Below are 144179 nucleotides of genomic sequence, written 5' to 3'. Positions count from 1 at the left end.
GCATCAGATCTTTCCCATAAGGGAGACGCCCTTTCTAACGCTGCTCCACACAGGAGGGAGATGATGTAGGCGATCTTGACCCTTTCAGTAGGGAAGTTGCTGGGTTGCAGCTCGAAGTGAATCTCACACTGATTGAGAAAACCTCGACAGGTCTTGGGGTTCCCATCATACTTGGTGGGGACAGACAGATGAAGGCGAGGTGCAGCAGCCATTACAGGAGGATGAACTGGACTTGGAAGTTCTCTGACAGGCTCAGGGCCACTGAGAGTGGTCTGTAGCTTATCCAGCCGGGAAGACAGATCTTGCAGACAATGAATCACTTGGCTCTGCGCAGCCTCTTGCTGATCCAAGCGAACAGCCAGTTGCTGTACAGGGCTGGGTGGAGATGCTTGGTTTGCGGCTGGATCCATTTGGCTAGTGCTTACTGTCACACCAGGGGGCTTAGTCGACAAGACTGAGACCTCTGGTGGGGACCTGGACCGGTACCTGAACCGGGGAGGTTGGAGAGGACCCTTGCGCATGAACTGCGCGACAGTGCACCCAGAGCCAATAAGCAGTCAGAGGTAAAAGTACAACCAGATTTATTATGCAGAAGGTTGTAACGGTACAGGCAGTAAAGTATGCAGGAGTAATGACAGTTCATGCAGATTGCAATACTTTACAGATGTGATGAATGGTATCGATGGTGGAACATCGGATCCGGATATCGGATATGGAAGCTGTGGGTCCGGAGTGACGGACGGAAAGCTGGAGCTTGACTGTGGGTCCGGAATGACGGACGGAAGCTGGACTGGAGATCCGGAATATCGGACTAACGATGATGATGTGGGAACATCGATGGTGGATGATGCTGGAGCATCGGAGGACCAGAGTCCCGGAGCTAGGCTTGGTCGCTGGGCTGTAGAGGCAGGATCACAGGCGATGGAATAACCTGGACTTCACAGGAGATGGAATAACCTGGAATACACTGCAGCATGGAAGACAACACCAGCAGAGAAATACACTTGCACGGAGACAAGGACAGCTGACCATACACTGGAGACAACTGAAGCACTAGCAATGGTTCTGAGAGCTCCCTGCATACTTATACCCACTGGGTGGCCAGGATTGGCCGGGCAGGTATGACAGGGAGATCAGAACCAACGGGATTGGACAGTACAGACATGTGACTGGGAAGAACATGGCAGCCCCCATGTCTGCTATGGCGGGAAAGTGTGTTTGTGCACGCCATGCTGGATACTGGGAGCAATGGCGGCGGACAGGTGGATTGCCGTGCACTGGGAACTGTCACTGGGAGACAGGAGAGCGGCGCGCCGCGCAGCCGCGGACTCAGCAGCGCTGAGAGGACTGAAGGATGGCAGCGGTGATGGCGCACGGCAGACAGGACGCCGGCAGGGATGACGTCTGGACCGCAAGCTGAACCTGCGAAGGCACTTAGCCGGTAAGAAAGTCTGTCTGACAGCTCGGATCGTGACAACATGTGGAGAGAGTGAGATTTGTCAGTTTTATTGTTTCTTTGCAGGTTAAATACTGACTGCTTTATTTTTACGCTGCAATATAGATATCAGTTTAAAGTACAAACCCCACCCAAATCTAACTCTCTCTGCAAATGCTGCATCAGCTCCACCTGCAGTGCATATGGTTTTGTCCATTAGAGAGTGATTGTGCCTTTTTGCGAGTGAACCAGAATAACCCACATTGTGCACGGGTCTTGAAACCTTTTTCCTCTGCATACCCAGGTGCTTATTGGTGTGCTAATAGAACTGCTGCTTCTCCCTCTGCCTTTTGTTTCATATTTACATTCACATATTCACATTTATTTTACATAGATTTTATGTACAGTATTTATCCTACCCTCAGTGCCTCTCATTTTGTTTTGTAAAACAATGTATATATTCATAACGGTGTGTTTTAAATAGAGATGTGCGTCCGGCCCTGGCAATGTTGTGAGATAAATTGTTTTTCGTCTTTCACATGGACTGGTTGGAGGCCTCCGTACAAAAGGACTCACGCACCAAACAGTTTTTTGCCACTTGGAATAGCTATATGGAGACATTGCCATTGTTTTCGGAACACCAAGTGGTACGAAGAACGGACTTTGCTCAATAACCCAACTGGTCCTGGAATAATTCATCCTTCTTTATGCTAGGAATTCTATTTTATATACCTGTTTTTCTCTGAATCTTGTCGATAATATGTAACCTCAAAATATATTGACCTTTTTACTTGCTGACTGTACCCCAATATACAGCAATGTATCATATTATGATTTGATGCTTTGACTTAATAAAAAGTTGTTATAAAAAAAGAGATGTGCGGGCTTGGAGCGGTAGGAATCTGAGCCCGGTTCCAAGCGGCACTCAGAGTTTCCCGCCTGACTCGGATCCGGGCGCGTGGGCAAAACGTCATCGCCCGGCGTCAGATTCTCGTTAGATCCGGAATACCTTAAATTGCGCCTCCCACGCCGCCATCTTCACTCCAGTCTAGGAGCAGGGTGGGAAAGGGTGTGCTGCTGCTATGTGCTGTCTCTGCTGGGGCCTCTTGTGCTGCTGTGTACTGTGTCTCCTCTCTGCTCAGTGGGATCAACATTGCAAGGATGACTGTGTCCTTCTGCTGTGTACTGTCTCTCCTCCTTTGTGCTGGGGCCTGCCTCTGCTGTTTAGTCCACTGGTGCTGCTAGTGCCTGCACTGCCTAGTGGCTGCCAGTACCTACCTACCTAATGTGTATTATTCATGTCCACTGGTGCCACTGCCAGTGCCTACCTATTACCTACTGCTGTAAGAAATTTCAGTCTGCTGGTGCCCTACCAGTACCACCACTACCTACCTATATAGTTAATTCTAGTCTGTGGGGGCACTTCCTACCAGTACGTACCTACTGCGGTATATAATTCCAGTCTGCGGTTGTCACTGGCTACCAGTACCTATAGCAGTATATAATTCCAGTCTGCTGGTGCCCTGCCAACCAGTACCTATCCCAGTATATAATTCCAGTCTTGTGTTGCCACTGCCTACCAGTACTCGTCGCAGTATATAATTCCAGTCTCGTGTTGCCACTGGCTACCAGTACTCGTCGCAGTATATAATACCAGTCTGCTGGTGCCCTGCCAACCAGTACCTATCGCAGTATATAATTCCAGTCTCGTGTTGCCACTGCCTACCAGTACTCGTCACAGTATATAATTCCAGTCTGCTGTTGCCACTGCCTACTAATACCACCTTATGATAAAGGTCCAAATCGGAGGAGTGGCAAGTTTTAGCTTAGTTGAGCTCTTTGTACATGTGTTATATCTGACTAACCCATACTAAACCTTCTAAAGCATGCATGCTAACTATTAATACCAAGGAGCTGTGAGAGAGCTAACCAATGGTCATAAGACTGACTGCTGCTTAATTACTAAAGTGTGGAAACACTAACCTGTGGTGACCAAGAAACCATATAAGTTGCCTATCGAGCCTCACTAACCCTACATTGTAGGTGCAGTAGAAATTATTTTACAGATAGGTTCCTACAAACAGAACCTCTCTTTTTTATAATTTTTCTCTTTTCTTTTGCAATTGTCTTTTTATGTATTTGTGTGGTACTGGCCGGTACCTGTATTGAATTTAATTGTTCTATTGAATGTTTTATTGTGTGGAATAAGTACACAGTACATATATATATTTTTACTAGAAAATAAAAATATCTAAACTGTATACTTGGCTCAGCGCTATCTCTAAATTCTTTGTTCTTCTGGCTAGTAATACCTGTTGCAGTATATAATACCAGTCTGCTGGTGCCACTGGCTACCAGTACCTATCGCAGTATATAATTCCAGTCTGCTATTGCCACTGGCTACCAGTACCTATCGCAGTATATAATTCCAGTCTCATGTTGCCACTGGCTACCAGTACCTATCACAGTATATAATTCCAGTCTGCTATTGCCACTGGCTACCAGTACCTGTCGCAGTATATAATTCCAGTCTGCTGTTGCCATTGGCTACCAGTACCTATCGCAGTATATAATACCAGTCTGCTGTTGCCATTGGCTACCAGTATCTATCGCAGTATATAATTCCAGTCTGCTGGTGCACTGCCAACCAGTACCTATAGCAGTATATAATTCCAGTCTGCTGTTGACACTGGCTACCAGTACCTATCGCAGTATATAATTCCAGTCTGCTATTGCCACTGGCTACCAGTACCTATCAAAGTATATAATTCCAGTCTCATGTTGCCACTGGCTACCAGTACCTATCACAGTATATAATTCCAGTCTGCTATTGTCACTGGCTACCAGTACCTGTCGCAGTATATAATTCCAGTCTGCTGTTGCCATTGGCTACCAGTACCTATCGCAGTATATAATACCAGTCTGCTGTTGCCATTGGCTACCAGTATCTATCGCAGTATATAATTCCAGTCTGCTGGTGCACTGCCAACCAGTACCTATCGCAGTATATAATTCCAGTCTGCTGTTGCCACTGGCTACCAGTACCTATCGCAGTATATATAATTCCAGTCTGCTGGTGCCACTGCCTACCTACTGCTGTATATAATTCCAGTCTACTGGTGCCCTGCCAACCAGTACCTATCGCAGTATATAAATCCTGTCTGCTGTTGCCACTGGCTACCAATACCTATCGCAGTATATAATACCAGTCTGCTGTTGCCATTGGCTACCAGTACCTATCACAGTATATAATTCCAGTCTGCTGGTGCACTGCCAACCAGTACCTATTGCAGTATATAATTCCAGTCTGCTGTTGCCACTGCCAACCAGTACCTATCGCAGTATATAATTCCAGTCTGCTGGTGCCACTGCCTACCAGTACCTACTGCTGTATATAATTCCAGTCTGCTAGTGCCCTGCCAACCAGTACCTATCGCAGTATATAATTCCAGTCTGCTGTTGCTACTGGCTACCAGTACCTATCGCAGTATATAATTCCAGTCTGCTGGTGCCACTGCCTACCTACTGCTGTATATAATTCCAGTCTACTGATGCCCTGCCAACCAGTACCTATCGCAGTATATAAATCCAATCTGCTGTTGCCACTGGCTACCAATACCATACCCTCCAACATGACCCATTCCATTAGGTACAAAATGCTCTGTTCCTGGACTTCCCTGCCAGTGACAGTTACAGATGTGAGCCTGCAGCACAGTCCAATATTCAAAAAGGGGAGCTACACCAGCTGCCATCCCAAACATCACTGAGAGTTGATGTGACCCCCCCTCTTTGAATATTGGACTGTGCTGTAGGTTCACATCTGTAACTGTCACTGGCAGGGAAGTCCAGGAACAGAGCATTTTGTACCTAATGGGATGGGTCATGTTGGAGGGTATGCAATACCTATCGCAGTATATAATACCAGTCTGCTGTTGCCATTGGCTACCAGTACCTATTGCAGTATATAATTCCAGTCTGCTGTTGCCACTGGCTACCAGTACCTATCACACTATATAATACCAGTCTGCTGGTGCCACTGCCTACCAGTACCTACTGCTGTATATAATTCCAGTCTGCTGGTGCCCTGCCAACCAGTACCTATCGCAGTATATAAATCCAGTCTGCTGTTGCCACTGGCTACCATTACCTATCGCAGTATATAATTCCAGTCTGCTGTTGCCACTGGCTGCCAGTACCTATCACAGTGTATAATGTCTGCTGTTGCCACTGGCTACCAGTACCTATCACAGTATATAATTTCAGTCTGCTGTTGCCACTGCCTTCCTACTGCTGTATATAATTCCAGTCTGCTGGTGCCCTGCCAACCAGTACCTATCGCAGTATATAATTCCAGACTGCTGTTGCCACTGCCTACCAGTACCTATCGCAGTATTTAATTCTAGTCTGTTGTTGCCACTGCCTACCAGTACCTATTGCAGTATATAATTCCTGTCTGCTGTTGCCACTGCCTACCAGTACCTTTTGCAGTATTTAATTCTAGTCTGTTGTTGCCACTGCCTACCAGTACCTATCGCAGTATTTAATTCCAGTCTGTTGTTGCCACTGCCTACCAGTATCTATCACAGTAGTATAAAATTCCAGTCTGCTGGTGCCACTGCCTACCTACTGCTGTCTATAATTCCGGTCTGCTGGGGCCTACCTACCGACATATATAATTGCACTCCAGTGGTGCTGTCCTGTCGCATAACTCCACAAAAATAATGGAGATCCAAAATATGGATGATAAAAAAATAGGGAAAGATGAAGAGCCGCTTCTTTGTAGTTCTGAAGCAGCTGCCACTTGTCATGACATAGACGATGAAATGCCATTAAAGTTGTCTGCCAAGGCCGATGCCCAGTGTCAAAGTAGAGGGCATGTAAAATTGAAGCCAAAGTTTGGTAAAGGGACTCTAAAAAATAAATGTAAATCCTTGGTTGAGAAACGTAAACTTGCCAATATGCCATTTACGACATGGAGTGGCAAGGAACGGCTAAGGCCATGGCCTACGTGCATGACTAGTGGTTCAGCTACACAGGACAATCAAAGTCCTCCTCCTCCCCCCCCCCCCCCCCGCCCTATAGAAAATTTAAGAGAGTTAAGCTGTCATTGACAAAAAACACAGCAAACAACTCTGCCTTCTAGACATTTTATCACAAATCCCTAAGGAGAGTCCAAGGGTGTCAGTAGTTGTGATGCCGGACCTTCCCATCACTGTACGGGAAGAGGTGGCTCCTTCCACCATTTGCAGTACGCCCTCTACATATGCTGGAAGGATCACCCACAGTCTTGTTCCAGATTTTAATAATGAAGGTGTGAGGGGCGTGGCTTGGCAGCCATCTCGGAGCTCCCGTCCCAGCTTGCATGAGAGGACCTTCCCTGAGCTTCCCCCTGCTCCTTCGGCCTCCCCTGCCCTTCCTTGAGCCCCCCTGAGACCGGGGGTGCTCTGGGGTCACGGCTGCGGAGTCGGAGAGCCTTTTTAAAGGCTCCTGCGGATTGCGGCCTGCGCCCCCCGTCTGAGCCCGGAACTACACGGCGCGGCCTCTCTGGGGATCTCCTGTTCTTCTGTGGATCCCGGAGGTGGTGAGTGAGATCCCCCTGCCCTGCTGCCCCTGGTCTCGTCGCCTCCCTGCTAAACTTAGTCGCCGGCGCAGGCCTGGAAGTGGTCCGACCTGTGTGAGGTGCCAGGAGCCGAGCGCTCCCCCCCCCCCCCGTGTGCACGCACCTTCTCCTGCCGGGTGCTGGAGGTGGTTAGGGGGCTGTGTGCTGCTTGGGGCTCCGGATCTACAGGTGGGGGACCACGCTGAAGATAATACCAGGCCCGGCGCGGCCTAGTGGTACTGGGCGCCCGGGAGTGCGAGGGGACCCCCTCCTGTTATATAAGAGGCGGACACTCTAATTGTCCCCTGGAGAGTGCCCCTTTGGCAATGGGATCCCTCGAGGCTAATCTGGATGCTTGAGCTAGGGGGTGCAATATAATTATATATCAAGGGCTTGAAACATACTCCCACTCCCTTCCCCCCATTATAGCTCAGCACATCAGGGGTTATACAAAGATCCCCCGGTCTATATTTAAACTGATATCATTATTTAATAATCCAGACGTGTCCCTTACAGAAAACCCTGTACTTTATTTCTCAATAGCTCCTCTAAAAGGAAAAGTCAAAGGGTTTTATTTGTTCTCTGCCTATATTTCAGTATTATATGGTCCAAGGACTCCCCCTTGTGTCCGTTGAGAGAGTTGTCACCTGCATTACTGGTATTCTACTATATATGCTCTCTTACAAGCCCTAATTATGGGCTGAGGACGACCATAGGGGCCACGAGGTGCACCATGCCCTAAAGTATAGTAGAGTGTGATCTCATCTACTAGCGCAACTGTCCTTACAGCGTCTCTCTAATATGCCCAACAAGAACAAAAAAACCTCGACTATCTCTACCCCAGCCAGGTTTACTCCCAGGAATAAAGGTTCTCAACACTCTTCTGAAATACACGGCTCTTCATCTGAATCTTCCCACAAAGCAGATATAGATCCAACCATTCATTCTGTTCTCACCACCTTAGTCGAGGGAATCAAATCTACCTTTCAACAAGAGCTTAAAAAAGCCGTAGATGACTTTAAATCTGAACTGACTTCTATTGGTACTCGTACGGACGCTCTTGAATCTAAAACAGATGAGCTGTGCCGGTTTCAAGGGACGATTGATGGAGAACTCTCCCTCCTCCGCTCCCAGATCAATGATCTCAAAGAAAAGCAGGAAGATTTGGAGAACAGGTCCAGGAGGAATAATCTACAGATTAGGAATGTCCCTGAAACTGTCCTCCCACCTGAACTCCCAGCGTTCCTACAGGACCTGTTCAGACAGATCCTCCCGGATCTGCCGTTGGCTGACTTTCTCCTTGACAGGGCTCATAGCCATAGGGCCCTGAGGGCTAAACCGGCTCCTGATCAAGGGATATTGTCACCAGATTTCATTATTATCGCACAAAAGAGAAAGTGATGGCGGCAACTAGAGATTCTACATCTATTTCTTTCAGAGATCTTTCCATTCAGATCTTTCAGGACCTAGCTCCTTCTATGATACAGAAAAGGAGAGATCTTTAACCCATAACTAAAGTGCTATGACAACACAATATTCGTTACCAGTGGAATTTTCCCTTTCAGCTACAAGTCCTCAAGGACAATATCTCTAGTATGGCCAAAACCCTGGAACAAGGACTTAGATATTTTACCGGAGCCTTCTGCTGCTTCTTCTTCCGCTCGCGCCTCTCCCAAACCTCAGCGTCCTAGACCGCCTGGACCTCAGTGGTGCACAATCCGCAGAGGTAGAGGGGAGGATCTGGACCCTACTTCAGTTAAGGTGTATATCCCGTTGAAGGGATTTGCCCATCTACTACAACTCTTTTATGAGTGTTATAGAGAATTTTAACGTTTGCTGTTTTTCTTCTTTGCCCTTGTTTAGATCTTGGGTGGTTTATTTCTACCCCATTTACAGGTATCCAGTATTCCTGATTATGTATTTTTCTATATGTTTTGCCCTGTACTGGGTTTATTAACCGTAATACTTCATGTTATTGATAATTTGCTGTTTGGAATATGTGTGCTACTGTCATGTCTCTTTGATAGTATTGGATGTTCTTGATGGGATATCGTTTTCCTAACAGGGCTCACTCGAACTATGTTTATATGTTTATTCAATGCTCTTCTCCATTACGCAGATCTGGATGTGGTTTGGGGCCCCTGCTCGGGTCTTCTTGCCAGGGAGAAACATAGTTCCCCCCCTCCCTTGTTCATTATAAGTGTGTTTGGTTTCCCTCCAAATACACTTTCCCTACTTCAACTTTAGTTCTTCATTTAAAACTACTTAGGTTAGTCACTATTTTAGGGCCTATATGTGTCAGGGTTTCGGCCTTTTTAGGTCTTCTCCTTCCCCACTACTCTTCTTTCCCCTCTCCCTTTCTATTCTTTCCTTTTCCTTTCCTTTCTTCTTGTCTCTCTTTCTCTTGATCTCGCCCGTCTGGTCCGGTTTTGCCCGCCTTTCCTTCTGCATGGGTTCCTCAATATCCCTTCATGGAGAGCTTTACCTTTACTTACCATGGGATTAAAGGTATTATCGATAAACGTTAATGGACTCAATTCCCCAAAAAGGCGCACTCTGGTCTTAAGTGCTTGTAGACGTGAGAGAGCAGATATTGTCCTTTTGCAAGAGAACCACCTTACAGGTGAGCACTCCCAACTAGGGATGCCAATCCCGGGGCATTTTCTCAATCCCGGGATTCGGGATTGAAAAATGCTCAATCCCGGTATTCCCGGGATCCCGGGATTGGCTTCCCTAATAATAAAAAACACCCTGGCCGAACGAGCGCTGGGTGGTGTGGGCGGGTGTCAGGGACCGCTGGGTGGGTGGGCGGGTGGTTGTCAGGGACCGCTGGGTGGGTGGTTGTCAGGGACCGCTGGGTGTGGGGGGGGGGTGGGTGGTTGTCAGGGACCGCTGGGTGGGTGGTTGGTAGGGAGCGCTGGGTGCCCGTGAGCGCTGGGTGGGCGGGCGGGTGGCCGGCCGTGAGTGCTGGGTGGGAGGGCGGGTGGCCAGCCGTGGATGTGCGGCTGTGCCGTGTGCCCTGCGCAGCGTGACCTCGCAGCGTGACCTCGTCACGCTGCGCACTGCGGGGTATGGGGAAGCCGGGCAGCGTCTGAGTGCTCAGACGCTGCCCGGCATTAAACTGCGCATGCGCAGTTTAATCCCGAAATCCCGGGATTGGAAATTCCAATCCCGGGATTGAAATCCCGGCGTTTTGGGGGCCAAATCCCGGGATCCCGCCGATCCCGATGCCGGGATTGGCCACCCTACTCCCAACTAAGGGGTAGATACTTTCCTCAGACGTACTTTGATTCGGCCCCTTGCAAAAAAAGAGGAGTTGCGATTTTATTTTCTAAAGCTGTCCCCTTTATTCTAGATAAACAAATTGCTGACTCGGAGGGCAGATTTCTGGTTCTTATTGGCTCTGTGGGTTCCGAGAAGTTAACTTTAGTCAACCTATATGCCCCCAATAGCAATTAAAGCCACTTTTTAAACAAATTGAAAGAGTCACACAGGGTCACTTAATCATAGGCGGTGACTTTAACGCGGACATTGATCCTAACTTAGATAAAGCAACCTCTCGCCCTCTAAAACATCCCTCAGACGCCCTCCGTACATCTCATAATTTTACGATTAGGTTTAGATAAACTGTCGGTACTTGACTCTTGGCGTCTTAAAAACTCAACAGCCAGGGACTATACTCACTTTTCTGGCCCCCCCAACTCTACTCGAGAATTGACATGATCTTTATCTCTCGCTCTTTGTCTGCATCAGTTTTGTCACCAGGTATTTCTCCCTTATCGCGGACTGATCACGACGGCCCTTACATCCTTATGGACTCATTTGCCTTCCAGCAGAGGCCTCGTCTTTGGCGACTAGACGATAATTTACTGTTGGACCCCTCTATCTTGCAAGAAATTAAAACAGCTATTTCTGAGTATTTTGAGCTAAATACTTCCGATGACATTGCAAAAGGGGTGATATGGGAAGCTCATAAAGCCACAATTAGGGGCAAACTAATTAGCAAAGCAGAACGGTTTGGGGTGAGACAGCACTATCCTGTTTTGTGTTGGTGCTCTGACGTGTGTTGATGTGGAAAGAATGGAAATTTAGAAATAGGTAAAATAATGTAGATTTATTTAATAGTTGAAAGGAAAAATTTTTTTTGCAAGCAACTGAAGTGAAATGTTCAATGTTATTCTTGCACCAGACTATGGTGTTAAGGGGATGTTAGGATTGGAAGCCTGAATTACCCTAAGGGTAAATGGGTACCTCTGCGGGTATTACTTGGTGTTGTAATTACACCTGTGAGGGGTCCCCAGAGTGGGAACAACATTTTTTTTTCCTTTCAACTATTAAATAAATCTACATTATTTTACCTATTTCTAAATTTCCATTCTTTCCACATCAACACACGTCAGTGCACCAACACAAAACAGGATAGTGCTGTCTCACCCCAAACCGTTCTTCAAATTCAACTAAAAAGGGACTGGGATACCCTTAACGAGACTAGCAGCACCTGTAACTAGCTTAAAGAACATACAAGCTGAGCGCAGTTGTGTAAATTTTCTCCTTAATTAGCAAAGCAGCCTACCGCCGTAAACGGGCTCAAGAGGAGATCTCTGGCCTTGAGCGAGAGATCTCTTTGCTGCTTGCTCAACATAAACATAATCCCCTGCCCTCATTACTCACACAAATTAACGCGCTTAGGGGTAGACTCATCTCGAAGGTCTGCCAACCTCCTCAAAAAACTGCAACAAAAATTCTATGATAAGGCTGACAAGGCTGATGCAGTTATAGCAAATAAACTTAAACAGAAGAAGCTCTCGGGCCTGATTGCCAGGGTTAGGGGCCACAGTTCTGGGACTATCACATATGATACTATGCAGATAGTTACAGAATTTCATGATCATTATAAAACATTGTATAACTTAAAAGATCCCTCAGACATGGGCCAGGATGGCGCTTGCAACGCTGGCTCGGGCTTCCCTTCTATCTCTTCATTTCTAGACAATGGCCTTCTACCAACCTTAACTGAGACGCGGAAGGCCAAGTTGTGCGCTGACATCTCTGAGGAAGAAATTCTCTTAGTTATTCGCAATCTTAAATCCTCCTCTGCCCGGGTCCAGACGTCTTTTCCCCTCAATATTTTAAAAAAATTTGCCACGGTCCTTACGCTTTTTCTTAAAAACTTTTTTAATGGCCTCCTAGACAGTGATACTTTGATGCTTTGACCTCCTTGGCCGATATAGTAGTGATACCTAGACCCAATAGGAACCCCTTTTGGTCCCCAATTATATACCTATCTCCTTGTTGAATGTAGATATCAAAATATATGCTAAAATTTTGGCGAACAGATTGGGACCTCTGTTACCTGATCTGGTTCATCCTGATCAGGTGGGCTTCATATCCGGTCGACAGGCCTTCGATAATACACGGCGCTCAATAGATCTGATTCATGCTATACACAAACAGAAGACCCCGGCCCTGATTTTGGGTCTAGACGCTGAGAAGTCCTTCGACCGGATCCATTGGCCCTTTATGTTTCAAACCCTCCGCTTAGTGGGCATAACAAATAGTTTTCTCCAGGGGATCTCGGCTCTTTACCATAACCCTAGTGCTGCTGTGTTGGCCAACGGGATAGCTTCATTGTCGTTCTCAATCTCTAATGGGACTCGCTCATTTTTGCCCTTTCAATAGAGCCCCTTGCTGCTCGGATAAGAGCTAATCCTAATATTTTATTGGTATTAAAATAGGAGACTCAGAACATAAGATAGCTCTCTATGCGGATGACGTTTTATTAACTATATCTGATCCTGTTAACTCCCTTTCCCAACTTTTTCGGGAAATAGAGATTTTTGGGTCACTCTCGGGCTACACAATTAACCCTACTAAAACTGAGGTGTTAGATTTTTATATACCCCAAATTGTATAGGACGCGCTGGAGACATCTTATGCCTTTCGCTGGAAAAAGACAGCAGCTCACATACCTGGGTATTGCTATCACCAAAAATTATCACCAACTTTACCGCTCCAATTACCCTAGACTAATTGCTCGTTTACAAAAAGATCTAGCTGATTGGAGTGCATATCACATATCTTGGATTGGCAGAGTTAATGCCATTAAGATGAACCTTCTTCCTAGGTTGCTCTATCACTTTCAAACCTTGCCGGTCCGAGTTCCCCCCTGTATTTTTAAATTACTGCAACAAAATATTATGGCTTTTATCTGGTAAAAAAAAAAGCCTAGAGTGAGTCGTGCAGTCTTGCAGAGGCGTTCTTCCTCAGGCGGTTTGGGAGTTCCAAACATTAAGCTATATTACTTGGCGGCAGGATTGGCTCAGTGCGTCCTTTGGCATAGACCTAGTTCAGAGAGGGTTTGGGTTCATATAGAATCACTAGCTCTTAAATTGCAATCTATCTCCTACCTTTTATGGGTACCCAAAACTACCCGATCTAAGCTAACTAAAACACATCCGATAATTTCCCACTCTTTAGATATTTGGGAAGGGGCTAATAGACTATTTAAACTCGCACCATCCCCTAGTCCCCTTATACCTTTGTTTGACAACCCTAGCTTTTGCCCAGGCTGCTCCGCAGGGGCCTTTAGGGACTGGTGGTCTAACGGAATAATTTTTCTCAATGACATCACTCAAACGGCCTCCTTCCCTACCTTTGTAGATATTCAAACGAAACATCCCATTCCCAATGGGAAATTTTTTCAATATCTTCAACTGCGCCACTTTCACTCCTCGGTTACTGCCCAACTTGTAGCCAGACCACTTTCTTCTAAAGAATATTTGATCTGGCGTAGGGCCTCTACTACAGGACTTATTTCGACTCTTTACATGTCACTCTTATCCCTAACCTCTAGTGCTGGACACTCATTTGAAAGGGCAGGGGAGGCTGATCTGGAAGAGACTATAGAGGAAGAAGAATGGGCAGATATTTTCTCCAGGGTTTCCTCTAGCTCGATTTGTGTGAGACTAAAAGAGAATGCATATAAAATCCTTTATAGGTGGTACTATGTCCCCACGCGGCTTAACAAAATGAACCCTGAGATCTCTCCTCTCTGTTGGAAATGCGGAATCTCCGATGGCACCTTTATGCATATTTGGTGGGACTGCCCTACCTTGGTTCCCTTTTGGAAAGAATTACTAGCTCTAGCCAACTCTATTTTATCTCTGAATATCCCTTTCAAAGCTGGTCATTTTCTCCTGTCGATGGATGTCCCGGACGCTACTCGGGCTCAGAACAAATTACTTAATCATATGGTTCTTGCAGCAAGGACCTGTGTGGCACAGTATTGGAAAACTTTCAGGACTCCTCCTCTTGCTGAGGTCATTGCTAAGATCTGGTACATCCACTCGATGAAGCATATCACCAGCATATTGAAATGCTCTTCCAAAAAATTCATTAAGATTTGGGAACCCTGGACTAATCATTTTAATGTACCCCCGGCTTTTGCATGAGGCTGGGAATTTGGAGTCCCCTGGTTTTGATACGACTATAGCGTTATAATTGGCTGTGACTGGACCGGTCGGGTGGGGTTCCACCCCATTTGTTTCCTCTTCCCCCCTCCCTCCCCTCTTTTTCCCACTATATCCTGTTCTGCTCTTTCTATGTTTTCGGCCTTTTTCTGCTCTTTTGTTTTTTCTAATCCTTTCCTCCATTTCCTCTATTCAATTTCCCTTCTTCTTCCTCCTTTTTAAACGCTTTAGGGTATCTGTTAGTGGGTGGCTCACTGCCTCTATAGGTAACCTATTATGGTATACCCTTCAGTTTTTCTCTGTTAACCATTTCTGGGTTTACCTTCTCAATTAATGTTAAAATATTGTGATGTCTTTATGTTGACCTTCTGAACGTTTTGTAATGTTCTTTTTATCCTTTACGTAGGATATTCCTCTTTGGTCACATATCATTGCTTATTCTCTTGTCTGTATCATCACTAATAAAATGTATTAATAAAAAAAAAAAAATAATGAAGGTGTGAATGTTGCATACCAGGAGGAGGATATTGATGTAGCTGCGCTGAGGAGGAAGTTGACGAGGAGGATGCTGACGTGGTTTGCTTAAATGAGGCACCAGGGGGAGAATCAGTTGTTGTCCATGGGATGAAAAAGCCCATCGTCATGACTGGGCAGAGGACCAATAAATCCACCTCTTCGGTATGGAATTTTTTTTATCCAAATCCAGACAACAAATGTATTGCCATATGTAGCTTATGTAAAGCTCCAATAAGCTTGCCCACCTAGGGACATCCTCCCTTATATGTCACCTGAACACCCTTCATAAATCAGTGTTTAGTTCAGGAACTGTGGCTAGCAGTCCAGGGACACCTAAATCCCTTGGTCCTCCTGTTGTATCCAAGCGCCTGAAAAGCACACCAACAACTCCCTATTCGTCAAATTCCTCCTCGATCCGGATCAGGGGGAGTCCTGCAGGCCACGTCACAGTCATAACTGACTCCTCTTTTCTCCGGGAGTCCTCCGGAGGATCCTGCAGCTCTACGCATACGACTGCCGCTGCTGCTGTTGCTGCTAGGAGTTGGTCATCATCCCAGAGGGGAAGTCGTAAGACCGTTATGTCTTTCACTAAGCAATTGACCGTCCAACAGTCGTTTGCCATGATGATGAAGAGTTTTTAGTGCAGCGGGGAACCTCGTCAGTGAGCGGCGAAGGAAGTTGCTTCCACAAAATGTGGAGAAGATGATGTTCATAAAAATTAATTATCAATTAGACCAGCAATTGCCTCCAGAGATTATAGCGGGACCTGTGATTGTGACCTGTGAGGATAAGGAAGTACACACTGAAGGGGACGAGGAATCAGAGGAGGAGGATGACGAGTGATGATGACATCTTGTCTCTGTAGAGCCAGTTTATACAGGGAGAGATTAATTGCTTTTTTTGTTTGGTGGCCCAAACAAACCAATCATTTCAGCCACAGTTTTGTAGGCCCTGTCGCTGAAATGATTGGTTTGTTAAAGTGTGCATGTCCTATTTCCGCAACATAAGGGTGGGTAGGAGGGCCCAAGGACAATTCCATCTTGCACCTCTTTTTTTGGCATTATGTGCTGTTTGGAGCCTAGTTTGTGAACCTGCCATCCTGTCTGCCACTGCAGTGCCACTCCTAGATGGGCCACGTGTTTTTGCCACCCACTAGTGTCGTTTATCATAGTCATCCAGCTACCTTGGTGCAACCTCTTGGCCTAAAAACAATATTGTGAGGTTTTCAGAATAGACTGGAAATGAGTGGAAATTAATGTTATTGAGGTTAATAATAGCATAGGAGCAAAAAAAATAATAATAATAATTCTGCGATTTTAGCAGTTTTTATGCTTTTTCTTTTTTTAAATCAGAACCGAAAACGTTGAGGGGGTGTTTTGGCAAAACCCATTAGAACCCAATACGTGAAAAGTGGCCGGTGCACATCCCTAGTTTTAAATATTAAGCCCCGTATGGGGCGATGATGGATGCAGGGAGGCTGAGCGACGGGCTTCAGCTCAATCGCCTCGCACACATCACGGTACACCCGCGATGCACACCACAATGTGTGCTGAGCGATCTGTGCAGAGAAGAGCTTTGCCTATTGTTTATAGGTAAAGCCCCACAATCTAGCAGGATAGACAGTGAAAGCAGCCTTCCATGTGGGTGATGGTGACGCGTGAGAACACAAATCGCTGCTGCCTGGGGCTTTATACATGGAGCAATCAGTGCTCCATTTCTACGTCGTATAGTCAGCTCATTTACAAATGGGGTGAAAATTGCCCCATGTGTATGCCCATTTAGTGTAGCTTACAGTATAAATGTGTGAACAGATTTGTGTGTGTGTGTGTGTATGTATGTATATGTATTTATTATATACACATACATATATACACACACACACACACACACACACACTCACACATAGTCATTGTGAGCTAGATCAGGTTGCCAGTCACTGTCTGACTATGCTGCAGCTGCTGTCAGCCAATATGATCGTAGGAGGAGCGCCAGTCATAGTTCAGTGAGGCAGGGGGGGCGGAACCACTGATGGGGTGGCCGGCGGATAACATATGTGGGGGCATGGCCAGCATGATATAGCGTCCTCTTGGCCATGCACATTGTGAGGCAGGACTACAATGATTCGATTCACATGATTTGCTTCCACAGTCACCCCCCTCGTAATATTGCCTGCGATCCAGGAAGCTTGCCCTCCTTTCCGGGGGGGCCAAGTGGGGGACCTGATTTCCAAGACCCTCCTGGCCTTTCCGGGAGGCTAGGCAACCCTGGTGCCCATGTATGTGCACAGCTCCTACAAATGCCTGGTGGGAGGCAAGCACACTGCATTAAATCATCACACATTCAAGGGCTGAGTGTAGGTGTAGCAGAGAAGTTGCAGGCAGTTATGATCCTCGGGGTTAGTCATCTTGACTGGTCGCTAATCCAGCAGCTTGTGCGCATTAGGGATCCCATATACAGGGCCAGTGACATGAGGGGGGGTCAAGGGGGACCAGATTTCCAGTGCCCCGGCCCGGCCATTGCCTGTACTAGCTGGCCTGTCAGTGACCCCCCCACAGCCCGGCCCTCTGTGCGCTGTCTGTGTGTAGCTCGCTGAATCTGACTGACTCACTGTGTGCCACTGCTGTCTATTGTGTGCGCGCCCCGCCGCCCACAGCCACTCGGTGCTCAGAGCCGAATACTCTGAGTCTGTGTGTGCGCACAGCCTGGGGCTGCTCGGCGTTCAGAGTCTGTACTGCCTGCAGACGCACTGCCATGCCCACTGCTGGTGCTGTGACCTGTCTCCGGCTCCTGCAGCCAGCAGGAAGCAGCAGCCAGGAGTGAGGCCAGCAGGATGGAGAAGGAGAGAAGTCCGTGCTGCAAAAGGTTAGGTGAGGCGCTGCAGTGCCATCATTATTGTCATGTTTTAGTATTAAATGAGTACCGTGTGCTTAATTGTTTTAAGCAGCTCCAATGGGTTAAATATATTTAGGATTTCTGTTGCCTGCCCTGTCCATATAGACACATATTACACATTAATCTGAATGTTCTACAGGTGATAAAGCTCAAAAATACTAATCTCTCTCAAAGAATACATTCCCGCTGCGCATTCAAAAATTCATTATAAAATTTGTATTTTTACATTTTTACATCTAGTGGTAGTCATATTTCTGATTGCACATTACTGCAAATAGATTGTGTGCCATCTTGTGGCCATATTTAAGTATGCATTCACTATTTTTTCACATTTATTTATTGATTTTGGAAAACCAGCTGTAGACTACTGCTTGGCATTGTTGCCTACCCTCCTGCATTTTGCAGGAGACTCCCTGAAATAGCATCAATCTCCCTCTCTCCCTCATTAGTCTAACAATCTCCCTCATTTCACCCAGCTCACATTACACTGCTACATTTTTTGGGGAAAAAGAGAAATGAGAGACAGATACATTTACATTGAATCATCAGCGCCATTTCCCAGCACTTTGGGGCTCATCTACATTTGGATGTAAGTCATTTTACAAGATTCCCCTCAGATGTAGCAGTACACACCCACGCTTCTAGGTGCCATGTTCCTAATCTCTTTTCACAATCTCTCCATATATGGAACTAGACACGCCCTTTGGGTGGAGGATGACACGCCCCCTCAATGGTGCGCTGTGCAAAATTTTACTACCAACTATAATCTCCCTGAAACTAGTTTTCAAAAGTAGGCAAGTATGCTGCTTGGGCCTTGCAAAGAGAGCAATAGCAATACTATCACTTAAGGTGCCCACACACTAGAAAGATCTGCGATCGTAAGATGTGCGCATAAATTAGCCTTAAAATCTTTTTTCCGCCCTGGACCAAAGATTTCAGGCAAGCGCACATCTTTACCAAAGATTTTTCTTAAGATCCTGTGTGCCTTCCTATGGATCTTTTGTTAAATCTTCTGATCTTTTATGCAGCACGTAAGATCAGAAGATTCAGCTAAAGATCCACGGGAGGGTGCATCGGACCAAAATCGGCCGATTTTCGACCGATTATCGGTAAACATCGGACAATATATCTGCCGATTTATCGGAAATCGGCCACTCGGCCCAAAAATCGTTCTAGTGTGTGGGCACCTTTATGTAGGGTACACACCAGGGCGACCCGCTCACGATGCACATCGTGAGCGGGTCGTCAGTGTCTCGTCCGACCCGCTCACGGTGACGCGGGGGGGCACAACCCGCTCACGATGTGCACCGTGAGCGGGTCCGATCTGATGGCGACCCGCACCCGGCTGTATGGTCGTAATTGAGATCCTACCTGCAGCACGTAGGATCTTAATAACGACCGACCGACCCGCGGGACCGCACATCGGATTGGTATCGGTCCACACCAGGACAGAAAAGGGCCCAATCAGCACACAATCTACATCCAATTGGTCGGAATTGGATCTAGATTGAGGGGATCGGGCCCTAGTCGTCCTGGTGTGTACCCAGCATTAGTGTATATTCCCTACAATAATGTCAATGTGTGGTCCTGTTTTTTTTGTTATCGCCCAGCTAGATCATTTAAGCATGCAGTATATATCTAGTCCTCACCATTGTTCTCACACCAGGCTGGGAAGCTTTGTGCTGCATATGGCGGCAGGGGCGTGTGACAGTCATTAGGCGGTGCCTGGGCACACCCGGCACCCCCGCCCCCCCCCCCCCCCCCCCCCCCCGTGCACATGCCTATGGTCTACAACAAAAAGGACAGGAACCAAGCGCTGATCTTGTTCTCATTCAATGGGAGTATATTCAAGTATAACCTCTTCTTGAACCGCCCACAAAATCTGGTTTTTTTTCTGACTGTAGCAACCTAACGGACCACACTGACCTTAGTGATGGTCCCTATGTGCATATAACATTTTCTTTACTCTCTTGTTCAAAAAATCATCACTCGCTCCAAAGGCCAAAGGTTGATGTACTGACCTGGGTACTGGTCCCTATTTTCACGTAATAGTTTCTTTCAGGGCCCACGTTCCCCCGGATCAGAATACCAATAATGATAGTAGTTTTCTCCAGAGGTTTTATTTTCACAGATATAAAAGATGTCCAAACTGTTTGGACATCTTTTATATCTGTGAAAGCGAGTGATGATTTTTTGAACAAGAGAGTAAAGAAAATGTTATATGCACATAGGGACCATCACTAAGGTCAGTGTGGTCCATTAGGTTGCTACAGTCAGAAAAAAAAACAGATTTTGTGGGCGGTTCAAGAAGAGGTTATACTTGAATATACTCCCATTGAATGAGAACAAGATCAGTGCTTGGTTCCTGTCCTTTTTGTTGTATACCTGTATTTTTGAGGAGTGGTGCTCCTGTGACAGTAACCGAGCAGCAGTTCTAGAGGCGCGGTGGAGTTGGGAATCTTTTTCGTTTCACATGCCTATGGTCCCACACTTGTGAGGATATGGTTGTAAAAACAACACAATCTGGCGCTAAGATGGGGTGTGACGTGAAGCTGCTACTAAAAAAGGGAGAGATAGGCAGGGCAGCCGAGAGTAATGCCGAGCCCCTGTAAAATGTTGGGGGCGTGGCCTAAGTGTGGGGGTGTGCGCACCTCCCACACTTAGGCCATGCCCCCAAAAAGTTTGGGTGAAAGAAAATTCTAAAAACTGTAATCTCATCAGCAGCACACACCTACAGCATGTGCTGTGCTGACAGCAGGCTCAGCATGACCTCTCACGCTGTCACTCATGCTGACCCTGCTCATAGCACATGCTGTAGAAGTGTGTGCCACTGTTGCTACCCGGGAGGGACGGAGGGGGAAGGGAGGGGTCGGACCAGGGCCCCTGCGGGGCCCCTTCAGCAGGCCCGGGCCCGGGTAATTAGTACCCGCTCCCCCCCTTCCCCTCTCGGCTGCCCTGCAGATAGGGGCAGATTTATTAAGCTCGGTGAAGTGATAAAGTGTCTGGTTTTTATCACTCACCAATCAGCTCCTACCTGTCATTTTTCAAACCAAGCCTGTAACTTCACAGTTAGGAGCTGATTGGCCGGTGATAAAAACCAGACATTTTGGGTGACATTCTATGGGCTGAGAGAAAAGCGCATATATTTTTCGCACTCCACATCGCCGCACTTCGCACTTTCGGAAATCGCATTTTTTTGTCATAATTCGCATATTTAATGGTATTCGCATTAGAGGCTAAAAAGTGCGATTGAGTGCGATAACGGGTGAATTTTCGGCATGAAAATGTGCTATTTTTAGGCATGAAAATGTGCGAATTTGAGCTTATGTGCGATTTTGGGTTTGTATTTAAAAAATAAATAAATAAATTGCGTGGGGGCCCCCCTCCTGAGCATAACCAGCCCCGGGCTCATTGAGCCGGTCCTGGTTCCAAAAATACGGGGGACAAAAAGTGTAGTGGTCCCCCGTATTTCTGAAACCAGCCCCGGACTCTTGGACCGGTCCTGGTTCCAAAAATACGGGGGACAAAAAATCTGGGGGTCCCCCGTATTTTGTAACCAGCACCGGGCTCCAACAGCCCGCAGTGTCATGCCACAGCCGGGGGACACTTTTTACATAAGGTCCCCCGGCCATACCATGAGCACCGTGGCTGGTCAGCCTTGGACGGGTACCTGGAGGAGTGGGGACCCCCCCAATGAAGGGGTCCCCCCCCCCCCAAGGCTTCACCCGTCCAGGGCAGAAGCCCAGGGCTGTCACCGGCGTCCCTGGCCATTGGACGCCGGCCTGATGGTGTCAAATCTTTCAATCCTAACATTGCTTTATACAGAAGAACTACAAGTCCCAGCAGACCTCCCCCGCAGGCTTGGACTTGGAGAACCACAAGTCCCAGCATGCGGGGCATTAATGGGACCGCTGGGACTTGTAGTCCACCTGTAAAAAGAATGTTAAAAGAAAACACACACACAGGAAAGTAAAACTTTATTACACACACATCCACACACCTCACTTTTACACAAATATACTTACCGATCCAGGATCCAGTGCTGGTCTCCCTCCTGCAGCAGAGCCGGCTACCCCCGCACTGACAGCGGGGACAACCGTCTGTCTCCGATGCAGCTAACAGCTTCTGTCGCGTTGTCCCAGCACGACACAGGCTGAGAGCGTGATTGGGCGATGCGTCTCCATGGAGACGCATAGCTCAGCCCTGATTGGCTGAGCTATGCGTCTCCATGGAGACGCATAAGCCGAAGATGCTCTCAGCCTGTGTCGCGCTGGGACAACGCGACAGAAGCTGTTAGCTGCATCGGAGACAGACGGTTGTCCCCGCTGTCAGTGCTGGGGTAGCCGGCTCTGCTGCAGGAGGTAGACCAGTGCTGGATCCTGGATCGGTAAGTATATTTGTGTAAAAGTGAGGTGTGTGGATGTGTGTGTAATAAAGTTTTACTTTCCTGTGTGTGTGTTTTCTTTTAACATTCTTTTTACAGGTGGACTACAAGTCCCATCGGGCCCATTAATGCCCCGCATGCTGGGACATGTGGTTCTCCAAGTCCCAGCCTGCAGGGGATGTCTGCTGGGACTTGTAGTTCTCCTGTATAAAGCAATGTTAGGATTGAAAGATTTGACACCATCAGGCCGGCGTCCAATGGCCAGGGACGCCGGTGACAGCCCCGGGCTTCAGCCCTGGACGGGTGAAGCCTTGGGGGGGGACCCCTTTATTGGGGGCGTCCCCACTCCTCCAGGTACCCCGTCCAAGGCTGACCAGCCATGGTGCTCATGGTACGGCCGGGGGACCTTATGTAAAAAGTGTCCCCCGGCTGTGGCATGACACTGCGGGCTGTTGGAGCCCAGTGCTGGTTTCAAAATACGGGGGACCCCCAGATTTTTTGTCCCCCGAATTTTTGGAACCAGGACCGGCTCAATGAGCCCGGGGCTGGTTATGCTCAGGAGGGGGGACCCCACGCAATTTTTTTCTAAAAAAAACAAATTTTTTACCACAGAACCATGCACAGATCGCAATGATCTGTGCAGGGTTCTGGCCAACTCGCATATCAGAACCTGGTCTGAAAAAATGGCGATTATTAGACACCTTAAAAGTGCGATTTGCGAAATCCCATTCCATTAAATAAGCGAATTGTATACTTTTCTATTGGAAAACATCTGGATGCGATAAAAGTGTGAATTTTTACCGCACTTTCAGTATGCATGACTTATCGCAAAAAAATATGTGATTTAGGGACCTTTTCGAATCACATTAAATATGCGATTTCATGGAAAAATGCGAATTAGCCATTTTTTGGAGTAAAAATCGCCAAAAAACACAACTCTCATTCCATAGAATGTCACCCTTTATTACTTCACCGAGCTTAATAAATCTGCCCCAGAGTCCCTTAGACAAAATACAAAAAAAAGGAAAAATAGTAGCGCTAAACATGCTAAACAATGATAAATTTAAAATACATGTAATTTAATGATGACATTAATAAACATTAATAGCGCAACTTCCGTATGGAAAGTCACCGGGCCCTGACAACTATACAGGGGAATATTTTAAAATATTGAAACCCCAAATAGTCCTCCTTCTCACCCAACTTTTCCGAAAAAATTAACAAAGACCAGATCCCCTTTCCTAATTTCACAGAATCTCAAACAATTCTTCTCCCAAAACTAGAGAGGAACCCAGAGTTGCTCTCCTCCTATAGACCGATAACTTTGCTAAATCAAGATTTAAAAATCCTATCCAAAATTATGGCCGATCGTCTCCAATCTATTCTGCCCTCCTTGCTAACTCCTAACCAACTCGGTTTTACCCATGACAGATATTCGGTGAAGGGGATGCGTACTGCTTTGGCAGCAATAATACAGACCGCCCAAATATCTTCAGCAGGGGAGGGGTGCGTAACTACCATAGGTGCAGGGGGTGCAGCTGCTAAGGGGCCCACAGCTGAGAGGGGCCCACTTTGCATGTCAAAGTATCATGTGCTATATACATTTTTCAGAATTAGGTAATGAATAGGGGCCCTTACAAACTTTTGCTATGGGGCCCACATTTATCTAGTTACGCCACTGGGTGCGGACACTGCTGGCAGGGATGCAGACGGTGGGGGTGAGCAGATGCTAACAACAGGTTGTGCTGAATGAAGTGTGACACCAGGGTGCACCCCCATACTGACATCACTTCCCCTATATTACCCACAGTAAGTGTCCCCTGCCCCCATATTAACCACAGTGGCCTTTAGCAGCCTGAGGGTCCCCGCATAGAAGAGCTTATCCTCACCGTCTCCTCCTCCCCAGCTCTCTGCTCACTGCCTGAGCCGGCGCTTCATATGTGGTGAGGCCGGGGTCCTTCTCCTCCTCCTGTCAGCGGCGTGGGTAGGTATGCATGGACTGTGAGGCGCGGGGAGTGTGTGTGTGGGGGGGGAGCGAGTGCAGACATCACCAGCTGGAAGAGGAGTTCTGTCAGCAGTGGTTGGAGGGGGGAGGTATGGGAGCGTACATCGCCAGGGTGGAGGGTGTAGATGCGGCTAGCGGCAGTGAGCGGTCACTGCCTGCAGGAGTGTGCGGATGCTGTCGGCATCTGGCGGGTGCATGGTGCGGCTCTTTTTGGTGTTACTGAAGAGTGACACCCGGGTGTGGGCCAAACCCCCCACACCCCACTAGTGACGCCTGCACTGGCTGCATAAAATCGGCCCACAAGGCCCTGCAGCTCATAGGTAAAAACCACCACTGATTATCTCAGTTAGCACCTTTTAGGCAGAGGTGAAGACATAGAAGTGCCGATAGCCAGGGACTTGCAGTCAAGAGAGGCAGGGGAGGCAGTGCCTCCCCTGTCATTAATGATTCAAATAATAAAATAATACAAACAGAATACTTATGACACACATTATGTGTCATAAGTATATGTTTATATTATTCTATTTATTTTTACGCCATTTTTTTGTTCAATTGGTTTAGGAGGCACCGAGAACGGTGCTTCCCGCTGTCCATAGTACAGTAGCATACCTCCCAACTGTCACAATTACAGCGGGACAGTCCCGATTTTCGGGTCCTGTCCCGCTGTCCCACCCGCGGCAGGCATTGTCCCGCTGCGGGGGGTGGCAGTTGGGAGACCCCCCAATCTAATAGAATAGACGCTGTGCGCATGCGCACAGCGTCTATTCTCGTATGAAAATGAGGTTGCGGCTAATTAGTATAAGCTGCGCCCTCATTTGCATACACCCCGCCCCCTTTTCGGACGCTGTCCCTATTTCATCAGCACAGAAGTTGGGAGGTATGCAGTAGGAGATACAGAGGGCAGGAGGTGGGAGGGGCCGAGCTGCAAAAACCCATTAAAAAAAGGTTTATAGGTGGCACCTATAGCAGTGCCTCGGTGACAGGGACGTGCTTTCTGCCTATATGAAAGCACACCCCTGTCATTGAGGCAGATATGATTGGGCACAGTGACGCCACCTCTGACAGGGACGTGCTTTCATATAAGCAGAAAGCATGTCCCTGACTGTCACCAAGGCACTTGTATTGCCATCTTCAGGGGTGAAGGAGACGGGCAGGCTACCCAGCATGGATACCAGGGGATGGGAGGGGGGGTGAAAATCACTATCAGAACTGGGGCCGGGTGGCAGGAGGAAGGGCAGGACGGGGAGGTCCCGGAGAAGAGCTGCGGCTCATTGTCCTAGTGCTGTGCATCTCCGTGCGTCTACATGGGCTGCGCTTTGCTGCTCAGCACTCTGCAACCCAGGCCGCCCCACTGCTATCCTGAACTTCACCCAACCCAAACCAGGACCCCGGGACAGGTGAGCAGTGCCGGGAATGTGTGCACGGGGGGCAGCCTCACAGTTAGCCAGGTGCTTGACCTACAGCTGTACATGGGCATTACTGTGGCATGGAGTTTTATTTCTGGGGTCAATAGTCCCTGGAGAGGGAGGGGAGAGGAGTACAGCAGCATCACAGTCAGTAAAATTGGGAGCTGCTGGAGGCCCTTGGCCCTTGGCCAGCGTGCTGTGCTGGCAGAGATACAAGGGTTGATTCTGATTTACTCGCTATATAGTGAGTTCGGCCCTGTCCCGATGTTTAGGCGCATGCACAAGTGCAGGGCTCCTTAGCAAATGGCTTCTTGCATAGTCGCCAAGCCATTCATATACATCGGGGCGGACGGCAGAGGGGATGTGGCTTGCCATTAGGTAGGCCCAGCACTTTCATGGGCATCCCCATGAAACTGCTGGGCATTTCCATGGTGAAACGGGCAGGCCGATGCCTGCCAGGGGCAGGCGGCTAATGTCACAAGACGTCCGCCGCCCGCCCTATCTTCAGGCTGGCATATGCAAGTAAAATTCAGTTCAGACTGAATGATTTCACCTGTAGCGGAGACATTTGTCTCACCAACTACTAACCTCACCGCACGCCACTGCCGATAGCTCACCATCAGTCACTTAGCTGTTCCCTGAGGCAAGGTGGAAAAGGCGAGTTTGGCCAATAAAATGGCGGGGCTAGTCAAAAAATGTGGCGGACTCGCTGAATTTTAGTCGAACCTTGCCGTTTAAGGCGATCCTAGCCGGCCTCTCACGGCAAGGATTCGACCCTTACATTGAATACGGCGAGGATAGCTTATTTTCGGTGAGGAAAAGCCATCCTCGCCGCATTGAATACCGCTCATTGGCCCTTATTCTGATCGGTGCGGATATTCCCGAATTCTTACGGTGCGGTCCGCACGCCACGCTGTTCGGCGGCGTGCGGCCTTCGTCCGTAGAAACGCCCACGTGTCCTCCGCATTCGGACGGACTCACTCTTTAAGAACAGGGCGTGTTTACGGACGACATACAAACCATGCGTGTGCGGGGGAAACACTCCGATTCTGCACGGTCTGACCGCGTATGCACGGCCTTCCCGCGTCAGAACGGACGCGAACCGGCCACTACGCACAGATGCGGTGTACTTACGCAAAAAACCAGACTACTGTTATCTGATTTTCCAATTAGATCACATGACACACTTAGGCAATTATCAAACCACTTTGAGAACAGATTGTTGCTCCTGGTCATATGTTATTTAGCTAATTGATCCTTAAACACTTACAAGCACTATACATTAACCCTAACATTCCCTATGGCGATAAAAATGACATCTACCCTTTTGCTGTGTACATATCTAAACATCCACATGTTTGTGTTTTAAATGCTATTTATACTTTTAATGTTAAATACTAAAATAACACACAGACAACTTCTTCAATAACGGCTAACTTTTATTATAAATTTTAAACAAAATGGACCAACATCAGTCCAGCAGCAGGACACAGAGGTCCTCCACATGAGCGGTCATCCGCCTCAGGTCCTCCCGTAAGCTCATGAGAGCCCCTCGAACTCCCTGGGCTGGCTCCTGGTAATCTGTGTGCATGAGAAAGGGGGTACAACATTAATTATGCTACTCACGTACACCTTGTACAGTCAATCCTAAGTACCTACACCATGAGAAATCATACATACAAAAAAAGCCTTAGCCACTCTTGTATGTTATGTCATCAAATATATGATCATGATGCTGCCACCACACACACACACTTGTGTGACATATACATTTCACAATCTATATATCAAAAACCAGTGCTATTTTTGTAGGAAAATAGGTTCAGGAACTGTGGGCGGGGCAGAAAGTGGGCGGTGATATGGGAGGAGCTACAAAAGGGCCGGGGTATTACATTAAAAAATATATATATATAATTCCTCCCAACAGTGGCAGTAACATAACAATCCCCAGCAGCAAAGTGGAGAATATGCGCACGCCTTAGGCGCGCAAGGGTGTAGCCTCACTGCAAGGGGCACAGCATTGCAGGAAAAGACTACTTTATACCGCAGTTTTGCAACCTGCACGCCGAGAATTGGCCCATTATACATATGCCCCACCCACTCCTTAACGCTTATTATACATATGCCACACACAGAGATGCCCATTATACATATGCCACACACAGAGATGCCCATTATACATATACCCCACTTCGTGATGCTCATTATACATATGCCACACACCGTGATGCCCATTATACATATGCCACACACCGTGATGGCCATTATACATATGCCACACACAGAGAAGCACATTATACCTTTGCCACACACCGTGATGCCTATTATACATATGCAACACACAGTTATGCAAATTATACATATGCCACACACAGAGATGCCCATTATACCTTTGCCACACACAGAGAAGCCCATTATACATATGCCACACAGAGATGCCCGTTATACATATGCCACATACAGAGATGCCCATTAAACATATGCCACACAGAGAGATGCCTGTTATACATATGGCCCACACAGATTATATATATATATATATATATATATATATATGTTTGGGGAAGCTAGACTTCCGCTAGCTAGAGGGCGCATGGAAGCCTGGCACTATTTATACACTGCATGTTGCACTCTCCCTCCTAATGTAATGTAGGCAGAGGGTAATGTCCAGGCAAGACGGAGTGACAGGAGAGAGAGGAAAATAGTGAGATAGTGCTACAATGGAGAGGTAGATGGTGATGCAGTGGGTGGCTACAGGGAGAGACATAGGGAGCTGGGGAAGGTGGAGAGAGGGATGGGAGTGAGAGGTACGGGAGACGGGGACAGTGAGAGGGGAGAGGAGTGAGGCACAGAGAGCGAGGGGAGAGAGGAGGTGAGTGGAATAGAGAGAGGGGGGTGAGAAATGGGCAGAGAGGGAACAGGGAGGGTGAGAGACAAAGAGAGGGAGTGAGTAAGTGAGACATAAAAATAGGGGGGAGAGAGCGAAGACAGAGAGAATGTAGAGAATGAGAGGATGCATGAGAGGGGAGAGTAAGTGAGAGGGGATGAGAGAGGGGGCAAGAGAACGAGGGGGTAGGTGGAGGGGGTAGAGGAGGAGAGAAAGAGAGGGGGAGAGAGGGATTGGGTAAAAGGGGAAAGTGAGTGATGGGAGGATAGGGGGAGGGGAGAGAGAGATGGGCAGAATGAGAAAATAAAGAGAGTGTGAGGGGGAGAGAGAGGGAGAGGAGGGTGAGAGTAAGTGACAGAGGGAAAGAGAGTGGGGGAAGGGAGAGTGGGTTGAGAGGAAAGGGAGATAAGGAGTATGTGAGATGGGGAGCGAAAGAGAGATGGGAGGAGAGAGGGAGGGGCCGCAGGGCCGGTGCAAGGTATCTGCCTACTCCCCCCCCATATTCCCACATACACACACCAATACTCCAGGAGACTGGAGTTAAAGGAGGAAAGGTGGTGGTAGAGCAGGAGATGGGGTTGTAGAGGAGGAGACAGGGGTTAGAGGAGGAGACAGGGGTTAGAGGAGGAGAGGGTGTGGTAAAAGGGGAGAGAAAGTGGTAGAGGAGGAGAGGGGACAGAGGAGGAGAGGGGGTTGTATAGGAGAGGGGGTAGAGAAGGAGAGAGGGGTTAAGGAGTGGAAACAGGGGTTAGAGGAGATGGGGGTGGTAGAGGGGGAGATGGGAGGTAGATGAAAAGACGGAGTAGTATAGGAGTAAAGGGGGTGTAGAGGATGATATGGGAGTGGTAGAGGAGAAGAGGTGGTGGTATAGGAGGAGAGGGAGTGTAGAGGAGGAGAAGGGGGTTGGTAGAGGAGGAGATGGGGGGTAGTAGAGGAGGAGATGGGGGTAGTAGAGGAGGAGATGGGGGGTAGTAGAGGAGGAGATGGGGGGTAGTAGAGGAGGAGATGGGGGGTAGTAGAGGAGGAGATGGGGGGTAGTAGAGGAGGAGATGGGGGGTAGTAGAGGAGGAGATGGGGGGTAGTAGAGGAGGAGATGGGATGGAAGAGGAGGAGATGGGGGGTGGTAGAGGAGGACAAGAGGGGTGGAGAGAGGATGGTATAGGAGGAGAAGGGTGGTAGAGGAGGAGTGGGGTGGTATATGGGGAGAGGGGTGCTATAGGGGGAGAGGTTATGGTATAGGAGGAGATGGGGTGGTAGAGGTGAATAGGCGTGGTATAGGGGAGAGGGGGGGAGTAGAGGAGGTGAGGGGGCGGTAGAGGAGGAGAGGAGGGTGGTAGAGAAGGGAGAGCAGGCAGGTGTTTGATTGAGGGGGGAGTAAGGATTAGGAGGCGCAAAATAATTTCTGTAACTATTAAAGTGGCGAGTGTACCTCAGGCAGCTCTCCCTCTCTCCAGCGCAGGGCCTCCTCCTCCCGCTCACCGCGTGCCGGACCTCTTGTCTGCGATCCCCTGGTGTAGAGCCTCAACCTCATATCTGCGGCACCCAGGCCTCCTCCTTCCAATCCACGGTGACGACTTCCTCCCGCCATCCACAGCAACGTGTTTCCTCCTGATCCGTGGCACTGGCAGCAGAGGACTGCAACTCCTTGAAAGAGCAGGAGACGGGGTTATAGAGGAGAAGACAGAGGTTAGAGGAGGAAAAGGGGGTGGTAAAAGAGGAGAGGAGGTTGCATAGGAGGAGAGGGGGGTAGGGGAGGAAACGGGTTAGAGGAGGAGAGGGGGGTTTAAAAGAGGAGGAAAGGGGATGGTAGAGGAGGAGAGGGTGGTGGTGGTAGAGAAGGGAGAGCAGACAGGTGTTTGAAAGTTACAGAAATTACTTTGCGCCTCCTAATCCTTTCTCCCCCCTCAGTGGCGAGTGTACCTCAGGCAGCTCTCCCTCTCTCCAGCGTGGGCCTCCACCGGTATGCCGGGCCTCTTGTCTGAGGACCCCTGTTGCAGAGCTAGGGTTGCCAACTTTGTGTTGAGAGATTCCTAGACATTGGCCTGCCCCTTGACCCACCCACAGCCCCGCCCCTTGGTCTGCCTTATCATGGTTTTTTTTAACCCTTGCTTCAATTCTATTCTGGATTTTTCACACCGTGATGCCCCTTACACGTTACATCGCACACCCTGATGCCCCTTACACGTTACATCGCACACCGTGATGCCCCTTACACGTTACATCGCACACCGTGATGCCCCTTACACGTTACATCGCACACCGTGATGCCCCTTACACGTTACATCGCACACCGTGATGCCCCTTACACGTTACATCGCACACCGTGATGCCCCTTACACGTTACATCGCACACCGTGATGCCCCTTACACGTTACATCGCACACCGTGATGCCCCTTACACGTTACATCGCACACCGTGATGCCCCTTACACGTTACATCGCACACCGTGATGCCCCTTACACGTTACATCGCACACCGTGATGCCCCTTACACGTTACATCGCACACCGTGATGCCCCTTACACGTTACATCGCACACCGTGATGCCCCTTACACGTTACATCGCACACCGTGATGCCCCTTACACGTTACATCGCACACCGTGATGCCCCTTACACGTTACATCGCACACCGTGATGCCCCTTACACGTTACATCGCACACTGATGCCCCTTACACGTTACATCACACACGGAAGCCCCTTACACGTTACATCACACACGGATGCCCCTTACACGTTACATCACACACGGATGCCCCTTACACGTTACATCGCACACGGATGCCCCTTACATGTTACATTGCACACTGATGCCCCTTACATGTTACATCGCACACTGATGCCCCTTACGTGTTACATCACACACTGATGCCCCTTACGTGTTACATCACACACACTGATCTCATCATTTCAAGGCACCAAAAGCAACTGCGGGGCAGGGGGAGAGGAACAATTTTTATAGTAAAAGGTGCACTGCTGCAGGAGCGTGGAGGCCTGGAGGTGGGAGACAGCACCTGAGCGAGGAACCCTTCTAAAATATCAGCAGAGGGAGATCAGTAATTTTTAATATGTACTGAAGGCTCCTGGCTGCACAAGCTCAGCAGCGCGTCAATCTCACCTGCTCCCGCTCCCCGTGCTGCGCTGCCTCCTGCTGTGGTGACTGCACTGCAGAATAAGAACTACACAGCAGCAGGCAGCGCAGCACGGGGAGCGGGAGCAGGTGAGATTGACGCGCTGCTGCTAGGAGCACCCATTCACTCACCAATTCATCTCTGCCGCTTCTCCCGCGGCTGCTCCGGAGGTCGTGGCCGCTCCCCCTCTTCGTGCTGGACTGCCCGCCAGCCGCTGCGTAGTGTGTAGCTGCTGTGGACAGCGCTACCCACAGAGTCCCGCAGCGGCCGGCATGAAGTAGGGACAGCTGCGACTTCCAGACGCACGCCGCCCACCACAGCCAGGCATACTCACTGGCTATTCGCTCTTTCCCCTTTGCGCGCGATGAGCCCCCCACCGCGACCCGAGTATTGAGCAGGTTCCGGAACGCCGTTCCTGATGACGTCATTTTTAATTTGAACTTCAGGAACGGCGTTCCGGGGCGTTCCTGCTGAAAAATAGCCCTGTCAAAAACACAACCACACTTGAGGATCACTCACAGTTGTCCTGCCCAAAGACTCCTCACTCAACTCAAAACATACACCCACTACAACATGGCACATTTACCCATACATATATACCTGCATGTTACTGCTTAATAGCTAAACTGCATGATAGATAGATAGAATAGATACCACAGGAAAATGCTAGGCTACTCCCTCTTCCCATTACTTCATGATTCCTTGTCACATTTGCCAGATAGGTGAAAGTGCAGCACTAATCCGCTTCCATACACCAAACAATTTCTAAGGTCAATCCATCATACATAATACCTTTCAAAAATACATGACAACAACACGGGCACACTGGCTAGAGGGGTGCCCATGCAAACTGCCCACTTGGGACTCCAGTATAAATCAGGCCTGCCCATATTCCATTGATGTTTTATTGTTGCTTCTATACAAAGAGCCTCCATAAATAAACACTCATCACCTACATGAGCATCCAGATTGCACGTTTGCAGGATGGCCCTATAAGGCCAAAGTGTGTCTGTTGTTTCCCATTTTTTGGGACTACTCTTTACTATATTATAGGAAAATTGAATCAGCTGTGCAACATAACAAACTGTACCTAACTCAGTAATGAAGCATTAGGTCTACTTACCCCTGCCAGGCAGCTCCACCAGGTCTTCATCCTCCACATTGGGAGGTGGTGGCACATCGTGGAGGGGTAGGGGCACCTCCTCCTCCTCCACTTCGACCTCCTGGCCGACCTCCTGGGACACCTCCTGGGCCTCCTCCGTGTCCTCCTCCGTCACCACCTCCTGGGCCTGTGTGGCCTCCTCAATGGCCACCTCCTGTCTGGCCTCCTCACTGGCCACCTCTTGTCTGGCCTCCTCACTGCCCACCTCCTGGGCCTCCTGACGTGCCTGTCTGGCTCTCTCCCGCGCTGTGGGTTAAACAAACAAAATGGGTGAGTGTCATTTGACATTGAAATTACTCTAACAAGTACATATCATAACCACATTATATATGTGTTATATATTACACATATAGTATATGGCTTTTCTATGTCATCAACACCCAATTGACCTCATGTAATATTAATATTAAATAATGTGAAAATGCAAACACTCACTGGCCTAGATGCACTAGCCTTCAAAAGTGATACAATGTAGAGTGATAAACACGCAGCCAATCATATCCTTCCTGTCATGTCACAGACTGTAGTTGTAAAATGCCAGGTAGGAGCTGATTGGCTGGCTGTTTGTTACTCTCCATTTTAACACTTTTGAAGCAGACCGAATCCTGGCCACTGTCATTTATATGTATTTGGCGAAAATACTTACAGCGTTGCAGACGCCGCCTCAGAGCCTGCAGACGCTCTGGCTCCCGCCTCCGCAGGTCGGACCATCGCCTCTCCAGTTGGGCGATGGTCCTCCGCACATGAGTGCGGGCGAATATGCGGCGCCGGGCCGCAACATATGCCCGGCGCTTGTCACGGTTACTGATGAAGGGGCCTGCCTGCCCCAGTCTGCGCTCCATAACTCCCACCAGCGCCAGTAGCTCCGCAGTGGAGAAAGGTTCTGCACGCTGGTAGGCAGCCATTTTAGCAATGGCACATGAAAAGACATCCTGTCGTGTGATTGGTTGGTAACTTCACTATTTGGTATAAACTTTATTATCCATATTGACATGGACGTTGTGTATGCGCCCAAACATCTGCGATAACATCGCACCGCCAAGCAACGCGTGCTATAGGTTGGCATCGCTTAGCTGTACTTCGCATTACTTACTGTATGCATTTATGTGTATGTGTACATTTATGATAAAAAACACATACACATACTAGAACTTGCCCATTACATTGGACACCTGCCTGCCTGCCTGCCTCCTACTGCTTATATATTTTTAACTAACCACCCAAAATCTACATATATATATGTGATCATCCCAAAAACATCATAACCAAAAATATTCACATCCACATCCCACACATACATGGTGTAAAAAATAAGAAATTCAATGTACTCACCAGACTTGGATGAATAGCTCAACTAAAAAAAGGAATACATAACATATGATTTGAAATCTATGGACAATACCTGCAATATTGGCCTTAAACCAATACACCTCAAACACAATACGTAGTGCTATTGCTATTGCCATTAAGAGGACATGCTGCCTAATGTTGAAATGGGAGGACACAAAATTGAAGTCATTGTCTACCTTGATGGGGATAATAGATCAAATACATGTTTGGTCTGGACAACATTCAGAAATGTACCTGAAGTATCTCAGGGCCACAGAGTCCCGCAGCTGGTATCCGCGTCGGCTTTCCGGGGAGCGGGATGGGCGCATGGGCGGGTCTTGCGGCTCAGATGGAACCTCCCACTCATCAAAGGGTATCTCACGCCGCACAGCAATGTTGTGGAAAAAAACACACACGCCCACAATCCTCGACACCATTTCAGGCGCATACTGTAAGTCACCACCAGTGCGGTGGAGCACTCTAAATCGACCCTTCAACAGGCCAATTGAGCGCTCCACCACTTGCCTGGTGGCAACATGCGCCCTATTGAATGCCTCCTGTGGACCTGGTGTTGGGGAGCTGTACGGCGTAAGTAGCCAGGGCGTACATGGGTAACCGGAGTCACCCAGAACCCACGCATCACGGCCTTCAAGCTCTTGGAGTCTTTGCCATATCCCGGTTTGTCGGATAACATGCGAGTCATGGGCACTTCCAGGAAACTTCGAGTTGAAGGAGAGAATTTCCATGGATGGGCCACATACCACCATCACGTTCAGTGAGTGGAACAATTTTCGGTTCCTATATATCTTCTCACTTCGAGATGGAGGCACAAATGGTACATGGGTGCCATCCACAGCCCCTATCACATTAGGGAAGCCGCAATTTGATGGAATGCCTGCTGGCTTCCGTTAAGGGTTTCTTGGGCAAAAGACATGGCCACGAAGTGCCCCTTGCGCCTATACATGGCTGACATCACACGCCTCAGGATTCGGCAGAAAGCCGGCTGAGATATTCCAGCAAGTACTGCCACTACTTGTTGGAAAGATCCTGAGGCGCAGAAATGCAACACCGCCAGCAGCTGTGTGTGAGGCGGAATTGCTGTCGTGATCCCATGAAGAGGTTCTAGATCACTCTCAATTAAAGAGAGTATATCTAGAATAATATGTGGGGGTAACCTGTACCTAGTAAGTACCTCATCATCGGGCATCCCAAAGAGTGTCACCCGTGTGCGGAAGATTCTAGCACGTCCTGGCCTCCTTGGGCGACGAGTGGGGTGAGCCGCAAGTGACCTTAGCCGGTGTGCCATTTAGCGCATGACCCCTTCAGCTAGCTACAAAAAAAGGTAACAAAATAAGAATACACCTATGGCAAGATTGGTGATACTTCAAAATTTGACACATTTAATGCAACTATACGTACAATACAGGGGCGCCCAGTGTAGTCCCACAGATCCATAGTATTCTAGAAAGAAGATTGAATTATCTAACCACACCACACACCTTGCTAAAGACACATTTATTGTAAACATGTATCAACTAAACACAAAGTAAGTATTACAGGTGTGCTCACCTGCTCAATAACTACATACAAACAAATCTGGAGCAGCAGAATGCTTACCTTATAACCTGGCCCAATACTGCTCTGGAGACAAATGCACCTAGCTGCTATGCACAATTTATAGGCCTAGCACATGTGTTGTGCATGACATCAGTGATGAGTATTGCATGACTTCTGGGCCGGATTTGAACATGGATTGTGCAAATTCCTTTTTATGGTCAATCTCCACACAAACACAGTACTACTGAACATTTGACAGATAGCATTTAGGATTGCATAACGTTACATGTGTCCATGCCAACAAATCTTTAAACAGGTCACCTACATATTAGTTTGATGTTTCTCCATGTTTTGTACAAGCGATTTACAGCTACTATGGGCGTGGCCTATGCGCCGCACACACACCACGGCGTACGCAGCCGTGCGTGACGCTGCCGCATGGAACGCAGCTTGTAGCTGATTAACGCCAATTACTCCAAACTTATTTAAAATTGCCCTACACAGGCAAAGTGTTGTTGCTAACATGGCTGGCTCAGAGTCAGAGGAAGAACAGGTGGTGCAGAACCTCTTGGCCCGCATGGAGGCCAACACCACCTATGTCCCCCTCAACCCAGACCAGCCAGATGGGCCAGCAACATCAGGCCAATCGGCAGCTGGCCCATCCTCAGCATCAGCAGAATCATTGGCAACACAGCAGGTGGCTTCCCAACAGAGTACCCAGGCCAGCACTTCAAGTACAGCAACCGGTGGCCGTGCCCGTGGCCGTGGCAGTGCCACTGGCCGTGCCCGTGGCCGCAGTGGGGCAACAGAGGAACCAACCACAAGAAACATGGCATATGAACCGCAGGAGCTTGACATCCTGGTGACCCGGGCACGTGATTTAATTGAGTGCCCAGCGGTGAAGTTGACACACACAAGGAGATGGAAGATCTGGGAGGAGATAACGGCGGAGATTAATGCAGTGGCTCCACAAGTTCGTCAGACGGAGCACGTTAAGAAGAGGCAAGTAGATGTGTGTTACATTTGAGTGGTACAAGTCCAGTAATGTTTACATTAAATATTAGATGGAGTTGGTCAATGGGTGTTCACGTTGCTTGGAGGCACAGACATGTTGGCCATGACATTGAATTGATAGTTATTGGAGGGGGACTGTTGTTGTATCTTCTAAGGGTTGGGTTTAAATATGAATATAATCTAAGTTTGTTGTCAGTAGGCACATGTTGTATTATGTTTCAGATTGCAATGGGTGCTACAGCAAACATGAGGAGTTACATGTATTAATATGTACACTTTGATTGCAGGTGGCACGACTTCAAAGGCAACCTCAAGAAGAAATTGACCCAGCGGTGGGAACACAGCCACACCTCTGGGGCTGGCCCCATGCCATCTAAGCTGGAGCTCACCCCCCTGGAAGAGATGGCCCAGTGCTGCATAGCAGTGGAGGAGGTCCGGGGGGTGAGCACTATAGACAGCGAGTCCCCAGCGGAAGTGATGGCTTCTACGCCTGAAGGTAATTATTTGCCAGGCCATAAGTAGCTGTTTTAAATTTGGCATGGAATGTGTGGTAATTGGTAATTTCTCGTTCAACAGCATCCCCACCGCTTGGTCAAGATTCTCTTGAGGAGGTTGTGGAGTCTGTGCCACCTGGCCCCAGTAGCAGGCCCGTGCAGCAGCAGCCGGGATTGTCCGCGGCTGAATTGTCCACGTGGGGCAGTGTGCTAGATAGTATTGTGCAGCAGGGAGACTCGGCATTGGAGCGGGTGCGTAGGACCGAGGAGGTGCTGCAGGGTTTGACCACCAGCCAGCAGAGTATTGCTGCGAGCCTGCAGGCTATGAGTGCCAGCCAGCAATCTATTGCTGCTAGCCTGCAGGTGCTGGCTGATCAAGCCCTGCGGCAAAATGACCTCCTCCTCCGCCATAATGAACTTATGGTGGAGCTAGTTACCACCAATAGGGTCCTAATGTCACCCGCTTCTGGTGCTTTACCAACTTCATCACTCCCTGCTGCCAGAGGGGGAAGAAGATCCACCCCCTCCCCAGCATGTGCTCCACGTGAGCCACCATCTGACTCTGGCCGTGGGCGAGGCCGGAGAGCTGCTGCACGTGGCAAGGAGCCTGCCAGGGGCAAACGTGCCCGCAAATGAACTTGTGTCCCCATTAATCTCCACCGTTATGTCTTCCCAAATCTTCCATTGAGCTGTGTCTGTCAGCATCCTGTGTCAAAATCCGTGCCGAGGGTCACCACATTTGCCTGCGGTTCAAATGTCATGTTTGGTTCCCCTGTTGCCCTGTTTCGGCTACCATTACTGTGTGCTGTACTTGAAGTATTGGTGCTGTACTTTTTTTGTGAAGCCACCTGATGTGTTCCTAATGATTCTGATGTGGCTATTTATTCTATATTATTTCCTTTTATTCCTGTTATGGTTCCATTTTATTTTTGATGTTTTTTAAATTTTTGGCAAAGTGTCTTTAATAAATGTTATTTTGGCCCCCCAAATGTCTGTATTAATTGATACATGCAGAAGTGCCATGTGTATTAGTATTATTAATATTAAGTTGTGTGGATTATTTGCAGTGTAAAAGTGTGTGACAAGTGCAGCATGTAATGTGCCCTTTAAGCTACAATGCTTCCAATTGTAGCAGTGAGAAGCGTGTAATTAACAAGTAATGGGTAAAGTATGTGATTGTATTGGGTTCAGGTGACATTGGTTGAGGTGCGTCCGTCCTGATTAGGCGTTCCGATTGCCTAGCGCATGACCGAGTGGTGTCCGCCTTTTGGACACCGCACATTTCTACCCTTTTTGTTCGCGTGCATTCGGCGTGCTGTCCGAATGCACGCCTACCCAAATATGTGTACTCCCCCATGTCCGCCCATGTTTCCGCCCAGTTTAGCCCACTTTGAAACTACGCCCCTGTGTCATTCCGCATGACGCCCATAACACACCCATATTGCCCGAGTGATTGCGGTGCACATTTCTGTACGGTATTAATGAGAACAAGTACGGAGACCATGCGTGGCACATGCACGTCGCGTTCTCCACGCATGCGCAGACGGCTAAAAAACGTCATCCGAAAGAATTCGGAAAAGTCCGCACCGATCAGAATAAGGGCCTCTGTCTGACATAGGAACCACCTCCTGAGTGCTTGAGCAGACACAATACTTGTGCTGGCACTCAGTAACCAGGTCTGCGAATACCACAGTCAGATCATAAGCAATGTCCTCAGGAATAATTACTTTTAAAATATCTTCAATCCAACCAATATTATTTTGTAATTATCTTCAAACCTTTCTTTTGGATTTGTCTCCCTCAATTTCCAACAGAGTTAAAAAAATGTTTTTGAACTACAGCTATTTCTGTTATTCAAAATTGTTCCACATTCTCTTCTGTGTGTCATTTGTATTGCTTTGTGCTGGTGTGCCAATTGTATTGCTGTGTACCTGCTGAACGTCCGTTCACTACGGAAGTTCAAAAATACTTCTATATAAATGTATTGTCAACAAAACACAATAAGGCAGTTATTGTCAATACAATAAGATATATGGTGGATACACAATACCTGTTAAGTGATTATGTGCAAATTCAATTCTAACTGCTTTACTTGCAATTGGGCCAATGTGGGCCTATGTGTGATGGGTACATTTGCTTTAAGGGGGTTAAGTAGCAACTTAATATCAGATGGAGTCTGGCCCTTTGACAGAGTTCTTTACCTCTATTTATTTAGACTGCCTACGTAATAAGCGTAAGGACTGGAGGCAAGCTATAAAATTAACAATGCCCCTAATGTTCTGCACATTAAGACCTGGTGGCATCCTATGTACTGGTGAGTGTATCTTACTCTAAAGGCCCCCATACATTAGGCCGACTTGTCCTAGGGACAAGTCGGACCCAATTCTCCTGCGAGAAGCCCGGCAGCTCCCCGGGAAGCTCACGTACAATGTGGCACTTGATGTGCCATTTTTTACATGTGATAAATCGCATAAGATTTATCACATATAAAATAAACCAGGGAGCTGCCGGGCAGTGAGGAGCAGGGGGGGCGGGCACCGGCGGTGCCGGTGAGCAGTGGCGGTAGTGGGGGCTGGCAGCAGCATCTCTGAGTGCCGCGGGGGATGCCTGTGACAGTGGGGCGGGTGGCGGTGATAATCACCGTGCTCTCACTGTGCAGCTTGCCGGCAGCAGCGTCTCTGGGTGCAGCGGGGGATGCCAGTGACAGTGGGGCGGGCAGCAGTGATAATCCTCATGCTGTCACTCAGCGGGCGGGCAGCGGCGGCTATTACATCTTTAAAATAACATGTCAAATGACTATCTGCCTTCTGATTGGCTGAGATAGCGCACTCTCAGCCAATCAGCGGCCGGCCAATCAGCGGCCGCTGATTGGCTGAGAGTGTGCTATCTCAGCCAATCAGAAGGCGGATAGTCATTTGACATGTTATTTTAAAGATGTAATAGCCGCCGCTACCCGCCCGCTGAGTGACAGCATGAGGATTATCACGGCTGCCCGCCCCACTGTCACCGGCATCCCCCGCTGCACCCAGAGACGCTGCTGCTGCCAGCAAGCTGCACAGTGAGAGCACGGTGATTATCACCGCCGCCCGCCCCACTGTCACCGGCATCCCCCGCTGGGCACTCATTCTCCCCCGTCCCCCCCCCCAGCCCACTACAGGAGGTCGGACGTGATCGTACCTGCTGAACGTCCGACCTCCTGATCCGGTCCGATGCGCACGGGACCGCGCATTGGATCGGGTCAAATGTCAAACACATGCGATTTTGGGACGATTTCACACGATTTATCGGCCCAAGTGCCGAAATCGCATGGAATCGGCCCAAAATCGCATAGTGTATGGGGGCCTTAGAGGAACAATAGGAAGATGTCCTAGGCAGAATACCTCTAGGGGTCTTATATAATTGTCTGGGTGTTTCATAACCCTGTATAACTTTTTGAGTGTCTAAATAGGGTCACCTCTTAGGGACATATTCAATTAAGTGCAAATATAATGCACCTGTGGGGTCAAAGGGTGAGCTTTTTGCTATTTAATTGAGTGTATAATTAGTTTTTAGTTTTTTTGTAGTCCCATTGCATTTACCAAATTTCCCTTAAAATCCATATTATACTTTCTTCTTTTTTTAAGAAAAATGGTCAAGAATTGTTCTGGAACAACTCACGTATGTGAGATTATAGAGTATCTTTAAAGTGAAAAAAAGTTGGTAAAAGATTTGGAAGTTAATATATTTTAAATGAAAGGATATAACAATATAACTGTTGGTTTCTTATCTTGTGTGTGTTTCAGAATTGGACCAAAGTACTCCAATAAATTAGCAATGCCAGGGATTTTATAACTAGTTCTGTGTTTCATTAATTTTTCTTTAAGATAAACACTTGAATTGGTGGCTGAAGGTTATGTGATAAGCATATATGGACTTCCTTAGTTTACACCGAAACTTCAATCGGATTCTTTATACTACTGTATCATGCACAGAAAAATAACATGTATCAAACAGACTGTGGACTACACCAGAAGCATTCTGAACTATATAAACACACTGCATCCTGGCCGCTTGTTTGTAGAATGTAACAATAGCATGTCTGGAAGGAACTGGAAGATCTAGTTGGCTTTTGTGTAACTAGATACATTTTGAACGTGACATAATCTGTTTACATCCTCTACTGTTCTGGTGTTTCTTCCTCATTTCACTTTATATCATTTTATTTCATGTATTGAAAGTGCGTTTTCCATTTGGATTTTTTTAAATATACTTTTCTAAACTGGATTGGACATTTTTTTTTTTTTTTTATAATCTTTATTCCTTTTTCACAATACAATTCATGTCTTGAGACTGAATAAAATATCATAATAGAGCTTCGTCATAAATATCAAGAACATGAATAAATAATAAATACATACACATACATTGAAACCCACTCCCCCCGCCCCCCCCCCCCACAACTCCCCCCCCCCCCCACACACAGCCCCCCCCCTCCACCACCCCCCGCCTGGAAATCTAACACTGTTTGTATGAATTAAGACTGTTTGCATCTTGCTTTTTGATTTGGGGTCTTTAAGAGTTGCCATCTGGGAAGTACTGTTTATTTTTTACCAGCTGTCGATAACCTCCATAGTTCTCCGTAATGAGAGTAGTGAGTTTTTTTTTTTTATTAAGGTGCATATATTTGTGATTTAGTTGATGGATAACCGTTCTCGGATTTTTTTTTTTTTTTATTTATTTTATTATAGTATCTTTCCAATATTACGTTGTGATAATTCTAATACTCATATAAATTTAAAGTGCTACAGTGACCTTATGGTGGAGTTGAGAAGCGTGTATCGTTTCTTTTGTGCATTTACTATTAGTTATTTCACACTTATTTTAATTTGTGCACGTGCACTTATTTATTTAGTTTACATAAATGTTTTCCTTCCCTTCTGTTTAATATATAATTTAAGTGAGTTTTTGCTGGAGAAGTCATAACCTTTTCCCATGCTTATCATGCCTTGCATGTGCTTTATAGGAACAGCAAAGAGAAAGTAGTAATACTCATCTCCCTGGAGATTTAGGGTGCTTCATCCAAAGACTAACACACCTATGTGGCTAAGGGATGGAGAGAGTGAGGTAACGGGTAGATATGCGTCCGCCCGTCACCTCAGTCTCCTTTTTAGTTGTGCAACAAAGCCTTATGATGTGAGGTTTTAGCGACTGCTTTTCGTACTTGACAGAAAGCACATGAAAAGAAAAGGGGGAGAGAGAAGGAGAAAAAAGGGAGAGAAACGGGATTATGGACAGATTACATAGTTATCTATCCAGCGATGCCAGATTTTTTTATATTTATACAGAGCATTCCTGCTGATATAAAGTTGTTTTTCCTGCTTCACAGTATAGTTCACCAACTGTTTCCAGCATGTTGGACTGGGACCTTTTTTCGCCAGCCAGCTTCTGGCTATTATAACCTTTGCCAATGAGCATATGTTCCTAACATATTGTCGATCACCGGTTTCTATTTGTCTGGCATCGAAGATGTTAAGAAGACAGCTTCTGGCAGTCAGTATTTCTCTAGGGATGCCTGTATCTACCAGAGTTTGCATAATTGCCCCCCAAAAGTCAGTCACTGACTGACATTGCCACAGGAGGTGGAAGAAAGTGCCCTGAACGCTTCCTTAGGAGGCATTAATCTACCATGCATAAAGAGTTACATGTTAGCGGACAACTTCCGCTACACGGATACATTCGCGTATATGCGAATTCATGAAGTCTGACAGGACGAAACGCGTTGGGTGATTCTAGCCTCTAACCACATCCTTAAGATAAGCACTTATATATATTTCTTCTAAATTTATTTAACAGCACCAGTTCGGAGATGTATAATAAAATATTTTACTTATTTATGACAATACAATTTATATATACCTTTCTGAGGAAGCCTCCAATGAGCAAGGTGGAGAAACATGTACAAGAACTCTTTGCACCCCTGCCAACTATATCGCCACCCACTTGCCATCCCGTGGAAGAACCCTGAAGGGCTGCACACTTTGGCCAAGCACCAAATGATCATGCTACCACAGTTTAGACAAAAGGAAGCATTGCAGCTGAAGTGAGGTTGGCGTGTCAAAACTCACAGGAGCTCATTAACCATTACTGCACCGGATATTCATTATCATTCGACTGCTGATTAATTGCAAGTTTTCCAAAATACTAACCATACATTCTGTTGATATCTGAGCTATCCATAATTAATTACCAAATAGCTGTGAGAGAGCTTTTTGACTGGCTACTTATCTTTAACCATTTCATGCATCACTAATGGAGCTACAGAGTTAAAACCTGGACTTACTAACAACTATTGCAAAGAGAATTAACAACATCTGTTTTCTTGCTATACTAACAAAATAGCTTGATCACCATCTGATAAAGATAGTTTTAGATTAAAGTGATTATGTGGAATTTCATGATTCTATGAATTTATTATATGTTTTTCAAATTTACCGGCCGGTGAATTGTGTAAATTGTATTGTCATAAATAAAAAAATATATTTTATTATACATCTCCGGACTGATGCTGGTTTTTTTTTTTTCCTTTTATTAAAGCGGCAATCATTTACACTGCAAAATGAAACTGGTTTTGCGGTGTGAATGATTGATGCTTTAAAAAAAAACAGATTTCTTACCATATCTCTCACTTTCTGATTCTCTCATCCTATTAAATTTCACCCTTGGTCACCGTTTCTTATACAGAAATGCATCATAAAATTTTACACCGATTCTACTTCACACCAAAATGACAGTTTCTTACAGGAGAGACTCCTTCCTCCAATTGTTATAAATGTGGTTCCCTGACAGGGATATCCCTCACTGCCTTTGGTCTTGTCCAAATGTATTAGCGTTATGACATGACCTTCAAACATATATCAACTCCCATTTGAATATATCATTTAAAATGACCAAAAGAAGGGCATTTTGGGGCATACACCCTAAAACAGTGTCCCCCCATCTTGTCTAAGGGTAATCACATCTTAATAAATTGGCTGCGGGAACCAAGAAAACCATCCATTCTCAATGGATTAAACCTGACTCGATCCTGATAACTCGACTACATCCTCGAATTACATATTTGTTCTCTATGGACTGGACTGACACCACACTCCAAAAAAGACAAACTGAAGGGCCATTTTTTTGAAATGTGGCTCCCATATATTCTTTCACTGTCATCGCCTATTAAAGATGCCATTCGTAAAAATGCTTTCGACTTACCACTTGGTAGAACATGAAAGTGACTACTGCTGGTGTCACCTTTTAAACATACATTTGATAGTGGCAGGTGCTTAATTAGTTTAGTAATAACATTCAGGTGCATGGAAAGGAGGGGTAATACCAGGGGCGTAACAAGAACGATGTGGGCCCCATAGCTGCTATGTAAATATTACAGGTGCTGATACCCAGTACAGGTGCTGCTATGTACCCCTCACCTACCCAGTACAGGTGCTGCTATGTACCCCTCACCTACCCAGTACAGGTGCTGCTATGTACCTTTGCAACCCCCCTCCAAGTAAAAGGTGCTGCTGTGTACCCCCCCCCCCTCTCAAAACCCCAAACCCCCCCAGGTGAGAATACCTCTGGCAGCACTAGGTCACAGCTCCTCCTAGTCCTGACTCCTGCTGGGTCTCCGTACCACAAGCCTGGTCACCACTGCGCACTGCCCGAATGCCCGCAGTACACTGCAGGGTCTTCTTGGTGCTGCGTCTACACACTACACTCCGTCTTCTGCAATCAGCGCCGGACGGAGCTGACAGGTCAGGCCAGCGCTTTTGTATTGCGCGCCGGGGCAGGTCAGGTCATTAGAGTGACTTTGAGCCCCGGAAGAGAGGGGGAGGAGAGAGGCAGCTGCAGAAATAGCTGGAGGGCTGAATCATCTCTGCTGCGCTGTTACTGGGGCATGGGACAGCGGCGTTGCCGGCTTTCCACTGCCTGCGGCATTATCTAAAAAGAATTTAAAAGGGTGCAGGGGATTGCTAGCTTGGCCTCGGGCCCCCCGAGCCACCGGGCCCCATAGCAACTCAGTAGCGCACGCAGGGGGGGTTTCTGAGTACCCAGAAACCCCTCCAGGAGTCTAAGGGCACTCAGCTGAAAGCTGAGGGTCCCCTCTTTCCAAGGGTATAAGAATTGTAAAAATCGGCCATTGGGAACCGGAGATATCTGACTTCAAAGCAGTGGTCCCCATCCAAGCCTGTTAATTGTTATTCCCAGTCAGATATTTCAGGTTCTTTCTGACTTAGAGTTTTTCTGAGGATACAGTATATTCCAAAAGCTGGGACTCTTCCCCTTTGGTGGACCTTAGTAGCTTGTCTCTACTGTTCCCAGAACCAGAGATATCAGCCTTCCAGCAGCTGGTTACTGCTCCAGCTCCACACACCTGGTATGTAGTATTATATACTCGTGGGCAGATTGCTCTGCCTCCTGAACCCTGATCCCCTATTCCCCAGTACCATTTGGTAGGAGGGATTCTCTAGTTTTTAATTCCATTAAAATCTAAGAAATCTATTTCCGGGAACTGGAGATATCTGCAGTCAAGCAAGCTGTCCTCCAACCAGAAAATTATGAATAATAAGCCCACTCCACTATACACCCCTCCTCTGCATATTAAACATCCTCTACCACCCTGGAAGTTATGTATCAGGGCCCCTTCATTCAGCCCAATGCCCCCTTCTCCCACCATCTGTGCAGTAAAGGGGTAATTAGTGGAAATTACTGATCCAGGCCCTACATGCTGAGCGGTTGATATAATACCCCCTACCACCCGCAGGGCATCAAAGCTTCCCCCACCTCGCTGGAGGATCGGTAGGGGGCCCCAATACATTGCTATGCCCAGGGGTGTACACTGCTGTTGACGCCCCTGTATGTATATGTATGTATGTATATATATATTTTTTTATTATTATTATTTATATATATTTGGTCTATCTATAATACTTTAACTGACCCGGCATATACTGGGTCACCTAAGTGTTCATCTCCGTGCTTTGCTCCGCCCCTCCGGAAACCCCCTTCTGAAAATCCTGCGTTTGCCACTGCAACTGCATCCCCTGCACCCTCCATTGTTACGACAATGGGTAATACTGAGTAAGTAATAATCCATGGTTTCTCCCAGCTCGCTGAATGGTGTTAGTAACCAGTCTAGAACACTACATGATAATAGAATTCAGAGATATTGGTTACATATATTTGCACAAATTTATGTGTATGCACCAAGCCGTCGTCAATATACCTCTGTATATTGGGGGTCCCTTGTGCTACAGTATATCTAGGTGCAGGGTGCGGCACCCCAAAAACCAGCACAAGCTAGAAAGCCCAGAGCAGCACACCAGTGAAAATACTATAGTGTTAATAGGTATTAGTGATTGGAAGCCGAAGCTATATATAGATAGTGAGAGAAATAATAAAAAGAGCCCCCAAGCCTTGAGGACGGCTTGGGGGCTTACACATAAATTTGTGCAAATTTATGTAACCAATATCTCTGAATTCTATTATCATGTAGTGTTCTAGACTGGTGAGAAAAAAAATGTGTTCTCCAAGGTGCTATGAAATTAAAAAAATCTTTGGGAATCATTGGCTATAGCAACAGTTTTAAACTGTGGGTCCTGACCCCAAAGTGGGTCCCGACCTTCTCACCATGGGGTCACGACTCCATGTTGCTGACCATCAGGCTGATGACTTTTCTAATCTCAGTTAGTGATCAAGGAGTCTGAAAATTCTGTTGAATTGTCTGTTATGTTAGACTCCTCCCATCCTTTTGTGCCTCCACAATGCTGCCATGTATGTGCTGTCTGCTGACTGCACGTGTCATGTGATGACCTTCTACCTTAACTTGCTGGGGTCCTGTAATTATTTTTTATTTTCTGATGGGGTCCCAGAGCAAAATAGTTTGAGGACCCCTGGGCTATAGTATTTGTCGGAATGGACAGTTTTACTGACTGTTCATAAGCTGCCCAGTGGCACGCAATCTTGTAGATAGCAGGCTCAATATACAGTATAGACCCTGTCTCTTAGCACACACCACCACAGTCATACAAGGGGGAGAAAGGGTGTGATCGTGCATAACTCGCAATGATACCACTTCTCCCCTACTGACACTTCTTACATACTGTATACCCCTGTACCTCACAGCCTGATGTTTTAAATACCGAGCACCACCATGTCTTGGTTGTTTCCATATCCCCCTTTTTGGAGGGTTCTGGGGTTATTTGCTGTGAGAAACTGGAGAATTGGACTCATTATACATATTGTGAAAAGGATCACATACATGGGGATTCAAATTAAGCCTTTGGTCTTTATTTTATAAAGCAGGTCACAGCATTCCAGATCAATTCCACAGGCAAGCGTAGTCACAGGCAGCAGCATACAGGTAATCACAACATATAACAGACCTTGCAAATGCTCCAGTGGTCTCTATCATAGTCCACACCTGGCCTATCGCTTGGGCAGCTAATCCAGCATCAAGAGCATTTACCCTTTGCCATGGAAACACTTCTATTAGGAGATCACAGGTGCTGCTGGATAACCCAACTTTGCTTCTGCTGCAAAACCTGGTCTGGATCCTCCACATTGCTCTCATGTAGAGATAGGCTGTCTCTGCCACAATGTGTACAGTGTTGGCACACACAAAAAGACAAGAAGGCTCTGTTTTATACACAGTTTATATATAATATATTGGAGTGCATGGTATATTCATACACATTATATTATACCTTAGACAGCATACCTCAGACCCTGCCACTGCAATCCCTGCAGAAGAAGCAGCCAGCAACCACCTCCTCACCACAGCACTGGCAGCCGCCAGCAGCCCCTCCACACTGTTGGAATACAGCAGCTGGACGGAAGCCCCACCCGGTAGAGCACCAGGCAAAGGAGTATAATTGGGATCTGAACTGGGTTGTAACTATGGGTCTAAGCCAGACCTAAACACAGGACAAATGTATTCTCAAAATGGGCAAAACCATGCTGCACTGCAGGTGGGGCAGATGCAACATGGGCAGAGAGAGTTAGATTTGGGTAAGTTATTTCATTTCTATGCAGGGTAAATACTGACTGGATTATTTTTATAATGAAATTTAGAGTAGATTTCAGTTAAAATGCACCCCACCCAAATTTAATTCTCTCTGTACATGTTACATCTGCCCCACCTGCAGTGCACATGGTTTTGCCCATTTTGAGAACAAATGTACCCTGCGATCAGGTTTGAATTAGGCCCCATGTCAAGTTGTTGGTGGAAAAGTAGAATTGGACTCCTCTGAGCACTGCATTTCCATCGATGGTGGAGAACCATTGGTGGCAAACCTTTTGTACTACTGCTATTAAACAATTGGTGGTTGAGGTGCTACACCTTTCCCTAATTCTTAATAAACATAACCATAACCCCTCTGAACTCCAGTTGTATATAGCTTATACTAAAATTGTTACATTCGAGGAATATACTATAGTCCCTAGTAATAAAGTGCAATGGTTGGTATAATGTAGGACAGTGCAGGGTAATGTGGTGCATTGTTTGTGGTAATGTAAGATAGTGCAATGGTTGGTGTAATGTAGGACAGTGCAGCGTAATGAGGTGCAATGGTTGGGGTAATGTAGTATGGTGCAGGGTACTGAGGAGTAATGGTTGGTGTAATGTAGAACAGAGCAGGGTAAAGTAGGATGGGGAAGGGTAATGAGGTGCAATGTTTGGGGTAATGTAGGATGGTGCAGGGTAATTAAGCATAATGGTTGGGGTAATGTAGTAAGGTGCAGGATAATGAGGTGCAGTGTAGGAGGGTGCAGGGTAATCAGATGCAATGGTTGGTATAATGTAGGACAGTGCAGCGTAATGAGGTGCAATGGTTGGTGTAATGTAGGATGGTGCAGGGTAATGAGGTGCAATGGTTGGGGTAATGTAGGACAGTGCAGGGTAATGAGGTGCAATGGTTGGTGTAATGTAGGATAGTGCAGGGTAATGAGGTGCAATGGTTGGGGTAATGTAGTATGGTGCAGGGTACTGAGGAGCAATGGTTGGTGTAATGTAGGATGTTGCAGGGTACTGAGGCGTAATGGTTGGTGTAATGTAGGATGGTGCAGGGTAATGAGGTGCAATGGTTGGGGTAATGTAGGATGGTGCAGAGTAATGAGGAGCAATGGTTGGTGTAATGTAGGATGGTGCAGCGTAATGAGGTGCAATGGTTGGTGTAATGTAGGATGGTGCAGGGTAATGAGGTGCAATGGTTGGGGTAATGTAGTATGGTGCAGGGTACTGAGGAGCAATGGTTGGGGTAATTTAGTATGGTGCAAAGTACTGAGGAGCAATGGTTGGTGTAATGTAGGATGTTGCAGGGTACTGAGGCGTAATGGTTGGGGTAATGTAGTATGGTGCAGGGTAATGAGGTGCAATGGTTGGGGTAATTTAGTATGGTGCAAAGTACTGAGGAGCAATGGTTGGTGTAATGTAGGATGTTGCAGGGTACTGAGGCGTAATGGTTGGTGTAATGTAGGATGGTGCAGGGTAATGAGGTGCAATAGTTGGGGTAATGTAGGATGGTGCAGGGTACTGAGGAGCAATAGTTGGGGTAATGTAGTACAGTGCAGGGTAATGAGGTGCAATGGTTGGGGTAATGTAGGATGGTGCAGGGTAATGAGGTGCAATGGTTGGGGTAATGTAGGATGGTGCAGGGTACTGAGGTGCAATGGTTGGGGCAATAAGACACGATGACTGAGTATGTAATCCTAAATATTCCTATAGTAATAAAATACAGCCCGGGAGTGATGTAGCCTGTGCTCAGAGCACGTACATTCCCAGTGGCAGAGCTGGTGCCGGGGAACCCTAGCCTCGGTGCGGGTGTAGCAGTGATTGTATAGCCGGTGATGGGGAATGGTGGGGGGTCTGTAGCTGTCATGCTCCGTGGATACAGCCAGTGACGAGATGACTGATGTTGGACCGGCAGCAGCAGGACCCAGTGGGATACACGTCATCCCCATAAGGTGTCACGACAATCCCCCGGCTCCGTCACGGCGGCCGCGTAGTTGCCATGGTTACCGCCGGTGCGGGAGGAGGTTACGGAAGTGACGTCAGGTCCCGCCCCGGTGCGAACGTGCCGCTGCGCCGGGATCACGGCAAGCAGGAGCGAGAGAAGGAAGCATGGAGCCTCCGAGAGGTGAGAGAACCGGCGCGGGAGCCGGGCACCCAGGGGGGGAACCCCCGGGGAAGCATGGGCCAGTGCTGGTATACAGCTGTGCGTGATGTCATAGACAGGTGTATACAGCGCAGCATCCCTACTACACAGGCATGTGTGTGTCACCTGCATGTACCCATGGGCTCTGTCACTGACAGCTGCATCTCCCATCACTGATGCCTGCCCTGCCGCACTGTGTATTATATGTATGAGATATGCCTGCACATCTGCACTGTGTTATGTATGCTAGTATGCATTCACAGCTACATTATATACGGGATATATTTATAACTGCTCTGTATATTTTTTATATTTTATATTACAATATATATAGCATATGCCTGCACATCTGCACTGTGTTATGTATGCTATTATGCATTCACAGCTACATTATAGGATATATCTGCACTGTGTATTATATATGTGATGTATCTGCACTATAATATATAGGATCTGTACAGCTACACTATATTGTATATGCCTACACATCTGCACTGTAGTATACAATATGATATGCCAAAATGTATATATACTGTATATTATATATGGGATGGATCTGCACTATATATTCTTATGCACAGCTATACTGTATTATATATTGTATATATCTGCACACACACTAATATATATTCTGTATAGCTACACTATAGAATATATGTATAGGATATATCTGCACTATATAGTATTTTTAGGATATGTCTGCACACTATATTATACAGTATGTAGGATATTTCTTCACATCTACGGTGTATTGTATATAGAATATGCCTGCTCCTTTTATGCTAGTGCATGTGTACACCAGACAATGGTGTCACCTCCTATTACTGACATGACCTCATCAGTCTCCTCACTAATAATGTGTGCACAGGTACACTGTTATATATTGATATGTTGCACTGACAATGGTACACTGATGTATTGTAGCTATAAACACTGTTCATTACAGATGTACACCCATAGAATTCTATAAAGTACACCTGTGTTTATACATGTGTCAGCTGCACATGTAAAGTATATTCTAGGACACTGATATTTGTACAATGAGGTGATGCCATTGTATACACCTAGTTTTATTCCAGATGGTAGCACACATTTATAGTATAATACAGGGTTTTCCCGAATGCTGTCATCAAGGCACTTCAGCAATCCAGGTTTACAGGATATACATGCTTGGGCTCAGATGGTATAATAAAATGTATTCAGGTACTACTTAAGACACCTGTATTCTTTAAACCTGGGCTGTTACGGTACCTGGAGCAATAGGTTTGGAAATTACTGGTATATTATGTTACACAGACACCAGTAAAAGTGTGTGTTGTGGCTATATACATATACACTTATATTACAGCTGCATAGCTACAGTATATTATATTACACTGATACTAGTACAATGAGGACTGTATACACCTGTATTTATTCCAGCTGCACATACATCCACAGTCCAGGAATAGTGATCAGCAGTACAAGGACCTCTCTATGTATTGCTACTTTGCAGCCACACAAGTTGTTGGGATCGGATGAGATGATGTCATGATACATTACACCACAGAACCCATCCATATAATTATTACAACGATGTTAACTCCAGGTGTTTAAAAAAAAAGAAAAATCTGTATTGATCTGAAGCTTAGAACTACAAAGTCTCACATGAGATTCCTCAGCTAGATTAGTACATGTCTGCTGCAGAATAATATGAGAGATGCATTTGGGCGGTGGCGGCGGTTTTATCTATGCTGGAGGGGATGCTCCTTATTTAAGGGTGTGTTGCAACCAAGGGAAGGTTCTGCACTGTGCAGGTACTGGCATGTGGGATGTGGTAACCGCTCAGTTTGTGGTGATCAGAGAGATGTCCTGGTTAGGGTCAGGTATATCCTGCATGTGGATATAAGGTATTTTTCTGGGCATAAGGTGCTAATGTACCTTCTCGCAACTCCACATTCCTTTACTTGTGCCAAAGTAAACTGAATAGCACAGGCTAAACATAGACAATGGCCATTACAGAATGACCCCCCTCTTCAGCGGTCAGGACTGCATGTGGACTCTCTGAGGTGTGGCTTGGGATTTTTTTTTAAATCACAAAGTGTGGGAGCTGTCCGAAGTCCTTCTTGCGTTCCCTGAATATCCTCTTGTCTTTAATTACAGTTCTCTAAACAGATTAGCAGAGATTTTATTACAATCAAATTAGTATGCCTGGAGATTAGTCCTGCGTTAATGCCTTATCCAACCCACTAGGCTTAAATAGTTAGGATTAGAAGCACTGATCTGCTAGATAGCCTTCGCTTATTTGAGGAATGCAGACAATATTAATAGCTCCTGACAAGGTGGAAGAGAGTAATAAAGATATTTGACTATATGGGTTGGAATAAGAAATGTGTTGGTAAATAAGATATAGGGCGGCATTGTCTTCAGTTGTTTGAGATTTGTATTTCATTGTAAATCACAGTCTTGTTCTTCATCTTGCCAGCAACTTGCCTACATCTGTCATGGTGATCAGCCGGGCATAGCATTTAAGGTTGCCCATCCCTCTTTGTACTCTCCACAGAGTAATCATCGTCTACAAAATATGTAGTAAATCTAGTTCACTTCCCCAGAATGTGGTGGGCCTGCCTCAGCAATGTGATCATGTGTTCTTGAGAAAAGACAGCTCTGTATAGTCTCCAGCTATGTTGTTTAGCATTGCAACATCAAATGATTGTGTACACATTATTTTTCCGTTATCCTCATTGGTGTCTCAGATCTCTTCTGGAGTCAGGTTAATCAAAATGAAGTACTAGATTTATGGGGGTAAGTGATTCGTTTGTAGTGAACGTGGGTCTGTGTAATGGGCACCTGACGACACACCATAATTTGGGCTTTAGATGGGTATAGCCACGTAAAGCAGTGCTTTTGCCATAAGTTCATCTAAGTCGCCTGGAGGCAAATTGAAGGTTGGTGTCCCCCACCATATGGTGTATGTCAACATTCACCCAGCTGAGATCCCAGCATCTTTGCTTGCTGCAGTGCAGGCTGAGTGGAACCAGGCAGGTGCCATCCTGTACCCCTATTGCAGATCTTAGCAGCGCTCCTTCTATATATCCCATTAACTACAGGTGCGCCGCAGAGCTCCATTGTTACAGCAGTGGTCACACTTGGTTCACACTGGTGCTGCTTTACCTGCAGGTGCCTCCTCAGGGCTTGGAGCCTCCATTGCCTCTGGGAGGGATGCCCCTGGGGCACGGCAAGCATGATACTTAATAGGCGCTCGGAAACCATTTAATTGCTCTCTCAAGTGCCTATTAATTATCATGATAAAAATAATTTAATTGTGATGTGAAAATTAGTAGCGCCCCCCCCCCCCCCCCCTTGTGCATTCACTCATCTACTGGAAATGTAGCCCAAACAGTGTGCCACATAAGTCAGTCTATCAAGTTTAGCATTGCCAAATAGAGAAACTGTAGCCGGGCATGCTGGGATGTGTAGTATAACAACAGCCGAAGGTTCCTCATCACTGCAATAAGGGATATAAAAGAACACCCCACCTCTACAGTGGAAGTTGATGCAAATGTATGCACCCCTTCTTATATCCAGACTTTTACAAGGCATAGAATTTCATATAGCGACATGCACAACGCTTCAAGTCTTTTTCCTTATATACATTAGCAACGTGGGGTTTGTCTACTAAACATCGAGTTCTAAACCTAGCATTTCTGGACCAGTATATACCTGAAATTGACGCTTTGTAAATAATCCCCTAAACCTTAAAAGTTTTTATTACAATATTAATTCTCCAAATCTATTCAAAGTGACAGAGGGGGTTATTCTGGTTGGTGCGGCCAAACGTGCGTACGTTCCATATTAACGTACGCTTTCCGTACGCGGCCGTTGAGGTTAAGTCCACCCACAAATCAGCCGCATACGTACGGCCAGAAACAACGTCGAAGGGGAGTGGCGTACAATTGAGCGTACGCCAACGTACACGGACGGATCAGCCCTTAGACTCCGACAACTGGCGTACAACAGAGCGTACGCCACCGTTTACGGACGTCTCTCGTCCGTCTTCCCACCGACTTCTTGCGGCTATCTGAGCGTACGCCACCGTGCACGGATGGGTCTCTATTGTTTTCAATGGAAAACTCAGCGTATGTCACCGCTCATGAGAGTGAGCGTACGTCCGTGCACGCTGGCATACCCTTCACATATATGGACCTGCAAATCTAGCCTTTCAACTATGATTAAGGCAATTAAATGAATTATTCTAATTGTTATTCAATTATTGTTTTCTATTACCTCAATTGTCTACCTTAATGATCACCCTAATAAAAATAAATTTTAACCCTCCTTACATGTATATTTATTATGTTCTAATGTTGCATTTTAATCACTATCTATGTGTCCCCACATTGCTGTTACTTTTAGATCAACTTATGTTGATGTTACAGTGAAAACGTTGACACATGTCGACTTGTGTAGATTGAGTGTGCTACTGTGTAAAGTCTATGAAAGCACGTAGTGAATGTGTAGAACTGTTTAACAAATACCTACCTTAGCATATATAAGCAGGTCTTAAAAAGATTCTTACCTTAAATTAAACAAACCTTTAAATGTCGAGAAGTATAGAAAGATAAGCTTCCAAGGTGTTTCAGTGCTGTGTGTGGCTTGCAGGTAGTGAAATCATGGTTTGGACTTAATAGACTGCAGCATTGCTTATTACATTCAGGTGTATGTGTTTGAGTAGTAATCAGCGTAAATTAGCAAACCCAGGCGTCCGCTGTCATGCGGTATCTGTAGGGGTGGTCTGAGGTGGCGGTTGGCGGCTGCCTGTTTTGTGTCCGAAATGAACGGTGCTTTAGCCGATCGAGCAGTAGTAGCACCGTTCATTTTTGGTGCACACCTCCGTGTACGCCCATGTTTACGCCCATTTTCCCTCATTATTTCGGCCGCTCCCCTCAACACGCCCCTATGCCGCCCCCAATGACCGTACTCTCGCGTACAGGTTTTTTCGCACGGAGAGACCCGTCCGTAAGCGTTGTGGAGTGTTCGCGCCTGCGCATTGGAGATGGTACGCATGCGCAGATCATTAAAAACCCCGGAACGTACGCGTACGGCCCAGCCGCACGAACCAGAATAAGGCCCAGAATGACCTGAACGTCTTGTAAATGTTCAGGTCTCTGTATTAGAACAGGAATTTGTCGGCTAAATAAATGTGGTTTTGTATTTTAAACATTTGGAATGTTTGTTCTCCTTTTCTGCTAGCCAGTGTTAATATTTATTTACAGTGTTTGTCCCTTCTGCTGGCAGGTTAGGCTGAAATTGGCAGTACAGGCAGAGTGATGTAATGGGGACAATGACATGGAATTGTGAACTTCAGTTTTCAGAACCAATTACTGTATGTAAACCTTCCCAAAAATAACGTTCAACCATCAGGCTTAGTTCCCACTTCTAGGATCGTCTCCGGGCATTAGTGTTCAATGGGAGCAGACCTGAGGGCTCGCTCGCATATGTGCCAGGGAAATGGGTACAAACTTATGAAACCATTGGCCACTATTAGTAAAAAAATATTTTTTCCACCTGCAATTGATGTCTACTCCCTGTGCAGTGCCTCTTCCCTGCCTGCGGTGTGGCCCTCCTCTGTGGTATTACCAACACATTCTGGTCTGTATCTCAATACAGACAGCGACACCTCAGGCAGGAAAGAGGAACTGCACAGGTTTCGAAAGGTGCAGGGTACTTGAGTGAGCACTAGACAGGGATGCCATGAGTTGGTTGCATTGTAGACACTGTGTATAGTGGCACAGCAGGTTCTTGTTAACAGCCGTGACCAGACAGGGATTTCCCGATGGCATTGGTGGATGTGGACGTATTCGTACACAAGATACAATTCACTGTACTGGAAGTACGCATTACTGGAAGACTTTAAAATAGGTCATGACGCAGTCTAGCTTATTAACATTTGAGAACACAATGGTGAGAGCTGCGTCATTATTTTACTATTTTTAAAACACTTTTAATGTATTTACTAATGTGTGAAAGCACAAAAAAACCATGTGTTCGAGTGAACAAGCCCTGACTGGATCTTCGCTAATTGTGGCTTATCCCATTCATCTGGGATCCAGCACACAGCATCAGTATTGAGTCTTGACAGACGGCATAAGCTGCAGTTCACTACTCTCTCTTTGAATATCTTCCATGCTTGGAAGCCTGGAGAAGACTCACGTGAGGGGGGGGGGGGGGGGGGGTTGTCCGAGTGTAGAGTATCTGGGAACGTAATTGGAGAGAATTAACCGGTTTGTTAAACAAGCAGGGCACTGGCTTGCTGGAATGTCAGTAGAACAGATTAATTAGAGATCCATATAAAAGGTTGAACACCCAGGTTACTGGGGTGCCCCCCCCCCCCCATATGGAAACTATACAGGATACAGTTAATAAAACTCTGTGCTTATCTCTTGTTTGTCTGTGTACAGAGAGAGCAGCTCTCATTAGAGATCAAATCGCCAACCAACAGACACCTGAAGGGAGCGCGCGCCCCGTTCCGACGGAGCTCTCCGCCGCCTCGCCCCCCCCCGCACTCCCCCTTAACCCTGCCCTTCTCCCTGAGACTGGGATGCGCGAGAGTGTAAGACGCTCATGCGTACCCGTCAGATGGAGCATCTCTCAGCCAGCAATTGCCAGCAAAGGGAATCTGGTGATTCCCAGTGCTGGCTAAGAGGCGCGCCATCTGTATGTTAGCTGATAAAGGGGTAAAAATAAGTGGTTTTAAACTGAATTGAGTTAATCCATATAGTTTAAAATCCATTCATATTACAATGTTACAAACGATAATACAAAGTGCCATGCAAAACGGAGGAAGGGTTTTGGGGCCTACACACAGAGCAGTGTAGTGCTGTGTGCTGTGTGCTGAGCGAGCTGTCAGCGCCAGTGTTCTCCGGGGAGAGTCAATAGCACACATTTATCAAACAATATTTGCAGCTATCTACCCAAAAACATAGTATGCAAATAGTAATCATTCCTGCTGGCAGCCACATTCCCCTTTGGTTTTTAAGAGGGATGTAATGCTGCCAGGTATATGAAGTTTGGGAATGTTGAGTAACCCCAGTATTGTACCCCGCTGCTACCACAATGTTCACACAGTGGGAGCATAATGGCATCACTCACGTATGGGCTGTGACCTGGTCAGGGAATGCACTCCTGGCTGCAGTTGTATTCCATGCGTTAGTGCCAGGCAAGTAGAGAAGTACCAGTGTAGCTTGGAAACTCCCTCATCTTATTGCACGATGGATTAACCCAATATGTAGGTGCCAATTACCATCCACCTCAAAACGAAGTATCCAGTATCCCCCCCTTTACCAGTCAACTCCCATAGCCAAACAAGAGGTGAGCTCGGAGTTCTAGATGCATTTATTCAGGAGAGTTACACTCAGTAATAATGTATGCACTCTACGAGGTTCCGTGCTGTTTGATTGTTTGCTTTTTAGACTTATAAATAATAAAGAATGTATTGCTAATTAGGCTTTGTATATTGTCATGTAATAGCCTTTCGGTGTTCTCACTTTATTTGCTCAGATTAAAATGAGGATACTGTGTGAGCAATAAATGAGCGAGTGGGCTACAGGCGTGTACCAGATTTTGGAGATCATTGTTCAGATTTTAGGGGTCAGCAGATACTAGCTTGTCACACATGGATGGCTGGAGTAGTTTTAAAGGGAAAACCTACTCTCCTGGGTCAACCCTATTTATGTTGACATGCATTGAGTCGACCACTGAAGGTTGACACCTGAATTAGGTTGACATGGCTAAGCTGGGCACAACCAGTAGGTCGACAGTCAAAAAAAGGCTGACATGAGTTTTTCATTTTTTTTTTTTTTTTTGCCAACATGTGTCGGCAGGCAGTATATCATGCCCTACCATGCAATACGGTGAGTTGAGAGCATAAAATAGTGGCGAGCGGACGTGGTACCCTTAGACGGTGTCCATGTCGACATTCGGGCCCAAAAAAACCCAGTGAGAATCTTATTTTGACTTTTCGACTAGGGAAGCCAATCCTGGGGTATTTTTTCAATCCCGGCATTGAAAAATGCTGGATCCCAGGAATTGCTTCCCTAATAAAATAAAAAAACGCCCCCCGACCGAACCGCATATTTACTGGCATTTGCAGGTGCGGCCAGGAGCTGGGTTGCTGGGTGGTTGGGCAGCCTCATATTGTGTCATAACGGTTGGGGTTGGAAGGCTCAGGCGGGCTGTGCGGCTGTGTGGTCTGCTCAGCGTGACCTCTGACCTCGTCGGGAGAAGCCGGCCTGCATAGTCTAATCCCGAAATCCCAGGGTTGGAAACGCCAATCCCGGGATTGAAATCTCGGCATTTGGAGGCCAACTTGGCCACCCTACTTTTGACTACCTTGCCATTCTCGACCTAATGCTTGTGACGACCTTCAGTGGTCGATCCAATGACCTGTGCCTTTTTTTTTGGGGGGGGGGGGGGGGGGCTTACAGTATGCCGATAGATCCTCATCTAGTGTTCATTCTAGCACCCGCCATCTTTAAAAACCCATGCAGTTCCTGTTCCCTGCCTGGGGTGTCACTATCTGCTGTGGTGTTTCTAGCACAGGTCTGGTTAGCATATCAGTGCTGATATACAGACCACACTGTGCTAGAAGCACTACAGCAGACAGTGACACCCCAGGCAGGGAAGAGGAGCTGCATGGGTTTTCAAAGATGGCGGGTGCAGGAATGAACACTATCATCCACTGTTATCTTGACGTGACCCAACAAAATGCGGCCCCGGTCTGTATTTGTATTATACGTATTAACAATGTAGTATTACTTCCATTATATAGGCGATGGATAATGTCATTTGTGACTAATGACAACATTATCTATGTGCCTTGCTGTATTAAGGTCAAAGGGGCATGGCACCTCTAGACATGGAGAAGATAAAGTGCACGTTGCAGTCATACAGGGCTTTGACTAGGAAAGGGTTAAATATTTAGTGTGTGACTGCACAGGGCATTCTGTCTATTTACACCTGTTTCACTGGGCATAGATCAAACTGCCAATATTGATTGGAAAGTCAATAGTACAGACAGAGCATAGAGGGAGAGCAGAGTGCAGGACGGATGAGAGGCCACAGCAAGAAGACATTGCTCGGTGAGTCGCTCCAGTGGGCCTGGGCAGAGACACAGACTTTCCAGTGTTCAATGCACTGATTCGAAGAATAGGTTCTAGAACGTCTGTCTGGAGACTGGGGGTAAATTGACTTAAATGGGAATTTTATTGGAGATGGGAATGTTGCCCTTAGCAACCAGATTCTACTTATTTATTTAGCACCTTCTAGCAGATAATAAAAAGTATCTGGTTGCTACGGGCAACCTCCCATCTTCAATGGAACTCCCATCTTCGTAAATGTATCCCTGGGTTTGAGAGACAGTGGAGCAGTTCAGCAGTATGTGGAAGTAGGACTGAATACAGGGACGTGACTGGCCAGCATCTGCTGTATGCTGCATGCATCTGTGCTTATAACCCTGTGTACAAGAACAAGGGAAATACAACTAGTGAAAGTGCATTTGTGTAGGGAAATATGCGTATCCTCACACAGGTGTCTTGTATATAGTGCTTGTTGTTTTTAGGTTCTGTAAACAAGATAAGCAGGTTTATAACGGGATCTATAAACCGTTTATGACTTGCCATAATAAAAGCATTCAAGATTAAATGTTTTTAAATGAAACTATACCAAAGACGCACGTGTCAGAGAAAGTGCTATCTTCACCAGTAGAAGGGTTAACGGTCTGATGTCAGAGGTGCAGTGGTGGAGAGAAGTGATTGCTAGAGGTGGGGACACTCCTCATCACATTAGAAGGAGAAGGTGGGTAAGAATAGTAATCTAGGAGAGGTGTGAGTGGAAGTAAGTAATAGAAAGGCTGCCGCTAACTTACTTATTTATTCCCAGCACACATTCATTCTAGCATACCTCCCAACTGTCCGGGAATGGCACAGGTTTTGGGGACGTTCCCGTGTCCCGCCCAGGGCTTCCAGTCTCCCGTGACGCGAGGGGGGGGGGGGGGGGCAGTTGGCAGTCCCATCATCCCGTGGCCTGACCCATCATCCCGTGAGGTCCCGTCCTCGTTCCATAGGACACACCCTTTTTTTGGTGCACGCAGGGCTCCGCTGTGCAAATGTCCTGATTAGTGAGACAAAGATTTTGGGAGGTATGATTCTAGGGTTCATTTTATTGGGAGCCAATTTACCTACCAGTATATATTTGGATTGTGGTAGGAATCCCTGGATTAAACCCATGCAAGCATGGGGAGAATATACAAGCTCTGCACTGTTAGGGCCATGGTGGGAATCGAACCATGACCGCAGCACTGTGAGGCATTACACCATGGGTCCTCAAAATGCGACCCTCCAGATGTTGTGAAACTACAAATCCCAGCATGCCTTACCACAGTTTTAACACTCCCTTATAGCAAAACTGTGGCAAGGCATGCTGGGATTTGTAGTTTCACAACATCTGGAGGGCCGCAGTTTGGGGACCGATGCATTACACTGTCTGTACTACTCTAGCTTCAGAAGAGCTTAATAAATGTGTGTTTTGTGGTTGGAAGGCCCAATAATGCAATGTTACAAGAGACTCAAATGATTCAGGAGACCGTTGAAAAGGAATGTATGACTCCAGCTATAGAGCTGGGACAAAGGGAGAACACGACGCTGGCTCTGTAGTAGCAGGTGTGTGCAGCCATTGGCATAAACCGAGCAGGGCATAGGAATGGATGGTGGTGGGGGCTGAATTGAGTAGGAACAGAGGCTGCTTGTTATACCGCGACGTCAGACAGAGCAGAACTTTACTGTACATTCACAATTGTTCTGGGTATGGCCTGGGGCTTCAAAACAAGATCTTAATATTCCGAGCTAGATGTAAAGATGCAGACTACATATCTCATAGAGAATCCCAGGTTGTAAGGTCTGTGGGGAAAACAATTCTTCCAGTGTCTGTAGTTGGATATGTAATGTGTACGATCGGCTTTAGGTTGCATTAAATCTCTGACATTTTTGTTTGACTGTGAAAAAGCATGTACAGTAAGATAAGTACATCTCCCCTAAGCCCATCTAGCCAGTTATCCGAAGGATCTGGGTGATCTGCCTGAGCCATGGGTATTTGGATGACCGGCTCTTATTGTGCATGGTTAATAATTACTATTTTATGGACTATTATTATGTACTATTGTGAAGTAAATGACAGTAATGACTTTGTATTTCCTTCTTGTACAGATAGTAAAGGCAGGCCGCGGTGACACAGTGCTTGCTGCTCGCCATGCCGGGGATTGTCGTGTTTCGCCGGCGCTGGTCTGTGGGCAGCGATGACTTGGTGCTGCCGGGAATCTTCCTCTTTGTACTGCACAGCACCTGGTGAGTGGAGCGGAAGGATACTGTAGTATGTACAGGCTGATATATACGTCCCCGAACTGGCCTGACCAGGGAAATAACTTCTATTATTCTTGTTTGTTTAAATGGGTGCCCGATGACTCGCCGACAGTCGCGATCCCGGCCAACAGGGGCTATTCCCTCTTATGGGGGTCTCGGCATCTCAAGCATAGCGAGCCTGCAAGGGTTTTTCATGCTCCCCCTGTCGGAATACCGGTGGGCGGTATACTGACTGTCGGGATACTTACTGTCGGGATCTCGCCCATCGACAAGTTATCCAGAACCCTGTTTTTATAGTATAAACCACTTACACAGAGCTGTAGAGTATATATGCCATCAATGTCCGTACCTGTGCCATTGAAGCCTATATTTCCTAACATACAAGCACATACACACTTGTGTGTAATTTTTGTCAGAATCCAATTCACCCAAACAGCATGTGTTTGGATTGTGGGAGCAAATCAACGCAGACACAGGTACAACATCCAAACGCCACACAGATATGCCATGAACAGGCATTCAGCTTGTGGCCTTAGTGCTGTCAAGTAGCAATGTGCAACGCTATGACCACAGATGGGTCATAAACTGGTTCTACAATGGTATTACAGTTCCTGATCTTTGTATTAAACACATTGCACAGGGTTGTGTTTCTTCTCCCCATAAAAATGCACACGAGGTGCTAGCAGTTGCAGGTCCTTATGATAGGACCTCAACATCAAAGGACAAGACTGCAGCACAGCCACCCAACTGGACTGACACTTGGGGGTACAGAATTACAAAACTCTGCGGAATCTTGGCGTGGTACTGGATGGTGGCTTGACACTTAAACATCAGATATCAGCCACAATCAAATCCTCATTCTTTCATCTGAGGAACATTGCCAGAATCAAACACTTAATCCCCTCTGAAGATCTGCCAAAAGTCATACATGCATCTGTATCCTCACGTTTGGATTACTGCAATGCCCTCTACCTGGGAACTGCACCTCTTACAGCTGGTACAAAACACAGCTGCCAGGCTGTTAGCCAACCAGCCCCGTTCTAGCCACATTACTCACATTCTCTACTCCCTTCACTGGCTGCCCATAAAATGACAAATTATTTTCAAGATCAACTCACTGAGTTTCAAAGCCCTACATGACCAAGGCCCAAGGTACCTGAAGCAGCTTCTAATTCCATACTGTCCCACCCGATTACTGCGGTCTGTACATAAAGGACTTTTATCAGTACCTAGAATCTCCCGTAATTCATCTGGGGGTCGAGCTTTTAGCCATTCAGCTCCGACTTTATGGAACTCACTTCCCCGAACAGTTGGAGAGGCCCCCACTCTAGAATGCTTCAAAACAGACTCAAGACTTTCCTGTTTACTCAGGCATTTCCTTCATTCTCTTAAGTATTGTTTATGAAAAGCCAGGGCTGGTGCTAGGGGGTTCGGCGCCCTCCTGCAAACTATACATTTGCGCCCACCCAAACTTTACAAAGGGAGGGGTGTGGCCACACAATAATGCTCCCACTCCAAATTACACTACACAGTAGCACAATCTTATTCAGGTGCCGTAACTAGCCATTTTGGAGCCATGTGTGAAAAAACAGTGACAGTGCGCGCCGAAGGCGCGCGCAAAATTGTAGAAGCGTGGCTTCATGGGGAATTGGCGTGGTCACATAAAAGTACCAATAACACCATAATCCCCATAACACATTATGCATCACACCTCAAAGCCCATAACACATTATAGAAACCACACACAGTAATGCATATTATTCGTAATGCCACACATCATGATGCCCCTTGCACAGTATGCAGAACACCATAATGCCCATTACACATTATGCCACACACTGTAATTCCCCTTACATAATATGCCATGCACTATAATGCCCATATGACATTGTACACATGCCTACACCAGTTGCCGACATTAGTACCGCTGCCTCTACACGTGCCCACACCAGTTGCCGACATTAGTAGTGCTGCCTCTACACGTGCCCACACCAGTTGCCGACATTAGTAGTGCTGCCTCTACACGTGTCCACACCAGTTGCCGACAGTAGTACCGCTGCCTACACACGTGCCCACACCAGTTGCCGACATTAGTAGCGCTGCATATAGACGTGCCCACACCAGTTGCTGACATTAGCAGCGCTGCCTATACACGTGCCCACACCAGTTGCTGACATTAGCAGCGCTGCCTATACACGTGCCCACACCAGTTGCCGACATTAGCAGCGCTGCCTATACACGTGCCCACACTAGTTGCCAACGTTAGTAGCGCTGCCTATACACGTGCCCACATCAGCTGCCGACATTAGTAGCATTGCCTATATGCATGCCCACACCAGTTGCCGACATTAGCAGCGCTGCCTGTATACGTGCCCACACCAGTCGCCGACATTAGTAGCGCTGCCTACACATGTGCCCACACCAGTTGCCGACATTAGTAGTGCTGCCTACAAACGTGCCCACACCAGTTACTGAACTTAGTAGTGCTGCATACACATGTGCCCACACCAGTTGCCGACATTAGCAGCGCTGCCTATATACGTGTCCACACCAGTTGCCAACATTAGTAGCGCTGTCTACACATGTGCCCACACCAGTTGCCGACATTAGTAGTGCTGCCTACACATGTGCCCACACCAGTTGCTGACATTAGTAGTGCTGCCTACACACGTGCCCACATCAGTTACCGACATTAGTACACTCACACTTTACAATGGTGGCACTGGCAGCTCATCCTCTCCTGTTTCCTGGTGTCTTCAGTCAGCCTTGCTCCCTTGTTGCTCCGCCCCTTCTGCCCCGTGTAGCCACGACCCCTCCGCCAGTGTAGCTCCGCCCCCTTTCGGACCCTGCCGATGACCAGCTGATAATGAGCAAGGAGGGATCTCTGTGCCTCCGGCGCTGCTGCCTGTGATGAAGTGTGACAGGAGCAGCAGCAGCCGGCAGGCACGGAGGACAGCAGAGGATGCACAGCAGGGACAGCGCCTCTCCTGCACGGCGCCTACCTGCTTTGCATCCTCTGCTGAGTGGGTAGCGCCGGCCCTGTGAAAAGCTTTTCTGTACTTCACTGTTTTTGTACTGTATTACATTAATTCTATCTGTTAAGCGCCTTGAGTCCTATTGGAGAAAGAGCGCTATATAAATACAATTATTATTATTATTATTATTATTATTATTATTACTACTATATAGCATTGCTGAAATCAGCAGTGACCAGGAAACCTGTATTATGGGACCAGAATCATGTGGTCATGGAACACTCACCCCTCCCCTTATCCTACGCACTGCCACTGATGATGACACGGCCAACTCCACACAGGCCATGGGTATCATTCATATTGCCAAGGGGCCCTGATATCCTCCACTTCGTGAATTGCAGACAGGACAGCAGTTATTGGGCTGATTTGTGCTGCAACTAATTTCCCATTCTCTTGTCTCAGGCAGCAATCCTTTATTTTCTAACACCACGCTAGTTCTTTCTGTAATCTATTCATCCATCATCAGTACTGCAGGGCGCCTACTGAACCAAGCATCAACTGGAAACCTTTAACTGTTACAGAAGCCCTATTGGGTCATTCAATCTGTCACATCTGATGTAATTACAGTATCCCTATGAGTAATGCCAACTTAATACATAGGCAAAACCTGGCATTACAGCCATGGTGGTATTATAAAGAGGGTGGCATAGCATAGATGAATACGAACTTGTGGAATAGCTGTTCACAAACTTTGCATGCATGTGTAGGAGTGTAACACCATTGTGTGTCCGTGTGATGACTGTACTAATGAACATGGATCTGTGAATGTTTGTGTGTCTTTTAAAGGTTTGTTATCCTCTCCGTGGTTCTCTTCGGTCTGACCTATAACCCCCATGAGACATGTTCCCTGAATCTGGTGGATCATGGACGTGGATATCTGGGCATTCTGCTGAGTTGCATGATTGCAGAGGTGGCCATCATCTGGTTGAGTATGAGAGGAGGAATCCTGTACACTGAGCCCCGGGACTCTATGCAGTATGTGCTATACGTGCGGCTTGGTAGGTTAGAGCTACACTTAATCTTTTTATCGCCATGTGTAACACTTGGCCTGTTTACACTGTCTCTCATTCTCTCTAGCAATTCTGGTGATAGAGTTTGTCTATGCCATTGTGGGCATTGTCTGGCTCGCTCAGTATTACACGTCCTGCAATGATGTCACTGCAAAGAACGTTACGCTGGGTAGGTAGAATCATTTTGTGTCTTCCTAATCGCCTCTGTGCTTGCTGGATCTTACCTGTGCGTCTCCCCTAGATATATCTCTGTACATTTCTAAAGGTGCATACACACTGAGCGATTTTCCCCGGCGGTGGACAGCTTTCCATTGCAGGAAGCTATGGAAAGCCGTCCACCCTGACGCTGATCTGCTGGTAGTGGTGGCGGCCGGCGATGTTGCGGGAGCACACATCAACACTGGGTGGTTTTGGATCTGAAAGCAGCTCAAAATCACCCAGTGTGTGTGTGGGCCTTAAGGTGTATTGGCGCAGACTTGCCAATCTGCATCTCCACGGACGTGATTTTCCTTCATCCACATTTACTTATAGGGTGGTTGTCTTTTTCCCCATGCTAAATGCTCTCTGTAATTGTGTCTTTTGCAGGGATGGTGGTTTGCAACTGGGTGGTCATACTCAGTGTTTGCATCACGGTGCTCTGTGTTTTCGATCCAACTGGAAGAACCTTTGTGAAGTTGCGAGCGACGAAGAGGAGGCAGAGAAACCTACGCACATACAACTTACGGTGAGCAAAGCTCTTGCTCGCATTTCACTACTGTTTGTGCCACATGTACTGTATATGAATTAATTTATTCACTCTGTTCTAGCCTGATCTGATCTCATATGTTTCCATAGGCACCGACTGGAGGAAGGCCAAGCCAGTAGCTGGACTCGTCGCCTGAAAGTCTTCCTGTGCTGCACTCGGACCAAGGACTCTCAGTCTGTAAGTTCACTGCACATCATTTAGTGTTCTAGGTGCGATTTGAGCCTATACAATGTGTGCGATGCAATTTGGACTGAACACACTGTGCGATTTGAACTACTCCAGATTTTAACTACTAATCGGATTTGTTTGCTGACTTTCGCTTCCCAGTTGTTTCGTAGCTTGTGAACATACCAATGGGAAGGTACTGTAGCTGTTTTCTTTCAAAAATAAGGTCTATAAGCACCAAACGGTGACATGTTGGATTTTCTGCAGAGTAATTACTTGTTAAAATAGAAAATGAAAGCGAGTGTTGACATTTGTGCCGGTCTAGCAAAGTTGGCAACATTTTCATATAATCTCTAGGCACATTGCTGCGGAGCTGGTGAATGAATATAAATATGTTTTGTAGAGTGCAGTCTGTTTCTGTAGAAGGTATGGTGTAATTATTTTAAGGGAAGGGGGACTGGACTGCACAGCCCCCCACATAATTACACCATAAATTCTACTTATAATGGGATGAGCTACCTATCTGGGACTTAGTACTACAACATAGAAACAAGGGAGCGGGTACACCACGCAGCCATTAAATTTGCAATCTCAAAGTAACCTAATCGGAAAAGTCCCTAACATCCAGGGCCCAGCAATAAAAACAAGCATCAAGTGATATAAATATTACAAATAAATGTTATATGGTGGTGCCCTGAAGTGGCCCAGCCAGAGCAATCTGAGGTGCCCCACCCCCAAAAAGTTATCGATGATGATGATTACCATGTATGACTGTGTGTGGTCCAAAATTTGTACCACACACAGCCATACATGGTAATCATCATCATCATCAACAATGGCTGCCAGGCTGTGTGTGGTATAACGATTGATGGTGTGATGTCCAGGCAACTATTAGTGTCAGTATTACAAGATGATATAGTGACAGTCTGTGCAATCTATTATCCCTAGACTAGACAGGAGCCTATTACCAGGCAAAAAAACTTGGCGCCGCAGCGGCAGTACAGACTGCATGATGCCGAGGTGGCGCAGCACTAGTCGACTCTAATGAAGACATGGGCGGACTTGGTGGCGGGGCCCGCGGCATCACGCAGGGAAGCGTGTTATACACAAGGGCCTGACACACTGCACTGCGTCAGGTCCTTGTACACTGCAGTACTGTAACACACACAGCTGGGCACGCATATGGACCTGGATAAGCATAGATTCTATATGCAATGAAATTAAATTCCTGGGGGTAATGGATGGTCGTGCTGCCAAGATAGCCGGGGATGTGTCTTGGCAGCAAGACCTTCCATTACCCCCAGGAATTTAATTTTTACCCCATTTGGGGTAATTTGCCCCTGTTCCCTGACCACTGCTTTATACACTTCTCTTGATATTAGCATTCCGTGTGTGGGCTTTTTTCAGTTCAGCCCTGGATCTATTCTGCTATGTTGGGACTAGAGATGCCAATCTCGGGGTATTTTTTTTAATCAGACGCTGCCCTGTATCACACAGGGCATGCGCAGTTAACCCAGAAATCCCAAGATTGGAAACTCCAATCCCAGGATTGAAATGTCGGCGATTTTGAGGCCAAATCCTGGGATCTCACCCATCTTTTCTAGGTTCTTCCGAGATAAGATCCCCATGGTTTAGATGTTGTAATTTGTGGGTGCAGCTGTATTGATTAAGCTTAGTTTTAGAACTTGTCCTGCTGCGTTTCCTCCATCAGCTCATTAGTTGATGAGACATAGTGGATTATAATAGATTCTACGATTTATGTGAAATAAGAATTTGACGGTTTTGTACTGGAAATAAGTGTGGATGTTACATATTACTGGCTGATCACAGCTCTTGTAGACCTCAGTAGTTTACTAGTTGCACAAGCTACGATTTAACGAGTAAGCAAATCCAAACCTAACTTTCCTTATCGCTGATTGTATGGCACTCGGGCAGAGCGGTGCTCGTTAGAGGTGGCGATTGTAACAACATTCCACTCCTATCACAATGTTACTGGAGGATAAGGCCAGACAGCTGTTATTATTATATTACTTGTTTCATCAGCTGCTTATTTTATTTATTTAATCTAATATGGTTTCAGCTTGGAATAGTTTCTACCCCTTCTGCATGCCACACAGCGATTTCTGTCCAGGTCACGCACAGATCTCAGGGTGACGCTAAGAGTCCCAATGAGGAACGTGCGCTTTATGCCACTTGTACATCACTGAAAGCACTTTTGTGCAAACAATAACGATAGATTACCTGTATATTGCTGCATTTACATCAAAGCTGCTTTGTATATATCTTTGCACTGTTTTCTTCGCAGATATAAATGTTGTATTTTAGCTGACAACTAAGTAAGTTAATGGCAGACAGCTATGTATACAGTTCCGTTCTCCTAACCAAAAGACGTCTCCTCTTCCAGGATGCGTATTCAGAGATCGCCTACTTGTTTGCCGAGTTTTTCCGTGATCTGGATATTGTTCCGTCTGACATCATTGCTGGGCTGGTCCTCCTGCGTCAGAGACAAAGGGCAAAGAGAAACGCAGTGCTGGATGAGGTGTGTCCTGGGGCAAGGTTAAACAGACATTATTGGCCGAATGCGTATCATGACCTAATGGCCTCTATACTCTAATTCCAGGCTAATAACGACATATTGGCGTTCTTGTCTGGCATGCCTGTCACCAGAAAAACAAAGTATCTGGACCTAAAAAATACTGTGAGTACTGCAGCTGCCATTACAGTAGAGCTGTACCGGAGTCATGTCTCTTTGTAATACTCGCTCTTTCCCTTCAGCAAGAGATGCAGCGGTACAAGGAGGTTTGTTATTACATGCTCTTCGCACTGGCAGCATACGGCTGGCCCATGTACCTGATCCGGAAACCAACGTGTGGCATTTGCCGCTTGGCTGGGGCATGTTCGTAAGTCTCCATGATTTTTTTATTTTTTTTTAATTCTTCTTTTGTTTTCATGAATTTTATTCTCTTCTGTTCCTTTGTTTTTTCAACTTCTTTTTATTTTTTTAATTTTTTTCTTTAGTTTTTTTTTGTTATTGTGCCTTTTTTATGCAGTTAATGTACTATGCATGTCTTTTTATCACGGCACTTGATAATTCCTGCCTAACGCATAACCTCTCCTTGTTTCTGCGTATTCATTATGACATCCATAGCAGCTGCTGTTGCCTCTGCTCGACTCGTCCTCGCTTTGCCCCTGGGGTTACCATCGAGGAAGATAACTGCTGTGGCTGTAATGCGATTGCCATAAAGCGACACTTCCTGGATGAGAACATGAACATGGTGGACATTGTGTATACGTCATGTCACGATGCGGTCAGTTTTCCCGCTCATCTTCCTTTGTACCAGGCTGTGAATGGCCAGTGTATCTAGAAAAAGGTCATTGATGTAAGATGAAGATATAATACAACACATTACTTGAGAACTCTATTGATTTATAATTATGGAATGAATTTGTGCTAATCCTCCTATAGGTATTTGCTGTGATTTCATGAGTTTAACGTTTTCTCTTTACAGGTTTACGAAACCCCATTTTTTGTGGCGGTAGATCATGATAAAAAGAAAGTGGTGATAAGTATACGTGGGACTCTTTCCCCAAAGGTACGACGTTCATGACTGATTCAGCGTGATACATACTTGCAGATAGATGCTAGAATTAAATCCGTCTCTCCGTTTCCTTAGGACGCCCTGACAGACCTTACAGGAGATGCAGAGCGCCTGCCGGTGGAAGGCCACCACGGAACATGGTTAGGGCACAAGGTAGAGAACTCCAAATCATTGCTTTATATGTAGGCCATAGATGAATTTTAATAGTGGTTCTGTGAGATAATGAGATCAATTATCCTTTAAATGGGGTCAACACCACGGTCTAAATCCAGAAATATACTAGTAGGTTAATTGGCTCCTGACAATTAAGGTGTCTAGGGCAGACCAGATGCTCCTAGTGCTTCCTATCTGCCAGCAAATTCTAGGTAAAACCAACATATCAAGCGCACTTATTTCTATGTAAAACATCAGTTATAGTATTTTGCCTTTTAAAAGTCTTTTGGTCTGTTAAGTCATTGAGTTACATTACTTTTACAATACTGGTCATGTTTTATGCCACTGTCACACTATCAACATCTGCGGCATAAACACTAGACGTGTTTACCAAGTGGCATTGCGGGCGACCAGACCCAGTGGTGGCCATGCTCCATTCCACTGCACAGCCCTTGCTAGCGATATCTTCCTTCGGTCCTGGATGCCGCTAATGATGCGAGAGTCAGTGACATAGTGCATAGGGATGCCAATCCCGGAAATTGGATTGAAAAATGCTCAAACCCGGGATTCCCGGGATTGGCATCCCTAAAAGAAAAACTCCCCTGTCCGGTCCGCCTTACTTTTAGTGGAGCTGGGCTATAACTGCGAGCGAGCGGTTTCCAGCACCGGAGGTGCAGCGCTGAGGCCTGCGCAGTGTGACCCATAGGTCACTCTGCGCAGGCCGCATCGCTGCACCTCCTGTGCTGTAACACGCTGTGTCGCACCCGTAGGACCCGCTCAGTGACTGTGGCTGAAGCCTCTCATCTTTCGGCCGCACGCTGGGTCACACTCACACTGTCCTGTGTGAGAGGTTGGCGGTGCCGCAAGCTGTTTCCAGCGCCGGAGGTGCAGCGATGCGGTCTGCGCAGCGTAGCCCATAGGTCACGCTGCGCTGCACCTCCTGTGCTGTAACACGCTAACTGCTTATCCTCTCCAGTGTCGCACACCCGCTCGCACCCGCGGGACCCGCTCACCACCAGACGGAGAGTGACAGTGGCTGATGCTGCTCATCTTCCGGCCGCACGCCGGGTCGGGAACATCCGGGCACCGTCTGAGCAGGTGCTCACACACTGCCTGGCTATTTACTATGCAATCCCGAAATCCCGGGATTGGATAGTCCAATTCCGGGATTGAAATCTCGGACATTCTGTGGCCAAATCCCGGGATCCCGCCGATCCCGGGATTGGCCACCCTAATAGTGCATGATACACAACAACTTGAATGGCTTGTCACTCTGAACCCCCGAAATCTGCCAAATCGTTAAAAATGTTGTATAGTATGTACGCAGCTATTTTGCAATAAATGTGTAATGGCATGTGCACACGGCCCAACATGGTGGCCGCCGATACCGATTCGATGTTGATGGCTGCTGGGTTGCCAGCATCGCCCCGGAGGGAAGGAGGACGGGGCGCGGGGGGAGGGAGGTCTGATGCGGCATTGAGCACGGTCTTCGATTTAGCAGCTTGAGTCGTTCTTATTTGAGATCTTACATATCCTAAATAAGAGCAGTTTCCTCTGCATCAATGACCCTTTGGACACCCAATTTGCCCTTGTAGTGCTGGGAACCCATGTGTCCTTGGTATGGACATAAAGTTCTTCTAAGCTCTGTGCCGGGGTGGGGATGAGTGGATGTAAGGCTGTTTTGTCACCCATTGCATCTTGCCGTTAACAGGGAATGGTTCTCTCTGCTGAGTACATCAAGAAGAAGTTGGAGCAAGAAATGGTGCTTTCCCAAGCATTCGGCCGGGACCTGGTAGGTTGCAAATTACAGATTAGGGTCATCTATGGTAGAAAGGGCTGAATTCAGATGTAAGGAATGGCTTATTTGGGTGGTAATGTGAAATTGAATGTTGGGCTAAAGCTAAAGAAGGACAAGTCCAGTAAGTTGGCATGTGGATCCGTTACATCTTCTTTACCTTTGTCACCAGGGCCGTGGGACGAAACACTACGGCCTAATCGTGGTGGGCCACTCACTGGGAGCTGGCACTGCTGCTATTCTTTCTTTCCTGCTGCGCCCACAGTACCCATCCCTGAAGTGTTTTGCTTACTCTCCACCAGGGGGCCTCCTGAGGTACCTACTGCACAGGTCCTATAAATGTTTTCTCTCATGCAGGGACCACCCCATACTAATTAATGCCAACACTTGCTTTACAGTGAGGATGCCATGGAATATTCAAAGGAGTTTGTTACATCTGTAGTGCTGGGAAAAGACTTGGTTCCAAGGTAATGTCTCTTAGCGGCTGTGTGACCTAAATGCTAGGTAGATTATGGGGTTTACTCTGCTCTCACTTTCCTAGGATTGGGTTATCTCAGCTTGAAGGCTTCCGCAGGCATCTTCTAGATGTTCTACAGAGAAGCAATAAGCCAAAGGTTAGACACTGGCCACAATCCTTTTACTACCGGAGTGTAGAACGTTTGTTGGTCTGTTTATACACTTCTGTTGTGGTGTTTCCATAGTGGCGGATCATTCTGGGGGGTACAAAGTGTATACCCAAATCGGAACTCCCTGATGAGTCTGAAGGAATAACGGTACCCAGTAATCGTCTCTGGACTCACCCCAGTGACCTGACCATAGCACTCTCAGCCAGCACACCGCTCTACCCTCCTGGACGGATCATTCATGTTGTGCACAATCATCCTGCAGAGCAGTGCTGGTGAGTGGGAGGACCTCACTGCAGTCATTGGTCTCCTGTTCTGTACGTATGGTCTAATAACACATTTTCCATTCATATTAAACAGTTTCTGGGATCAAGAGGAGCCAACGTACTTTGCCATTTGGGGAGACAACAAAGCGTTTGAGGAAGTTATAATCTCTCCGGCCATGCTGCATGAACATCTGCCACATGTAGTTATGGAAGGACTGAACAAGGTGAGGGGCAATTTTGGAACTCAAACGCAAATGACTTCAACGGGATATTTTAAACCTTTACCCATTAGTTCTGTAGTCCATTTGGTTTCTTTTCATTTTTAAAGTAGTTTTCAACAATATTGAACGAATTTCATGCAATTTAGTTTCCTCCAAAGTGAAATGATATCATCCAATCTAAACATTTGCGGACCCCAAGGCCGATCTTGCAGGAATGTCTTTCTATGACCTTGATGGCTAACTTTGACACTCCAGCTGTTGTTGAACTACACATCCCAGCATGCTCTGCTTCAGTTTTGATATTTGGGCATGCTAAATCTGATGCAGAGCATGCTGGGATGTGTAGTTCAACAACAGCTGGAGTATCAAGGTCCTATGCAGTCATCTTGATCTGTGTAGGTGCAATGTCCATTTAAAAAAATACCTCTGTAGGTGCCTGTTAAACTCGAAATGAGCCATTCTAGTATATCCAGTACAAATGCTATTCCCCACTCGATTACTGCGATCTGTAGGTGGGGGACTATTGATCACTGCAGTTTATTGGTGGATCAGTACCTAGAATCTTCCTGAATTCATCTGTGGTTTGTGGATCTGACTCTATTGGACTTGCTGCCGTACATGATCCGAGAGGCCCCTACTCTAGGCCATGGTTTCCAAACTCAGTCCTCAAGGCACCGTTCAGTCCCATGTGTTTAAGGAGATCAATGCTTAAGCACAGGTGCTGTAATTGGTTAATTAGCCCATTTATGCACAAACAGGTACAGTATATGTCCTTACACCTGGACTTTTAGGGTTGCATTGAGGTCGGCGTTTGGAAACACTGTTATACAGAACAGGCCCTGTCTCAGGCACCTTTTGTTCTTCATAAACGGATATAACTACTTGTGAGAGAGAACATACTGTCATTTTTGTTTATAGAAAATATTTTTATTGAGGGGGGATTTTTTTTTTTGCTGCTCATTTGTGTTTGTTGGGTAGTCTAGTGTATGAGTCCTGTTCTAGGTCTGACAGCTGCAGACATATTCTACTATGACTGGTGTCTCCTGAACAGGTTTTGGAGAATTATAACAAGGGTAAGACCGCCCTTCTCTCTGCTGCTAAGGTGATGGTGAGTCCGACAGAGGTGGATCTGAACCCAGAACTGATCTTCCACCAGCCACCACACTTGTCTCCCCCTATCTTGGAGGTGATACCTGCCATCATGCCTGGGACTAACGCCAACAGGAGGAACAGCAGCACCAAGTAAGACTCTGAAATTGCGTTTAGCAGGTCCCATATGCTGCAGAGCAAGTCAGTGAGTGATGTTTAGGGATGGCCATCGTTGCCATTGCCATCGATGGCAATAGTGCAACTGCCCATCGATAGTGCTAAACTACGCAATGGGTGATCAGCAATATTTTTACATGTCGATGGTCATCCATTGTATTTGACAGATTGGCCTGAGGGCCAATCAAAACACGGGGGCGGGGCTTTGCAGGTGTCCGGGGGTTGTGTCCCGGCACTTTTGAAAAAAACAAACTGCAAAACCCCCAATCGATGGCAAAAGTATTCCACATCGACCATAAACCATCGATGATTTTGAATTATCGATGGTTGATGGCCATCCCTAGTGCTGATACCTGCAGACACTGGGGCTCTGCTCCTCCTGTGTACATAAGTAACCCCCCCTGTGGGCAATGTTCTTACATTCTCCACTCACCACTACTGTACCCTTCTTCCCCCTCCTTCCCCTCTTCCTTACGCATGTCTCTTGTCCTCATTATTCAGGGTCCTGTGTGATCTGATATCTCTATGTTCGCCTGTGTAATGGACACTGTCCTGTCACTTTTTCTTGCATTACCATGGCCAGTTTGTGTCGTGATTAGTAATCTCATCTGTGAGTCTTTCAATCTTTATTATATTTCTAATTCATGTGCTTGTTGTATGTGCCACCCAACATTACGTACATAGCCCCTGTGTTCTCAGTTAAACCCATATGTACCATCATAATCCCATACTTCCTGGGCTTCTGTCATGTGTGTAGTTCTTAGTGCTGCCTGTCCCAGTGTGAGATTTGTGCAACTGTTCTTCCTCTGAACGTGAGGCTGAATCGTACAGTATGTCCATTAGACATCGGCCTTTCAAGTTTGTGCTTGATCTGAAATAAAGGATTTAGAACTGAAAACAAAAGGTAAAATGTTCTAATGAACGTGTCTGATATCCAAATCTGCAATTTCTCCAGGGTTAACTTAATCCCATGCTATCCCTCTGTCGGTCTTTCTTCTGCATTCTCCAGATGTGATCAAAAACATTACGTTGCAGTCTTCTATGCTGCTGTGATGTCACTGGTCCTCTCCTGTCCATGCAGTTAATATCTGCAGCACATAACTGTAACCATGTCAGCGACTCCGCAACTGCTCCATTAGAGAAGCCCATTTTGCCTAAAATTCCAGCACAGTAGTTAACAAATCTACAGTGTTTTATTTTTTAAATTAAAGAATACAAACGACACAATTAGATATTTAGGTACTCTTTACCTAGCACGGCGCCCATCGCGGGCATCGCGGGCATTGAATGCACTAAAAAATCGGGTGCGACGCGACCGATGCGATGCCCGCGATTTCCCATAGGGAACAATGTTAAATGCCTCAATTGACCCGATTTTTCCATAGGAAACAATGTTAAATGGCCCACAGAGGCCAAATAGGCACCCTAAAGTGTGAAATGGCCCCCACAATTGTTAACGCCACCCCACGATCAACGTGAACCCGAAGCGTGGCGAGCGGCGGCGGTACGCGTCCTACGACCTTTTCATACCCCCACTATCCACGTCGGCATGGAGTTGAGAATAGAATAGTGTGGCGAGCGCAGCGAGCCACCGAGCCCGAAGCGTGGCGAGCGGACGCGGATACCTGTGAAGCCCGCGAAGGGACACGTTTACCTGTGAAGGTATCCACTGCGCTCGCCACGCTTCGGGCTCGCTGCGCTCGCCACACTATTCTATTCTCAACTCCATGTATGTGGTAATGTCCTGTACTTTATATATCTTGTGTTACTGGGTACATGTGTTACATGATGCTGTATCCACTTCATCTTATATTGAAGTCCATAGAATACACAATAGTGTGGGAGGAAACCCTGAGCAGCTGTATTTGTCACCAGGAAGTTGTGCAGCAACAGGTGTTTTGTTGGTACAGTAAATGTCCCAGGACGTGAAGTGGTGACAATAATATGATCAGCTCACAAATGTAGATTCGGCTTTGGACTAGGAGCGCCCTCTGCTGTTGAACTTTCATTTGTGCGATTTACCCAGGGCTTCTGTACACTGTAAGGGCCTTATTCAGAGCCGTTCGCTAGGCTGCGTAAACTTGCAGCCTAGCAAACAGATAAGCAATGTCCTGCCGAATGCCCGCCCCCCACAAGCTGACTGCATCCCCTCGCTAGTATGCGTGGGGATGCGCAGGCGAACACATCCCCTCGCATGCAAACGTCCGGCTGAAAAACATTATTCGATGGTTGCTGACCATCAAAGATTTAGTTTTTTCTACATTCCTGGCTTAAAGTAAGTCTGTTCTTTATTTTATCCTGGACGGAGATGGGCAAAAAGGGGGCTGACGTCATGTGATATCAGCCGCTGCGAGCAGGCATCAGCTCTCCTGCAACCCCTGGGGAACACCCAGCGTTTTCATGGCCTGCCCGTCCCCTTCCTGCAAGTGTGATACTCGTCAAAGGCGTTCGCACAGGGGGTCTGCACATGTGCAGACCCGCACAATCGGAAACAGGGTCGAATTGGGCCCTTACCAACACTGAATCAGGCCCCAGCTGCAAGATTTTTACCTTTATCTCCCACACTGCCTGTGCTTGGCCAGGCTACCACCTCACTGATATTATATGTATTGTGGTCCGGTTCTGACCATTCATGTAACGCACAGAATCATGTTGATCCATGGAGAAATCCTATTGCAGTTTTTGGTGTTGGGACATTGGAGTGTAGAACGCTCTGGGTCATTATTCGCAGCCCACACATTCTCAGGAAGAGCAGTGTTCTTTGGGTGGTCACAGTTATGCATTTTTCAGGTCAGTGAACTCTGCATTTAAATGAGGTTCAAAGAGTTATGCAGTAGTCCTTGCAGGATCTCATAAATTACAGCCCAGCCTTTTACGCTGCTTTCCAAACTGTAGGAATGGCAAATTTGAAGACTAAAATGATGATCTGTTAGACCGAAATGATGTTATGTAACATTGACAGGTCGTGTCCTGCAGTTCATCCCTTACACAGCAGCACAGATCGATGGTACAAACTATACATTCCCATATGGCCTTATGCTCTATGCGCTCAATGCAAGGGTTTGCCTTATGCTGGGAACACACCAGGCTGATGGTCCGCCTACCTGTATGAAGATTATGTGCATACACACTGCTGGCCACCTATAGCAAGTGTACTGACCTCCCGCACACACAGCCAGATGGCCAGATAGATCTGCAGACATATTGGCCATTTGCCGTTCTGCACAGCTGACGTAGATATATCTGTGAACAACGTCATTGATTGACGTATTGTAGGTACCCAGCTTTCATGCTCCTTTGTGCTTTTTTGTTTTCTCAGTAACAACTCCCCTTCCCTTTGTTTTCCTTTTTTATTACCTAGATCAGTGGTTCTCAAAGTCTATTCTTTAGGACCCCGCATAGTTCACGTTTTCCAGGTCAGCTCACAGGTGCACTCATTACGGACACATTTTAAAACATCCCCAGGTGGAGCTAACTATTTCACTTGATTCTTTGAGGAGACCTGCTAAACATGCACTGTGTGGGGTTCTGAGGACCGACTTTGAGAACCTGTGACCTAGATCAACCAACACATCTGTGTATTAATGTGGCCTGTTTGTTTTCTAAATTGCTGCAGGAGTAAACAGTCCGAGATCAGCTTTGAGGGATTTTATGACTCCCGGCTTCTCTCCCCGGTGCTGAAAGATCCTGTTGAACTTCTGCTGATGAGCACAAAAGATTGTTTGGCAGTGTCTCTGAATGACCGTAGAGCACCACTGGCTACGATGGAGAGCCTCTCAGACAATGAGTCCGTATACAGCTTTGATTCAAGGCGCTCTTCTGGATTCCGAAGCATTCGTGGTTCCCCCAGTCTGCGAGCTGTTCTGGAGCGTGACGAGTCGCACTGCTTCTTCATCGACCCCACCATTCCAGAGGAGAATCCATCGCTAAGCTCCCGGACGGAGCTTCTAGGAGCAGATGCCCTTTCTAAGCACTCTCAGGAGAGTCAGCATACTGAGATTGTTCAAAACAGTGGACGTTCATCACCAGGAGACTTGCCACCCTGGGAGGAGGAGGTGGTGGCAGGAGCAGAGATCACCAGGGTGCAGACCCCAACCCAGGAGGAGCTGGCTCTACAGAATGGGCGACTGACAGACGTACCAAGCCCTCAAGTGTTAGAGTTTGCAGAGTTTATAGACAGCCTGTTCAATCTAGACAGTAAAAGTGGGTCTCTGCAGGACCTCTACCATATAATGGTATCTGACGGAACAGACCGTGAAATGCCCAAGTCGGTTAGTGATCAAGAAATTCTGTTAAGGGCACAGTTTGAGCCAAACCTAGTGCCGAAGCCCCCCCGACTCTTTGCCGGCTCTGCAGATCCTTCATCTGGCATATCTGTGTCGGCCTCTTTCCCTCTCAGCTCTTCAGGTGAGCTTATGGACCTTACACCCACAGGAATGAGCAGCCAGGAGTGCCTGACACCTGATCCCACACGGACTGCCACGCAAACAGGGCCCGGTTATGGCAAACAGGAAGAACTGCTCATCTCGGCTCTCTAGCAGAAAGCACACAGGAAACTGGGTGGAGGATATGTAGTCGGAATGCAGCTTTAGGAGCAGAATCCTGCAGGTTTATGAAGATATTTACCAGAGCTTAGTTACCAGTGGTCATAGAGTCGGCAGAGAGCTGCACTCCTGCCATCCAAGTTCTATGCCTGTGGCACCACTGTCTTGCAGACCACATAGCAGCTAAAAGAGATTTTTTTTAAACTCTTGTGAAGATCACAAACCCAGGAAAGAGATGCATTGCACTAAGAAGATGCTGCCTCGTGGTGGCCTTGCATGACTCATCCTTTACCAGCCAAGGCTACTTGCCAACCAATGTCATTGGTCTGTTAATGTTGATGTCTGTGAGAGAACTGAATTGGCTTTCAGGGTCGCTTGCTCACCGTCTTTACACAAGGCCATACTACTACACTTTGCTGCCCGGTAGGGGCTTATACTGTAGTCATACTACCATGTTTCAGTCACTGTTGGGCAAACAGGGACAACCGATTACCCTTTGCCTCTTCATTGCTTACCTATTTATATGTTATGTTTCCTGTCCAGATAATTTAAATGAATGCATGAGTGATGGGAATGTAACCCTTGGAGAACCGTATAATTTCACCATTGGCTTCTAGTTGGCATTAAGCTGTAAACGCCCCATAATTTCACTAGAGCAAAGTCAATAGCACGTACTACAAGTACTTTAGGACTGTGCACAATTTAGTGATTTCTCCTAGTCACGTGAGAATTGCGTGCGACAGGACCCTACTGGATAAAAGCACTTCAGAGTAAACCAAGGCAAGTAGAAGCTGCTTGACACGGCCATGTTTGTTAAGTGTATTACACCCACAAGTTTCCCGCTCTTTTATTGAAGGTCAGCCTTGAGCAAAATTTGCTTAACTTTATTGACTGCACATTTCCCAGTCGTGGCAGTTTTCTGCTCAGCAAGCACCTAGTGATTACTACACAGCCGTAGAGGTTTATTTTGTTATCAACGAGAAGCAGGCCTATCTGTTCACGTGGGCCTGCTGACACCACATCAACGAAGTAGGTTGTCATGAGATCAGTGGTTCCCATTGAATCATGGGGGTTGTTCCTATAAAAAAAGTCATGTGTAGCATCTGGCACCCTTGCAATATAGGATATTACTACAAATCAAGGAGACATGCTGTGGCCCTAAATGCCATACATAGTACTAACTTCCCTCTGTCTACAGTAGGCGAAGGTTCTGTAATTCTGTATGATGCAGTTAAGTAATCATTTATTACATTGCCAAGCCATATTTAGTTTGCAATACCTTGATAGTATAATCTCAGTGTATCATTTCACTGTATGGTACCAGCATGATGGATTTGGGGACACGCCGGCACATAAGAAAATGGTGGTGTTACTCTTAAACCAATTAGATTCTGTCTTTTTTTTTTGTTTAAATAGACTTTAAAATTTGAAAGTCAACAGCCGATTGGGTAACACAACCTTGGTGCAATCTAAGGTTTATCTGTGTAGGTTTATATTAGGATTTTGTTTCTAACATTGTAGAAACTTGCTGTTAAATTTGATGCTAAATAAGGCCAAACTTGTTCATATTTAACGTTTTAAAAATAATGTGCCAATATCCACCCCCCCCTTCTTCGCCATTGTATTCTTCTATGACTGCGGGGGTTTCACATGGAGAGACCTGGAGAATTCTGAACAGCTGAGCTGTGTGTGGAATACAGATATATATATAGATATATATTTTGCATAAGGTATAAATGTTAAAAGTGTATGTATTACCCAAAAGTGTATAATGCTGGTTATCTGCTCATCAATGGTTTAGCTAAAATACGGAATGCAAAACTCACGCCCCTGGCAACAGCAGTGTTTGGTACTTTAATGTAATTGAGATTTTTCTAGCAGCAATGGGTTAGAAATCCAAAGTCTTCTTGATAACTTTTTGTATGGGTATGAGATGACACCAATTCCTATATACTGTATGAATACAGAGGAAATCCATGTGTTCCCATTCATGAAATGTTCACAGCATGGTACGGTGTCTGCTTATTATTGTGTTATTTGAAAGATGCCTTTTTATGTGTCTAAATAGTCAGGGCTAAGGCGTCCTAGGGAGGCTTACATGGCCTGCAAGTTGCACTGACGTTCCTGACCAATTCCCGGTTTTACAGCTTTTTACAGTCGTGTTTCGGAGCTTGTTGCCTTTTTTTATTTTTTTTTATTGTGTATTTATTGCCCCATTCTTTTGCTGTATGTACCCGTTTTCTGTTTACATCTCTCCTTGTTGTGGTGGTCCTCCTATGGGTTACCCTATCCAAGCCTCACCCGTGGCCTGGCAGGGACATCTGAACACTGGAGGTATTTCATGTTCTTTGCACAGTAACTATAATATAAGGGTGTGTATATTTTGCTCAATAAGACAAGGCAGCCATTGCAGTGTTTTCAGGAATGCGCGTTTAGCCAGTTGACAGGATAACCACTAGTGATGACCCCATAATTATCTGATGTATTATAAGTCCTTTCTCTGTGCCATGAGTAAGTCTTTGAATAGGATTTGTCGCCTTAGGATTCGGCCTCTTTTTTTTTTTTGCTAAGCTCTTCCAATTAAAAATATTGACTTGGCAAATCTTGAGGACCGGCCTAGGCCAACTGCGGGAGAGAACCATTGGATGTCATTCTAATTCACTTTGCCACCTGTTCTTTCAACGTAGATTTATATGTAATAAGAAAGCTGGTGCCCAAGAGTCGTCCTGTGAACTGGTACCTTACACAGTGGTGCTCTGTTAAGTCACTGCCAGGGCAGTGTGGCACTCAGGACAACTCTTAACAATACGAGAGGCTGTCACGTGACCCTCTCCGCCTGAGTGCCTTATTGGCTATTGATCTCAGAATAGTTGGCAGATAAACCTTTTCTGTGCAAATAAGAATGCCTTAATTTCCAGGAACCTCTGTGCCCAGCTCCCACCTCCAAAACCCTTTGTAATCCTGTTGGTTAACGCCACCTGGCAGGGCACAGAGGGGTTGACCTCTTGGTAGGAGGCAAGCTCTTGTGCATGTTCTACTTGCACCCCGCTGCTTCGTCTTGTGCCATTACTCAACGTCACTTGTAGTTTATGTAAACAAACAAAAAGAACTCGATATTGTAAAGAAAGCATATTAAAGATAGAACATATATATATTATAAATATATAAATATATACATATGTTTTTGTATATCCTATACAGACTCTATAAAGGGATGTGGGCGGTATTACAATCCCTGTCTGTATATATTTCATCGCATTAAAGTAAATCTACCCACATGTGAAGTGGAACAGATGGGCACCGCGATCACCCACGCGCCGGTGAATGATCACGGAAAGACGTGGTGCCTCAAACTAAAAGCGCCCTTTAATTGAGTTGTGCCAAAGCTCTCTGCCATTTGAGTACACTAGTGATACCAATTCTATTGGACCCAACGCCTGCTGACTGTGGTTTATCTCTCAAAAATCTGCCTACACTGTCCATCCTGTTCGCGGAAACAGTGACTGCAGTAAGGCATGAGGCACAGAGTGCCTCTTGCTTTACTGATTTTACGATCTCAGTGGATTATTATACTTTCTGGTGGATATTGGCTCATCTCACATAATGGCAGTGTCCATTGTGTGTAAGCAATAGGGCACACTTCACGTATCGCACAACTTTCCAATGTGGCTACAGTACTTTACAGTACAGCCTCTCCCTATATGCATATGACATAGGGATTGTATAGGAACAGACGTTTTGTCGCACTTACATCTGTTTTATGTAGAGGTGTAGCTGTACCGTCTTGAATACAGTTATAGGGAATGGTTCCTTAGCGATGACTGTGTCCTAGAACTGTATAACGCTACTTACTCATACACAATAAGGAACAGCACAGAGTCACAGTCTGATCTCAGCTGGCTATTCTTGTATGTCACAGGATCTGCACCATCTGGCTGTTTACATGCTATATGTTGTACAGTGGCTTGGTCTCAGAAGAGAAAGGTGCAATGTAATTGTCACAATCATGTTTTACACTACCCGTGAGACGGTAATATGCACAGGATCGTTTATTTTTTAACAACCTTTACCGAGTAGCAGATTGGTCTATTGATGGAACTAACGCTATCTTCCTGTAAACTAATGATTCTGATGTTTTTGTGGTAGCAGTCACTCACAGCTAACTCGCCCATTACCGGACCTCCTGCCTGCGTATTAATACAAGGCCATGCTATCATGGCCACACTTAACACTATGCCTGCGTGTGATCCCTGTAATATGGACCATTCTTTTATAGCCTCTATGGTGAGCCTGCCAAGAGATGGGATGTGGGGTCTCCCATTCCTTCACTCACTATGTAACACTAAAGATAAAGTTTGCATTTTGGAATGGCACTGAAGATTAATTAAAAAAACAAAAATCAAACTTGCTCTTTGTCTTGGAGTCTTTATTTGAAGAATAATTATGCGTAGCAATGACAGGAGCTTTGCCACTGTGAAGGATTACCATACTGGAGCTTCTGCCCGCCAATGCTTTGTGACTTAAAGTCTTAAGGATGCTGCCAACTTTTACACAACTTTCATTTATTGCTTTGTACATGAACTGCTGTAATTGTCCTTGTGTGTTTTGCTGCCGTGGAATATGGGCAATGACACAAAGCGTTGTAACTATTGCAGAGAGCATGGCAGACCGTCTTTATAATCAAGCAACGGAATGGGATCATTGAATAGACAGCAACTAGGTCTACGAGCATTAGGTCCACATGACTGATGGTCGTTAGGATGACACAAATATTGGGTCGACATGGGGTTTTTCACATTATTTTACTCCGGATTTCGACGCTGAAACGTAGCACCGAGCCCTAGTGGATGAGAGGGCATGAAATACCGCCTGACGGTACATGGCAATTTCCCCAAAAAGTGAAAAACCCTGTGTTGACCTAATGCATGTGTCGACATAATGACCCTGTCGACCTCCAGTCATGTCTACCTTCCTGCATGTTGACTGTCATGTCGACCTAATGCTTGTCGACCTAGTGACTGTATCCCGCAAGCAATGGTCATCCCAAACGTAAGCATGTCAGGGCTGGTTAGGATTAGACTGCAAGGAGATGGAATGTTAAATGAAGGCAATATGGTAGAGGTTAAGGTTAGGCTATGGGGGGGGGGGGTTGCAGTTGGTTAGGGTTAGGCAATTAAAGGGAACATTTAAGGAGGGGAGACAGGTTGCAGAGGTTGCAGGAAGGGTTGGTCAGGGTAGAGGGGGAGGAGGGTTAGAATGCTTACCACGGGGTTGTCAAGATTTTGCGCATCAGTCTTCTGGCCGACAGCATTCCAATACCATCCCCAGAGAATGAGCACAGGAGGTACAGGGTTTACATTTATCCTTGAGAAGCTCAGGAGGACAAATACATTGGGCCAGATGCACTAACCCTCAAAAGTTAGAAAACGGAGAGTGATAAACAGCCAGCCAATCAGCTCCTACCTGACATGTCACAGACTGTGTTTGAAAAATGTCATGCAAGAGCTGATTGGTTGGTTGTTTATCACTCTCCATTTTATCACTTTTGAAGCTTAGAGCATCTGACCCATTACATGGTAAAGGATTAAGTAGGACAATGAAGGAAAGTCTGAATGTTAAAAACCTCACTGATATGGTATTAAAGATGTTTTATTAAATATTTCTGATATAACATGGGGCGTACTCATCAAATTTTGTAGCACCCCAATTTTCCTGTTTTATTAAAACGTGACCAATTCAATTGCAGTGATAAACTGAAATAATACAAAGTAAAGTAGTAACCTGTTCTAAAAAAGAGGCTTTTATAGGGAACTAGTAGCAAGGTGAAGAACGTACAGCTGTTCTGCAGCAATGACAGAGGCTTGCCTGGGCCATTGGCAGTACCTAGTATCTCCCAGGATTCATCTGGGGTTGGTGCACTGATTCTACGGAGCTCTCTTCCCCGCACACTGCCGCTGTCCCGGGTCGACAAGGGGAAAACCCAGGTTTTACGGCGCTGTAAAAGGGGTTAACCCGTGTCCCTTTACGGGCAGGACCTGGGTAGTGGGCAGTGTAAATGGGTAAGCCGGGTCATCCGATCTGACTCCCGTTTACATCAATGGGGAAGGCCACCCTCCAGTCCGCAGCATCCGCAGGTTGGATGTAGGGCACACAGCCTCCGCTGCTCTCTGCTGTTACTGTGCAGGCAGTGGAGGCAGGGAGAAGGTGAATGGATGCCTGTGTGCATCCATTCACCTCGCGGATGGGGGCTGGGGAGGGGGTGCATGGGGACTGGGTGCAGCCCAGCAGCTTACCTTGGTGCCGGGCTTTCCCCCAGCGTGTCGATTGGTGGTCCTGGCGTGGTGATCGCCAGTCTCGGTGTTTGGAAATTGGATGCAATTCACGGATCTGACCTGGCTTGGATCAGTGTTCCAAATGCCAGGTTGGATCTGGGATTTGGGTGTAAAAGGGGTATTAGAGAGGACCCAGTCTTTCACTAAAAATGTTGGTGTCCAGTAGTTATTTTCAGAAATAAAGTACTTTTTATATGGCGTGTGGCACATAATGCCAATTATATTACCTGTTGTGACAATAATCATCTACCCAGATGATTTTCTAAATGAAAAGGCTTTTATTTCTCCACAGGTTTCACATACAGACAGTTCTTAGCAGGATGTCACCAGTTCACAGGCAAGTTACAAGACATCACACAGGTCTTTTACAAACCTTCATAGATTAGTTATACATCCCAGGAGCCTTACACTAACCAATATCAGGCTTATCGCCTGGCCAGCATGTCCAGCATCAAGAGTCTCTTAAAAGCATCTTAAAACCGTTTAACAGGTGTCTGCAACCAGGATTGCTTTATGGAGCCCACACATAGCATCGCATCGTATGCCTTGTGCGATGCGATGCTATGCTAGAAAAAGCTAGTACAAAAAGTATGTGCAGCACATACTTTTTGTACTGTACGATGAGGTGCCGCGGGAGCGCGCACCCCATCGTACAGCATCGCACCGCCGGCAACGGTGCGTGTGTGGGCTCCTTTTAGACTTGCTCACATCTGATACCTGCCTGCCCCCGCTGTTCTATATACCTGCCAGGTATGTTCATACAATATTGAATATTTAAATACTGTACCTCACATTTTTTAAATGTTGCCCATTGTACCATACATAAACTAGTGATGTGTGTGTATATAGTGCTAGATAGATGCTTGGTTAAAACTTTGGGGTATATTCAATGCGGGCGGCAAGTAGTGCCGAGGGTGGCGAGTAGTGCCGTTAGCACGCCGTCAAAGTATTCAACGGACTTCCCTTCACTCGCCATTTAAATCTTGCGTGTTTCCTGAGGCGAGGTGGACACAGTGCGTGTGGCAATCAAAACGGCGGGGCTTACCACAAAATGGTGCTTACCCGCTTGCTAGCCAGCGGAAATGCACTGAATCGGGCCCTTAATTTAGTTGTAGAAGGATATTTACAAACATGAATCTTGGATGTAGGCTTTTTTAATCATAGGTTATTACCACCAGAGACCCCAAAAAACGGCATATATATATGTGTTCACATTTTACCTCCTCTCTGTAACCCAGATGCACTGCTCCATCAGCTGTTTTGGCATACATCTACAAGTGATTGCGAGAGATTATGTAGTAAGTAATTATGGGATTACAACTCTTACTTGGCTTTTCCACATGCATCTTTTAAAAGCATTACAGGAATACTACTCTGTTGTCATTTGCATGACTGAGCCTGATTTTTTGGGGGTAATGGGATTGATTCACAACTGTTAGCAAGGGCCCATGAGCACACTAGAGGGCTATATAGTGTTGTTGCTCACAAGGGCTGCGAAGGGGGCAGAATACTAAATTGTAAGCACAGGTTTATTGCTAGTGAGCACAAGTTACCTTCCCACCCCATCAAAACTGACAGAACAACATAACAGTAATAGCAGCTGTGCGCCAGCAGTAATGCCAGCTAGTGACTGCCAGCATGCCAGGTCATTAAATTCACCACTTGGTGGTGGAGAGTAGCATTAGCCTTTATCCTGTCAGCCTATGGTGGATGCTAGGACTATGGGTATGATGGGATATGGAGGACGGACCTGGGCATAAAGGAGTTAACTTCTTAAGAGAAGTGCAGACCGGCTGCTCCTCCCTCTACTCAGGAACCAGTTTTTTTTCTTGATGCCTGAGGTAATGGCGCCTTTTCACAAGTTGGGCTGTCAGTGCCACGGCTCCCTCACCCTCTACCAGCGGGCACTGGCTGGCCCTGTCGGCCTCTCTCACCAACCAGATGAGCAGGCACACAGGCTAGTTAAAGCCCAACAAAATGACTGCATCTGCAATGTACTTTAAATTTGAGCTGTGACTGTTTTTACCCCACCCCCCAGTCCCTATCTGCTCCTACTTCCAAACTATTCACAGCTCCCTCTTTCCATGTCCCTGCAAAAATTGCATTCATTTTCTGTTGTGACATCTTTTTAGCACACAAAGGAGTAATTTGGTCTGTGGAGTGGTCTCTAGTGGTCAGTGGCGGTACTTCACCTCATAGAGGTGAGGAGTAGTTAGCCAGGGACTGCAATGACATTGAATTCAAATACAGTTACTTATGCAGCTATATTTGCTTCCACTCTTTGAGTATCGGTCATTGGGTTGACCAAATTTAGGTCGACATGCATTGGGTGGTTCGCTGAAGGTGGACAGGGCTTAAGTCGACACCTGAAATAGGTCGACATAGCTAAGGTAGTTAGGGTTGGAAGGCCAACACAAGCATTAGGTTGACAATGGAAAGGTTGACAGTCAAAAGGTTGACATGTGTTTCCCCTGTTTTTTCCTCAAATGTCAACACAGTCCACATGGACACTATCAAAGTGTGCCGCACCCACTCGCTTGGCTCCCCATGCTCCGGGCACAGTGCCTTGCTGCACTCGGTCCATTATTTTATTCTCCCAGCGCGCCATAGTGGATGGCAGGGCATGAAATATCGGTATTAAAAAATAAAATGTGAAAAACTACGGTCGACCTTTTGACTGTTGGCAGATGCACGAGGCCGGAGACTACATTTAGTACTGCGCATGCACGAGGCCGGAGACTACATTTAGTACTGCGCATGTACGAGTCTGGAGATGACATTTAGTACTGCGCATGCACGAGTCCGGAGATGACATTTAGTACTGTGCGTACACAAGGACGGAGACTACATTTAGTACTGCGCATGCACGAGGCCGGAGACTACATTTAGTGCTGCGCATGCACAAGTCCGGAGATGACATTTAGTACTGCGCATGCACGATACCGGAGACTACATTTAGTACTGCGCATGCACAATTCCGGAGATGACATTTAGTACTGCGCATGCACAATTCCGGAGATGACATTTAGTACTGCGCATGCACAAGGACGGAGACTACATTTAGTACTGCGCATGCACGCATCCGGAGACTACATTCAATACTACGCATGCACAAGTCCGGAGATGACATTTAGTACTGCGCGTACACAAGGACGGAGACTACATTTAGTACTGCGCATGCACGCGTCCGGAGACTACATTTAGTACTACGCATGTACGAGTCTGGAGATGACATATAGTACTGCGCATGCACCAGTCTGGAGATGACATTTAGTACTGCGCGTACACAAGGACGGAGACTACATTCAGTACTGCGCATGCACGAGTCCGGAGACTACATTTAGTACTGCGCATGCACGAGTCCGGAGACTACATTTAGTACTGCACATGCACGAGGCCGGAGACTACATTTAGTACTGCGCATGCACGAGGCCGGAGACTACATTTAGTACTGCGCATGCACGAGGCCGGAGACTACATTTAGTACTACGCATGCACGAGGCCGGAGACTACATTTAGTGCTGCGCATGCACGAGGCCGGAGACGTCATTTAGTACTACGCATGCACCAGTCCGGAGACTACATTTAGTACTGCGCATGCACAAGGCCAGAGACTACATTTAGTACTGCACATACACAAGGACGGAGACTACATTTAGGGTCTTATTCTAGTTCACTCTTTCTGACAAAATCCTTCTTAGATGGACAAAACCATGTGCACTGCAGGTGGGGCAGATGTAACTTGTGCAGAGAGAATTAGATTTGGGTGGGGTTTTACTTCAAAGTGATATCTATATTGCAGTGTAAAAATAAAGCATTCAATAATTTACCTGCACATAAACAAAATAACTCACCCAAATCTAATTCTCTGTGCACATTTTACATCTCCCCCCCTGCAGTGCACATGGTTTTGTCCATCTAAGAAGGATTTCGTCAGAAAGAGTGAACCAAAATAACCACCTTAGTAATGCGCATTTAGTACTACAAATGCACGAGGCCGGAGACGACATTTAGTACTGCGCATGCACGAGTCTGGATATTACATTTAGTACTGCACATACACAAGGCCGGAGACGACATTTAGTACTGTGCATGCACAAGTCCAGAGACTACATTTAGTACTGCACATACAACAGTCCGGAGACTACATTTAGTACTGCGCATGCACAAGGCCGGAGACTTCATTTAGCACTGCGCATGCACAAGGCCGGAGACTACATTTAGTACTGCGCATACATGAGGCCGGAGACTACATTTAGTACTGCGCATGCACGAGGCCGGAGATGACATTTAGTACTGCGCATGCACGAGTCCAGAGACTACATTTAGTACTGCACATACAACAGTCCGGAGACTACATTTAGTACTGCGCATGCACAAGGCCGGAGACTTCATTTAGCACTGCGCATGCACAAGGCCGGAGACTTCATTTAGCACTGCGCATGCACAAGGCTGGAGACTACATTTAGTACTGCGCATGCACAAGGCCGGAGACGACATTTAGTACTGCGCATGCACAAGTCCAGAGACTACATTTAGTACTGCACATACACCAGTCCGGAGACTACATTTAGTACTGCGCATACATGAGGCCGGAGACTACATTTAGTACTGCGCATGCACGAGGCCGGAGATGACATTTAGTACTGCGCATGCACGAGTCCAGAGACTACATTTAGTACTGCACATACAACAGTCCGGAGACTACATTTAGTACTGCGCATGCACAAGGCCGGAGACTTCATTTAGCACTGCGCATGCACAAGGCCGGAGACTACATTTAGTACTGCGCATACATGCGGCCGGAGACTACATTTAGTACTGCGCATACATGCGGCCGGAGACGACATTTAGTACTGCGCATACACGAGGCCGGAGACTACATTTAGTACTGCGCATACACGAGGCCGGAGACTACATTTAGTACTGCGCAAACAAGAGGCCGGAGACTACATTTAGTACTGCACATACACGAGGCCGGAGACGACATTTAGTACTGCGCATGCACCCGTCCGGATACTACATTTAGTACTGCGCATACACAAGGCCGGAGACTACATTTAGTATTGCGCATACATGAGTCAGGAGACTACATTTAGTACTACGCATGCACAAGGCCGGAGACTACATTTAGTACTGCGCATGCACAAGGCCGGAGACTACATTTAGTACTGCGCATGCACCCGTCCGGATACTACATTTAGTACTGCGCATACACAAGGCCGGAGACTACATTTAGTATTGCGCATACATGAGTCAGGAGACTACATTTAGTACTGCGCATACACGAGGCCGGAGACTACATTTAGTACTACGCATGCACAAGGCCGGAGACTACATTTAGTACTGCGCATGCACCCGTCCGGATACTACATTTAGCACTGCGCATGCACGAGGCCGGAGACTACATTTAGCACTGCGCATGCACGAGGCCGGAGACTACATTTAGCACTGCGCATGCACCAGTCCGGAGACTACATTTAGCACTGCGCATGCACAAGGCCGGAGACTACATTTAGTACTGCGCATGCATAATTCAGGAGACTACATTTAGTACTGTGCATGCACGGTGGCGGTTTTTGCCACAAATGCAGCACGTTGGCGGTGGATTGGAAATAGAAGCTGCAGGGTAGATCCCTGGTGGGCCAATGCATCCGTGGTTGGGAGAAATTAGAAGATTGCAGACTGGGGAATGTGGGTATGTTAGGAGGTTGAAAGTGGCAGGCTAGCAATATAAGGGTGTCACTTTTTGAAAAATGTTCACCTCCATGAGGGCTGCTTCTAGAAATTTCCCAGGCTGGAGAGGTATTAAAACATGGGTATGGTGTGCCCATTCATTGTATAGAGCATTATGAGGTCAGACACCGAAGGCCTGACTCGCAATCACTGTTCCGCCACTGGCTAATTCATATACCTTTCGACAGAAGTCAGCTCAGGTTATAACTTTAGCAACATTTAATCATACAGTAGGTAGGTTCAGTCTCTCACCAGGAGAGGGCACCAAATGACTTCCTCTCATTTGTTATTAAATGAATGTGAACGATGCCGCATCTCTTATTAAATAGAGTTTTAATTGTGTGCTGTTAATACATTTCTTGGGGGGAGCTGTATTTTTTAAATAAGGTTGTCCGTATAATGGGTCATAGGCAGGGGTGCGCTTAGAGAGGGGAGACCTGTGTATAGCCGCTCCTCTCTCTTGGCCACAGCGCTGTCCTTGCGTAGCGCAGTAGTGTCTGAGCTCTTGAGGGCTCAGTTTCTACTGCGCATGTGCACTGTGGCCATTTTTTTCCGTGAATCCGCACTGCTGCCTTCATCGCGGGACGTAATGCATTAAAAAATGGGTGCAAAGAACAAAGTGTTACAAAATGTTTTCAAAATTTGGAAATTTTTTATTGACACCTTAGACCAGGCATGTCCAAACTGTGGCCCTCCAGCTGTTGTGAAACTACACATCCCAGCATGCCTTGTCATAGTTTTAGCATTCCCTAATAACAAAACTGTGGCAAGGCATGATGGGACTTGTAGTTTCACCACAGCTGGAGGGACATAGTTTGGACATGCCTGCCTTAGACATTTCATTGAAAAAAAAAAAAAAAAACGATCAAATTCATAGTTGCTTTAAAATGACTCTATGGTACAAAACTGAAATATTTTTATCTGACATTCCTATAACATATTCTATACAGGATACTTTTGATCCAAGGGATATCCTTCTACTTCTTTTTCCTTTCTTTTGTTCTTGTTCTTCCAATTTTCATAATTATATATACATATACACACATACAGTATATTGTTTATACAAACTGATTTTTTTTTTTGTAATTAATGCATTGTATGACTAAAAGATTGTCTTACTTTGCAAATGTTCTGTATATATCTGACATTCTGAATGTCATATGTACTGCTATTATACTTAAAATGTTAAAATTCTAATTAAAACATATTGAAAAAAACAAAACAAAAACAAATTAGTGCAGTGTGCATGGTGTGGGTCCCCTGTGACTCAGGGGCTTGTGTGCATCACGCACATTACACCTAATACGCCATTGGTCATAGGCTCACAAAACGAGCAGACATAGCTTGTAGCCAGGTTAAGGGTTTGACCTAATGGTGCCCATACACTTGTGCGTTTGGATGTGATACTATGTCCCATTGAATTCGATCGTTTTTTTCCAGCACCCAATGTCGCACGTCATTGGGTGCTGGAAGAGGGCTGGCTGCATTGGTGTAGCACAGTGGGTGGCAGGAGGGCTGGCGTGCGGTGGTAGTTAGCGGGAGGATGCCAGTATTTAAAAAAAAAAAAAAAAATTTCAAATTACTGGGCGGCCCTCTGAGAGCTCTCTCTCAGCCAATCAGAGAGCCACTCAGTGTTTTATCAAGTTTTTTTTTTTTCAAATTCTGCCACCCACTAGCCCTCTTGCCACCTGCTCTGCTACACCGCCGCCAGCCCTCCTGCTGGTGGTGGTGTAGCGATTGCATTGCGAGCGGTCGCATGTGGTTAAAAACCACATGTGATCACACATGCAATCAGTGGCGTAACTATATATTTTGCGCCCCCCCCTCCCGCCAAACTTTTTCGGCGCCCCCACCCCATACCCATACCTGACAGAGCCGCATCTGCGGTCACTGTCCCGTCACTCGCTCCCGGCGCCGGCTCCTGCTGATAATGAAAAGTGACTCTTAGAAAATGGCTGCCAAAACTGTCTGCAATACGGGGGCAGCCATTTTCTAAGTGTCAGTTTTCATTATCAGCAGGAGCCGGCGCTGGGAGCGAGTGACGGGACAGTGACCGCAGATGCGGCTGGGCAGCAGCGCAGCGGGTAACTATAGCACCGCAGCCCCCCGGCGCCCATAGTTACTCTGCGCCTCCCCGCCACGGTGGGGGCTGCGGAGGCATAGTTACGCCACTGCATGCAATGCAATAAATATTATGTGCAGAACATATCTATCGACGCAGCATTCGACCGGCGGGCCCACGCAGTGCGTCGGGTGACACATTCGATTTGCATAGAATCCTTTGATTCATCGCATCAATGTAGTTGAAATCGAAGGATTGTATGCAATATCGCCCTAGTGTATGGGCACCATGTGGACCATGGCCTATGGGAGAATGGTAGGAAAAGGCATACCCGGTTCTTATAACTAATCTCATGTATGTAGTGAAAATCATTAGGAATTGTGTTGTGTTTTTTCTGGCATACATGTCAGTTCTGAACCCAGGATATGTAATTAACCACATTCTGTCCCTCCTTATACCTAATGTCATATTCCAGTTAATAATTAATAATATGGATATTTACCAGAGCTGTTGCTTAGGTGACGCAAGATAACGAACAAAAGTAGAGTGTCTGAGAGTTTTCCGCCCCTGAAACCTTTCACCTCCTCCCCCTCTCCGAGTCTCTCTCCCCCAGGTGATGTTACAAGGCACGGGAACAGATCCATCAGAGGAACAATGGGCAACAATACGTTACAGTTTTACATAACTAATTTTGTATTTGCATTTGATAAAGGGTCTGTGTAGCATTTGCTAATACATAACTATTGCGTGGACTTCAACAGCGATAGTAATCTGAATAAGCGCTAATAAACCAGTACTGTTTACGCTATAAATCTCCAGTAGGGTACAACATGGGGGTATGCAGCAACCATTTTGTGTCACCACCGAGGTGTTTGCACAGACGGGGGCGGGGATAGAGTAGTGATGGCCTTGTTGCCATTGCCATCTATGGTAATTCTGCAACTGGCCATCGATAGTGCTTAACTATGCAATGGATGACCATTAATATTTTTCCCCTGCAAAGGCGGCAACGCGCCTTCATTTGGAGAAACAGAGGCCGTCGCCACTACTGCCCAGCCCACTCTACACCCACAAATTGCATCACAATCCATCTCTGCTAGGCTGATGCCGATCTGTGGCCATCATCACAGGACCATCATGCACATGCATAGTGTACCAATAATCACTGCACGCAGGTTGGACGCAGCACTGCCAGCCACATCTGATATGAGGGCAAATTCTCCACCAATGAGAGCACACCCAGGTATGGGTGATTCTAATTTCAGAGATGGAACTACCATTGGTGCAGCAGGTGCATTGCAACCGGGCTCTTGAGGACTAAGGGGCCCACTGCTTTCCAGACCAGCAGCTTGTACCCCTTGGGGCCCAAATTACACATGTGCACCTTGGCACACTACTCACAAGTTCCACCGCTGGCTCATTCATATACCTTTCACTAGGAGGAAGAGTGTAACTGGGCTGTAATAAGCAAAGTTCATTGGGGGCGTGTTGATGGACCTGTGGCTGTATAAAATTGTGCATATACATAACCACTTATCTACAGTATATTATAGCTTATATACTGGGATCCGGCCAGGCACTCTATGGCACTGGGTACCCTGGGAATGGCACCATTGCTGCCCCATGGCACTTGTGTGTAGCTTTCTGGGTAGCTGCTGCAACGCAACTTGAAGCATGCTAGCATACCTCCCAACTTCTGTGGTGACGAAATAGGGACACCGCGCGAGCATCCGAAAAGGGGGCGGGGCGTATTCAAATGAGGGCGCTGCTTATGCTAATTAGCCGCAACCTCATTTTCATACGAGAATAGACGCTGTGCGCATGCGCACAGCGTCTATTCTATTAGATTGGGGGGTCTCCCAACTGCCACCCCCCGCAGCGGGACAATGCCTGACGCGGGTGGGACAGCGGGACAGGACCCGAAAATCGGGACTGTCCCGCTGTAATCGTGACAGTTGGGAGGTATGTGCTAGGTACATTACATGCTGGCACCCTGCAGTCTTTTGAGTTTCCTACTAATTGTAGTTACCAGAGCCTGTACTCTTAGGGCTATTTCACACGTTCCGGCTCCTGCTCGGCGGCGAAACCCCGCACAGGCCATGAAGCCGTGCCGCACACAGCAGTTTAGAATGGTGGGGATGGCCACAGCCCGGCAGCCGTCCCTTCCAGTGGTGGGATCCGGCTGCGGCCGGGCCTTGGCCGTCCCGTGTGAATGGACACAATTGTGTCCATTATTAACTACAGTGTGCGGCGCAGCTTTTCGCCGTGCGGGATTTTGCCGTCCGGCAGGAGCCGGAGCGTGTGAAACAGCCCTAAGTGTGATGGCATGATGTTACAGGCGTAAGGAGCAGGCCCAACACAAGGCGCACTGATTATACTGCTCCGTGATTCTCCGTGCTTCTACTGAAAAAAGTGTTGGAGCCTAGTAGAGGGAAGGTATGAGGAAGGAGTTAATATGATGATCACAAGAGTTTAATCTCGCAGGCCAATGTCACAGCTTCCCCATTGTTGCAAGGCCTACACTATCATATTTGCTTTACGGACCATTGTATTGCAGTACAATGCACTAACCTCTGAGGCTCACGTGTAGACCTGGGCTGGGCTGTAAGCCACATCCACAGCAACCTGTTACAGGACTGAGGCACAGCAGCCAGGGCACGATGGCCAACAATTTGGACCGAAAACATGGTGAAATATACACACCACACATACAGTATATGAATACAAAGATCAATGGCGATTTTTTTTTTTTCAAGAGTATACTGTGTGTGCCTGGTTGCGGGTCTATATTTTGCAATGAGTATGGGTATTCTGCCAGTCTGCACTGCTGATCAGTACTATACAAGGTGCACATGCAGATGGGGCCCCATGGCGAGATGCCTATATATTCATTTTTTTCCATACACACTTACTTTCAGCAGGGGTCGTATCGCGGGTGCTGGAGAACTGGTGCAATAAAATGCAGCGGCGAGCCCACCAACTGGCAGCACTAGCTAGTTGCTTCTGATTGGATGTTTGTAGCTTGGCCTCTTAAGCTTATTAACTAGGGCAGAAGCTACTTTATATTATATGGTCACTGCATCCATATAATCTATTCGCAATACCCAACATTTCCACCTACTTATACTGTATTTGATTTCAATTAAATTGATTTGTATTCTGTGTAACCATCCCAGGTCCTTTCCCGGTGCTGACAGCAATAGTAAACAAGGAAAGCACCATGCCCCCAGCTACACCAACCTGGTGGATAACTAACTACAGTAACACCAGTGTAGCATGAAAGCGGAATCTGCCTAGGATCAGACAAGAAGCGGTAAAATGGTTGCCATCAAGTCACTGTATAAAGATCCCTATAGTGCAGGAATAGGAAACTTGTTATTCCCCTTTGACAATGTTATTGCCGGTTTATCCCAGATCAGGCCCCCAAAATATAATCCAGGTCTAAGGTCTAGGCAATCTGATTCGGGTAGGGTTGAATATTGTTAAAACCTGTGTTCGGGGGCAGTGTAAATGTGTAACTTAAGCAGGGGTGCCAACAGGTCGGTGGGCCCCGGTAAAATGGAGGGGGCGTGGTCACCAGGTAATAAACAAGAGGGATGACAGCCTGCCCCTGCAACTATCTCTCTCCCCACTGCACTGAGCAGCGTGTCATCTGTCTCCACTGTCCGGCTCTCTACAATGTGGAAGGAAGGAGTGGGACCCAGGCCCCTCCAGCAGACCCATGACCTGGTAAAAAGTCACTCTGCCCCTATCACTCTCCCCTCTCTGCAGATGACTGCCATTCTGCCCTTTACTCATACTGAGTGAAACCTGGAGAAGACTGTTTACATCCAGTAAACACCAAACATACATGTGCAGTGTTCCATGCTTGGTATCACTGGGCGACATGCTATCATTATACAATGCTTTTGTCAGGCTAGAAACTTCCTGGGATATTTTTAGTTTTATGAAAGGGTGCAGTATGTGACTCCCCCAGGAGGTTTCCAAAGACCAGCCTTGTGGAGATCAATAAATTCCAGGTCCTGGCAGTATGATGTCAGCACAGAAAGAGGGCATTGACCCTGTGGTGAGTGTACAGTGTGAACGGTCACAGCAGGCTTTATCTAACCTGTGTGAGGGCCAGCAGCAGCGGGGGATTACCTGGAAGGGCTGCACATGACTGTGAGAGCAGCTCAGCCAAAGACAGGTGCTGCTAACAAATATCTGTGACACCAAAGTAAATACACTGTGATTTGTGCACTGCAGGAAACATAGGGAAAAGGCCGGCGTGTGATTTGTTGCACAATAGGTATTTCATCTGGTATTATGATACCTGCAGAAAATTGGGGGTCAGAACCAGTGTTCCCTCTAAGCTGTGCGCACGTGCGCGCGCACACAACTCGACGAGCGTGCGCACAGACATTACAACAGAGCGCACAATGCAGCAGTGGTCCCTTTTTGCAGTTGTGGACTCAATTAATGTGTGTTTCACCCATTAACTACATTGTGTGCTGTGTTTTGAATGTTTACATGTTTAATATCATTTTGAAGTAAAGTTAACACAAATGCTGAACGTCATTTTCCAGTTATATATAAGTGAAGCACAAAAATTAAAATTTCCTTCCAAAGTTGCACAGCCAAAATCTTTTGCCGCACACAGCCTTCGTAAAATTACAGGGAACATTGGTCAGAACTGATGAAGTTGTTGTGATAATAAAATAATGGACCTTGGCCCTTATTCTGGTTCACTCGCAAAGGCAAATTCCTTCTCAAATGGACAAAACCATGTGCACTGCAGATGGGGCAGATGTAAAGTGCAGAGATATTTAGATTTTGGGTGAGTTATTTTGTTTCTGTGTAGGGAAAATACTGACTGCTTTATGTTTACACTGCAATATGGATCTCACATTGAAGTAAAACCCCACCCAAATCTAACTCTCTCTGCACAAGTTACATCTGCCTAGGGTTACCACCTGATCCCTTTAATTCCGGACACATATTAATTACACAGGTTCTGTGGCTGGCTGATTTCAAGACTCCATTTCACCTAGATTTAATTAGCCGCAGAACCTGTGTAAGTAATATGTGTCCGGAATTAAAGGCATGAGGTGGTAACCCTACATCTGCCCCACCTGAAGTGCACATGGTTTTGTCCATTTGAGAAGGAATTTGCCTTTGTGAGTGAACCAGAATAAGAGCCCTTATCTGGTACAGGGTAAGAAGGGATTGGTTTGAAATCCCGGCGGTCGGAATCCCAACGCCGGAATCCCGACAAGGGGGGGCGTAGATCGCTCCCCCTTGCGGGCTCGCTACGCTCGGCACACCAATTTATTCTCCCTCTATGGGTGTCGTGGACACCCACAGAGGGACAAAGTGCCCGGATTTCGGCGGTCGGGATTCTGGCGCCGGGATTCCGACCGCCGGGATTTCAACTGCATCCCGGTAAGAAGGCCTCATATAAATAACTATGATGGCTGTAGTGGGTGGGTCACATGCTTGTGTAAAATCATGGATGCAGTTTATCACAAAGTGTTCTACTTATATCACATACAACTCAGTAACCTGGGATGCTCTCTTGGTTCCTTTATTAAACTCTATCTGGCATTCATCCTGAACACTGTTGGACATACTGATGGGTTCGGTATGATTTACCTACAATCAAAATCCAGACGGTCAAAATACCGACAACAATTGACCGACAGTCAAAATATCGACAAAGAGAATCCAAATGTACCAGCATCGGCTGTTATTAGTGAATAAATATACTCAATGTATAAAGTTAATAGTTGTTTTAATACAAAATACAATGTAAAAAATACATATGGAATCCCATTAATGCAAAAATATTGAATTTAAAAACATATTATAGAGCATATTACCACTGGATGTGCTTTTGGATGGTAATTGGGATATGTCTCCTTTAAATGTATAGCCACAGACGATTGACCAGGAAGCCAGCAATTTCCAATGGGTTATTGGTGGAGAGGTGTCAGATGGTATTGTCCACGTACCCAATATGGTATTTTTGAGGTAAAACCTGGATGAACAAGAAATTCTTAGGTCACCTCGGATCAGCCGCCGGATACAATTGAGTTAGGAGATTATATTTATATTCCCATTGAGAAGATGTTTCTTGTGGATAAAGATGGTATGTCCATATAAATGTTCACCAATTGGTTGGTAATTGCTCAAATAAAACTCTCAAAAGGTGGCTCAACGCGTTTCCCTGAGGTAAAATCACCCAGCTTCTTCAGGAGCAGAATGAAAGCATGTAGTTGTGGAGGTGTATATACCTCAGCAGGTAATTATGGATAAGGGACACCTGTGTGTGTCTCCAAAGTTAAAATGCATATTATTTATAAAAACATAGAAACATAGAATTTGACGGCAGATAAGAACCATTTGGCCCATCTAGTCTGCCCCTTTTTTACCCTTCAGGTAAACTCAACCCTTTTTAATCCTTATTTCTTTGTAAGGATATTCATATGCCTATCCCAAGCATGTTTAAATTGTTCTACTGTCTTAGCCTCTACCACTTCTGATGGGAGGCTATTCCACTTATCCACTACCCTTTCTGTGAAGTAATTCTTTCTAACATTTCCCCTGAACCTACCTCCCTCCAGTTTCAGTGCATGTCCTCGTGTTTTATTACTTGTTTTCCTTTGAAGAAAATTTCCCACCTGTACTACGTTAAAACCCTTGATATATTTGAAGATTTCTATCATGTCCCCCCTTTCCCTTCTCTGCTCCAAACTATACATGTTAAGATCTTTTAGTCTATCCAGGTAAGTTTTGTGATGTAGGCCATGAACCATTTTAGTTGCCCTTCTTTGTACACTCTCCAATGTATTTATATCCTTCTGAAGATATGGCCTCCAGAACTGGACACAGTATTCCAGATGAGGTCGTACCAATGACCTATAAAGTGGCATTATTACGTCTTTTTTTCTGCTACTGATTCCTCTCCCTATGCAACCAAGCATCTGACTAGCCTTCCTCATTGCTTTGTTACATTGCCTCCCTGCCTTTAAGTCACTTGAAATAGTGACTCCTAGATCTCTTTCCTCCTCAGTAGTTTCCATTATAGTACCCTTGATACTATATTGAGCCTTTGGGTTTTTGAGTCCCAAGTGCATAATTTTGCATTTTTTAGCATTAAACTGCAGTTGCCATTCTCTTGACCAATTCTCAAGTTTACTTAGATCATCAGTCATTTGATTTACCCCTCCTGGTGTGTCTACTCTGTTGCATATCTTTGTATCATCTGCAAAAAGGCATACTTTCCCTTCAATACCATTTGCAATGTCACTAACAAAGATATTAAAGAGCACTGGTCCAAGTACAGATCCCTGGGGTACTCCACTGGTAACATGTCCCTCCATAGAATGCACTCCATTTACGACAACTGTCTGTTTCCTATCCTGCAACCAGGTTCTTATCCATTTAATTGTTTTATAATCCAATCCCACACTTTCAAGTTTATTTAGCAGCCTGCGATGTGGGACAGTGTAAAATGCCTTACTAAAGTCTAGATATGCCACATCTACAGCCCCCCCTTCATCTAGTATTTTAGTCACGGAGTGAAAAAAGTCAATGAGACTTGTTTGGCATGATCTCCCTGCAGTAAAACCATGCTGTTTTGGATCCTGTAAGTTGTTTAATTTAAGATATTCCACTATTCTTTCTTTTAATAGTGTTTCCATTATTTTCCCTACTACTGATGTAAGGCTCACTGGTCTGTAGTTACTTGCTTCTTCTTTGCTTCCGCTTTTGTGCAGTGGAACTACATTTGCTTTTCTCCAGTCCTCTGGAACTGCACCTGTATCTAGTGACTGGTTGAATAAATCTGTTAATGGCGCTACCAACACATCTTTTAGTTCTTTTAGTATCCTTGGATGCACTCCGTCTGGCCCCATTGATTTATCCACTTTCAGTCTTGAAAGTTCTGTTAGGACTTTCTCCCTAGTAAATGTACCTCCATCTACCTTATTTTTATGAATGTCCTTGCAACTTAACTGTGGTCCCTTCCCTTCTCCTTCTATAGTGAATACAGAGCAAAAGTAATTATTTAGATGATCTGCAATTGCCTTGTCTCCCTCCACCAATTTCTCAGTGTCTGTCCGCAGTCTTATTATTCCTCAATTTGATTTTCTCCTTTCACTTATATACTTAAAAAAGTTTTGTTTCCTTTATCTACCGACTGAGCCATTTTCTCCTCAGCTTGTGCCTTGGCACGCCTGATCACTTTCTTAGCCTCTTTGCGTCTGGCAAGATACACTTCTTTGTCATTATTATTTTGAGTCTGCTTGTATGTCCTAAAGGCCATCTTTTTAGCTTTTACACTAGTTGATACCTCTTTTGTAAACCACACTGGCTTCCTTTTCCTGGTACTTTTCTTAACCCTTTTGATACAAAGGTCCGTTGCCTTTAGTATTGCACTTTTTAATTTTCTCCACCTCTCCTGCACTCCTTTCAAGTTCATCCAATCCGCTAATGAGTCGATTAAACATCTCCCCATTTTTGCAAAGTCAGCCTTCCTAAAATCCAACACCTTAGTTTTTGTGTGACTGGAGTTGGACCCTGCCTTGATACTAAACCATACTGCTTGATGATCACTGGATCCCAGGTTCTCACCCACATATATGTCTGATATCCTGTCACCATTTGTGAGTATTAAATCTAATATTGAGTCTTTGCGAGTAGGCTCCATCACCAATTGCTTGAGAGAGGCTCCCTGTAGGGAATTTAGAAATTTGCCACTTGTAGATGATCTTGCAAAAGACTCCTCCCAATTCACATCAGGTAGATTAAAGTCTCCCATGATTATGACTTCTCCCTTTAAAGCCATTTTAGTGACATCAAGCAATAGGCTCCTGTCCAAATCCTGCCCCTGGCCTGGTGGCCTATAGATGACCCCAGTACGAATAATGTCCTTCTCCCCCATTTCTATGGTCACCCAAAGGGCCTCAGTTTTTTCTTCAATGTTTTGTATTAAAGTAGCATTTATGTTTTTCTTTACATACATTGCTACCCCTCCTCCGATTCTTCCCATTCTGTCCTTCCTAAATAAATTGTATCCTGGTATAGCTACGTCCCAGCCATGGTTCTCATTCCACCATGTCTCTGTGATAGCCACAATGTCTAGGTCATCCCTTGTCATTATTGCAATTAGATCGGGAATTTTGTCTCCTAGGCTTCTAGCATTTGCACACAGGGGTTTATTCTAGTTCATTCTTTCTGACAAAATCCTTCTTAGATGGACAAAACCATGTGCACTGCAGGGGGGGCAGATTTAACATGTGCAGAGAGAATTAGATTTGGGTGAGTTATTTTGTTTCTGTGCAGGGAAAATACTGACTGCATGATTTTACACTGCAATATACCGGTAGATCTCACTTTGAAGAAAAACCCCACCCAAATCTAATTATCTCTGCACAAGTTACATCTGCCCCACCCGCAGTGCACATGGTTTTGTCCATCTAAGAAGGATTTTGTCAGAAAGAATGAACTAGAATAACCCCCACATAGTTTTAAAAATTTTGCCTGTGCATCTGTTATTCCTAGCCATGTTCATACAGTACAAAATCGAAATCTAAAGTTGAAATTACCTGTTTGATGATGTTGTTCAATGTCTGTTTTTATTTTTTACTGTTCAGAAAAGCTGCAGGTCACTAATTCTAAGAATATAGTGAGTCTGTTCAGGTCAGGCTACACCTGAACACTAACGGCCAAATGGTCAAAGGAGATAATTTGCACTGTGTTTGAGTAGACATCAGGCAGAATGCAACACTAAACTATACTTTACTGAACAACTTCACCAAACAAGTAATAACAATTACAAACAATTCATTAAATCAGAACTTTTCAAATCATACAAGAGTTTGTATAGCACAGAAATAAAGAGAGCATATTGGAGATGAATTACATACTCTTGAGGTATCAATGCAGTCCATGTGTGTTTTTGTTGATTTGTAGTAGTTTGCCTTCAGTTTTCCTTCGGTGTAACGCAGGTATAACGCTCGTAGTTATGACTCTGTTTTCCCACTTTAAAACGGTCCACTTCAATACAGGGCCACAGCTAAACTATGGCCACAGCCTATCCGGCCACAGACGTATGCAATGAGAACTAATATGTGTATCTATGATGATATCTATTGTTCACTAATAACAGCCGGCACTGGTACATTTGCATTCTTTTTGGTACCACTTTCTATTGGGGCTGACAACCCCCGTACCAGCTGCCAGTTAGTGGCGCGCTCCTCCTAATCTTCTCTTTTTTTCCCATATAAAAATATCGACAAAGTCAGAATATCAACATGGTCAAAATACCGACATTTAAAATGTCGACACAATCAAAATACCGACATTTAAAATATAGACAGGTCAAAAATTAGAGACAAGTTTATCATGTATGTTGTGTACCACGTCCCCTCGCTGCACTCACCATGTTTGCTCGCTGCTCTCTGCAAACTATTAGATCCCCCATCCATGTCCACTGGGATGGTAAAGTATGAACGTCGGTTTCAATTAAAAAAAAATCATGAAAAACTCATGTTGACTTTTTGACCTGTCTACATCTTGTATGTCAGTATTTTGACCGTGTTGGTATTTTGACCTTGTCGGTATTTGACAGTCAGGATTGTGATTGTAGGTATATTGACTGCATTCCATACTGATTCATCTGTGTCATGCCTGCCAACCTGGATCATGCCTGCTAACCTGTGCGGGCAGCACAGAGATTGTAATGGTTACCATTACTGCCTCAGCACTGAAGTCATGGGTTATGGTGTGTACACACGGTGCCGTGCGAGTACCATGTGATCGCATCAGGATCGCATCGCACAGCATGCATGCAATCTGCATACAACTTTGACTATATAGTGCAGATCTGCAGGCAATCCCGGCATGCAATCCCGATGAGATTTTGACTATATAGTCAAAATCTCATGCAGGTTGTACCCCTGCGTACACACCATAAGTTTCCCACCATGGCCCTAAATGTGTGGAGTTTGTATATTTTCCCCATGCTTGCGTGGGTTTCCTCCGGGTACTCCGATTTTCTCCCACAATCCAAAAATATACGGGTAGGTTAATTGTCTCTCAACATATTAACCCTACAATGTCTGTGTGTGCGTGTACATGTGGTAGGCAATATAGATTGTAAGCTCCACTGGGGCAGGGACTGATGTGAATGTTCAACTATTCTCTGCACAGCCCTGCGGAATATGTGTGCGCTATATAAGAAACTGGTAATAAATAAATAATACCTACGTTACAATTTTGTTGAAGTTCCTGATCAACTCGGCCACAACACTGATCTGTATTACCCAGATGTCATAACACAAACTCGGGAAGCCCCAGCTTTTTTATATTTTTGTGGCACAGGATAGTGGGTATACTGTGTACAGCAATCCAAAATACCTCTTAAGCTGTGTACACACGGGGGGGATAGGGGCTGAAATCGCTGGAAATATGGTCGCTGGCGACCATATTGCCAGTGTTTGGAGTGTGCCCGGCGATAAATCGCCGGGTGCGCGCTCCCGTTTTCAGCCCCGTTCTAATAGCTGGTCGCAGGAGCTTGCTTCTGCGACCAGCTGATTACCTCTGCGGCTCCCCCGGCAGAGGTTCCTTCTCATCAGCGACCATCTCTGGTCGCTGATGAACAGGAGAAACTGAGCAATATATCTCCCCCATGTGTACGGGGCTTTAGATGATGCTGCAAATGAAGCTGGGATGAGTGCATTTAGCGTATACTTCCACACGTCCTGTACATTTTCCCACAGTGGGGTATATTCAATGTGTGTCGAAACTGCTGTCTTGTCGAAAAGACGGCAGTTTTCGACATGAATATATCGGAAAAGCTGCTAATCCATCTGCTTTTGATGGAAACACAGACAAAACCAAAAGGTTTTGTTTATGCCTTTACCAAATTCTATAGGTTCCATGAGTTTGCGTTGGGCTAGCAGTGATGATAACTGTAAGCCTGAGAGTTCCTCCCAAAGGGACACAGCGATCCCTCCCTTATGCTCAGTAAGTTTATACCGGTCATGTATTGGCATATTATATTTTATTATTTGATTGTGCATATTAATATGTTCAGGCATTGTACTGAGTAATGTATCCTAGTGTGCTTTAGAAGTTGAACTGAGGAATGCTGGGATGCAGAAGGGAGGAGCCTGCCTCTCAAGAAGTCAGCATAGGTGCCTTGCTCCTGCGGACCCTCCTACATCCCATGGTTGAGCTGTGTCACCAGGATGGGATTCGAACGATAAATTCTTACAAAAATCTTCACTATTTTTGCTGCTATTTTGGCTCACGCATGCGCATTGCAATCCATACACATGCACAGTCATTCAATAATCAAATGGATTGCAAACTCGCACAACAGTGATCAACTATGAATAACCCCTGAGTTACTCAGCCATATAAATAATAGTACGTTGAAAAAGTTTTATTAATTTTTTTTCTTCAATTTCTATGCTGAATAGTCAACTAATATCCATATAGCGATTGTTGTGGTTTTTATGTTTGTGTTGTATACAATGTCAGCATTTGTTGAACTTGCTGACCACATGTATAAATACACATAACATATGAATATACACACACATAGATATAGCCACTACAATAATCAGTGTCTTGTGCTGTACACAGATCGTGATATAAAGTTACATAAAGATTTCCATCAACCAATTAAACATAATGGGCCTAATTCTAAGTAGGGCACAAAGCCGCCACAGGTAGGGATGGGCGTAGAGTACGCCTACTGTATGAAAGTATCCATATGGCTTGATGTGTATGGTCGGTCGCACCTGGCAAAGGAAGCACGGAAATCATTATACTCCCAAGCGCAAGTTTCACAAACTGATTGAATGATCGTCTCGTAGCGGCCCCTCCCTATCCCCGATGTCTGGGATTTGCAAACCCCGGGAGCAAATGGTTTTGGCTAGTTTGATGAGCTTCAGAGGGGGGTGGGCCGGGAGCAGAGCATTGCCCGGCGTTTTATGGGCATTCCCATAAAAATACGTTCTCCTGGGAATGCAAGAGTGGCATTGCCTGCTCAGGGCCTGCTCAGGTCAGAGGTCACATTACTTCAGCGCCCGTCCGTATTTGCCAATCAGCAGCGGAAATAAAAGTCAGTTTAGACTGACTTATTACCGAAGGGGAGAAAAATCATTTGATGGTCAGCAACCATGCAAGGGGATGTGTTCAAGTACACATCCCTTCCATTGCTAGTAATAGGCTTGGCTGTGGGGAGGGGCCGGGGTGTTCGGCAGGCGGCGCTTATCTGTTCGCTAGGCTGCGAGTATACCTGAATCAGGCCCTTAATGCAAATTAATGTTTCAATTACTTTTTTTGTCTATAGACCGACTCAACATCTTACAAAACGCTCTCCTAAACTCATTTCTGCCATCTTTACATCCAGCGACAAACAGGCAGCTGCAGCCATGTGCCGGCTTGGAATATTCATAAAGGATTTGACCCGCTTTCCAAAATTTCTGGTGTGCCCCACTGCTCCCATATTGTTCTAGCGAGTCTCACTTGGCTGCCAGACGGAGACCCATCTTACTTAGCCATCCTTCATGACAGGCACAGGCAGAGTTAACAGACTCTCAATCTTTGTGCATCTGTCTCAGCGACAGGACACTGGGACAAGTCACAGTCTCAACTCTTCCTCGCCAGATGCAGGGGACGATTCATAAAAAATATAACAGCCCCTGTAATATCTGATGGAGTTACCGCCCCCGCCCGTGAGGAAGAGGAGGGTGTTTGTTGGTTTTACTGTGCAGCTATTCTGTTCCCCGCAGAAAAAAATACACAATGAACTGTTGTCCATGGGTTGGGAGTGCACGTGTCTTCTGGATAGAAATATATATATATATTTATTTATATATCTGTGTCCTGCTCACAGCTGGGCAGGGAGGAGTCGTTGGGGCAGAAATGGGTCTATTCTTATGGGACTCTGTTATTCTCTGAGGACTATTGTGTTTCTGTCCTCTCTGCCTCACCACTCCCCTAAACCAGCCGCACAAACAGGAGCTGTATATGTGTTCTGCCTTTGTCCTGCAGGACTCACTTTGACAAGTCTACTGGCAACAGGATAGTATATCGTTCTCACTTCCTTGCCAATCATCTTCTCATTCAATACATACAGTACTTTAATCTTTGATGCTCTATGTGCCTGCGGCCAGTACTAGGGTCTTTAAAGTTACCTACTGTATAAATAAATGTTAATAAAAAAATTTATTGAGGGGTAGATTTATTATGCTCGGTGAAGTGATAAATTGTCTGGTTTTTATCACCGGCTAATCAGCCCCCAACTGTTATTTCGTCAAACCAAGGGGCAGATGTATTAAGCTTTAACAAGAGATAAATCACCTGCTAACTGCCATGTTACAGCCTGTGTTTGAAAAAAGTCAGTAAGGAGCTGATTGGCTGGACGTTTATCTCTCCTTATTACCCTTGCATTTATCTCCTGCCCCAATGTCTGTAACTTCACAGTTAGGCGCTAATTGGCCATTGATAAAAACCAGATACTTTATCACTTCATCGAGCTTAGTAAATCTGCCCCTGAATACCTAAAGACAGTCTAATACCCCTTTTACACCGCCGAAAAATCCGGGTCAGCGGCGGGTCAGACCCGGATCTTCGGCGGTGTAAATCCCTAACGCCGTTTCCCTTTACACGGGACTTCTACCCAGGTCCTGACCTGGGTAGAACACGGCTAGGACCTGGGTAGAGGGCGGTGTAAATGGGAACGCCGGGTCGAATGACCCGGCTCCCATTTACATGAATGGGGAACGTCCAACCTGCGGACCGCAGCGTCCGCAGGTTGGACGGGTTGTCAGCCTGACACTGACAGCCGGCGCTGCTGTCTGCTATACCCTGCAGACAGCAGCGGCGGCGGGGGAGGGAGGTGAACGGATGCCTGTGTGCGGCATCCATTCACCTCCTGTGCGACGGCGGGGGGGTGCGTGCGGTGACTGGGGGCAGCCCAGCAGCTTACCTTAGTGCTGGGCTGCCCCCAGCAGCGTTCCGGTCCAGCGGCGGCGGTGATTGGCGCTTGGAGATGACATCACCCTGTCATCTCCAAGCACCGGGAGGGGAGGGGGAGGGGGTGCGGCCCGGGCTGTCCGCCCGGTGTAAATTGCACTAAACGCTGGGTCGCACCCGGCTTGAACCTGGGTCTAAAAAAGCCGGGTGCGACCCGGCGTTTTGGTGTAAAAGGGGTATAACTGAACCTGTGCTTAAATGTACACAAGAGATCATCCACATGCACATACTGCATACACTAGACCAGTGGTTCTCAATCTCAGTCCTCAGGACCCACACAGTTCATGTTTTCCAGGTCACCCAGAAGGAGCGCTGTGCATCACCAACTGTCACATTTTAAAAATCCACAGATGACCTGGAAAACTTTCTTTGTATGTACCTGTGCTTCATTTTGGAGGTCAGATAATGGCTTGATGGAGATTCAGAAGATATAGTGGAAGAGAAAGATTCAGTATATGAAAGCATTAGGAATCTCAGCCATCGGGATCCGAATGGTCAGAAAGCTAACCGTGGCACCTCGAAGATCACAATCCTAGCGGTTCCCAGCTGAATGTTTTTTTTTTTTTTGCATCAATAGTTTTTATTGAAAATTTTGTTCGGTTAATCCCAATCCCGGGATTTCGAGATTTCAAGATTAGAATGTGCATGCGCAGTCTAATGCCAGGCAGTGTCTGAGCACCCGCTCAGCTGCTACCCTTCTGTTCCTGATTCCCACTGTTGCACATGAAAGTGAATATGTGGCTCGGCCACTTTTGGGGGTGGGGATCCAAGATTTGAGCATGTTTCAATCCAAAATCTCCAGGTTGAAAAAAAATCCTCAGGATTGGCATCACTAATTGTCCCCTAAGGCAGCCTAGCCCTAACCATCTCCCCCAGTGTCCTAACATTATGTGTAGATGTAATGGGCAAAAATTGGTTGTTTTTGAGTTCTTAGCTGTTACTGTATCGAATAGGCCACGCCCATTTTATTGGACCAGACCTACTTCTTCGGCAACGCGCACGCCTTCGGCGCGTGCATTAATGAGGGGGAGGGAAAAGTCTCCAGGAATCCATGATGAGTGAGGTGGCAACCCTAGCTGTACCTGACAACTGGGTGCTTTTTGGATGGTCAGCCTTGAGTCAAAACAAGCAAAAATGGAAGCGAATAGCCAAGCCTGGGACCTGATATATCACATCACTTTCTGCAGGTGAATAAATGTCTGTCAGTATTTCACAACAAAACGGACTAGGATTCCAGATTATGGTGTGTAAAGGTTTAGTCAGCTGCGTACAGTAATACCTGTGTAAATTGCAGGGCTGTCTGCAGTCGTGGGTGAGATTGTCTGGTGTAATGATTCATTGGGAGAAAATGACACCATTCCCTTACTGGGCCCTCGTGTCTACATACAGGAATGCACCTTCCACCCCAAGAGAGGTGTTTACAGACTTTCCTTCTATAATAGTAATCAATAAAACAAATAGCACACTCCTTTCCAGAGTCATGCAGTGGGACAAAGCTCTAACACAGAGGACCTGGGGTTAATCGGCCCCACAATAAGCTACGATTATACATGGCACAGAAACTGATCGTTCTCCTTCCCATGGAAAGATTTGATAGCCACGAAGCCCCACGCAGACCTCATAATGGCCCCTATTCTGGTTGGATCGGGCAGACGCGTGTTCGTATGGACGGACCGAACGGATCACACACTCTTTCGGTTAGCGTGAGTCCGCCCACAGAACATCCACGGACGGTGGGATAAGCCAACAATGGGGAGTGGCGTGCATATGAGCGTATGCCACCGTGCTCGGACGGATCTCAGCCTTTTCGCTCGGAGACTGAGCGTGTTTTCCTAATCGTGAGAGAAAGCGTACGTCCGAGCACGGTGGCGTACGCTTCACAAATGTAGTCCTGCAATTATTGCCTTTGAAGTTACCTGTGATTTTGTAATTGCTTTCTATTACCTCATTTGTCTACCTTAATAAATCTACAATTGAACCCTCATTACATTTATATTTATTCTGTTCTAATGTGCCACTTTCCTCACTATCTATGTGTCCCCCCCAATGTTTTTTGTTTTTGATACATTGATGTGGGTGTTTGTGTGCATGCTGTAAAGAATGGCCATAATTATTCTGTTCCTATTTATTTACATGTCTCACTACCTTGCGCGTTAATTAGCTGACCGATTGCGGCCGGACTCAGGCGGATGGTCTGAGTGCTATGGAGCACTCTTTGGCGGTCCAATGGTTTTGGGGCACTCTCTGAGCGAGGCAGATGCACCTCCGTGCAGTTTGAGTACACACCCCCCCACCGTGTACGCTCAGGGATACGCCCAGTTTTGCCCTATTTTCTGGCCTCTCCCCTAAACACACCCACATTACGCCCACTTTGTCCGTCTCTGATCGGACAGGACTTTTTGATTGGAGAGTTGTGTCCGCGAGCGGTGTGCTGTCGTCGCACATGCGCATTGCGGGCGGTATGCATGCGCAGAAGAAAAAAATGCGTTCTGTCCGAACGCGGACAGAACCGATCCAACCAGAATAACCCCCAATGTCTCCTGAATAACATTGCCAATAGGCAGGCCTTTCCTGCCTAGTGGCAATCCAAAAAGTCATTTTCCCAATCCCGGGATTCAGTATTGAGAAACTATCAGTCTTGGGAATCGATAGTCGGGATTGGCTTTCAAATGCCACGCCATGCTGGGAACTGAAGTCATTATGCAGGTGGACGGGCGCTGCTGAAGGGGCAGAGAGGTTTGTGGCTGCGCAGTGTGACTTATAACTGAACGCCACACATCCTGGTTGCCAGGCAGCGTCTGAGCGGAGCTCTGCTGTTGCTCAGTACTACCTGGGAAATATAAGCAAAAAGCACATTCGCACAATGATACCAAAATCCCAGGATTGGAGGTTCTATTCCACGGATTGAAATCCTGTCAATTTTGGTCCTAAACCCGGGTATGGGTCATTGGGTCGACCAAATTAAGGTCTACATACATTGGTTAACCACTGAAGGGTGACAGGCCTTAGGTCAACACAACCATTAGGTCTACAATGGGAAGGTCGGCAGTCAAAAGTATGATATGGGGTTTTAATTTTGTCCCGAATGTTGACTCATTCAACAAGTGTAGCTCGCTGCACTCGCCATGCTTCAGACACTGGGCCTATTCTATTCTCCTTCCGGGTTGGGATCATTTGGTCTACAGCATGATGGTCGACAGTCATTAGGTCGACATGGGAAAAGGTTGACATGGGTCTAGGTCAACATGGGAAAAGGTCAACATGGTTATAGTTCAAAAGGTCATTAGTTTGACGGGTCGTTAGTTCAACAATGTCTAGGTCAACAGTGAAAAGGTCGACGTGGGGTTTTGAACTGTTATGGTTCTCCAAGTCCCAGCATGTGGGGGAGGCTTGCTGGGACTCATAGTTCCACAGTATAAGACAATAGTTTATTATTCTATTTTTTACACTTCAATCAGCTCGATGCCCACCGAGGGCATCGAGCTGATTGAAGCTGGGGCATGGAGGACAGAAGATGGGCATCGAGGACAGCAGCAGGCTTCAGCCTGGCCAGGTAAGTCCTGGAGGGGGGGACCCCACTTCCCAGGACCCCTGGACAGGCTGATTGGTCGGTAGGGTTAATGCTTTGGCCGGTGGGACGTATAAAAAGTCGCCCCCCCGGCTGTGGCATTACCCTGCTGGCTGGTTGGGCCTGGGGCTGGTTCTTAAAATACGGGGGACTCCTAGTCATTTTGTCCCCTGTATTCTGGGAACCAGCCCCAGCCCTGAAGCCTGGGGCATGTTTAAAAAAATCGGGGAACCCCTATCTGGTTGGTTTCATGATTTTTTAATACCAGCCCCGGCTCTTTCAGTCTGGTGCTGGTTACGGCCGTGGGGGGCCGTAAGTCTATTTTCCTGCCCTTTTTGGCCAGGCACTAAGGCTGAAATATGCTAATGGTGATTCCTATTCGTATTTTCCAATGGCGTAAACATTCATATTTGCAACGAAGATTGCTACGAATGTGCCACAAATACGAATAGGAATATGTGTATTTTTGGTATAGTAAATGCCGAAATACGAATATGCCTAAAATATTTATTTGTGCCTTAGTAAAAATTTCTCCCTTGGGCCGGCGGGGAAGGTTGTCATGGTGAGGAGCCGGGGGGGGGGGGGGGGGCTTTGGCGCGCGGCGTCACTTACCAAGCTAGTGACACACTGCTTGAGGCAACGCACGACCACCTCCACCCGTGCCGAAGCCGCTCAGTCCCGGGTGTGAAAAGTCCCAAAAGTGACCGCCGTCGTGGCCATATCGACTGTGGTGGCTGCAGTCCGAGGCCCGCGGCCCAGCCAGGGGAAAGCAGCGGCCCAGACAGGGAAAAGGAGGCCAAATCAGTACCGGCCCACCGGGAAATGACCCGGTCTCCCATTGGGCAAATCCGCCCCTGCAACAGTGCTACTTATTCCTAGCAAATGTGTGTATGAGTAATTAAATGAATATTAACAATTATATATATATATATATATATATATATATATATATATATATATATATATAAATGTGTAAACACACACACACACTTATTATAATAATAATTATTATTATGATTAATAATAATAAAATAATATTAATAATAATCCTGGCTTCTCTGCATCACGTGTCAATGCTCCTGTTTTGGTTTAAGAGATAAATGACCATGCTGAGACACAGGAATAGGTATTTGGTGTTAGGAAGCAGTAACATGTTGCTTATAACTTCCAGCAGGGGGAGACAAAAACACCCGTAGAAGCATCATTCTCATCCCCGGGGAAGGAGCATTAGGGAGACAAGCCACTATACTGACCCTGACATTACCCAGAGAGAGAGGGAGAGCTCTCAGGGTCCCAAAGAAAGGAAGCAGAAGGAAAGTGATGCTGAATGATCTGCTGCTGGAACACAGACATTCCCTAGAGTGTGCTAATAAGAAAGAGCTTGGAAGAAGACGATAACTCCTAACCAGGAGTAAAGGGTCCCGGACCTGGGAGAGCAGAGTCCCCGAGTAGCGGCAGGTCACCTCTGTGCAGCAGCAGCTGTCCCCGGTGTGACCTGTGTAACTGACTGTCAGCTGTGTGGTCAGCTCCCTCACACCTCAGACCTGATCATCTAATCTGGCCAAGGCTCATGGTGTGCGTCTTCATGGCAGCTTGGACTACACACTCCTAGGACTTTGCGTTACCTCTAGGACAGAGTCATGGAAGTTGTGGATGAGACAGAGGCTTTACAACGCTTCTTTGAAGGTAGGAACCATAGACATCCATGGGATGGACCCTGAGAGTGGTGGGCTTACTGGGATGGACCCTGAGGGTAGTAGGCTTACTAGGATGGGTCCTGAGAGTGGTGGGCTTACTGGGATGGATCCTGAGAGTGGTGGGCTTACTGGGATGGACCCTGAGGGTGGTAGGCTTACTAGGATGGATCCTGAGAGTGGTGGGCTTACTGGGATGGATCCTGAGGGTGTTGCGTTTACTGGGATGGATCCTGATAGTGGTGGGCTTACTAGGATGGATCCTGAGATTGGTGGGCTTACTGGGATAAATCCTGAGAGTGGTGGGCTTACTGGGATGGATCCTGAGGGTGGTGGGCTTACTGGGATGGATGCTGAGGGTAGTGGGCTTACTAGGATGGATCTTGACAGTGGTAGGCTTACTGGGATGGACCCTGAGAGTGGTGGGCTTACTGGGATGGACCCTGAGAGTGGTGGGCTTACTGGGATGGATACTGAGAGTGGTGGGCTTACTGGGATGGATCCTGAGGGTGGTGGGCTTACTAGGATGGATCCTGAGAGCGGTGGGCTTACTGAGATGGATCCTGACAGTGGTAGGCTTACTGGGATGGATCCTTAGGGTGGTGGGATTATTGGGATGGATCATGAGAGTGGTAGGTTTACTGGGATGGATCCTGAGAGTGGTGGGCTTACTGGGGTGAATCCTGAGGGTGGTGGGCTTCCTGGGATGGATCCTGAAAGTGGTGGGCTTACTGGGATGGATCCTGAGCGTGGTGGGCTTACTGGGATGAATCCTGAGAGTGGTGGGCTTACTGGGATGAATCCTGAGGATGGTGGGCTTCCTGGGATGGATCCTGAGAGTAGTGGGCTTACTAGGTGGACATATTTACATTCACTTTGCCCATCGTTGTAAGGAATTGTGTCTTATGTCTCTGTCACATATTGTCTGTCTGCACATAATTGTATGAAACTTGACATTGGCAGGGTAAGGGGACCCCAGTGGTATGGCATTGGGCATACACTATAAGGGCATGTAATAACAGTGTACCCATTACTGGCACATTGGCTGAGGGAAGGGGCTTATAGCAGCTCAGGTCACTGAAAAGCTGATTCTATTTTTGTTCTCAATAAATTAGTGTCGCTTTGACCAATGGTTCTGAGGAATGCCAGGAATTACTCGCTTTATATGGTTTCCTTTGGAAATGAAGAGGTTCACAAAAACTTTTCTATGGTGATAAACTGCAAAAAAAAAAAAAAAAAATAGATGATTTTAATCATACAATTTATTTTTAGATTGCATTTTCTAATTCTGTATTATTGTCTGCTCCTCTGTGCTGGTCACATATTGTAGTCAGAAGGTGCCTCACATTCTGCAGTATGTCACTATTATCTATTTCTCTATCCCACAAGTGTTCCATGTGGCTTTGCGAGTAATATAATATAATATATGACTATATCAGTGGATTTGTAACTGTTCATCCACTGGCCTGGAAAAAAAAATGTTTTTGTTTTGTTTTTTATTACATTAGGTATTATTACATTATATTTATTACATTTTATTACATTAAGTGTTGTAATTGTTTTGTTATTATTACATATATATTGTAATACATGATTTTTGTTGTGTATAGTTTTTTTTTCATGATTATTATGTGTCCAGTTATTTATTTATTAATTTATAGTTATTTTCCAATCTTTGTTGAGGGAGTGGGTAAAACAAAAACAAAACAAAACAAAAAAATGTAATCAAATTAAATAAAATAACCGTAGAAAAATGTATTTAATTTAAAATGTCACAGAATCTCATCTTTGTTTTTCCACTGCAGTAGATAAGAGATCAACACTTGACTGCGCCAAAGATAGTAGCATGATAGTAGTATAATGGTAAATTCATAATTTAAAATTGTAGCTAAGCTTTTCTATAACTCTTTGTACTGTACCTGTATGTCTGTAGCCGCTGTGCAATTGCATAGTTCATCCTATTTGGTTATAAAAAAAGTTGCACGCTATGAAAAAAATAATTATCAAAAATTTTACTGTGATTATTTTTGTAGGGAACAAAAATACTACTTTAAAACACAACAAAATGTGTATAAATGAATACAAAATAAATACATTTCAATACAAAATAAATACATTTCTACAATAATACTTTCCACTCTTCTATATTATATTATAAATTCTGGTAAATAAATTATTAACATGTTTTATATAGATAGATAAATATAAAAAGTTGCCATTTAGACAAGAACACATCTATTTTTCCAAAGCATTTATTTACTGTTGACAACGAATGTTTTTATTAATAATATTGAACAATGATGTCAATTTCCCTATGTTCATTCTAATTTTGTTAAAATGATCAAACTTGTAATCAACTTGTAAATCGTGTCTTATGGTGTTCAATAAAACATTTAATAAAAAAATTGCCATTTAGTTGGAGGAAAAAGTTTCAAGAAAATTATTGTATAACATTTTACCTTTGTGTTTTTAAATCTCTGCATAAACAGCTCATTTAGTGTGACTGTGTTGACGAAAATCTAAAGATTAGGATTTTGTTAATTGAACAATGAATATATTCATGTGCTTTACAACCACAATGGTTTCTAAATGTTTATTATTTTGAACAAATACAAAAATAGGAGGAAAAAATCTATGTAAACAATATAAATACATATTATTTAACCCAGAAACAAAAACAAACAAAAAAGCCAGTTTTCCTTGAATCATATGTGTGGTGTTTAGATACAATGAAAACCTGCTCTATGCAAAACAATAGTCCAAAAGTAATGCACGATAAGTTGTGAAGTTATTTTTGTCATTTTAGCAGTTAGTTTTGTTTTCGCTTTTATGTTTGTTTCTAGATTTAAATTTCAAAATCAAATAAATATTTCATACTTACATGTAATGCTTTGTGCGAACAGGTGATAAATCTATTTACCCTGATTCGCATTTCTGGTGCCTGCGACACAGATCACATGATTTCCCGCCGCTGTTGGTTGGAAAGCAAATTGTGTCTAAAATGACACGTTAATAGAAGGTGTTACAATACAGTTGTCGACATTAATTATTGTGTTGTTTGACAAATAGGTCTCTGTAGCGTCATTCATCTTTTTTGATTCTGAATTAATGGGAAGATCGTCAATAATTTTCTCGTGTTGCGCAGATTGTACAAATATAAAGGAAAAGCAAAGTGTGCCCAGCGCAGTGCTATATTTTATAGTCATTGTTTTAGACTGTCTTTGGGACAGTATAGTTTAACCCTTTCAGTGCCAACGTTGCTGTAAGAGATTTTAAAAATATCCGCTGAAAATGCCGGCGTCGCTCGTAGCAACTGTTCTTTTTTTTTGGGTGCAATATTTAACTAAACTTCAATGCATTGACTCGGCCGTATTTGTATTCATTTATTCTAAAAGAACAGTTGCTGTGAGCAACGCTGGCATTTTTAGCGGATATTTTGAGGATCCCTCACAGCAACGTTGGCACCCAAAGGGTTAAGTAATATGTATACTGTAGCTAGGACAAGGTAAAATAAAATCAGTAGCAATTGGATTTCAGCGGGCATAAAGCCTACAATTTTTAGACCGTTTAAAGAGACACCTTTCTGGTTCATCAAAGGTAACTATTTGAATACATTTACTAGGGATTACGTTTCATTTATTCTCCATGCGTTCTGGGGGAGTAATGGCTTTCACAAACAAACCCTGGATGTTACAGTTCTGATAGGACCAATATAAGCAGCACAAGTCAAGCACATTGTTATCAGTTTAGTACCTCAACAATTATATCAGACAATTGCAAAACCGTACATCCAACCAAATCACTCATTCAGTCCTTATAGCATGAACAGAACAAAAGATTGGTTACATTTTTGTTTGCTATGTCGCATTCTATACTCTATATTCTAAAATGTCCCAATACGTTTTAAGAATAAGTAGCTAGTTGCAGTAAGATCATTTGGAACTTAAACACCACACAATGGGAGGAGAACCCTATTTTTGACACATTTTTGACGGTCAAAAGGTTGACATGGAGTTTTTCCCTTTTTTTGAGCCGACATGTGCCGACAGGCAGTATTTTATGCCCTACCATCCACTAGGGCGTGGTGGGAGATTAAAATGGTGTCCGTGCCCGAAGCATGGCGAGCGCACGCGGTGCTATGTTTCAGTGTCCATGTCGACTGTGTCGAAATTCGGGACAAAAAAACTGTGAAAAACCCCATGTCGATCTTTTGACTGTCGCCCTTCCCCATGTCGGCCTAATGCTTGTGTCGACTTAATGAACTGTCGACCTAACCCATGTCGATCTTCAGTCATGTTGACATTCTTGCATGTCGACCTTCAGTCATGTCGACCTAGTGGTGTTGACCTAATGCTTGTCGACTTAGTTGCTGTCTACCCAATAATCCATACCCCAGCATGCAATGGGCCTGATCGTTAATCTGCGACTGAGACAGGCTGAACATGGCCGGTGTTGACGTCAGAGACCCTTCCTTAAAATGCCTGGGCACGCCTGCATTTTTTTCTGACACCCCCAGAAAACAGCTGTTCACCCCACATGTTGGCTTCCGGGCAGTCAAGCACTGGCCGCTTCGCGTTTACAATCCATATTATTTTGCTAATCAGCCTTGTGCGCAAGCGCGATGCATATGGTACAAATGCGCATTCATTCATACATGGTGTATCTTACACTGGTGGGAATAACACGGTACCCAGGAGACCTGCTGTATTGTTACACTAGTGTAATGGTCCCAAATCACCTTGTTATTCATTGTTCTGATAGTGACACCAAACTTCCTCAAGTGAAATGCTTCTCAAATTCATGTTCCCCTTTCTAGTGGGATTCCACAATAAACCAATTCTCTGGGTACCAGTCAGGATGTCAACAACAAAAATGTTGACACCACAATGTCGCAATGTCAACATATGTAGTTAAGTATACAGATGGAGGCAGCCTAAACTTTGCAGGGGCTGGCGATACTTTCGCCAGCCCCGCTAGCTGCCGGCTCTCGCCACGGGGGCGCACACGCACGAGATGCTCGCGCACCCCGTGGCAACCGAGCTTCCCCCGGGTACCCGCTGCCGCTGCTCCCCTTCACCGCCCCGCCCCCCCCCTAACCCTGCCCGTCTGCCGCTGCCCCGCCGACAGAGGATTGGGACGTGCGTGCGCATGAGATGCACGTGCGTCCCAGTTCAGTGTAGCCCCTGTCCGCTGGTGGGGAGGCTCTGGCGAGCCCCGGCCAAAGATGACAGGGGCTACATCTTGTAGGCATTAGGTCGACATGCATTTAGGACAACATGAGTCTAGGTCGACATGGGTTAGGTCAACAGGGTCATTAGGTCGACATGCGTTACGTCGACAGTCAAAAGGTCGACATGGGGTTTTTCCTTCTTTATTTTTTTTGTTGAGCCGACATGTGCCGACAGGTGGTATTTCATTCCCTACCATCCACTAGGGCGTGGTGGGAGAATAAAATAGTGTGCCAAGCGTAGCGAGGCCCCATGCCCGAAGCATGGTGAGCCATGCGAGGGGACGCTGCACTATGTTTCAGTGTTCATGTTGACTGTGTTGACATTTGGGACAAAAAATTTGAAAAACCACATGTCAACCTTTTGACTGCCGACCTAACCCACGTCGACATTTTTCTCTGTCGACCAAACCCATGTGGACTTAGACTCATGTCGAGCTTCCTGCATGTCGACCTAGACGCATGTTGACCTAAATGCATGTCGACCTAATGTCTGTGGACCAACATGCTGGTGACCTAATGATCCACACCCCGCTACAGTGAGGGTCAGAGTTACGCTTAGGCTGTAGTTAGTGGGCCAGATGTATCAAGCTTTTAAAAAGTCCTATCTGTCATGACAGGAGCTGATTGGCTGGAGCACCTTTTGGGGGTTATTCTGGTTGATTCGCAAGGCTGCGAACTCGCAACCTTGCGAGTCCACCAATCCACGCCCGGCGAACGACCACCCCCCTCGCAGTGCGAGTTCGCCCACACAGGCTGCGAGTGGATGTTTTGCATAAACATCCATTCGTATGCCTCGGGTAACCACCCACATCTTTCGATGGTCGCCGACCATCGAATGATGTGGTGCGTGCACGCATATAAAAGTGACTTTTAAGTCACTTACATATGCGTGCACGCTGGCACGGATATGGGCGAGCAGCTGACATTCGGTGATGTCCGCTGCCCGCCTCCCACACCAGCGTCACTGTCTCATTACCATGAGAACGCCCAGCCCATATGTTAATGGGGCAGCCTGGCGCCCCCTGCCCATCTCCGCCCCCCGCACGCCATCTTGGGTGCGTGCACCCAGTGAACCGAAAGTTTGCCGTGGGTGCACTCACCCTACGTCTATACATGCGCAGATGCGCACCATCGGTCCTCCGTGCGACCGAATGGACTAGAATAACCCCCTTTATCTGTTATTACGAGTAATAACAAGTCTGCTCTCATATTCTGTACTTTATATTTAAAGTAGGACAAGCGTTGTCACAATCCTAACCAGAGGCAGAACTCTGGGAGGCAAAGGAGTCATCTGCCGCCGGGCTCCTGCTCCCAAGGGGGCACCTCTCCTCCCCTGCAAGTTTAAATTCGTTAATTGAAAGCCATCAATATTACTTCTGTGGAGTTCTAAAATATATGTGTTCTCACTATATAGATAGATAGATAGATAGATAGATAGATAGATAGATAGATAGATATTTCAGGTTGTGTGTGTGAGTGGTGGGGCAATATATATCTTGCCTCCGGGCAACTGGGACAAACTTACGCCACTGATTCCTAACGATATTTATATATTAAATCCACACAAAATAATGAAAGTACTGTAAAGTCAGTTCCATCTGCCACTAATAATGAAATCTAATCGTTCAGTGTGTGGTTAGTGCTACTTGTATTGTGTAGTGTAGTAACCGGCAGTATACATTCATCACATGGTAGTGCCCTGCTGTGGCCGCATGTGTGTGAGCCTACACTGGTGTCCTCTGTATGGGCAGGGGCGTAACTACCATAGGTGCAGGGGGTGCAGCTGCTATGGGGCCCAGAGCTGAAAGGGGCCCACTTTGCCTGTCAAAGTATCATGTGCTGTATACATTTTTCAGCATTAGATGATAAATAGGGGGCCTTAAAAACTTTTGCTATGGGGCCCACATGTATCTAGTTACGCCACTGTGTATGGGGGTGATTCACGTTCCGACGGTGGGGGGTCTCCACATGCGCATATTTACGGACCCCTTGTGTGAATGCTTTTGCACGGGTAGGGGAGGCAGGGGTGCAGGCGGGGGTGGACATCGGCCCGGGTTAGGGGAAGGTGCAGCGCCTTATGGCCATTCCCATTAAAATGCTGAGTGTTCCCCTGGGTACGCAGGGGGGCTGCTGGGGGCGGGTGACGTCACATTAGGTCAGCGCCCGCCCCCTATTCCTCAGATTCCGACAGAAATAAAAGTCAGTTTAGATTGACTTTTATTTCCGAAGGGGAGAGGAATCATTCGATGGTAGGTGACCACATGTGAGGGGTTGTGTTCACGTACATCCCCTCGCATGGTACAGAGGGGTTGTTCTGCCAGGTGGTGGGCAGTGTTAAGACGCTCGCTAAGCAGCTAACGGCCGCTGCTTAGCAAGCGGCAGTGAATCAGGCTCTATGTTCATCTTCATGGACAAACGGTCAACACAAGCAAATGACACATGTTCGACATATGAAAAGGTCGACATGAGTAGATGGACCCCTAATTAGTTTAGTGTGTCCCCTCGCTTACCCCCCCCCCCCCCCCCCCACTGTGTAACATCCATTCTCAAACCCCTGCAAGCGAGCCCCCCTAGCGAATAGGTGGCGCCCACCAACCATTCGCAAGGTGGGGTTCAACCAGAATAACCTCCATAGTTCTGTATGAAAAACTATGGGGGTTAGTTCCCCCGTGCCCAGCAACGTCACACAGCATGTGGAGACTGCTAAGGGGCCGATTCATGATCTGTGATACAAGTGGAACAATAGTTTCTGAATTCAGGTGTAAAAACCATTCGTCACTCCCGTAACACAGTAGAAATGATGTATAAGCTAATAAAGAGACTTAGGGGCAGATGTATCAAAGCTTGGGGTAACTGGGGGCTGTAATGGGCATTGTGATTGCACTGTACATCTTTTGCAGTGATGGGCAGTGTGACTCCACTGTACACTGTTTGCTGTGTTGGGTATTAATGTACTGTAAATCGCTTGCAGTGATGATCAGTGTGATTACACAGTACACCGTTTGCTGTGATGGGTATTACACCGTTTGCTGTGATGGGCAATGTGATTACACAGTACACCGTTTGCTGTGATGGGTATTACACCGTTTGCTGTGATGGGCAATGTGATTACACAGTACATCGTTTGCTGTGATGGGTATTACACCGCTTGCTGTGATGGGCAGTGTGATTGTACTGTATTGGGGCAGTATGGATGGTGTAATGGTTAGCATTACTGCCTCACAGCACTGAGGTCCCACCATGGCCCTAGCCATGCGGAGTTTGTATATTCTCTCCGTGCTTGCGTGGGTTTCCTTAGGGTACTCCGGTTTCCTCCCACAATCCAAAAATATACTTGTAGGCAAATTGGCTCCCAACAAATTAACCCTAGAATGTCTGGGTGTGCGTGTACATGTGGTAGGGTATATAGATTGTAAGCTCCACTGGGGCAGCGACTGATGTGAATGTTCAAATGTTCTCTGTAAAGCGCTGCGGAATAGGTATGCGCTATATAAGAAACTGTTAGTAAATAAATAATAAATAAATACTGTACACTGTGTTGCTGTGTTGGGTATTACACCACTTGCTGTGATAGGCAGTATGACTGCACTGTACACCATTTGCTGTGCCGTTTGTTGTGGTGGGCAGTGTGATTGCACGTTTTCTGTGATGAATGATAAATGTATTGAGAATGCTATACAGGGCCACTCCTGCTCTCTTTTCTTCTGTGTGTGCTCCGTTCTCATTTCTCCCTACACTGTTCTGATTGGACGTGTGAATGACACACAGAGATTTTCAGTTTGCTGTGCTGTACTTTTTGTTTGGCATGCCTGCGTCTACAGTGTCTTTAGTCCTGCCCCAGAAAATCACTGTATGCCTACATTAGCAGGACTGATTGGTACTCTACAGTTAAAGTGCATACACATTAGACGATAAAATAATATGCACAATAAGGACCATCGTTAACAATATTTTGGGGTATATCGTTTAATGTGTACGCACTGTATTGTTAGTGATACGCGTTCCCACAGGTCATTAACGGCCCCCTCTGCCGTCTTTACATGCAGCTCAATCCTGACTATGTGTTTCATGTGTATGTACTATGAGGGTTATTCAGATCTGATCCCTGCAATCAGGTACATGGTAACTGCCTTGGTTCAGATGCGCAGTACTGGAACTTCCGAGTTTCTCTGATCAGCTTTCTGCGCCCGCACTTGTGCTTCTGAATCCTGACTTTCCTGTTTATCTTAGAAACTTGAATGTGTTCCTTACAAATGATAAGCAAGGGCAGATAACAAACAGAGAAACAATCAGCAGCATGTAGAGAAACACGTCAGGTTAATACACATTATACATCACACTTGCCTAGTCTCCAGCTAGTTGCGGGAGACTCCTGTTTTCTCAGGCAGTCCCCCGCACCCGCGGCTCAAGCATCCCACCCACTCACTAGTGAAGCGGGCAGGATGAGCAGATTAACAGGGCAATCCCAAAGCCGAATGGAGGGCGCGGAGCTAGAAGATGCCAGTTCTCGTCAATTTTACGCGGACCCATGAATCATGGCATTTTGGGGCTGGGACCAAGTTATGTGCAGCCCGGCTCGTTAATTGGTGTAATAATTATATGGACATCCAGCCTAGAGAGTCTTCCTTTTGCCCTAATTTAGGTAGATCGGGGAAGCTGCCGCTTCCTTTCTGGCCCTTCGTCTACAGGCAATGCCAGAGGGTGGCTGTGATGGGTGGCGGGGGCTGCTTCCCCCTCCCCCTCTCAGCCAGCAGTGAGTCATATGCAATCTTTAGGATCACTCCCTGCTGATTGCTGTTTTTCTTGCTAAAGTCCTGAAAGAAGTGTAAAGAAAAGTTTATGTTGTATGTATGTACAAGGGTGGTTCAATAAGTAAGGTAACGTGACCTCTCATGTGTGTGATGTTCTGTGTTTCTTTATAATTTACTGGTGGGCCAGAGCAGATCGGACCACCTGTGCTCAAGTACGGATATTGGGTCTGATTTTGATCTGCTCACTAGGCAGCATATATCCACTAACCTAGCTAGCGGGTAAGTGCTGCCCACCGCCCCAACGAACAGTTAAGGGTGCCTTGAGGACAGCATTTGGGATTAAGGAATAACAGGAACAGAAATAAGGATACAGGGGTAAATTCAATTCCAAATTGCCGTCTTGTCGGAAAGAAGGGTTCCGACCTATTCAATACTGACTGCTTTGTTCTCACAGGTCAGAATGTTCTGCGGAATAGCTACGGATTCAATGTTTATTTTTTATTTTTTATTCAATAGATTTTATTGTTTTTCAAAGACAAACAACACATCAAGATAAGTACAATGACACCCCAAAATGAGTCACAATGGAGTGCAGGGCAACAGTGCGTACATCAATATAAAGAAATGGTATATTAAAACATATATACCAAAGAAATATAAATAGTAATAGTGCAGGATATTTAGAAGCGGATATGTGGAGGGTTATAAACTTTAGATCCTGAATCAGGCTAAATTATATCCAGTTCCCCCATCTGGATGTATAGATACGATATACTGTATATGGTAACCAGGATATATATAGTGACTGATGATGTAGGGCCGTATATGAAAGACTAATCGGTACTTGTGTATTTTGGCGGCGCCCATCGCATCGCATACCATAACGCATACGATGGTATGCGATGCGACGCGATATCGTTGGATAGTGGGGGTATGAAAAGGTTGTAGGACGCGTACCGACGCCCCTCGCGGGCTCGCTGCGCTCGCCACGCTTCGGGTTCATGTTTATAGTGGGGGTGCATTTAACATTGTAAGCACCCATTAGGGTGCTCAAAAGCACCCTTTAGGGTGCATATACGATTTTTCATCGTATAGGGGGTCAAAATCGCGTCGCATCGCATGCCATCGGGTACATGGCATGCGATGCGATACGTTCATCGTACGATGTACATCGGGGGCGCCGCTATAATACACAAGTACCGACTAATCTGCCACCTGCAGAATAATAAACTGAAAGAGGCATCTTTCTAACAGACAACAATAGGAACGGGGTATGAGATAGACATAAGGGAATATCTCAAATTACAATATGGTGCATAGTATTAGTCTGCCGGGGAGAAGAAAAGGATAAAGGACCAGGGTCTCCGCCATCATCAAAGGGAAAGGCAGGATAAGTTCTATAGTACAAATATGACCAGTTCCAATTGGAGTACATTATACAGTATGTACGTGGGGCAGTTTGTAGCATTCGTCAGCATATATAAAACACCAAGGCAGGGTTTTAGGCACAATTTAAATTGTTGAGACAGGACTCTGTGAGCATTTGTCCCGGATGTACAGTATAGAGAGGCAGAAGCCATATAGGTTGCGGAGCACATATATATAGTGTCTTCAGGTGTAGCATTGATGTACAGTGGCGGATTCAGGGGGGGGCACCTGGGCACGTGCCCCCCCGTGCCCCCCCTGTCACTAGGGCTTTCCAACGAACCCAGCCCTGTGTCTCTAGCCCCCCGGGAACCGGAGATATCGCCTGGCAAACCTGTAACGTTTTTTCCCCATAGGATAATATGGGACCCGTCAATTCCGACCCCCACCCGGTTCCGACGGCTGCCAGTTCCCGCCCTGGCATCACAGAAGCTTGTGGTTGATTTTATTCAATTCCAAATCGCTGGGCCTTCAATATGTTACCAGGATGGTCCAAATCGGTCAATCGGTTCCAGAGATATTGCGTGTAAACCGATTTTTTTATTTTTGAAATGTAATTTCATAGCTGTTCATGTTCTTTGAGGGCAGATTACTCTGGAACCAAACGTTCCAGTTTCACTGGACCAAAATCATTCAAAGCCCGATCAAAAGTTCTTCAATATAATACTTGTCTCATGTAAATGGGTCAGTTGGTTCCGAAGATATAGCCGGTTAAGGGCGAGATGTACTAACCTATGCCGCGGCGCAGTTTGCTTGTTTCCGCCGCGGCAGCGTGTTCGCCAATGTATGAATAAAGTTTTGTTGATAAAAAATCGCCAAAGTCTCGGCGCGGCAAATAGCGCGAGATGAGTCCGGCGGTACTTCCCGCCCATATAAAACAGGGCACTGATCGCGGGCTCATATGTATTAAGAGCACCCGCGGGGAGGCACTTGTATATTTGTTTCGCCACAGCAGAGCGGCGATTTTAATTATTGCCTCCACAGACAGTAAATTTTGGAGGTGTGTGTGTGGTACTTATATGCCCCTGCAGTTACATCCTTTTATCTGTCATATATATTTATATATATATATATATATATATATATATATGATTATATATATATATATATATATGTATATATATATATATATATATATATGTGTGTGTGTGTATATATATATATATATATATATATATATATGTGTGTGTGTGTGTGTATATATATATATATATTTTATAAATAAATAGAATTGCGCCCGGAACTTAGGAGGAGATAGCCGAGCAGTTTTCCTATGTTTTATCTGCCTGGCGGCCGTTGTCCTGTCCGCGATGAGCGGCTTACTGTTGTCTGCGCATGCGTGCCCAGGCTCCCGGCGTTATGGGAATTGAAGTCTGTAGTTTCTGCCCGGTGCATGCGCAGTGATGCCGTGTATGGAGATCCTGCGCACATCAATCCATGTGGCATTATGTGAATTTTGTCTCAATCCGTGTGGCATTATGTGAATTTTGGCTCAAGCCATGTGGCATTATGTGAATTTTGGCTCAATCCGTGTGGCATTATGTGAATTTTGGCTCAATCCATGTGGCATTATGTGAATTTTTTCCCAATCCGTGTGGCATTATGTGAATTTTGGCTCAATCCGTGTGGCATTATGTGAATTTTGGCTCAATCCATGTGGCATTATGTGAATTTTGGCTCAATCCTTATGGCATTTTATGCATTTGGCTCAATCCGTGTGGCATTATGTGAATTTTGACACAATCCATTTGGCATTATGTGAATTTTGGCTCAATCCGTGTGTGTTATTATATAAATTTTGGCATCATGTGTAAGGGGCAAGTATAATGGGATCTAGTATTTTGTTGCATAATGTGTAGAAGTTGTATATGGTGTTGACACGCCCCCTGTTGAGTGGCCACACACCCTTTTCCGGAGCGCGCCTTTGGAGCGCACACAACTACATCCTTCACTTTTGTCGCCGTGGTGGGCCTGCGTACTTTAAATGACAGGGCCTATTTTTAATTCTATTCCCACCCTCTCCTGCCGCTCTCTTAGCATGTACACTGGCACCACTAACACCGCCCCTCCCCCACCCAAACCCTTTTTTATCATGGTGCCCCCCCTGTCATTTTATCCTGGATCCGCCCCTGTTGATGTAGGAAGAGAAAGTAGTGTCCTGCTGCAAGTCAGTAAGTTTGGTCATAAGCCTGTCTGTAGAGGAGGTAACAGCCTGCAGGATATGGTACAGAGAGGCTTCCATCTTAGGCTTGGTAAGAGAAGGGGACAGAGGTGCACCAGCAAGCCCCAAAGATATCTCCAAAGAAAGATGGGGACGGCAAGCACGTCCCAGTAGTATAGCCAAAAAGGCAACAGCAAGTCGCCCGCACCCTCACCTCTCTCAGTAGGAGGGGGTGCAACATATATAAGGGTCTTGAAGAGTCAGGTATATTAATCAGATGCACCTAGCCAGGTAGCGAGTTGAAGAATAGGATGTCTGCTCTCAGAACTGCCTCCCACTGTAGTATCAGGAGGCACCGGGCGGCCGCGGCATGTACCTGCAGGTGTATTGCAAGGGATCCAGAGAATCAGCAGTTCCAGCCAGGCCCAGGAGAGTTATATCAGGTGAGTACAGACGCCGGAGTCACGCGGGCAAGATGGCGTCAGCTCTCCCTGCGCGGTCCGCGGCAGCACTACCCAGACGGGAATGCTTCCCGCTCACTCCTCTCTATTTACAGAAAGCGTCCGTCACCCGTCACTCCCGCCCGCTGCAACGCCCGGAGAAGAAGCATCAAAGTGGAACCTCGGCAGTGCAGGAGAAAATCAGCGGTGCCCGCGGCTCGGCTTGGATGCAGGCTGCGGCCACCGTTACCTCCAGTCTAGTATCCAGATGATCCCAGGGATCCACCAGCGGGGGTGCAGGACAGTAAGTAGGATATCCCACACCCGTTGTAAGGGTCATTGTCCATGGTGGCAGCAGATCAGGATATATTTCAGGATTTGTGGAGGGAGCTCAGAGGATCTGCTGCCTACACCATAGACGACCAGGCCACGCCCCCACGGGTTCAATGCTTTTGATGGAAACAAATACGACAGGTTTTGGCCCTGTTTCCGACAATCTCAATCCAACTCGAAAAGATGTTGGATTGAGGCAGGGAGGATGGTGCCAGGTGAGCAGTCCCATAGTATTTTAAGATTGTTCTTATTTCTAATTTAGTTTGTAGTACCAAACAGTATGAATGGTGACAAACATACATGGAATCTATGGGTCACCTCATGGTACATATTATTTTACCCCTCAGTGACAATGCTAAATAATAGAATAGCCCTGTGAAACCCAGAGTTTTACCTAGCATGGTAAACCCTTTTTGACTATCTCAACATACACTGCTGCGACTTTTCTGAGGCACAAGTTGGGTCCAATTTCCCTCGAACTCCCCCGGCAGCTCCCGAGAGTCCTTCCATCTGCTTGACACTTGATGTGACACTTCTTACATGCGATTTATCGAATCTAGAATGACTCCCTGAGAGCTGCCAGGGGTAGTGAAGGGAAATCAGATGCGATATATCGCAGGTGATAAAAAGCGCCCACAATGTGCACTGACGGCTGTTTCTGATTTATGCTACTGACGACCTCTAACCCGATGCATTGTATCAGATCTGATGTCGAACACCTGCGATTTGGACACGTTTCATTCCGATTTCTCGGCCCGATGCGTCTGAATCAGATAAAAAGAGGCCAAATCGCACTAGTGTATGGCCAGCTTAAAACTTTTTGAAGCAATTAACAAAAACAACCTTAATCACTTTCATCCTCCGTCTGCACACCCAAATATTACTATTGTAAAGCGCAATGGAATATGCTGCGCTATATGATAAATATAAATTACTCCCACTTGTGCCTGTCTTAGGGGGTTATTCAGACCTGATGGCACAGCTATGAATTCTCATTGAATGGATCATAACGTGCATGTTCGTGGTCGTCCTGCTACTTTTTTATCGCCGGCTGTACGCAAGTTGACTGACAGGAAGCTGGCATTTGTGGGTGGTAACCAGGCATGTTCTGCTGGTGTCAGGGAAAACGCAGGTGTGCTCAAGGGTTTGAGGGAAAGTCACATGACGTCAGCTCTGGTCTTCTTCCAATTGTAAAGCGCAAAGGAATTTGCTGCTCTGTTTAAGAATTTGTAAATAAATAAAATAAATGGATGTATGAATACTCGCTTGTGATTGGCTGTTGTAGTTTGCCGCACAGGTTAGCTGTTATCTCTTTTATTATTTATTTACAGTTTTTTATACAGCGCAGCAGATTCCGTTGCGCTTTACAATAGTGATTGTAGTGATAAAACAGTTAAAATAAATAAAACAAATATAATAATATCTGATAAAACAGATAAAATAGTGATAAAACAAACTGGGTAACAGACAGACTTGGGGGTTAGAGGGCCCTGCTGCAAGCTTACAATCTATGGCAGACTTGCCTACCCTCCCGGAATGGCCGGGAGGGTCCCGCAAATTGGGTCCCCCTCCCGGCCCCCCGGTAAGGTGGGCAAGTCTCCCACATTTTCCTTACAGCCCCGGCTCCCCCTTTCCCTGCGGTTTAAAGCTCTGAATTTTGCGGGTCCGCGGGGAGGGGGCGGGGCTAAAATTATGCGATTCGAGACATTTTGCATCATTTTAGCCCCGCCCACCACCCACGGACCTGCAAAGTGATGCTGCTGTCGGTCATGGGGGCGGGGCTTAGTGACATCAGCCCCGCCCCCACAACGTAGCCTCTTCCCGCCCCCCTTTCACTCCTCTCTAGGCTTCTCCCGGAGAGGAGTTTTAAAAGGTCGGCAAGTATGATCTATAGGGATATAGGAGGGAAACACAAGGACAGGCACCAGTAATAGCATAGCAGTCCTTTTATCTCTAGTTATCCTTCATACCTTATTTACTAAAAATACAAAGTTCCCAGCAATTGTGCAACACTCAGAGCAGATCCCCCCCTCTTATGTCCGGGTTCTTCCCTATACTGTAGTGCTGCTGTCAGTCTGACACAGTTCAGGTGTGCAGGGGGAAGGTCAGAGTTGCTGATTTTGGGAATGCAGGTTGCCTGTGACTGTTTATAGAATCTGCTTGGCTGCATCATAGTGCCGGAGAGGTGCGAGGTGAGCCTGGTTGACCCTTGGCTGGCATTTCACTAGAAACTGGGCCCTCTCTAGGGGAAGAGTTACTGCAGTCTGCAAATATGTGGCATCCCCAGCGCTCAGCTAATTTATGAGATAAGAGGTTGTTTAAAAAAAAAAAATAGGCATAGGAAAAAAAATGTTTAGAGGAAAGGTGGGGGAGGTGTACAGTTGGGATATTCCATGGTAGGCCATGTGTATGAAATGTAACCCCTTCATTGTATGGTCCGACCCTCGTTCTTATCTGTTCCTGCTTCAGCTGTGTGAGTTTCTGCCTTCCTACATCTATCGTAAACTAAAACCAAAATACAGATCTCAAGTACGCACAAATTGATGGCATTATGGACTATGTATATATAAATCACTAACACCGTAAGACATCTATAAAATAATGGTTCATACCGATGGAGTGACTCTCAGCCGGCTCAGGGAATCGCTAGATTCCCTGAGCTAGCGCAGGCTGGCGGAGAGGCGCTGCATCTGACGGGGACATGCGAGCGTCTAACACGGATTACCCGCTTCAGTGACACGGGCAGGGTTAGTGGAGGCTACGGGGGGCTGTGGGCGGCGACAGGGGAGGGGCGGGCTCAGTCAGAACAATAGTTTGGTTCAGGTGGCTAATGGTCACTACCGGCAATTCCGTTATGACCCAGCACACGTGATGCACCCTGCCAATTAGAGGCCCGGTATACCATTATACATAAAAGGCAAGTACAGTGTTACTCTGAGGAAATATTTTGTGGGCTGGTTTGTAAGAAAAGATTGCCAAATGTTCCTACAGTCTCTGTGACCTCGGGAAAGAGCTTGGCAGGTACTTGGAAGCGGTGCCTTCTGATTTACCAGGTCCACATTGTCTTGAAATGTGTTGAGTGATGACACACACTTCAATATATAAATTGTATCATTATACCATTAACAGCTTTCATATTGATACTCTAACAAGACATTTTTTTTCTTCAGTGCCAACTTTGGTCTTTCTCATAAGCCTACTGCCCACCCTTGTCTGCTAATCCTGGGCCCACCTACCCACATTTGCTTCTTCCTTACTTAGGGCCTTATTCTGATCGGTGCGGCCCGATCAGAATATGCGGCCACGACCGTGCAGGCGAATCCCCGCCTTCCATACGGATCGCCACCTCCGTCCGTACGCGGATATGTGGCGATCCGCATGAAATTGGACAGGGATACGCCTCCTCCATCTTGGGAGCAGCCCCTGCATTCGATGGTCGCCGAACATCGAATGCAGGGCCGCACGCTCCACCAGGTCCCGCCACACAAGACCACACGGACACTTGTCCGTGTGAAATCATGTATGGGGGCGGGCAGCTGACATCCGGCGATGTCAGATGCCCACCCCCTACACACGCGTCACGGCCTCATTACCATGCATACGCCCCGCGTTTGCATGGGAACGCCCATGAAACGCGGGGCGTATGCATAGGGTAATGAGGCTAAGTAGCCCCTCACGCCCCTCTACGCCCCCTGTGCGGCGTGTCAAGAATACGTGCGGCGAAATCGCCTGCACATGCGCAGAGTGACCTCTGCACATGCGCAGACGATCACCATCGGCGAATGGAATGGAGAGTGATAAACAGCCAGCAAATCAGCTCCTACCTGACATTTTTCAAACACAGTCTGTGACATGGCAGGTAGGAGCTGATTGGCTGACTTTTTATCACTCTCCATTTTATCACTTTTGAAGCTTAGTGCGTCTGGCCCTTTGTCTCTCTGCCCAGATTTTTATTTTTCCTGTGCCCCAACTATCCACACAGCGTTTTTATTTCTTCTTCCATTGCCCTTCCACAACCTTCCTTCTACGTATGACCAGGGCCATCATAACAGCACCATAAGCCCTGGAAAAAGCAGTGCCCTCAGCCCTTAACCATTCATTGGGCCAGATGAACTAAGCTTGAAAAGTGACAAAATGGAGAGTGATAAACCACCAGCCAACCAGCTGCTACCTGTCATGTTACAGGCTGGGTTTGAAAAATGAGAGGTAGCAGCTGATTTGCTAGTGGTTTATCACTCTCCATTTTATCACTTTTCAAGGCTTAGCACATCTGGACCATTGACAGGAACCAATAAAAATCATAACATGCCCCTTCTGTGGTCTTCTCTGTTTCTCCATGCTTCGATACAGTGAATCCCTGTCAGCACTCTGATGGTGGATAACTATATCCATTGACATATGTGCTGTGTCCAATTGACTACATGTTTATTCCGCCCCTTACTACGCACATATCCAGTTCCTTTCCCCTCGTGTAACCTATTGCATACAATTGGGGGGGGGGGGGGGGGGGGGGGAGGAAGTTTTGATAAACAATGAAGACAAAAAAAATGGTGCTGTCCCTGGGAACCAATCAGAGTCTCTCATTTATCTAGTGTAACTTGGAATAAAAATAAGCAAGTAAGCAGCTTCCTGGCAATACTGGCTGCCAGCAGTAAGAGCACTTTTGGAGGTCCATTTATTGACATTATGGGGGAAATTTACTAATATGAAAAACCTAGTTCTTTCGTATTAGTATTTTCCCTACAACTGCATATGACTGTTTCAGTCGTATGCACAGTCGTGTTCCGGAGGGGGATTTACAAAGCAGTCAGATACGACTGCTTTGTAACCCTTCGATGGTATAACCATTCATATTAGCTGGCCGTATATACGGCCGCTAATACGAATTAGTAGAGGCAGCCTGCACAGATCAGTCAGATCCGTGCAGGCTGCAAGGTGTAAAAAAAAAAATGGAAAAAAATAAAAATAAATAAACAGCGTGGGGTCCCCCCCACAGCTGGAACCAGCACCAGGCTGAAAGAGCCGGGGCCGGTAATTAAAAATCAGGGAACCCGACAAATAGGGGTCCGGGGCTGGTTCCCAAAATACGGGGGACAAAATGACTAGGGGTCCCCCGTATTTTAAGAACCAGCCCCAGGCCAAACCAGCCAGCAGGGTAATGCCACAGCCGGGGGGAGACTTTTTATACAAGTCCCCCCGGCCAAAGCATTAACCCTCTGACCAGTCAGCCTGACCCCCCCAATAAAGGGGTCCCCCCCTTCAGGACTTACCTGACCAGGCTGAAGCCTGGTGCTGTCCTCGATGCCCCTGGGCGGTGGGCATCGAGTTGATAATGGTGTAAAAAAATAGATGAATAAACTATTGTTTTAAACTGTGGAACTATGAGTCCCAGCAAGCCTCCCCCGCAAGCTGGGACTTGGAGAACCACAAGTCCCAGCCTGCGGGGCATTAAAGGGCCCGCTGGGTCTTGTAGTTCCACAGTAAAAAAAATAGTTAAATAAATACACACTGACACAATGAAAAATAAAAGTTTAATACATACATTACACACATACTGATACTTACCTATCTTGATCCCGTAGGTAGGTCCCAGGGTCTTGATCCGGTGCCTTGTCCTGGTTCCGGATCCATGTCGTCATTCTTCAGCATGTCGATCTTCATGTCGGCGTCCGGTCCGGGTCCGAAGAAATCCATGGTGGACCTGTGGAAGGAAATCCAACTCACCCAGGTCCTCCATGGAAGTACTTCAGGCTTGATCCGCAGTAGTCCAGGGCTTCTTCCATCTTCTTCCATCTTCTTCAAGCTGCCGGCGACTCCGGCATCTCCCCGCTGCGGACTGAGAGGCGCAGAGATGTTTCCTCCTCTGCGCCTCTACTCAGAATGATTTCTGGCCAATCAGGAGCCGACTTTCTTGGCTCCTGATTGGCCACTAGGCGGCCAATAGAAATCATACTGAGAAGAGGTGCCTAACATGAAACATCTCTGCCGCCTCTTCTCAGTATGATTTCTATCTGACTGATCCATGCAGGCTAAAGCCAAATACGACAGGACAATCAAGGAGTATTTTCCTGTCATATTTTCGTGCCTGTTTTACACCAATTAGCGGCCGTATTATCATTACGGCTGCTTAGTAAATCAGGAACCACCATTCTTTTGAATGGTGATTCCTGTCGTATTCTATCGATGGTGTAGACATTCGTATTTGTAAATACAAATACGAATGTCCCATCTTTAGGAATACGAATTGCTGTATTTTTGGGATAGTAAATCCCGAAAATACAAATGTGTAAAAAATAGGTGTATTTCTGCCTACGAATACACCTATTTTTTACGAATTCATATTAGTAAATTTCCCCCTATTTTGCTAAAATAATGTGAAAAGGGTGTTTTCATACCCTTTTTGCATTATTTTAGTATTACCGGAATGTATTACAAGGCTTTTAGGCCAGTTTCCGTGAACAACTGCTCCAAACCCTTTAATTCACTGTTTTTTTTTTTGTTTTGTTTTTAATAAACAGATTGCCATTCTCATACTTATCATGGAAAATGCAATCTGGCCAAATTGACAAAAAAAAAATGCAGTGAGCCCCGAGATAATAATGCCAACTGAAGCTGGCGAATCACATAGGGCTCACATGCAAATCATGGGTTCTATGGCACCGTCTCTGCCCCTGTTTGATGGACACACATGCTGTTCACTGGGTGAGGGTCATCACATGTACAGCATCGGATTGGAGTATTCCCCCCCCCAAAATACCTGAATATGGCTGCGGAGACCAATCGCAGGGACAAAGCTTTCTCGCAAATTGATACATACATGCGATGTAGTAAATGATCGCATTGCGAGTTGGGACGATATTACCACAGCACATCCGCATCCGAGGATGCTGATGTTGATTAATCATCCACTTAATGTTTCCCCTGTCAATCTAAGTCCTCTCTGTGCAGCTATTCTTCCTTACCCTGAGATGGCGATAGTGATTAGAACACAGCAGCGGTATTAATAGGCTTTGCACAGGGAAGCTATTGACAGAGACAGCCAGCTGTATTCTTTAATAAATAGAAATATAAAGTATCGTCAGCAAAACAGACATTTTCTACAGAGAAAGGAGTTTTTGTCCCCTAATAAATAGGTCCTTGAATATTTTTACAAATGAAATCTCATGAATATAGATTTTGCGTACGGCTCTAAAACTATAATAAACCCTAAAGTTTTTATCAGTTACGGGACACATACTGTATCTGTTGTACCTTTGCTGATTTTTGAGGCTTGTGTAGTAAGTAGAATATATAGATGTAGCCATGCTAATTTTTGCTTCGTCAATTGCCACGCGCGATGCCGTCGCCATGCATCTAATTCCCTCCTGTGGCTTATAGAAATGCATTGAGCATCGATGGCGGGGGGTAGCGTTTCGGCAACACGTGTGCGCCAAAAACGCACAAGTGACCATGGCACAGCACTGATGAGCAGGCACTGATCCCTCCTGTATAGTTTGTTTAAAGAGCAAATGTTGATTTACAATGGGTTACTTGGCACTTACCAGGAAATGTACTCAACTTACCTGTTATCCCAGGGTAATAACATGCAATAGTTTATTATATCATGCATTCCAGAGGTGAGGGGAAGGGTGGTACGGTAGCCAAGACAGCCACTGTAGCCGCCACAGCACCTACCTACAGTACATGAATACAGCAGATTGATAACCCAGGAAACACATTTGCTCTTACTTTGTAACATAACCGCTTTATCTTGCAGAGTTTGTACTAATCCTGTCCCATGTACTTAGGCTAGTGATCCAATGACACAGGGGTGCCAATTTAAGTTTTTGCTGGAGGGTGCTCAAGGAGGTAGAAGAGGGTGTGGCCAGTGTTCCCTCTAAGCTGTGCGCACGTGCGCGCGCACACAACTCGATGAGCGTGCGCACAGACATTGCAACAGAGTGCACAAAGCAGCAGTGGTCCCTTGTTGCAGTTGTGGACTCAATTAATGTGTGTTTCACCCATTAACTACATTGTGTGTTGTGTTTTGAATGTTTAAACGTTTAATATCATTTTGAAGTAAAGTTAACACAAATGCTAAACGTAATTTTCCAGTTATATATGTGACGCACACAAATTTTAATTTCATTCCAAAGTTGCACAGCCAAAATCTTTTGCCGCACACAGCCTTCGTAAAATTAGAGGGAACATTGGGTGTGGCCCTGCAAAATGCTGACCTGAACGGTCCTGAATCACAATGCACACACAATAAGCAATAGCTAATACTGCACACTATATACACAACACATAATAGTGACTAAAACTGCTCACTGTAAGCACACATACTACACAAAAAGGGCAGTGTGTATACAAAAGCAACACACATTAGGCAGCACACACACCATACCTCCCAACTTTGGACCACTCGGAAGCGGGACGCAGCTCCTGCGCTACGAAAATTATCGGGACTGTTGGGAGGTATGCACACACTCAACTCTGCCCAGCAGTCATTACTCACCAGAGCAGCAACATTATGATGGTGCCAGGCATCATATTGTATGCACGAGTGTGCATGCGCCAGGTGGTGGGTCACGGTTAAGGAAAGTGGCTTACGCAAGCTTACAATACACTCCTCCTGGCATCGCGTATCCCATGCAGCAGGTTTGGTGGAGCGGGTACTGCGGACGCCAATCAGCAAGTAAATGCGTCATGGCAATGGGACTTAGAAGGTCCATGGGTGCTTTTAGTTTTTTGTGGGTGCTCGGGCCCTTGAGCACCCACAGAATCGGCACCTATGCAATGACATATGTATCTCCTTTGCTGCTCACCCTATTTTAGAACTTTTGGGCTGTTTACATTTGAACATTTATATCAATTATTATTTATGCAGTAATCACACAAATTCTACAATGATTATTGCCGAGCCGGTGACGTCACACGGGGCGGAGATGAGCGGCGGCACGTCACCGGGGGCTTGGGAGGAGGCAGCACTTGGATGGGAACCGTCGCTCGACCCAGGCGCCCGTTCACACTGCACTTGACACGGATCAGAGTCATTACCAGGGTTGAACTCCCATGTTGCTCGACCCGAGGTGGCCCTTTCAGACCGCACCTCGACCCATGTTGGGGCCGCTGAAAACGGTATTAAAAACAGGTTAATCCTGGGTCGGGTTAGTGGGCTGTGTAAATGGGCAACCCAGATCGAGCAACCCAGGTCCAGTTCACACTACAGGGAAGAGACAGCGTCAGCTCCGAGTGCTGCCTCCTCCCATGCCCACCAATGACGTGCCACCGCTTCGCCCCACCCCCTTTTTGATGTCAGCGACTGGCTTATTGATTGGGATTAGTGGGAACTAATCATCACAAATGCCGGGTTGCTAACATGACGAACCTGTGTCCAAATTCTGGTTGCGAACTGGCATTTGCGATGTGAAAGGGGTATTAAAGGGGTAAATTCACTCCAGCATCTAAAAATAAAGAGATGATGTCGCCTATAGCAAGTGTTTAGGGGCAGAAACATGGTGTTTTCTGGATGTGTTTGGTAGAATGCAGGCATGCCAAGGTGGTTTTGGGTGGGTGTCTGAAGTCAGCGATGGCCGCTTCCAGCCCGGTTCTTAAGCAGATCAGTGGATGCAATAGAAAAAAACTGTTTGATACTTCGCTTTTTGCAAATGGATCTGCGAATGCGTCGCTACTTGCGATGAATTCACAATTATGCAAGGGCTACATTTTAATCGCAGGCAACTGTTTCCTTTAAATAGTGATCCAAGCTGAATTAGGTATAAAATACTAAAAATTAACAGTCCTTTATGAACAGCAAAAATCCAGAGTCTACATTTTCAGAATAATGTCTGCACTTAAAAATGCACTTGACACCCCTGTCCTCATCCACCTTACAGATAGGCAAACGATCTGCCGCTAAGGACTCTGGGAGTATAAAGTACCTTGTATTTTTAAAAAATGCATTTATTTGTTTTCTAACTTTTTTTTTTGCTTCCTATCCAGTTTTATATATATTGCCTGTTTGTCGTAGTCACCCGAGGTCTATAAATCTTTTGTTTGATTAGCACATATGCATTTTCAGGCTGAGCACACAGTATACGGGCTGAACACACAGCGTGTCTGTTTTCAAGGGATTTATGCAGCCTGCGCTAAGACCTATATCTTACTCTGCAGATGACACGTTTGATAAGTTAATGGTCATTTGTACAATGATTCCTTGTGTTTGGTGACTTAGGGAAGAACAAATGCCAGTTGTTTGCTCATTTTATTGTGTTTTCTTTGCTAAATACAATATGACACTTTTAAATACACACTAAAGCCATAACAGCATTACTGAATAATGTAGGCAAGGCTTTAGGAGAAGTCAATGCCAATAAAAGTTTAATATTTTACTTTTTTATTGTTTTAAAGGACCCACCAAAAAAAAAACCTGTTGAAATATATACTGTAGCTATCCAATGACTGGGTCTCCAGTCCAGCATCTCGTCTCTGAAGAACCTTGTTTGTACAGCACTTATCTGTTAGAGGTATTCTCCTAATATAGTTACATATCTTCCAACTGTCCCATTTTATGAGACAGTCAGGACCTTTGTCCCAACTGCCAGGAATGATCTGTGGGAACGTTGTTGTGAGTGGGTGCTGTGCATACAACAGTGCAAGGGTCCATTTAGCAGAGAAAGGTTTGGGGAAGAAGCACAAGGGCAGAAGCAGGTTGCCCCAAGGACAATGTTGTTGTTTATTTTAGCTCTTCCTTACAGATGGCCATTCACAAGTCTACAATCGGTGGTCCTCATAATTATTGCTGTTGGTGTTTAATAGCAATGGCATTAAACTATTGACAATTTGACAGGTAACCTTTTTAAGCCATTGATGGACACCCTTGCTGTCAGTCATGGGAAGGGAAGGTAGAACGCCAATCTGGAAAGGGGAACACTATGGACAGGGCCAAGTAATGGGGTGGGCCTATGTGCTGTAGACAGGGGAAACAATAAACATTGGACCTCCACCATGGAAGGATAAAACATTGACCATCAGTAGCTAACCATGGAAGGTCTTGACCCCACCATCTAGACTTCCAGATAGAGTGTACTCGTACTTACGCTACAATCTCTGTCAATCTCCCACTATTATATGCTCTGTATTAGGTTGTTATATATTATAAGACCCCTCTTATATAATAAGTGTTCTACCAAAGTAATCAGAAGGTCCTCATTGGACTTAGGGATTTGTTACAATGCTGGCAATCAAAATCCCTGCACCATCCCAGCTGCGGCCATAACACTGGTGCCGGAATACTGACATCAGTGTGGATGCAAACGCTGCAGATAAAGGATACTGCTGGGCAGTACGGATGGTGTAATGGTTAGCATTACTGCCTTACAGTGCTAAGGTCATGGGTTCGATACCCACCATGGCCCTAACTGTGCGGAGTTTGTATATTCTCCCCGTGCTTGTGTGGGCTTCCTCCAGGTACTCCGGTTTCCTCCCACAATCCAAAAATATACCGGTAGGTCAATTGGCTCTTTACAAAATGGGACTGATGTTAATGTTCAAATATTACCTGTGAAATTGCAGTTGAGTGATATAAAACGTCTGTGTCATCTCTACGCCTGCCACATGCATGATGCCATTGGTAATAGAGGAATTGCTGTTGATAAGATTAGAAAACGGAAATAATGGTTTAGAATAGTAATACCATTTCCTACAAGGATGTGGATGATCGCTTTATTTCTAGTTCCTCTTCTCACCCAGAGGGTTTCTATACTGTACCTATGTACTAAGATTTGGGAGAGGCGGCTGTCACTGGAATTACTTGTGGGGCTTATTTCTCCTGCCAGGGAAAGCATAGATCCCTTACCACTTATGCTGGTGTAGTCTCCTGTATACTAACCATGCTGTGTCAGGTATTCCTGCACGTGCACCGGAACCTGTGTGCAGCCAAAAAGCTACGGCAAACAGTGTAATCAGGGTGCTGAGAGATGTGTATCTGTCCCTACACACAAAACTGTATGTGATTCACGTATCTATTATCTTCCCTCTGACAACTCAATTGTTTATATATTAATAAAAAGATACTGGGGGAAAATAAAACACAGATATTGATTGGTGAAGTCATGCGGACTAAAGACCTGATTCAGGTTGAATCGATCCCCGGCGTATTTGTGCCGGGGACTGATGATGCGGCTCTACAGGGGTTGCTGTACGAACAACTTCAGCGACTAACACAGTCACCGACGTATTCTCATGGGGAGGGAGGGGGCAGGCAGGGGAACGCCCATGAAAATGCAGGCGGGGCAATGCCTGCTGGGGGTGGGCGGCTGATGTCACATGACCTTAGCGCCCGGCCTCTCTTCAGCGAACTCCGGCGGAAATTACCGTCAGAGCAGATAATACACCAATAGACCACCAGGGATAGCTCAGCATGTACCCTCAATTTTCCAGGGATATGGGACACTATGAAGGTCAACATACATTAGGTTGACCGCTGAATGTCGACAGGGCTTATGCCGACACCTGAAATAGGTTGACGTGACTAAGGTCAACAGGGTTGGAAGGTTGACACAAGCATTAGGACTGCAATAGGAAGGTTGACAGTCAAAAGGTCGACATGAAGTTTTTACAGTTTTTTCGAGCTGACTTGTGCCGACAGGCGGTATTTCATACCCTACCATACACTAGGGCGTGGTGGGAGAATATACTATTGTGCTGAGCTCAACGAGGCACCGAGCCTGAAGCATGGCGAGCAGACGCGGTGCACCGATACGGTGCACCGGGTCAGCCGATACAGCCTACCGCAAAATTTGGGTCAACTTTTTTGTTTAAAGCTCATGTCAACATTTTGACTGTCGACATTCCTATCTTGACCTGATGCTTGTGTCGACCTTCCGACCCTGTCGATCTTAGCCATGTCGACCAATTGTAGATGTCGACCTAAGCCCTGTCAGCCTTTAGCTGTCGACCTAATGAATGTCGACCCAATGACCCATACCCATTTCCCAAAGGTGGCAGCTCCCGTTAGCGTAATACAGGGTTCTGCTACTGCTATGGCTTATTGGTAAGTCGGGGAAGACTGACATACATTTCAGCAGATACGGGCCCTTATTCTGGTTCACTTGCAAAGGCAAATTTCTTCTCAAACGGACAAAATGGGGCCTTATTTTGGTTCATTCTTTCTGACAAAATCCTTCTTAGATGGACAAAACCATGTGCACTGCAGGGGGGGCAGATGTAACATGTGCAGTGTGAATTAGATTTGGGTGAGTAATTTTGTTTCTGTGCAGGGAAAATACTGACTGCTTTATTTTTACACTGCAAAATAGATCTCACTTTGAAGTAAAACCCCACCCAAATCTAATTCTCTCTGCACAAGTTACATCTGCCCCCCCTGCAGTGCACATGGTTTTGTCCATCTAAGAAGGATTTTGTCAGAAAGAATGAACCAAAATAAGGCCCCATGTGCACTTCACTGGGGGCAGATGTAACATGTGCAGAGAGAGTTAGATTTTACTTCAAAGTAAAATCTATATTGCAGTGTAAAAATAAAGCAGTTAGTATTTTCCCTGCACAGAAACAAAAAAACTCACCCAAATCGAATTCTCTCTGCACATGTTACATCTGCCCCCCCCTGCAGTGCACATGGTTTTGTCCATTTGAAAAGGAATTTGCCTTTGCGAGTGAACCAGAATAATGAAGGGTACACACCAGAACGACAAGGGCCCAATCCCATCAATCTAGATGCAATTCCGGATGTAGATTGTAGGTAGATTGGGCCCTTTTGTGTCCCGATCCGATGCGCGGCCCCGCGGGTCGGTCGTTATTCAGAACCTTCCTGCAGCAGGTAGGATCTAAAAACGACCATACACCCGGGTGCGGGTCGCGATCGGATCGGAACCAGCTCACGTAGCACATCGTGAGCGGGTCGTGCGCTCTGCGTGAACGAGAGTGGGTCGGACTACCCGCTCACAATGTGCATCATGAGCGGGTCACCCTGGTGTGTACCGGGCATAAGTCAGCAAACAGATTGCCTTAACTTTACTTCTAACTCTTCCCCAGACATCTTACTGCACACACACCTATGCCATAATGCTGACATACCGCAGGATGTGCTGATTGATGTCAGAGATTTAAAATATTGAGTATGTACAATGCCATTATTGAAAATACTGCCGACAGTCCATTAATTTACGGCTCTGGATACTTTGCACATTCCTTGGTGCCATGGCATGTCTGGTATGATGTAAACATTGTTCTGAAACATGCAAAGGCTTTCGGATTGTAATGGTCCTACTAGCCAGTCACTAGACATGAGGTTAATGTCAAATAGTAAATGCACACTCATGGGATTTTTTTTATGTCTCCATCTGAATAATAGAATGGAATTACAAAATAAATGATTAAAATGTCTGTGCGATGCACGTGCCTACAACAATAACTATTAAAAGTTGTTCTTGTTTCCAGGTAAGACTTCTCACAAGTATAATACAAATGCCCCCTTACCTAAATATGGAGCAATGGTAGATTAGAAAATGAAATGGCCTAGAAAATACGTATAAAAGTGACTTCCAATGCTTAAGGTCAAATACACTGTAGCTGGGGTTACCACAACAGTAGGCAAGGTTTTCACTAGAGGCGTGAAAGGAAAATGTCTTATGCAACCTTTACTAAACACAATACCAATTGCATCCCACTGAGCTCCAAATAATACTGACTGGGAATGGTGACCAACATATTTATTACCAGTTTCTTATATAGCGCACACATATTCCGTAGCACTTTACAGAGAAAATTTGAACATTCACATCAGTCCCTGCCCCAGTGGAGTTTACAATCTAATCTATAGTCCCTACCACATATATACACACACACACACACACACACACACACACACACACATTCTAGGGTTCATTTGTTGGGAGACAATTCGCCTACCTGTATATTTTTGGATTGTGGAAGGAGGCTGGAGTACCCGGAGGAAACCCACACAAGTAAACTCCACACAGTTAGGGCCATGGTGGGAATTGAACCCATAACGTCAGTTCTGTGAGGCAGTAATGCTAACCACTACACCATCTGTACTGCCTCATACAACACAATCCCCAACACAACAGCAATCCTGTTGAATGTCATACAATACACCGAGCATCCTAGTGACTGCCACACAATATACAGAGCATGCCAGAGACATCCATACAAAACAGAGAGCATTTCAGTGACCACCATATAATAGAGCATCATAATAACAGGCAGACAATACAGAGAGAATCCCGGAAGACACTTTACAACATAATTTATTTTACATTATTTAACTCTTGAAAAACCATTAATTTCTCAATCCAATTAGCCACAAAGGAGTTGGGGTGCCGTTGCAAATGTGTAGAAACTCAACCACTTTGAGACCCAATCTCACTGGGACATGCAAAACCAGAGGTACCATAAGTGCGAAAAACAGATTCATTCACTCCAGCAGCAAGGTGACTCCAACTTCATAGGGATTGATCCCCAGTAATACAATTAGGGGTACATTTACTAAGATGGGAGTTCTACTGAAGATAGGATGTTATCCATAGCAACCATTCAATTCTCTTATCTTCTAGAACAGGGATGGGGAACCTTTGGCTCTCCAGCTATTGTTGAACTGTGTATCCCAGCATGCCCTGCAACAGTTTAGCATGGCCAAATAGCAAAGCTGTAGCAGGGCATGCTGGGATGTCTTTAAAACCTGGACTGCCTTGAGGAGTGAGGTTGGGAATGCCTGATCTATAGTTTTCGTGACCACAGCCCCTACAATAGGAGACTGATAGAGGTGTCATGGACGGTTCAGCTATTAATGGTCAGTTGTTTTTACCACTGTGGAGGGGAACGATGATCAATGACCCCTCGTCATCCACCCATCGAACCTGTGCCGCCAGTGTTCAACAGCGACAATGAACCTCTATCAATGCCATAGATGGTTGCTAATCGGTGGCCACTGGCCTGCTAAAAGTTTAGTGTCCTTATCAAACCCCCCCACATCCCCACCCCAATGTCCCATTTTAAGTGACTTGAGATCGTGGAGAGATATTCAATTGTTGCTCTTTGTAGTGCTGATCTGAGTAACTATGGATGGGTTTAGCCAAGCGCACATTGCCTAAACCCGAACAAACTACTGGGCGCAAAGTCAAAA

General features: G+C 46.1%; 2 protein-coding genes across 4 annotated transcripts in view; both read left to right on the top strand.

The window, feature by feature from the left end:
• The first annotated feature begins 50213 nt into the window (after positions 1-50213).
• DAGLA (diacylglycerol lipase alpha) lies at positions 50214-83677 on the top strand. 3 transcript variants are annotated; one of them, XM_083165658.1, is made up of 21 exons: positions 50217-50437; positions 59471-59574; positions 61696-61833; positions 65670-65881; positions 65961-66062; positions 66479-66617; positions 66728-66815; positions 69208-69342; positions 69424-69501; positions 69579-69703; positions 69952-70111; positions 70313-70396; positions 70478-70555; positions 72267-72347; positions 72523-72665; positions 72749-72817; positions 72892-72964; positions 73052-73248; positions 73334-73463; positions 74512-74702; positions 78343-83677. In XM_083165658.1, exons 3-21 carry the CDS (start codon positions 61739-61741, stop codon positions 79262-79264), a joined length of 3102 nt encoding a protein of 1033 aa, XP_083021784.1. In that variant the 5' UTR covers positions 50217-50437; positions 59471-59574; positions 61696-61738; the 3' UTR covers positions 79265-83677. The 3 variants fall into 3 exon arrangements, with proteins under 3 accessions (XP_083021785.1, XP_083021784.1, XP_083021783.1); XM_083165659.1 differs by lacking the exon at positions 59471-59574 and having other exon boundaries at positions 50214-50437; positions 69955-70111; XM_083165657.1 differs by lacking the exon at positions 59471-59574 and having other exon boundaries at positions 50218-50437.
• A 29535-nt stretch (positions 83678-113212) lies between these two features.
• Positions 113213-144179, top strand: part of LOC146046377 (myelin regulatory factor-like) — a 170791-nt gene continuing 139824 nt past the window's right edge. The window contains exon 1 of the mRNA XM_083165645.1: positions 113213-113687. Within this exon, the coding sequence (XP_083021771.1) occupies positions 113642-113687 (46 nt within the window). The 5' untranslated portion in view covers positions 113213-113641. The remainder of the gene's footprint in view (positions 113688-144179) is intronic.

Source organism: Crinia signifera, chromosome 11 (genome assembly GCF_055691185.1).
Source record: "Crinia signifera chromosome 11, ASM5569118v1, whole genome shotgun sequence".
NCBI classification, from domain to species: domain Eukaryota; kingdom Metazoa; phylum Chordata; class Amphibia; order Anura; family Myobatrachidae; genus Crinia; species Crinia signifera.
Note: the sequence above shows the minus strand (reverse complement) of the source record. Positions and strands in the feature narration are given on the sequence as shown.

Excerpts from the sequence above, each read along its gene's own strand:
- DAGLA (XM_083165658.1), top strand. The coding sequence starts at position 61,739 with ATGCCGGGGATTGTCGTGTTTCGCCGGCGCTGGTCTGTGGGCAGCGAT. Across the intron at positions 70,556-72,266 it reads GAACATGGTTAGGGCACAAG|GGAATGGTTCTCTCTGCTGA; the intron begins GTAGAGAACTCC and ends TGCCGTTAACAG. Across the intron at positions 74,703-78,342 it reads AGGAGGAACAGCAGCACCAA|GAGTAAACAGTCCGAGATCA; the intron begins GTAAGACTCTGA and ends AAATTGCTGCAG.